The following is a 120,781-nucleotide window of genomic DNA, read 5'->3' as shown; positions in this document are numbered from 1 at the left end:
TGTGTAGCTTGAGTAGAGACCTTCCTCTGACCTTATTATATTCCTGCTGCTGAAGCTAAAGGTGAAAAATCAGGGTAATCCAATTAATTGCCCAGTAAGTGTAGCAGGGGTTATACTGTCATAGTTTTATTCACAGTTGGGAGTTGTTGGAAGTAAAAAAAGCAAGCAAAAATAAGACCTATGATGGGACAACTGAAAGGTGTTATCCTGCAGTTTACATCTGTTCAGTCATGATTTGGATGGCCTACCTGAGATACTATAAAAATATTAAGGGAAAAAGGCTGTAACTGTTTATATTTTTTAACTTACTGCTCTTAGAATTGCTGTAGTCTTGCTACAAAAATGAAAGCTGATTTCTTTATTTTTCAGATCAGCTAAAGTGTTAATGAGGGCTGGCAGCAGCGAAGAAGATCTAGATGACATTATTGATGAAATCTGTAATGACAGCAGCTTTACCAAAACACCTCCGGTGAGTAGAAGTTTGGAGAGATTTAGGACAAGTCAGGTTCAACTATGGAAGTAAAAGTACCATAAGCTAAAACTTTTAAAGCAAAACATGAATGAAAACAAGCTGTAGAATAAACTTGGAAAATAAAGCAGAAAGAAAAATGCAGTAATCCTGTAGTAAGCAACAGGAGAGGTGTAAAGAGATGTTCTTACCTAGGCAATAACAGGCAATTAAAGGAAATGCTAGTTTAAAATAGAGCATAGTGTCAATGCTGAGAATCACAGAATGGTTACAGTTGGAAGAGGGACCTCTGGAGAGCATCTGGTCCAGTCCCCTGCTCAAGCAGGACTGCCTAGAGCCAGTTGCCCAGGACTGTGTCCAAATGGTCCTCCCTAAGTAGACTGTTCCAGTGTTTGACCACCCTCACAAGTTGTAAAGATTTTTTTGTGTGTTTGAGTGGAAATTCTTGTACTTCAGTTTGCACCCATTGCCTCTCCTGTCAGTGATCCACACTGAGAAGAATCTGGCTACTTTATTTTTCCCTGACATACCTTCATAAGGTTTTCCTGATCAGTGTTTTCTCCAGGCTCCACAATTCCAACTCTCTTAGCTTATACTTGGATGTCAGATGGTCTAAATCCTTAATGACCTTCCTGGTCCTTTCCTGGGCCCACTCCATTATGTCCATGCCTCCTTTGTACTGGACATAGTGCTCCAGACATGTCTGTGAGGTTGTATCTGGAGCAATGTGACCCATTCTGGTCTCTCAAATACAAGAGAGAGATGGAGCCACTGGAGAACCTCCAGCAAAGGCCCATGGGGACAGCTAAGAGACTGAAATGCCTGTCATGAGGAGCAGCTGAGAGCTGGCACTGTTCAGTCTGGAGAAGGGAAGGCTCAAGGGGCATCTTATCAATGTGTGTAAACAGCTGTGAGGGTAGAAAAGAAGGGGCCAGACTCTCCTCCATAGAGTGACAGTGACAGGACAAGAGGCAATGGGCATACACTGAAACACACAAAATACCATCTGCACACAAGACAACACTTCTCTTGCTGTGAGAGTGGTCAGACACAGGGACAATCTTCACAAAGAGGTTATGGAGTCTCAGTCTGTGGAGGTTTTCAAAATGCAGCTGGACACAGTCCTTGGCGAGCTGCTGAAGCTGACCCTGTTTTGAGCAGGGGAAGGTCCCTTTCAGCTGAAATGATTCTTTGATTCTGTCTCATCAGTGCTGAGGAGAGAGGAGGGATCATCCTGGCAACATCCCTCCTAGTTTATCCCTAGATACTGTTGGCCCTCTGGGCTGCAAGGGCACACTGCTGGCTCTCAGTCAACTTGTTATCGACTGAATTTCCCACAGCCTGCTCTGCAAAGCTGCTTTCTGGCTGGTCAGCCCACATGGTGTTCTGTGCATAAGGATTATTCCTCCCCTGGGGCAGGAGTTTGCATTTCACCTTAGCTGAACTTGAAGAGATTCTTCTCACTCCATTTCTGGAAGTCATTTGAGTTCCCTCTTAATGGCAGCTCAGTCATCTGATGCACCAACCACTGCTCCCCGTTTTGTATCCTCTGCAAATGTCTTCTCATTTCACAGCAGGAGATGGAGATGAAACTCAATTCTTAAAACAATTACAATGATAGAAGGCATTAAAAATAGATCTTCATTTGGGTATCAGCAGCAGAAAATGGTGTTACTTACACTTCATAACCTCCCGCAGATTCCCTTATTTTCACAAGTGACATTGTTTTTGTTTTGTTTGTCTTTGATTTTTTACAGAGTGGCTAAATCTCCACCATCAAAAAATACTTCTTTACATGTGAGGAAGAGAGAATTATGCCAGTAAATTCATATAATTTTGTCATTTTATATCCCTAGAACTTCCCATTTAGGATCTAGAGTTCTCATATTCTAGAATTTAAATAAACTCTTCTGTGTGCACCTTTCAAAGACTCTATCTTTTTGAATAATCTCAGTTATTGATGGGTTTTAATAAAATAAAAGCTAAAAACATTAAGGGAGAGGGTTCCAAATAATAACTGGTTTTAAAAGCAAAATTATTAAAAGGAGGCCATGAAATATTAAGTCTTGATTGTAAAGTCTTATGTGATCATGTGGTGTGAAATTCCTTCAGCCAGAGCTGGAAATTCAGTGTGGGAAGAGAAGCCTTATTCTTTGCTTACCTGTGTAGTTCAGAGCCTCACAAACTTAAGAAAATTCCCAAGCCTTAGTCCCTTTCTTCCATGACTGAGATTTTCTCACTCCTGTTTATTAAGTAAAACAAAATATTGTGACTTTGCTGTAATGCTGCATTTTATTCTTTGGTTGTTTTTAAACAGAAATTGAAGTCTAATTCTGCAAGTCTCACACCTGAAAGAAATGGTGTTGGTGTACAGGCACATGGGAAAAGGTAGGTGAAAAATGTTCAGACTTGTTGGACATTGCTTGATTATAACTTCTTACCAATCTAATAATACTGCTGCTGTTTAATCTGTGTTGACATTTCTTAAGAAGGATACTGAGAGGAGAGACAGTCTTTTTACAGAAAAACAAAGATAAACAGGTAATTTCAAAGAATTGTTAATGTGTTTTTGTGTGGTCAAAATAAATTATAAATTTATTATTTAAGCTATTCAACAACATCTTTCTTTGCCTTATGGACATACACATTTATCAATTCTGCAATATGTACACCTTTGTATATTTGGTATAGAGAGTGATTTTCATAGAGTTTTTCTTTGAACACTTTGATAATGAAAATTTTGAAATTATGTAGTTTACAAAGATTTGGATGCTTTGCCTGTATTTAAATTTGGGTTTTTTATAAATACCATGCTGTTAAACTAGGAGAAATGTTGTACTGCTTTCTCCAACCTCTTGCTATAATTTAATATTTTTTAATGAATCCACACAGATGCTGTCCAGTGTACCTGGGTGGAAGCCTTTCACCATCTGGGATAGGAACAAATATTTCAAAAAGGTAGGAAACCTGAAAAAATATGTGCTACTTGCTCTAGCATTATTTTTATTCACAGCTGTATTTTCTGTAGTGGTACAAAATTCTGCATTTGAACTGGCAGGACAGCCTTACAGTCATCTAAAGAAGTGGCTGCCTGTAACTTGCAGTTGAAATCAGCTGGTCCCTTCCAGTCCTCTGTTGTTGACCACTTGACCTTTTGTTTGTTTGAGGTGTTGAAAGATGCTTGCAAATGAGACATGAAACCAAAAATCAGTAGTAAGTAGTTAAGGAAATTGCTGCTGTATTGTTATTTTTCCCTGCCTCTCTTCATCTTTCTATGTGATGCCAAGTGTGTGACTTAAATCAGTGGGCTGGTTGAAGTCCTCCCAGAACCTGAACTGAAAATGGTTAGAGTGTTGCAGCTGAATTTAGCAGAAGAGGTACTTTGGTGGTTTATCCACAATATCCTATAGAACATTACTGCATTTCCATGTGGCAATTTTTGCAGTAATTGTGTACTCAGCACATATTTGGGTGCTGCCCAGGTGCTCTACCAGTGAGGAAGACTAAAGAGAATATATCAAGTGAATATCAGTTTATGTGTTCAGTGTGGATAGGAATCTGTAAAAATAATACCTGAATATATAATTAAATCACATATTGTAATTCTGAACATGCCAGAGATGTAAAAGCATAAGATTAGCTGACATTGCTTCTAGTATTTCTGAGTGAGTGCTGTACTTTGGCCCATTTATGATGGATGTATATTGTGTCAGTCAGCTTCTCTGATGGATTGTTCTTCTTTGTCCAGAGCGTGCGATCAGCTGCGTTGTACTGCTTGTGACTTCCGTGTGTCACTTTTCAATGACTACATCTGGGATCAGTCCTGTGATTATCTTTTTTTCAGGTGTGTCTGGGGTGGGTATTACTGTTGTGACACTAATGCTTTGAGGCTCAGTAAGAACAGGAAAGATGAAAAGCTCTTAGCACTGCTGTGTCACCTAAAAGAAGCATGCATGGTGCTTCAGATCAGGTGGGACAGTCTGTGGGGAGGGGGAAGAAAATCTCCCAAAATTTGTTTTCATCCTTTTCTATCTCTTCTCCTATGTCTCTCCATCTGCTTTTAAAAAGAATTCAAGTTTCATGTATCAAAAGGCCAGCTTATTGCTGAAATAAGCAGCTAATCCATGGGATGAGTTGGACTCTGTCAACCACTGCAGGGTATCTACAATGTCAACAACATGAATGCAGACTTTTCAGCATGTGCTTTGTACCCCACCTTCAGTCATAGGGACTGTGATGGTTTCAAGTCAGATGTTCTTTATTCCACTATCAGGTGTGCTGTCATGTTCAGTGAAAATCAAATAGTTTTATTTCTTAACAGATTTCTTTCTTGAAGCAAGGTTTGGTTAAATGGAGAGGTGGCATTTTTGTTTTCTGCTTATATTGTGATGTTTTAAATTCTTTGAATAGTTTTTGGAGACTTAAAAGTAAGGAGTTCTTATTTCCAGTCTCTCTAAAGCTAATGCCAAGACCTAGTGAAAGGTAGTGTAGTAGGCATGTTCCTAATAGTCATCAAATTTGGATTCCTCTTATTTTAGTACAATCTCTGTGTGTGCCTGTTAACTGATGGAAGAGGTGGATGTGTTCAAAGTATATGCTTGGACAGTGATGTTACTGTCAGAGAAGAACATTAATGGAGATATCAGCTCATTTTCCATAATTTTTCCTGTATTACATCTTCAGTTATTCCTGTATTTTTTTCCAGTTTCAAAATTTGTTTTTCTTATTGAATACCATTATTTTTCCCATTATTTAAAGCAGCTTTTAAAATATCAAGCTACTAAATTCACCTAAGATTAGTTTGGCAGTGGAAAATGTTTAAACAAAAGTGGGATTCTTTTATTTACCCAAAGTCAAAATTGTTTGCTTCTCAGTTTTTGAAATTAATAAATGAAATGAAAGAAAAAAAAAAACATGAGTGGCATTAGCATCAGATACTTGTAACATTGATTAAAATCTGTAATCTTTAGCAAGATATTTAGCTGTTTATTTTGACAAACCTGAATTTTAGAAAGTAAACTTAAAGATAAAACATTTTCCTTCCAGCAATGGATATGTGATCTATTTTTCTGAAAAATCTTTCTTTTATACTTGTTTTGGGTTTTCTTTAATTTGGCTTGTTAATGTTTTTGAGCAATTCAGTGGCCAGTGGCCAGGAGGAGGTAATAAGAGCAGAGATAACTAAAATGCTACATTTTCACTTGTGTTTTTTTTTTTTTTTTTTAACAACTAGTTTTTGTCATAACATGCTGATTTTTCATTTGTTATGGTTAATGGCTACACAGGAATTGTTTCTGGTTTGATGTAAGTCTACCCTCTTATGGCCATTTCATTTCAGTCACTTTAACAATCACCTTGAGTAGCAGTTCCTGATGAAAAGTTTAACTCTTTAATTGTACCCATTATGCATAGCAATTTTTACAGCAAATTTGAGAAGATAAATACATTTTTGGGGAATTTTTTAAGACAATAATTAGTTCTGCGTGGTTTTCTTCCCAGTTCTTTCTCTGGAGACTTTCTCTGGAAGTCTCTAAACCCAACAGATAACATTATTTACAAAAACATCAGTCTGTAGTTGATCTGAGAACACAGAAACTACACACTGAGACTGCTCTCCAGAAAGGATTGTGTTCAAAACAGAATTCAAATATAACCCTAAATTCATCCATGACAGTGGTACTCAGAATTGTCCTTAAGATGTCTTCTGATTTGAAATGGCCTCATGAATATTTTTTCTTTAAAAAAACCTAAAACAACCCAGCATGATCCTAAGATGAATTCACTTCTTTGGCAGGAATAACATGCCTGAGCTCAGTAAACTAAGAGCAAAGATGATAAAGAAGAAAGGAGCACGTGCATATGCTTGTCAGTGCAGCTGGAGATCCATTGAAGAATTAACTGACCTCCAAACACAGCCACAGCTTCGGTGGGTTTGTGGCAAACATGGAGAATGAAGTCTCCTTGTGTGGGATACCTACTTGTGTGGAAATGCCTCTTAAAATGAATTTGTTTCCTTCCCAGTTTTCTGAGAACAGATGGAAAATTAAATACTTAGATTTGGAAATAGATTATAATACCCAGATTTCAACCTGTCTTGCAAGCAGTGTGGGGAGTTGAATTATTAGGAGAAATAACCAACTTGGAGGCTTTCTGGAAGCTAAATGAGGTTAAATTCACACTCAGTAGTGTTAAAGAAAAGAAGAGGAAATAACACACTTGGGCATGGGCAAAGCTCCTTGAGACTGTTCCTCACATCTACCAGAGAGCCTTATTTCCCATGGCTGCAGAATCCTGGACTCAAAATGGTGGTTTTCATCACAAGCATATGAATTTCTGCACAGACATGAATCCTGCTCTTCTGTTTTGTTCCTAGTTGTTAATGAACAAGTGGTTGTTTATCTCCTAAAAATTACTGTGAGATCAGCTTTCATCATAAAGGTTTCAGCACACCCCAGAGCTTTACTCCCTGTTACCCACCAGCCAAAACTGCAGGTGCTGAAAATTTTCTTCCAGTTCCTACTGCTTTCTTCAGAGCACTTTCTGCTGACTAAGGACTTCTACCACAATGAATTTCTTCAACTTCTCTTCAGCCCTCACTGCACAAGAGATTAACAAGTTATTGTGTAGTTATTAAATATGCAATTTTAAAGAGATTCTGAAGGGTATGTTACTCTTTTATCAGTATTTTCAAGGGAGAAAGGCTCAGGCTTTTAAGAGTGAGAAAATGTATATCCCCACTGATGTTCAAATTCAGATTCTTTTTTCAGTTTCACTTAGCTTTCACTTCAGCTTTTCTTTGAGAAAAATTGTATTCAGAAAGTATCTGTCCTGTTTCAACACACTCCTTTCCCTCAATAACATTGTTAGTTGGTGAGTTGCTTATCCCACTATAGTTTTATGGGAAGTCTGTCAGTGGTTTTGCTGTGCAGTATGTGTAGCTGTACAGACAAATTCAGAATTACTTTGGCCAATTCTAGATATACAGAGCCATTTCCCTTTCTCTGAAGTTTTGCTTGTGGTTCCAGTCTGTACATTTGTTCTGTTTCTGAGCTTTTCCAAGACAATTGCATGGTCTAACAGAGGTGATTCTTGTGTCTGTTGCCCTCTGAAAGAGCAGATCCCAACAGTGATCAGAGGCATCATGCACTCTGCACCCTGCCTACCTTGTCCTTCCATGAGTGCTTGTTTTGGAACCTGCAGTGTGCCTGGGAAGTCTGGCAGTGCTTCTTCAGTGCTCCAGACTGCACCTTCCAGTGCCATGCAGCCTTGCTGTAGAGTCAGAGGTGAGTTGGCTTTGGAGAGGTACTACTTGGCATGATGCATAGACATATTTAGGGTCATGTATCATATTCAGAGAATTTAGTATTTCAGGCTGAAGTTTCAACTGCTAGAGCCCAAAACTGCAGGTTCAGGACCAGAGACCAGTTGACTAATGCTCAGCCAGCTCCTAGAAGAGCTCTGCTTGCCCTTCTGTCCTTTGTGGTCTGGGCTGTACACAGTGAGTGTTCCTGGGTGTTCTTCAGGTGGGCCCAAGCAACTTTCATGCCTAGAGAGCATCAGTGCTAAGAATAAGAGAAGAACTCAGCAGTAGGTAACAAGGTCTGGGGAAGAAACCTGCTTTCCATTCTAAAGAGTGCTGAGTTGCCTTGGCTTTTCTGTTCAAGACTATTTGGAACTCATGACCAAGTAGTTCCACAAGGTGTCTTTTGGCTAGAATTAGAAACAAGCTGGGCTTGCAACCTGTAAGCAGGAAATGGGGAAAATCCTAATTCCCATCTCAGTTCATGAGACCAAGTCTTATGTGACTTGGAAAGGGAGCATGTCTCCTGCACCTTGAAAATTCCCCTGAAATAATCAGGTTTATTCAAGTGTAGTTAACTTGTTTCTGGCCTTGGGCAGAGTGGTGGGATATGACAGCTTTTTGTCCAAGGGAAGTTTTAAACAAGTACAGAAATAGTGCTTCTTGTACAGGTTTTTAGAATTTATTATATTTCTAGATTAGAGAATAATTGCTACGTCATTAGGTACAGTTACTTTGTTGGAAGGAGGAGCAGTATTAAGATTTGATTTCCTTTCCTTTGCTTTCTTCAGTTACATGTTACAAACCCCTCCAAAGTCCTTGGATGAAAGGAATGTAAATAAAGGTAAAATAGAGCGTGAATGTTCATTTGATGAAGGTATTGTCAGATTGTACAAGGTTTTCCAGATGTAGCCCAGACCCTAAGTGGTATTTCTGGGTTGGTTATCTGAGATAGCAGGGATTATGTAGAGAATTCTATTTAAGAATATGTAAAGAATTCTGTTTAAGAATGCAATTCAGCTGTTATCCAGTGGAGTACTGGAGAATAGTGTTGCTAAATATAAACGTGGTCATTGTTTCCCTCCATTTTTTTGGAATAATAATACTATTTCCATTTGTGAAATGGGCAAGGTGAAAATTCAAGACTTTTGTTTTGCCTACTGATATGCTTGGAAATTTTCTAGCCTGTCCTATTAGTCTGCAGCAGATCCCTCAAAAAAACAGAAGCAATGAAGGATGACAAAATGAGATTCCATCATATTTTAATATGCTGCTCTGACGTATCTTTCACTTGTTTTACCTGCAAACTATGGAGGCTGAATATAGTTCAGAAGAGTCATTATTAAGAATTGATCTGCCATTAAAGTTAACTTACAGAAGCATAATAACATTACATGTAGCAAGCTCTGCACTGTATTATATCAAATAAAGATTTTAATTTTTTTTTCCAAACATCTATTTTAGTTTTGTGCTGAAGATATTCTGCAAATGCTGCCACTTGCTGAAAGACTGCCACTTCTCTTGTTTCCTGGCATGTGAGTCTTTGGGTCATGTAACCAGCACATGTGGTAGTCACACAATACAAGAAGTGCTATGTTGGGAGCTGCATACCCAAATTTCTCTTCCTGCCAGGGAAGATCTGACATTCTCTCTGTGGTGTGACACCTGATGACTGCAGCAGGTGGAGTCAAGGAGCATCAGGTGCTGCTCATTGTTAAGGCCACATCTGATGGCTGAGGTTTGGCATGTGTGCTTTGAGAAAGTTTTTCAAATGTCAGCACTTAATAAAATGAAAAGTTGAAAGTAATCTCAATCATGTTTTGTATGAATTCTATTGTATTCTTCCTATGCAAGAGAAGCCTTATAAAGATGATATTTTCTGTCTGAAGGGTTATGACATGTCCTTAGTTCAAAAGCTCATAAGAAGCAGTAATATTATTGTATGTGTTTTCTCACATCAGTGAGGATGTAACACATAGAGAATTAAATAAATTTTAACATTCTTTACCAGCTAACATGAGGAGAGCACATGAAATTATAGAGACCTCATAAAGGTGGATGCATTTGCCAGAATTTTTGGATGTTTACAAGGATAAAAGGTGGAGGCAGGGGCTGTGCAGGGTGGCATATAGCTAAACAACTTGCAGAGTGGGGTGCTGGCAGCCTGGTGTATCAGTCAAGCATTTTCTGTGGTCCACTTGCCCTGAATCTTGCTGTAAAAACTGTTTACAGCGCCAGGGAGGAGTTGCTCTGCATATGGGATTTGCAACTAGTTTTTTTGCCATCAAGAAATGCCTTGTGACTTATATTAGAGTAACAAACATAAATACTTCCTGTACCTCATCCTGATTTCAGATTCCAGGCATTGGTGCTATTCAGGCAATAATTATTTCCCCAACTTAATTGGCAGTGTGGACACAGTGAGGATACTCAGAAACCAGCCACTGCCTCAGCAGTACTCCTGAGTTGTTTAGGACTTGCAGTATCACAGTGATGTTCATGTGTGTTTCACTCTGATAACTTATTTCTCTGTTGAATTAGATGTGCTTTAGAAGTACATGATCAGGGTGACTGTGATTGTACAATCTGGTCTGCAGAGGGCAGAGCAGCACCACTGAGAGGTACAGTTCAGGCTTCTGATTCACTTATAAAAATCCTCATACTCCTATTTTTTTCTGTAATAGTGGTTTGCATTCAACACACCAAGGCTTCTTGCATTTGTCTCTTATTAGTGTCATTATCAGTGGGGTAGCAAGATCTGTAGCAATTCAATTTATTTTTGTATGAATTCATCCAAATGGTCATCAAGTGGTCCTTGACCAATACTGAAGGAGATTAAAAATTTAACTGTCATGTAAAGCAGCATAAAAAACTCTCAGTATGTCCATACTTATGTATATTTGTGCTCTAATAACATCAGTAGAAAACTTGAATTGCCCTACAATTTGTTTCACCCTGCCCAAATTAATTTTCCCTGAAAATGTTTAATAATTTTGGCAAGTAGAGGTTGGATTAGGATTAGGATAGGTTAGGATCTTCTAATGTTCAATGGAAAATTTAGATAATACATCACCTAAGGTGGCAGCTCTTTAAAATAAAGTAGTAGAAGTCCAGAATTTAGTAATTGGGGGAAAAAAAGCTGTTCCTATCTATCTAGGAAAGCAATGTAGACCAGAGATGCTGCAGAGCAGTCTGAGACACAGCATGAGAATCATGAGACCTGCATCCTGCAGTCCATCATCCATGAGCCACTGCTGAGGTTAGTGAAGTCTCACTCTCTAAACTCTCTCCTGGTTCTTTGGGAATCCAAAAAGTTTCACTGAACAAAGCAGTTTTAAAGTGGATGGAAGTAAATATTATTTCCAATAACCAGAGAAGTGGTGCCTGTTTCTGCAGAAGTGACAAGAAGCACAAAGGTATCTAAACCATGAAACTAAAGTTTGCTTATTTTACTCATAAAACAGGGAGTATTTATAAATTTAGCCTAGTTACACCATAGGTGAGTGAGTTGTATAACACTTCATTATTTGCTTACTTGATTTCTTCTAATAGGGTAAATAATTTAATTAAAAGTTTAATAGAGTGGAAAGGAACAAGCAAGGCTGAGTAGTGTTTTGTGAGAAGTTTGATAAAATATTTTTTCAGATAAGAAATTAGCCTGGTTGTTGTTTGCTTCTAAACTAAAGATACATGTAAGTGAAAGAAATAAAAATACCATGCTGCAGGCTGAAGTTCAAAAGTCCACCATTTGCCAAAAGCAAGGACAGAACTCCACGTGGGAGGTGTCCTTTCTAGGAATCTTTTATGACTGCAATTTCACAGGCTCGCCCAGAAGATGGGAGTGAATCCATCCCCCCATTCCCTTTTCAGGGTTTCCTGTAGTACTTTGAAACCTGTTTCCTGTTGATAGGTATTAGAGATAATAGCTAACATAGATATTTTATTTAGATATAAGAGCTAAGATATTCAGGGCTTTTAAAACCCTCTTAGACAGTGGTTTATAACTGTTACTCAAATATTAGCAGAAGATATTGGAAGTCTTTAAAGAGTTTAGTAAAACTGAAACCCTTGCAGCTTCACAACTTTTTTGCTGAAGAACTGGGAGGCAAAGAGGAGAAAAGGCATTTTCACCATGGCCAAACCAGTGCATAATATTCTGTCTCCTTAGTACCTTAAATTTCTCTGCTTACAAAATGTGATTGCCTGCAGAGGGGAAAAAATGTTCACTCTTGAACGGTGAGAGGTGATATTTATAAAGTATCCACATAATTTTTCAATCTCTATTTAAAGGCAAACCACATGGCCTTACTCTAAGACATTGCAGTGATGTGATAGTGAGCATACATCTTCCAGCTAGGAGCTTTGGGGTAGTCAGCAGTCTGAGTGTGCTCGGAATTCCGTGTGCTGACTGCCCTGATGTAAACAGCAGTCACAGGAAGGGGGAAGCCAGAGACAGGAAGGTTGAATTTAGCATCAAACTCCTTATCTAGGCAGAGCGGGCTGCTCAGGATGCTGATAAGGAAAAGTGTATAAATTGCTGCAGCAGGCTGTGAGAGCTGCCTGGCCTTTCCTGGGAAGACTATTCTCATCAGTGTAATCAGAGTACAATCTTACACGTGCAGATGGGTTTAGGAAGGGATTATATCTGGGGACCACTTATCCAAAATAATGCTTTGTGTATTGCAGTCTCATTCAGTCTGGGTTACTGGCACTTGCAGGAAGAGATTAATCTGCATGCTGAAGTAGGAGGATGTGTGTCTTTAAAAACAAAAACTTTGCCATAGTAAGAGTTATTATTAGTCTTACTAGCCATAAAGGAATATAAGCCTTTCCTGAATCCAAATACTCACTGCAATACCTGGTTTAATTTTTAGATTACCAATTTTAAATCAGTGCTGGCACAGCTCTGCTTCCACCTCTTCAGAGATAAAAGCTGTTGCTGCATTGTCTTATGTGCTTTGGATCAGTGACATGTCTTGCTTACAAGTGGCAGATACATGGCTTCAAAACATTTATTTGAAGTGTAATCAGTTGCTCATTAACAATGTCATTTTCCTTTTGATTTAAGTGTGTGTATATTTTGGGAAATCCATCTGCTCTGAGTCTACAGCACAGCAAAGCACCATTCCATCAATATGTGCTGCTCAGTGGCTGAAGTGACACAAAGTGCTAGGCTCCTCCACATTGATTTTTCTATGAATGATGACTCTCATTTCTCATGTCTTCCCCACAGAACACTGAGAAATTATTTTGGCTAAAATTGTCACCTGGAGGCAGTTTAAAGCAGTCTTTTAGTTGCATCTTCACACATATTTCTGAAGCATCTTTCCTTTTCCTTTCCTCTTTCCCCATTCCCCTTTCCCTTTCCCCATTCCCCATCCTCCATGCTAGATTTATATTTAGTTCCATTCCAGTGAGGAAGGCTACAAACAAACTATGAAAAAGGAGAGTGGTATAAAAGAGTCTACCCATGTCCTGAACAGCAATAGAGCAATCTGGTTCATTGCAAAGACAACATTTTGGATTTGAATGGCTAAAATAATTCAAGTCAAGAGGATGTTGGGTTCCATCTGTTCTGCTCACTGAACGTGGGTATCACATCTTCTGAGCACAGGACATGGTGACACAGCTGTCAGCAGTCTTAGCACCAGAGTATCCAGCCAGGTGCTCCACACCAGGGTTGCTATGGTAAGCTAAAATCTTTAATCATTCTAGTTTTGCAAGAGACTTTTTCCTCTGTGGCATATTGCAAATCCTTTCTAAAACCTGGAGAACATTACTTCTTTATAAAGTGTATGTTTGTAAACTGGATAATTTCCAGATGTCAAATCATTTGGCAGACCTTGCAATAACAATTCTCTACTCCGTGTTCTCAGCCAGTGCTGAGCATGTGGTTACCTTGGGTATTTTCAGGATCCAGCATAAAGCAAATGACACCTTTAAACAGGGGAAAAACAAACAGCCTAATGGGCACCTCGTGGCAGAGAGCACCTCATCATGTTTGTCCCAACACATTCTCACGTCATTGTTCAATAGGGTAACAGGCCATAAAAGAATGAAGCAGCTACTTTCCTTTTCTGTCAGATGTTGCAAGTTACTCATATTTCCTGTCCTGCTATTTAAAGGACTAAAGGCTGAAAATGAGAGTTCATTAACTTGTGTGGAATTAAATATTTTCCTTTTTCTACAGCCATGCTCAAATGGATGATAGTAACATGGGGCTGGGAGGCATTGCCTTCTGCTTGAGACAGGAGTACCCTGCAGGAGGCTCAGGATTAACCCAGGAGCAGGTTGCCCGCAGAAACGCCCCTCCCACCTGCAGGGAGACTGGGAACACATCAAAGAAAGGGACAGCACGTGTTCCATGCCAGCTGCCCAGTGAGTCCCAGCAGGAAGGGGAGGAACACCCTTCTCTCCCTGCAGGCTGATGGGTTGGGCTGTGGCTGAGCCGAGAGCAGAAAAACGTGGGAGAACACGGGAGAACACGGGGGAGTTGCAATAAGCTAACAGTACAGCGGGCTTTAGGCACTTGCTGGTATTTTTGACAGTCTTACTTTAAATGAGCACATTCATGCTTCATACATTTTAAAATAAAACATTGCTTCCCACACTTTTTTTCGGCTCCTGATGGCTGTTGTTTTCTTTATGGACTTGAAACTATGCTTATTCATCCTCTAGAAAAATCCTTATCTCTGTCTGAATGGCCTGGGAAAGGCTCAGGGCATGCTTGCAATGCAAACTTTGAGGAAGTAAATTGAGTTTCTCAATAAATCTAGCCAATTCAGCTGCTGCATTTGACAGCAATCCTTCTAAATTTTGGTGGAGACTGAGTTCTTCTCTGGGGCATGCTGTCTAGAGATGTAGATCCTTGGCCCTAGGAGGTCACAGGCCACATCTAATAGTCCAAGAAGGGTAACTAAGAAAAGCAATTCTTTTTTCAGCAGCCTTAAATTTTCTGTGCTGGAAACTCTGCTGCTGAGGAAAAAGTGTGGGTTTGCAGATTGAAAGGTCTGAGAGCACAGCCACAAGTGAGGTAGCCACATCTGTTGTGTTTCTAAACAGAAACATCATGCAAAGATGTTTTCAGGAAAATGTTTCCACTGTTAGGCATATTCTGATTCAGCACTTGTGTGTAAACTATAGACCATTAACATATTTGTGTACAAGCATCATCAAGTAAATTGCTGCCATGCAGGTAGGTGTGAGTGAGCACTGAGGAGCCTGCTCACTGGAAAGGCACACCTGAGGGCTCCCCTTGGTCTCCTAATTATACTCTAGAGGAAGTTTTAAGATATGGCACCAACCCACCCCGCCAACCAAGAGGCTCCATTTTGCTTCCATGCATCTTAAATGCAAAGGAATGAGCTCCCAGCAGGACCTCCTCAGTGGTTGCTGCCAAAAAAGAGTAGAAGTGAGTTTGAAAAGGGGAGGAGATGGAGAATGCTTCCTGTGAGATGAAGGCCCTTCCACACCTCCTCCTCTCCTAAATCACACACTGCTAGTAGGGATCTGGGGCTCTACCATGAAAGAAGAAGGCGTCTGTGAAGCCACAAGTGCACTGTGCTTGAGGGAGGCTTGTCAGGAGTCAGAAAGCAGAGGAAGATGAGATGGAGGAGGCAAACTGCGCTTTTTTTAGAAGTTTGGGGAGCCCAGACAATGAGTACTGACATACATCACCTACTTTTTAAAATCTCTCTATAAACTGCTAGTCATTTCTTTTTAAATTCACATTTTAGCAAGGAAAGCAAAAAAAGTAAGGGAATAAGCTATAGCCACAGTCTTATGACACAGAGTTTTATGCCTTACAGCCTTGAGAAATTATCTTCCTTTGATTCATAAAATAAATCAACATGATGCAAACAGCATCAGGAACTTAATAGTTTTAAGAGGAGTGGATGCTAAAATAAGGTATGCCAGCCCTGAAATGCCTCCAGACTGTGGTTGTGTAATGGGGATAAGTACAGTACTTCTTTGGAGCATTAACCTGAATTAAAGGATGAAACGACTGGGTGGCTGGGCAGGGATCAAGCACACCCCTGGTCACTGCTGAGGCCTTGACAGAAGGATTAGAGAAATTGCAAGATGGCATTTAAATACAGAAACTCCCACTGAGGAGAGCAGCAGTTTTCTTAAAAGGACCAGGCTGGCTCCCGGGGCAGCCGTGGCTGTGGAGGAAGGCATTCAAGAAGGGGTTCAGGGGTATGTATGTGCCAACCCTGCTCACCCCACAGCTTGCAGTGGCTCTTCACAGAGCTGAGCATTGCTTTCCAGGGGAGGCAGATGGGAAAAGTATTAAAGACTGATGCAAAACCAGTTTATTGTGTCTATTATGCGTCAGGAGTTGCGTACCTAAATCCCTGCGCATCACAGTAGGGGAATGCTCCCCACGCAATGCTGCTTGTTGACAGCGATCCTTTCAACTCACTCCTCCAAGTACAGCACACAGCAGTTGCTGCTGTGCCATGGAAAAGCCCCTGGTGTGTCCCCAAGTCACGTAGAGCCTGGTGTGCAGCTGGGGTCAGGCCGTGTCATGCAGGGCGATGCCCGGCACAGCCGGTTCATCCCGCTGGAGCTTTCATTCATTCATCCCTTCCTGTGACAGCACAGGCAAGGCCATGCACCAGGAGGCTCCACTTCAAATACAGCCCTTCAGCTGGATTATTCCAGGTTTCCTTGGGGATCTTGAGTCTGGATTTAGGCAACAGCACATGCACAAATGCCATTTGTTTGAACTAAATCCACTGGTTTTGTTTCGGTTTGAGAGGTACCTCAAAGGAATCTCTCTGTGTGCTTCACAACCTGAGAATGGATTTTAAGATGCTGCTGCCATAGGGCCTGTAGTGCACTGTGCCCTGGCAGAGCTGCCTTGTATATGGCACACAAGACAAGCTTAACCATCTCTGTGATAGCACACTAGATAGGTTTTCTGCAGGGGAAGCCCACTGGGCTAGTATTAGCCTTCAGTGAAGGGAAGACTGGTCCCCGTGTGTTATATTCTCAAAACAGGAATGATGCTCAAAGGTCTCCCCCACTAGATGAAGATTTTGAGGTTTCCAAATGTTGGCACACTCTTTTTCCCTTACTGCACTGCCAGCTTTCCCCTGCTGCTGGCATTAATGCAGCTCCATGGTTTTGTTGCAGTGATTTTCACACTTATAACACTTTGATGGGATGAGCAGGCTTGGTACATACATATTCCCTCAGCCATCACTGGTGCTCACTTCTGGGGGCTTCTTCTCTCAAAACTAGCTCCCAGAATTGCAACAGAGTAAGATCTGAGTCAAATTGCACACCAGAAAAGTCTTCCTTTGCCACTGATTAAAGGCAACATGAAGATGCTTGGCTGACTTGTTCCCCTAAACTGATCATATGTCTGAGTACTAAAACATACTATAACTAGGCTAGGCAAGCTAGCTCCAGGACAACTTCCCACTAAGACTGCTTTAACATCTGCTGGGGAACAAGTTGACAGTGCTTGCTTGGTTTAGACTGTCGTGATTACATCAAACCACATCTCAAAACTGAGATGATTTTGCATCATTCCTTTCAGCACTGTCTGGAGTTAGCCAGAAAGAACAGTCAGCCAGACTTTGACACTCTCCTAAGAAAAGTATTTAAGAGTCATTCCTCTGGAGCTTATCTAAATGTAGGATTGCATTAATTCAACAGGAACAATTAAACTAATTGAAGCTTTTGCAAAACACTGTACATTTGCATTTTAACCAAGTCTTTCATATCTGTCTCCACCATTGCTTGTCCCAGTGATTTTTGGTGTGTGCTTCCTCTGTGGTTCATACACATCACAAAAAACAGCTGAGGAAGGCAGTTTGGTGACAGGTTTGAATTCCTCTTGAATAAGCACTGGAAAGTGACTGGGCAGATGACAAATTTTAAAAGATAAAAAACCTACCAGCTTCTTCAGTGAGCTAAATAAGCATATAGCTGAAGCCTGGGGCTGAAACCCACCTACCCTGTGTCTTGGCAGTGACCTGCCTGACTGTCCTGCAGCATGGGGCAGAGGTGCCATGGCAGGGCATACTCAGGGGTGTAGCTGCACAGTGGGATCCCATCCCACCACTTATTTTCTCCATGCTATGGGCTTCAAAAGTAAAGAAAATCACAGCCTGTCACCACCTCACCTCTGCCAAACCCAGTGCTCAGGTCTGCTGCGATTTCCAGAGAATCACTGTCCAGCTGCAAACTGGGTGACCAGCCCCAGCACACACAAGGCACCCAAGGCACTGCCCCTCCCTCTGTCCCCTGTCAACAGATGTGCTCCTACCCACAGGGATGTCCCTACATGGCTGAGGTTTGGCTTTACAAAGAGCCCTCAGCCTTGCTGGCAGGTGGGAGTTGAACCAAGCTGGCTCCTCAGGGAAAATTTTGCCTGTGCAATTTCTAGTTCAGCAGTTCCCACAGCTAAAATACAAAGCATTGAGGCTGAAGGGTTTAAAATGTGCATCCACACTAAATTAAACTGATTATTTTATAAAATTATTATTATTGTATAAAAATGTATGCTTCAGATCCCCTCTGAAGCAAATGTTAGGGTAGTGACACATGGTGGGAAGGAGAAAGGCTCACAGAGGTTTCACCCCTTTTCATCCTTTAAACCACATTTTTAAATTATAGTAATCACAGTATCTGATCATATTCCAGGCTGGGAGAACCATTCCCCACAGTTGTCCTCCTTAAAGTGTTCAACCTTTTAATGTAAATATATTTCTTTTAGATAACTTTTGCCCACTGAAATGTTCATTCATTTCCTGTACACTCACCACTTTTTCAATTTGGCTTTTTTTTAAAGAACTGGTTTTGCAGAAGTAAGAAAGTAGCATCAAGTGCAATTCCATTGTCTTTACCTGATTTTAAATTAGTGATCGAACAACATGTTAAGCAATCATCACTGCAAATACCTCAGTTAGAACTGAATCAATCGATGTGCTTTGGAAATATACAGGAAATATATATATATATATATAGGAAATTTACACAGAAAAATCTATCAAGAAAGAGAACCTTTGGAATGCTTGTGTACATGTATGTCCTTTTATCAAACCAGTATTTAGCTATCTCATAAAGGATAGAACCTGGAGCAAGGAGCTCAGGTATTCCTGCAGTTTTTTTACCTTAATTTAAAGTATCATGCACTGGAAGAGGATCACCTCTGTAATAGCAGTTATCAGTGTGCAGATGTTTCCTCAGAGCACTGAGAGTGCCTGAAGCTCACAAACCTTTTTCTTGTTGTCAGAGTAGACTGGCATTGAGGCAGATGAGAGACTGCTTATTCAACACAGAAATAACCTGTCAGAAGGTGTGCTGACACTGCCACTCCCCTTCCAACCAGAGGCACTTGGTGGGGTGAATGAAGAGATGCTGTGATGAGGAAAGGTGATGGGGAAAGGTGACAGTGAGGACCACAGGGCATGGCTAGCAGTGAGCACTCAGTGGGAGGTTTAATGTAACTGGGAGAGGCACGTGGAACACTGAAGGGCTTGGGGTGAGCAGGGGCTGCCTGCCCCACAGCACCTCCTCAGCACACTGAGGTCTCTCAGCCCTCCTCCCATCCCAGGCAGGGCTCTCCATTTGTAGGGACAGGCTTTGAGCCTCTTATTCCCCTTCCTGACATTTTTCAACTGCCACACATTGACAGTAAGATCTGGAGGATTATCCAGCCCCCAGTCAGGAGGGAAGAGACAAAGTTCATGCTGTTTCCTCCTGCATTAGTTGTATATTTCTCTCTCAGTGGTTATCAGAAACTGAGAAGGGGCATAGGCAGCTAACTGCATGGCTGCTGTTCTCCAGCTCCCTGAAAGAACTTAGGTACAGCAAAGGAAATTAAGCAAAATAAGGAACCTGTTTCCACTGTCCTCCTTGGCACTCCCTTTCCTCATTCCAGCAGCTGGAAACACACTGCAAGCAAAGAGCATTACCCCAGCATAGGCAGGGTTATGCTGTACCAGAGCACAAGCCCAGAGGTGCCTCCCTTCCATATCCCAGACACCAAGAGGATTCAGCTAGCTCCAGTTGCTTGTGGAGCTGAAGAAAGGGAGAAAGGCTCTTTCTGTCCCACCAAACAGGGTAATAAAGATACTTTTAAACACCACAGTTTTGTGTAAGTTTCCTTTCCTTGTGAAAAAAGTAAGGAGGATGCATTTTTCCTGCCTATGATGAATGCCAGCTGTTCTTTTCTCCTCTCTGTGAGCCCAGAAGTGATGCTGTTCCTCTTGGCACCTGTATGTACCTCTCCTGCTCTTGGTCCTTGGCTCAAAGGCTGTTTCCAAGCAGTGAATCTTCCATGAACCCTGAAGCCACATGGCCTGCACAGGGAGGCCCTTAGTAAATTTTACAGTAAGCAAAGAAGGACTCAGAGCTGAAAGGTTCTTTAGGGCACAGCAGGATGTGTGGCCCATGGAATGTTCTGTCCACCACTGCTTGTTTAGATGTGGACACTGCAGTAATTTTGGAAACAGAAGCTTTACAAAGATGCTAGATGAATTATGGACAGCTTTGAGCTGTTTCTGATTCCCACTAGGAATGCTCAGCTTGCAGAAGAAGAGCTCAGGTACTGAAGAAATGAGAAAAGCCAAAAATGAGAAGCTGTGGATAATAGACTCATAGAATATGCTGAGTTAGAAGGGACCCACAAGGATCATCAAGTTCAATTCCTGGCCATGCACAGGACACTCCAAGAGTCACACCATGTGCCTGAGACCATTGTCCAAACACTTCTGGAACTCTGCCAGGCTGGTGCTGTGATCACTTCTCTGGGGAGCTGTTCCAGTGCTCAGTGACCCTCTGGGTTAAAAACTTTTCTTTTACCTTTTTCTTTTCATTTATTCAAAAACTAAGCTCTGTTCTGAGACATCAGCCTGCTAAAAAAAACACCCTGAAGTCCCACAGAGTGTTCACAAGCAGGCAGGTGGCTGTAAAATGACACTGTGGAGCCTGAAGTGCCCCTCTCTGGTAGATGCTGCCTGCCTTGCCAGACCAAAATCCACAGTGGATGAGGTGTCATGGAACTGGGGAAAACCACCTACTGGGCTGGATCAGGCTCCACTTTGTGGCTGGGGCTGCTCATCAATGCCTCATTCAGAGTGGCAAGTTTAGCAGGAGACACCTGAGCAAACATCCCCACATTCCCAGCCTATTTTCATATCCCAGGGTTCCAGATGTCATTCCTGTGCCTCTGTGGGTGCCTCCAGCTTGGCAGCTTCCCCCTGTGCAGCCTACAGAAGGAGGACCCACATTTTTACCCAAATCAACATGCTTTAAAGTGGTTTTGAAGCAGGTTTAGCCCCATGGGTACTGACTGTGACAGGCCTTGGCATTTTGGCTGCTCTACACAGAGACACAAGCATTGCTTTTATTCATTGGGGAAATAGCTGTAGCAAAAAAAAAAAAAATTAAAAAAAATAAAATTAGTATTTATTTGGTTTTCCTCTCTCAGGAAGAGTTTCAAAATGCACCATTTCTGTGGCTTCAGCCTCAAAGCCATCTGAGGTCTCTTTTGGCCTCAACTTCTGCAGTGTTTTCCTTGAGCCACAGGCACGTGGCAGGGTGGGGTTGGGTGCAAGAGGAATGCCAGGGGCTGTGTTTGGATTCCCATTTGCTGGGTAAGTAAAGACCTGGTGAACAGGGGACATTCCTCTGAGCTTGCAGGACCTGCCCTTCATCCCCACCAGTGCCCACTCACCTCTGAGCCACTGCTCCAACACATTTATAAGGCTCATGCCCTTGCTGGAGTGGGGCATTGCCAGTGTAAACATTAAAAGCACTTTGGCTTGCTCAGAAGTTCTGCAGAGCATCTGTAGAGCAGTGCTGCCACGGGTGAGCTGCCCTTTGAGAGCTGCAGAACTGATTGTTGTTGTTCTAATGTGACTTGGAAGGACTAACACTGAGGAGGAAAGTCTGAATGGTTGGAAACAAAGATAAAATTAGATGAGCCTTCCACATTTGTTCAAAGTAAATTCAGCCCAGAGAGGCCTGAGCATCCATACTGCCCAAGATGGGGGACCTTATTAAAGGGGATCATTAAAGGGGATTTCTCACCTCAGAGTGCTTAGCCTCTGGCACCATGCAACTGCCCAGGCAGCTCCAGCTCTGGCTGGTGATATTTAAAATCTGCACTTCCTTCATGCTGAGACCACAGGACATGCCCTGACATCCAGGGGCATCCCCTGCATGAAGATATGGAGCCTTGACAATTACAGCTAATCACTGTTTACTCCCTGCATTCCTTCCCACCTGCCCACTTGCAGCAAGTTAAAATAAATGAATAATATTTAAATGAACAGTGCATTTGTGATTCCTAGTAATTTCCCTTGAAGTAGCTGTGATGAGCACATAAACTGGTACTAATTCATCATGCTGCTTGTAATCTGGCCAGGATTCAGAAGGGAGAACCTGTTTTCACAGCAGCTAATAAAAGGTGGTTTATTGCTGCCCTACCAGGTGTCCTGCAGCTCCAGTCACCTTTCCAGCACAGCAGCCATGAGCATCTGCTTCTCTTGGCACAGGCTTCTGGTTACAGACATGACAATTTACAAATAGGCCAGGCTGGTTATGACTCAGACCTAATCACCACAAACAGTCCTTTTGTTTCATCAAAGGAAAACCAGATGGAGCAAGCATCTTCTGAATGCTGTGCAGCTCAGGTGCATTGTACAGCACCTGAAGCTCAGGGATGTGTTCATAGGCCTTGCCCTAAAACACAGTGCAGGCTCAGGAAACCAAATTACACCGTGATTATGCATCATGCTTAGAGCTGTTCCTGCCCACACAGGGAGCCCCTGCTTCTGGGGCCAGACCTGCAGCAGGGACTGGCCCTGCAGCACCAAGGACTCAGACCCTGGAGTCGATTTCAAAAGGGGAAGCTGAGGAAAAGGGCTGCAAGAAGTTGGCAGGATCCCCAGGTCAGAGAACACTGACAGCTGAGCTCTGTGCTTATTCCCTCTCAGCAAGGCAGGAATGAAGTTAAAACCTGGTTTATGAAGGCTGTGTGGGCTCTGCTGACTCACACCAGGATGTCAGAGGAGGGGGCTTGCCTTGTTAGCCAGAGAAATGGGAGAGGAAGCCACGGCTGAGATTTCCATCCCACTTTTGCCAGCACACCCAAATCCTGTAAGGCAACACACTCGTCCAGTGACCAAGTGGAAACTGCTTACAGGAACAGGGAGGGAATTTGTTTGTTAATAAGCCCCTCTAATTTGAAAGTGTTTATCCCAGTGAGGGCAAGGACAGAAGGCACTTGCCCTTAGGGGATGTGGAAGAGCTTGCCAAGTACCTCCATATGGCTAAAGATGCTAAGCTTCTGCTAAACCCATCAGTTAATAATAGCTAATAGCTACAAGAAAAGAAAGAGATCTGGGTTTTGGGGTCCCGGTCATGGCCATAAGAAGACCTGGCCCCTTGTAGCCCCCAAGCCAGCAATATCATGGGGTTGCTAGTAGCATCCCATGCCTGTGTCACTGCATGGCAGCACTGTCCCTACCCCACCAGCTGCTGGAGCATCCTTGTCCCACCCCTCCTCTCTCAGCAGCCAGTGCACTTCATCCCTTGATATCGAGTTACCAGGCAGGGGGAAACAAGCCCAGCCAGGAGCAGGAGCCATTGCAAGGTCCTTGGGCTGGGGCTGCTTTCCTTCCCCACTGGGACAGTCTCATCATGGTCAAGTGCTTCTGGATGTCCTAAGAGAGAAGCAAGTCCTGGTCCATCTGCTTTTGCTCACTGCTGATGATGAACCTGTGTAGTGCAATTTGTGGGTGTCCAGCCGTGGATGCAGAACTTAAAAAGCCTCACAACTGCATGGCCACTTGCTTGGCCAAAGGACTCATTGGCACTTTGTCCCCCAGATGATAATGGCATGGAGGCAATCTTGGCCTCTCTAAAGGGTGGCAGTGCTTTCTCCCCTCTCCTGCACCGTTCATGGCCAGGGCCTGGGCTGTGCCCATCAGTGAATCCATGTCCACTCCAGACCCATCCCAAACCACCCCCTCTCTGTCATCACCTCACCAGCAAAGGGCTTGGTGCAAGCAGCAGCTCCTGGCCCAAGGCTGGCCAGACAGTGGCATGTACCCCACAAAAAGAAATGTCCAGAAGGACAAGAGTCATCCCAGACCAGCCTGACCACATCCCAAATCCTGCTTCTTCATTTTCTAATCCATTTTACTTCCTTGTTTTCTGATCTATCTTTCTCTCTTCTTTCCTGTTTCACTTCCAGGCTTTTTTCTCCCTGCTTTTTCTTTGCAGCCCCTTCCCTAGCTGTCTTCCCCTCCCTTCCTGCAGCATTTCAGGGTAAACCATCACCCCCAGACATGGCTGCCAGTACTCAGAACGCAGATGACAGCCCTGTGAGCTCTCCTGTGACTCTTGCCTTGCAGGCTCAGGTGCCTCACAGGCTCATCCTCTTCCCTGTTTCCATCCAAGCAGACAGCAGTTGACACTTTCTGGACCTTGGCAGGAGCCCAGGCAGTGCCTCCAGCAGCAATCACACCAGCAGCCACCTGGAAGGGAGACACTGGGTTTGCCCAGGCTAACCCCAGCTCCTCACTGACAGAGCTTTGGCACTTAAAGATCCTCCTAAAATAATGATAAGAGGGGGCTACCTTGCTTAAAGGGTTCGTACTTTTAGGCCATTTTACTATTTGCTATGAAGGCCAAGGCTGAGTTGATCCAGGGAGAACCAAGGGGTAGAGAGTGGAGATGCACTTAAGGCAGCAGCATCAGGCTTGGAAAGCACATCAAAGCCCCTGAGCCACCACACCATGGCTTAACCAGGAAACAAACCAAAGCAGCCAAACAGAAGATAAAAAGCAGGAGCAGTGTAGCACTTTGCACAGAGTTGCCAACTCTCAAGCATGTAAAGGTCAGAATGCAGTGATTAAAAAGCAAGAATTTACATATAATGCACTTGGCTTCTCCTTCAAATTGGGAGCCTTTAGGGTTGTGTTTCAGTTTTCCTCCCAAACCACTAAGTGCATAATGAAACCTGACATTTTGATGTACTTCTTATTATTCTGGAAGGTGGAGCTTTATGTAAAACATCAAATACATCAAGAGCCAGCAGCACCTTTTTCATGCCCTCTGCAGCCAGCTACCATTCTAATAGCCAGCAAAAGGGTTCCTCTTCTGTGGCTGCCAGAGCAAATTGACCATCCTGACTTCTCTGCTGAAGAGGAACACTGTGTAGTCTTACCAACCCCCAAAAAATGACAGCAAAACATGAGAGGGGCAGAATCTGGTTGAGAAGAAAATTAATAACTATCATGTCATTCACTCCCCACTGCTTTTTGGGAGGCACTGCTGAAGCAGCACACTGCTCTCACCCTGGGTAAATACAGCCCTGTCTGCCCACCTGCAGACAGGCATCCAGCCCTGCTCTGTGTCACGTAAACAGCACGGTATTGGTACCCAAAAATGAATTCACACTGCTCTTGGGGGTCTCCCCATGCATAGCTTCCAGCCAAATTCTTCCCTTCTCCAAGAGCTCTGCTCATTCTTGGTTTCTTATCCAGTTTGTGTTACAAGACTTAGAGCTATGACTTTAGCCAGGTCTTCTGAGGAAAGCAATCCTTCTCTCCTGTTTAACATGCTTAAACAGGTTTTGAATCTTCCCTCCATATTTTAACACAATAAGGAAAAAAAATTAGAAGACTTGAGGCCTGCAGAAGTCTTATGATGGTAGAAATAGTAAACAGAAATCTTGCCCTCACCCTCATGGCAGAATAGGCTGACAAAGGGAGCCAGCTTGCAGCAGGAATCCCCACAACAGAACTCCATCTCTTCCTGGCTCCCACAGCTGCCTGTCCACAGGGCTTCTGTAAAACTCCTACTCTGGGCAGTTACAGCATTTCAGAAACACACACAACATTTCTCTGTCCTGTGTGGCAGCAGCTTCACACAGCAAACAGGCTCTGGCAGCACACTGCTGCTCCCAGCACCCACAGGCTGGAGGGTTCCATGCAGAAAGGCCCTGCAGGAGACAGTGACTGCACCATGATCTGCCCTTTGCACCATGGAAAGGCTGGTGTGGATGAGCTCATGGCAAGCAGCAGGCTTCTCTGTGTGGCATGGACTCCTCGTGACGTTCTCCATGTCTGGGTGCCTCCTGGGCTTGAACCATGAGCCTCCTCTCTGATTTGCTTCCACGATAAGACTTTCAATAACTAACTGCACGTACAATAAAGTAAATATTCAACCAACTCAGAGCTAGATTGCAGGTCAAATATCTTTAAATCTTTCTTTTCTCCCTGTTAAAAGCAAAAACCCACACATGCAGCCTGCAGGGGAGAAGATTGCTCTCTTAGCACTTCCCTCAGCTCATGAGATAAATAAGCAGCTATCAGTTTTGCACTTTACAAAATATGGGCGAGGCAGCTGTGCCACTGCATACCATGGTAATGTGCTGGGAAAGAGCCAGATGCCTGCTGAGGTCTGGCTCCTCTTCTGCACTTCTCTTTAGTTCTGCCCTCCAGCCCAGCTCACTGGCATGGCAGCATGGGCTGCCTGAGCTGTCTCTGGCCAGCAGGGGAGGTGGATGCCATCTCCTGTCCTTCCCCACTAAGTGGAAGGGCCACATTCATTCAGACTCAAACTAAAGAAAATCTCTAGAGAGACCGTGGCTGTAAAATAGAGAGAGGAAAAAAGGAATATGGGATACCTCCTCTTTCCTGGTTATGGATCCTGCAAAGATTGTGGATTCTGCAGAAATGAGTGCCAGCCCCAGGGTGGGATGTCACTGTGAGGACCAACCAGAAGCCAATGTCTAACTGTTTCTGCATGCCACCATGGGTTTGCTGGGAACCCCTTCTGCAGGGAAAGGCAGTGGCTCTTGGAAAGGGGAGGCCAACTCTTCTTCCCCCCACTGCTGGCATCATTTCACCAAAGGAAGGACACAGTCCATCATCTAAAACATCTGCATGCAAAATAGCAGAAAAAGGTTTGTGTCCAACCCTCAGCCTGACATTCAACAAGTCGTAACTTCATTGATATCCCCATCCTGAGCAAAACAACACCCAGCACACTCTGCAAAGTGCTTTGGGACTGCTGGACAGTTACCTGACTTTTCTCCAGGTATGAAAGCTTCTACTTATAAGAGTGAGAAACCCAGACCTGTGAATGGCACAGGTTTGGGCTGAGCACCACTGCTCTGTTTGGAGCAGTCCTTTGTTGCAAGCAGCAAATCCAAAACACCAATTACATCTTACTGCTTCTTGTCTGTGAAGAGTTGAAACTTGAAAGACAAAAGCCAAAAAGTAACCATATGCTGCTTAAGCACAGGCTTGGCTGCCCACCAAGTATTAGTGACCACAGTGGTCACTACTCTGGTGGAGAAACACAGCCCAGAGCTGGGTCTCACTGACAGCTTGGCATCTCCCCTGGGAACACCAGGACACCAAACAACTTCCCCATGGGACAGATAACAACTCATAGTCATTCACCCTAAGCATTTATCAGGTGGGAGCTCATATTCATGAGTTCCACAGCATCATTAAAGTCGTAAAGACCTCTAAGATTCCCAGTGAATTGTGCCTCTGTGTTCACATTGGTTTGCTGTTGGACCCACAAGGATAACATGTCCCTAAAAGGGCTTTGATTTTTACTTGTACTAAGAATTGTGTTGAAAAAACAATTAGCAACACCTAAAAACTGAATCTTTCCTCTTTGTCCTCAGTTATAGACAAATAGCAGAAACTGGCTACCTTTCCCTTCCCCTCCATACCTTTCCTGCTTTCCATCACAGCATGCCAGGGAGAGGGAAGAGAGGACAGATTTCTTTCATAGGTGCTCCACTGTGAACCCCCCCATGTTTGGATCAGATTCAAATGCTCCCTTATCTGTGACTGGAAGACTTTCCCACCCTCACAGTCCCAAGGAGTTTCATGCCTTCTCCTCAGTGGAGCACTTCAGCACAGCCCCTGCCTCCACACAGGAAAGGACAGGAGATGGCTGTGGCCATCTCCAGAGAGCTCCCCCTTCACAGGGGCTCACCAGAGCAGCTCTGGCAGCACTCATTACCCCACCTTGCTCTTAAATCAAGCTGCACTGGAAAGCTCCCAAGCACAGCTCAAGTTACTGACAGCGCCGAGCAAAGGCACAGGGAACGCGGAGTGTGCAAAGGGAAAGGGAGATGAACAGATCTTGGCCAGATGAATGAATCTGAGCCAAGCAGGGGACTCAGAGATTTGGGGCAAGCTTTCTGAAGGCCCTGAGTAGATTCCTTGGAGGCTGCATTGCACACTGCTCTGTGAGCTGGGCTCCACTGATCCCAGCCACACCACTGGCAATGGCCATGCCCTGCCTGGCACGGCTGGATCCTGCAGGTGCCATCTGGAGCTGCTAAAACAGCCCTGGCAGCCACCAGCTGCAAGGCAGGCACAGCATGGGAAACCCTCTCTTTCCCACCATGGCCTCTGCAATTCCCAGCACAAGCAATTGCACAAATTTTAAGAGGAAAATCCCATCTGCAGCATTACTTTATTATTTAACCTTGGTTCAGCTCCCCTCCTGCCCTTACAGGAAAAAGTTGCCTGTAGTTCTGCTTTGACTTTCCCATGTGTAAAGACAGCCCTGGTTGCTTGCTCACTAACAAGTAACTAACTCCCTCCTCCTCACATCCCAAACACAGCTCTTAACATCCAGATAGTACCATTGTATGGGTCAGGCACTTTGTACACTGAAGGACCGGGGCAAAGAGGAGTCTGGTGCAACCTTCCTGGAGCCACAGCAGTGTTGGGGGTGCTCCCAGTGCACAAGCATGCTGTGGGTGAGATGGATTCCCACCTAGACTCCCAGCACTGTCCTGCCTCCCCTTGAGAGAGCTGAGAGTGCTGCTTCAGTGGGAAATGTGAGGCCAGGCTTGATTACCAAACCTCTGATCGAAGAGGAGAAAAAACTGCACACAGCAGAGAAAGTGAGTCAAGAGGAAAGCAGCCCAGCAGTCTCCAAACCCTGCCCTGAGCTTCTCTCGAATTGCCCTGAACCAGTTGTTTCTCTGTGACTCATATTCCTCTTCTCCTTTATCTGCCCTTTTTTCTTCCAAACTTGTTAGAGAAGGCAGGTTTAGGCATTCCTAGGAAGTGAAGCAATAAAGGAGCCCTTATCTCAGCAGGGATGCAGGGCAGTTTCTGTAACAGCCGGGTGGGGCATTGCCTCCAGAGGCACAGGAGCACCAGGACACGCTTCTTCTCCGGGCAGGCACGAGTGCTCAATGCCAAGGCCAATGCCCATCCCACTCTGCTCGGTGATGCTCTGAGCACCACATCCCCTCCCCTTCTGCGTGGCTGGAAGTGCAGCGGCCACACTTCTGCCTGCACTAAGCTGCTTTGGGCATTGAGGATAAACCCACTGAAATGAGGGAAGTCCTGCTCCCACTACCACAGGCTTTGGTGGAACCAACACCCTCAGATGTGCTATTTTAGTCTCAGGCAGGCCCACAGGTGTGGTAGCAGCCGTGTGTCATCTGGGATGTAACCATCCCAGACACAGCCAAGATTTCCGGCATGGGAACTCCTGGCTGGAGCAAATCAAATCCTCACACTATGTTGGGAAGGACAAATCAAAACACTGTCAGCTCTTCTGCTAGAAAACAGAGAAGTATTTAAGAGGTTGGGTAATAGTTCTCTCACCTAGAAAGGAACACAGTGTGAGTGAGAATGCATGGCAGAGCAAAGGGATGGCAACAGGGTAAACATCGTGGTGTGAAAAATCTGGGTACAAATAAAGAAAATACCAGCAACTTTTAAAATCCCTTCTTCTTTCAAAACATAAAAGTATAACTCTTTTGGAGGGGGAGGAGGGGGAAGAAGGAACACAACTACACAGGTAAGACCAACAAACCTGAAATAAAAAATCAAGTTAGCAGAAATTTATAGATGTGCCCAGCACTTTATGATCCAATTTATACAAGGCAAAATATGCCCTTGCAACAAAGCAGCAAACAGTATCTTCAGCTGCACGAGGGAAAAATTGCCAGGAAACAGAGAGAGGTGATTTCTCCCCTCTATATGGCACTAGTGAGGCCATACCAGAATCCAGTCCAGCTGTGGGCTCTCTAGCAACAAAGAGACATGGACATACCAGAGAGAATCCAATGAAGGGACACAAGGATCATTAAGAGACTGGAGCATCTCTCCTATGAAGAAAGGCTGAGTGAGCTGGAAAAGTTCAGTCTGGAGAAGAGCAGGCTCAAGGAGAACCTTGTCAATGTGTATAAACACCTGAAGGGAGGGTACAATGAGGAGGGATCCAGGCTCTTCCCAGTGGTGCCCAGTGACAGGACCAGGGGCAATGGGCACACCCTGGAACACAGGAGGTTCTTTCCAAATGTCAGGAAACATTTTCACCATGCAGGCAACTGAGCACTGGAATACATTGCCCAGAAAGATGGTGTAGTCTCCATCCTTGCTGATATGAAAAAGCCACCTGGACACATTCCGGGGTAACCAGCTTCAGACAACCTCCAGAGGTGCTACCAGCCTCAGCTGTCCCATGACTTCCCAGAGGAAGCAGCAGACACACACCATTTTCCTTCTCCTCCCAGTTTACACAGGTACAAGATCAAGAGAACAGGTCACAGATTTTTGTTCAGCCAAGGAGTCACTTGGCACTACCCAGCCTCACATCACTGGTCTGACACCACAGAGGAGCAGAAGGAACCTTGCATGGCACTGTTGGCCCCTTGCTCCTGCCAGCAATTGTGTTGTTTTCATTCTGTAGATCAACAAGGTTCCTTTTAACCCCACTTAGGTTGAACAGCAGCAGCAGAAACACGGCAGGGGCAGAAGTGGCCCCAGGCATTAGTCACCTGTACACCGGCACTGACGCTTGCACAACCGGGACAACTGAACTGCCTGCATGCCTGACACTCCTCTGACAACCAAAACAGCCTCCTAACACGGGTACCAGCAAAGAACACCAGATCCAAGACAGAAACTGCAGATAAAGCTTCTCAGCCAGCAGCTCCAGTGCCAGGTATTCACTGCTGAGCCCCACCTACCTGACAGAGCCAAGCGACAGCACAAGACATGCTGACGCTTGTGCTACAACTGCAGTCTCTGCACTCGCTCTGCTACCAGCTGCAAACTCCACCAAACCCATCTGCATGCTGGGGTGATCCTCCCCACACCCCTAACCAGCTCTGAGTCACCCAGCCACTCAGGTGAGGACTGCAGGGGCACAGCTGGCAGCAAGAGTTCACAGCATTTTTGGAGAGCTGCTGTGGAGCACCCAACAGTGCTGGGCACCCTCTTCCAGGACAGGCACAGGGCACTTCAGATGAGGCACGTTCCTTCCCCATGTGCGGTTTTGAGACAGCATGGCAGGAAGTTACTTGTCTCCAAAACTACATCAGAAGATCCTCAGGCATTTGCAGCCACTAAGAATCACACACCAAACTTGCCAGAATTAATCTCTACATGCTGACCAGCAACAGCAATAACTTCTTCCTTCCCAAATTGTTCCTGTTCCTTGGAAAAGGGTGAGAGAGGGTCCATGTTAGCACTGTACTCATGTGCTGCTCAAGACCTGCTCTCATCACCTGTAAACCTGAACCCACCAGTATGCAGCACATCAAGACTTTGTTTTAGGCATGAGCAGAACTGCACTGTGTTCATTTGATTTGCATCAAATATTTCCTGCAGGTCAGATACATTAGTTTATTCACAGAAAGATGAGATTTTCTTGAACTTACCACATTTAACTTCCATAAAGGGAAGTAACAATCCCTTTTATCACGTGAACTAGGAAGTACCTCAACAGAAGGTAAGTTTCCTCTGCTTCCAGTTGTGTCACGTGAGACAAACTATATGCATCACTAAAAGCCAAAGAGAATAATATTCAAAATAGTCTTTTTCATGTGCTCCTCCTCTCATATGCTCTTGTTTCAACACTGTAAATAACATTACACAATGTGTTTGTTTAAAAGCCAGATTGATCTTTCCAACTTTTACCCCAGCTGTTCAAAAAGTCAGGTTATTATAAGTAACTTTCAGGTCAGATGTACATGAGTAATACTTTCACAGACCTATTACAGACTTCTTTTTACTTTTAATAGTAAATTTAGCTTCCAGGCTGCAGATCCTCCAAAGCCTGCTCCCACTGAAGCTGGCTGCCTTTCTTTCTGCATCTGGCAGTAAGCACCACAGCATTTTGCATGCTCTCAGTAGCCTGAGAGGCCAGGTCTTTCCTTACAGGCAGTGTTTGTTTTCTCAGTGTAGCACTCAGCTCTGTTGTCTTCCTCATTCCCAGCACAGTGTACACATCCCACAGCCTGCTGTAACACTACAGCAGTGCTCACATTGTCCTGGTCACGCCAGAGAGGCAGGCTCAGCCCTCAGTTATTTATCTTCTAGGGTAATACCCAGATAAAGCAAGTATGCAGCAAGCCACGTGGGGAAGGAAGGAAATTATCTATATATTTACACAGATGGAAGCAGATAGCCCAACTCATTTTGGAGTTGTCATTCTGGAGAGCACAAGCCTGGAGTGGGGCAAATAGGTACCAGAAGGAACTGACTGCTATTTCAACAAAGCACATCCCCTTCCTTTGCTGCTGGACACATTTCCCAGAGACTGCTGATGTTATGCAAACCTCACACAAGCCCAGAGGTTAGAAGTGCACCAGCAGCACCAGGCTCTATAAATAAAATAGCCAGCAAGCCCTAACTCTTATTAAAATCCAGCCTATGATTAAATTTGCATAAAGGCAACAGCTTTTGAAAACAAAAATCTAAATAGTAAGTCTAGCAGCCAGATGCTAAAATGAATCAGTAAGACATCTACACCTGTAATAGAGCTGACCACATCTACTTTTCATCAGCAAAAAAGACTACCTAAGAAAGGTCAAGAGATGCTCTTGAAGGTCTGACTGCTGAAAGATTTAAGCCCTTGAACTCATTAGCATTATGTCTCAGAATATCTGAATAAAGTCAGCTCTTGCTTTCTGCCTGAACACTTATTTAGTCTGGGGGTATCATCTTGTCTAAAAGGATTTGTAAAGGAGGTTTCTTTTAGAGAAGTTCTTACTATTTAATCCAGTTACCTTCTGTGTAAGTGAGAATGACCCTGAACAGGGCAGGGGGAGGCTGGGAGTGCAATCAGGCCTCTGGGCATCACCTTGCTGCTGTTGCTGTTACATGTCAGCCTTCTATGCTTACAGAAATTAGCCTGAGAGGGAGTTTTTTTAGAAATACTTGGTACAAGTAACTGCGAGTTTCATAAATGCAAAACTTCTCATCTCAAGGGACAGATTTGACCAGTTAGATGCACTAAGTGACTCAGCCTTCTGCTCCTTAGCATATTATTTCACTGTCAACTCAACTGATTCACTCTGTTAGTTTTTATCCTAAATGTAGCCAAGTACAGTTGAAGCATTTTGATGTTGACTCTGGGCACATGTAGTATTTCACAGACAATTAAAAATTTACACAGCAATTAATCTCTATTCCAAAGACTGAGGTTCAAATTTCTTCCTCATGAATGAGTTTCAGAGAGTGTTCAGGTCCCTGCAGCAGAGCAGAGCTGTCCCCCAGGCACAGCAGACCATGGTCACTGTGCTGTGCTCCCGAGCAGCTCCCAGCTCCATCAGCAAGGGAACAGAGCAGAGATTCTTCCCAGGGAGCCAGGACAGACCCGATGAGTCACAGGAGCCAGCTCTGGCAAGAGACCGGCTGCAGGCACAAACAAGTAGCTCAGATTTCATCAAATGAAATGCAGCACACAGCCAAAAGACTTTCTAATATTTACTACAATAATTTGCTATTGGAGGGGAAAGGGGGGAGGCACATCAATACTCTAACTCTTTTCTGATTGTAGCTACTAACAGAACCAGGCATGCTTCTCTCCGTTCAGGGCTTACAGGAAAATACAAAAACCACAATACAATCCATAATCTGCTTCCACACAAACATTAACCAGCAACTACGACAAGCACCGTTTCATTTGCATTAAGAGATTAGCATATCCCCCGGGGGGGAAAGCCTCACATAAATACCAGGTTTCTGACTGTGATTTTCATAATCTGCCTGTTAGAGACAGGATCTTAAAAGCCCCACTGCAAATTCAGCACTCATTAATCCACTCCCCCATTTTGTTAAACTTTGTTTCAACTGAGTAGCAGTGCTTGACCCTCAGATTACAGCTACAGCAAATTCAGCTGCATCAAATCTGAAAGGAGAACAGCTGAATTTATCTTAATGGTAGTTAAAACACGTACTTATTTTTCCCATAAAGAATCTTCAAGAAAGCAGAAACTGACTGCAGAGCCTTGTGGGAGACAAGCACACTGTTGCTTTTATTTCATTGAATTTGAAAAGAAAAAAAGAGGTTAAAACTATCACGAACAAAAAGTACAAAAAATACAAAGACTGCCTATACATAATGACTATTTTATGATCTGGAGAGTGCAGAAGTTTTGGGAAGAGTACCAAGTTCCTCTCCTGTTTGATACCCCAAGAAGTCTTGTCTCCAGGGGTGGTCTGACAGGACCAAGAACAGAGACCTGTAGCATTGGAGCTGGGCCACTCCAAATGCAGCCTCCAGCCTCTTCCAGTGACTGAAACTGTCAGTTCCAGCAACCAACCCCAATCCAACAAAACCCAAACTTTGCTTGGTCATAGTTATTTTAAACCACTCCTTTAGTGGCTTTTAATCCATAGCCACATCTATTTCAAAATTAGTCTTAAAACTCCTTTTGCAGGTTTATGCTCCCAGTCTATTAGTATCTCCTGAAAGTGAAAAAACCTACTGCTAAACTATCTGTCAATATAAAAAACAGCTGCCCTGTTTCCTCACACCTTTGAAGGCCCACAGTTAAAGAAAATTAAACACAGGCTTGAAGCTATACCATGTATTTGTAAATAAAGTAACTTGATAGAACAAGATTACAAAGTACAAAATGAGCCCTTTCAGGAAGTTTTAACTACAAGAGAAGTCAATGTTCAGTCCATTTTATAAAGTTCTAAACAAATACCGCTGAGGAATAGGAATATTTCCATAAAATACATTTTTAATGCTTTTTAAAAAAGCTTGGACCATATACAACAATTTCAGATGAAAAATTCCACACACACACTGGTTTGGTTACAGCTTCAGGGGTCAGTGCAGCACAGTGCAAGTTTCATTCACAGATAAAAAGATATATGAAGTAGGTACATTCCCAAAATACAGGATGTGATCTAACTGTCAGAAACTCTCTCCCCACCACCAAAAGGTGCTGAAAAGCAAAACCTATGGAAACCAAGGGGAAAGTACACAAGGAAACAGACTCTTTAATAAGACAAGTTAGTATTTGACAGAAATCAGACCTTCTTTTAAGAAAGAAGAAACAACTGGATAAGGAAGAAAACAATTGTTAGTCACTGAAAGGTATGTACAAAGGAGGTTTGCACTTTGATTCTACAGAAAAACTGAAACTAGCAAGTCTCCACTCCTGAAATAGAAATACCAAGAGGTACATAAAGTAAGCACTATTAACTCAAAGTGCCTTCTCAAAACAGCCCATTATCCCTGCTGCAGGGTCACCACTCCCTCATCTTTCAAGGAAAAAGTATATGCAACTATTTATTCCCACTAATTTTTCAATACATACAATCTGGCAATTTTACAGAATCTTCCTGGTCCCAAGTCTGCATCAGAGTATTTTTCCCTTTGTGTATTTATTTCCAAGTAGAACAAATACTCCTCAGTGCTTCTAAAGAAAGCCTTATTTTTAGAAATTTTCTAAGCTAAAAATACTGATGCAGCTTTCACCTGAAGCAATGTTTTGCAAAGTATGAATGCAGAGTGCCTCTATATAGATGCTAAGTGCATCTTCAGCTACCAGAACTCTCATGGAGGGATACAGCTCTGAAGTACTCTGCCAATTTTTATAAAAAAATATGACTGACACTTTCAGCATACAGAATGGGAGACTAGTGCAACATGCAGCATTGATTGTTTATTCAATAAATATTTAATCCAATTATTGCCAACCAAGGCAAACAGTGCAGAAATTGTCATATAGAGATACAAAGTTTAACTTTTTTTTTTGTATAAAGTCAGTTGCTATTCATACAGCTATTTCAAAGAGGTTTTTCTGCTTCAAAATTGAGGTTATCATTATAAAAATACAGAAACATATATTTGGGGGTTTAACATGTCTTTGCAAGTGTAATTTTTGCATTTATATGGGAACATGACACTTCTGTATTCAAGAAATTAAAATGAACACTATGATAGAGACATTTTCTGCACTGACAATTTCATGACAGTCCTTAAATACATCTTTCTTGGTCCTAGGTATACATTTAAAATGAAGTAACTTGCATCTCACATTTATCCTGAGGTCAGCTGTGTAAAAAGGAAAGTTTTGTAAGGATACTTGCAGGTTTCTTCTTCAAAATATGAGGTTATTTTTAAACAAGCCAATAAAATTCCGGGGGGGAAGAAAAAACCCAATACTCTCACTAGTGTTTTAAGAAAAAAATTCGTGACACTTTTGGGAATTACTTCCAAAAATATGCAGGCTAGCATACCCAAATGCTGTATAACCCAACGAAAATTTGCCAAATTTGAAACTTAGAAACTGCTCTAAAAGGAAAGTATATAAATCCCCATGAAGAATCTCCCTAAGCTTCCCATCCCAAGATCCCAACCCACAACACAGCTTCTCTGCAAGGAGAAAGCTGCACAGGTGAGGATGTGCCATTTGGGTCTCCAACAACCACCATGGGGTGCAGTTATGACCTTGTCAAAGCTCCACTTTGAACACAGCAGGTTTTTTTAATAGCACCAACAATCTCTCAGATACCAGCATTTAGGCAAATACAGACATAAAATAGGTTTGTTTCTTCCTGAATCAGCACAATTGGTACAAGGCACTGCTTGGCATAGGAAGTCATAAGTAACAGCAGAACAAGAGCTTCCAAGTTTTGTGACATTTAGGTTTGTACATTGGATGACCTTGTAATTAATTATATACCATGGCTAGAAAAATAAGATAGTCTACAGGATTAACAAAAACACCACCATCCCATGTGTGCTCACAGTTTTCTTCCCTAGATCTGAAAAAAACCCCACATAACATACCAATGTGAAACATTAGAAAGCATGGGTTGTTAAATTAAGAAAATACATTCCATCCTCCAATCTTCCACAAAAGTCTAACCTAGACACAACTCAAGTAAATGAAGTTGGAAAATATTCTGATAACGTGCACCAGTCTATCCCTGCAGAGGAGAAAAAGAACTCAGCTATTGTCTAGAGAATTCATAGATTGAGGCACATTGCAGTTGAAGATACTCAGGCATATTTCATGGCTAGAACAGGATTTCTCTGAGGAACCTCACTACAGACTTCCCCAAAAGCAGCTCCATATGGTTTGAAACACAACTCTCAACACACGGAATAAACGTTTGTTCCTTAATCGCTACTGTCTTCATCATCATCATCATCAGACACATCATTTAAAGATGGCTTGGGTGACTGGCTGTAGGAGTCTGACCTAGCGGACTGACAAGCAGTCATCTCCCCCGTGGAAAGGAGGTGGTAGCAGAAGTCGCAGATCCTCACTGGCTTGGAGGACTGGCTGGGCAGCAGGAACCTCTTTTCGGAGCAGGGCCCGCAGACGACGAAGCCGCACTTGCGGCAGTGGTGGCGGCGGTTGACGGGCGTGAACTTGGCTTTCTGACAGCGCATGCACACCGCGGCTTCCGAGTCCGGGACCCACACAGCTGCGTGCTCATTGCTGGGGGTCTTCCCGCTTTTGGACAGCAGATCGGAGACACACTTATTGATGTGGTTCATCCACTCCGACTTCTCTGTGGCGGTGGCAGCATAAACCGCAAAAGACTTTGTGGGTGTCTTGATAAGCCACCCGTTCCGTAAGTCTCCCTCATCCTGGATGGAATCAATGGTGACGTTTTCCAGTGGGATTATGTGCTGTTTATTGTATTTCTTCTTCTGGATGACAATGTTACCATAAACAAGAATGTCATTGAACAGGAAGAACTGCCTTGCTTTGGGCTTCTTCCTACACAGTTTTGTTAGGACTCCCTCTCCAATCAGGACACGGCCAGGAATAGTCAGGGGCTGACCAGCTGCTCCAAAGCAGTTTTCCACTATACTTATTCTTCTAGTATTTGCCTCACTGTTTGCCAAGCGATCCACCATCTTTCACGAGTATCCTAAAATTAGAAAAAACGTTTGTTATTAGAACAGGACTGATTCAACAGCAAGCAGCCTTCCCCAAGGAAGGTACCAACCCCGCATTTCTTAAAATATCTAACAGGACCTGCTGGCTGACTTGGGCTAGATTTAAATAAGTATTAACACCTCAGAATTTTTAGCAACCGATTAGTCTTTTTTCCAAAAGCAAAAATGTTCTGTGCAGCTGATAGCTATCTTTATCACCCAGAGAGCATCTACAGCACTGCATTTGAGAGCCTCAGGCACCAACTAGTTCCTCTCCAGTAAGGCTACTGCATCCTGGTTTAATGTTCATATTTCCCTGTATATCCCCCTGACGTACTCCAGATAGCAACAGGAAGTATCATCCATCATTTCAAATTCTAATGCTACAAAAACACCAACTTAACTGAGCAGCCTGGAGACCCACATTAGTTTTAACACAACAAACAAATTATATAATTGCTGTTCACATAGGAAACCACACTCCCTGAGCTAGCTCACTACTGCTCTTTTTTTCCAGTATGTAAACCTCAAATCATAGGCCAAAACCATGAATCTACCTGCTAGAAACATTTTGTACAGGCCACAGCTTGCACCCTCCATTACATCTGCTTCTATGGCAAACTCTTGAGCCAGGAACAGGCAGTGAGTCACAGCTGGTGGCTCACCACCCGTTTGCTGCTGCCTTCATTTTGCAGGAGTCCCACAGTCCCTCCCCCTCACCTACACTAACCACATCTGCATCCATCACATTCAGGTGACCTACACTAACAGAGCTGCACAGAGGACAAGCCACACAGCTCACAACTGCTCCTGAGAAAAACTAAATGACTTGCACCAGCTCAAAGTTTATAAAAGACTACTTTCTATTTCAGGAAGTGCTAATGAACTGTATGCTCCAATTACAGATTAAAGCCCCACTTTGTTGTTCCCCAAATAGCAAAAAAGGGTTTTTTCTTGCATGAGATAGCTAAGGCATCCAACAGGGAACTAAAATTAAGAAGTCACTACAGTGATTCATACCTTGGCAAACCACTCTTAAGCCTCTTTTGCCCTAGAGTTTCCCAGGGAGAAGTCTGGCAAAGGCAAATCCTGCCAGTCTGATCCAGATCTGCTCCCTTCAAACCCCTTGTGAGTACAGCCATGAACCTGAACTGTTGTGCTTGATGGAGCAGACAGTCATCTGGCAGAGGCAAGTGCTATGGACAAACTTTTTCTCAGCATGCAGAAGACATTCGTTGCCCCAGGCTTCACTCAGGGCTGATGCTCACAACACCCTTTGCTAAAGCCATGGCTTCGAATGGTGAAAAAAGCAGAGCAGCAAATACTCCAGTGCCTTCTATCTGTGCTTTGTGACAGGCTGGGAAATCCTCTGCATTACTTACTTTTTCTTTAATCTGCACTGCCTGCCATCAATACAGTATCAGCCCATAGCCAGAGGAAACTGAGCTGAAACAAGGCTCAGACTTGATGTTGCTCAGACTCCATCACTCTGCTACAACCTGATCAAAGAAATCTTCCTCCTATGAATCAAAGCACAGATACTTCCTTACAACATAGGGATGAAACCTCTCATCAAGCCTCATCTAAATAAGTATGTTACCTGTGATTACACACATCCACATGCCCAATGTTAAGTATTATTATTGTAAATTACTACTTTGAAAGTATAATTATTTTCACACTAAAATAGTTTGATAAGTAAGCTTGCACAGATATAACTACCTTTTTAAAACTCTGCACACATTACATTGTATCAAAGTCTGATACTCAAGACAGAAGAGCCTCCAAAAGTTATTTCTCAGCACTGCTTTTGAATTTTCTTTACAAGCCCCACAGCATAAGTTACAATATATGAGTATTGTATTAACCAGTTTTATGGTTAGGAGAATTACAAAGCCACCAAAACAATTTTGATCTGTAGAAGGTGAAGATAAAATATAAACTGCCAAGTAAAAAGTAGTAAGAAGGGAATGGAAAAGAAACTAGGATCTTTTTTATGTGTACTTGCTGTTGTCCTAGGTTCCAAAATCAAACTCAGCTGCCTGACTGCTAAAGGATCTAGAATAACAGTTAATTGCCATTAATTGCCAAATAACTATTCCCATTTAACAACATATGAGAAATAAACAAGCATCAAAACTGAACCAACAGCCCTTCAAGCTTAAAAAGCAAGGCCTCAGTCACAGGGTCAGTCTAAAGTTATTCTGCAATCCCATGCTCTCCATGAAGTGGAAAAGGACATCAGTCATCAGAATGCAAAGGGGACAGCTCAGAAAATACACTTTTCTGCAGGTACAAATCAACATGCACTATTTATGAATCTACACTTTTGCACAAATTCTCTACAAATTACAGTGAGTTAAATGCTTTTGGCAGTCCACATGAGGAACACTACTCCACCTCACCCCCACAGACACAACCATATTGATGGGTTTCAGTCAAGTCACAGCCACCTGTAGGAAGAAATCACTGCTCCACAGCTCCAGCTCAGCCACTGCACTCCCTGCCAATAAACTGCAAACTCAGCTCAAGGCCACTGCAAAAACTTTCAAAATACAAGTCACTGGGAGATGAAAACAAGGGAAGAAAAAGCTGAAGGTTTTAATTAACTGTTCCTTAGGACAATTTAAGAGGAAACAACTCTAGTAGGGATCATTTAATAATCATCATGGCTTGAAACCAAGACAGACAACTCTAGAACTTGTGCTGAAGACTATTTTGAGCTGTTTGTGAAAATAATTGCTAACTGGACCTTAAGCAGTTAGTTAAGGACTATAAAGTTAAGGACTATAAAGTCCTTAGATAAATCACATCTCTTCTAGACAAACTTTTTTCTGTAATAACATTTCCACCTGTCAGCCTCAAGGCTGTAAATACCAGAGACTGCTGCCACCAATTCCACCTTTCCAAGGCATTAATTCTATTTTCCCACACTAACAGACTGGACTTTTTAGAATAAGAACTCAGATATTTTTCTCATGAGTTTTTAAAGAACTGAAAATTAAAAATCCATCTGAAATCCTATGCACATTATTGCTCTTACACCTTCACTAACCTTTTCTGAGAAAGGAAGTAATCTCAAAAATAGACAGGAAACTAGCCAAAATACATCCTGATTACAAATAATCCTAAAACATGACAAAAATAGACCAGCAATACAAGAGAAGACATCCCTAACTGACAGGAGCCAAAGTTATGAGAAGTGCACCTCTTCCTCTCATAAGCACACTGACCAAGAAGATTCAAATGAAAATATTGTCTGGACACACAAATGAACTTTTAACCCCAAGAGGTCACAGTCCAAAAGCAAAGTTGTCAATCACCAGTCTTTAAAAATTACAATCTTGCATTAAAGCATATTCAGATCTATTGTAAGAGATTGCAGATCATCATACCCTGGAACTGGGTGGCAATATCTTCCTCTCTTCCAGCTAAACTTTATTCTGAAGTTTCTACAGATGGCCACCATGAGAAGTAGATACTGGATTACTGCCCTGAAGATGCAAGATCCCAAGACCTGATCAAACAAAGCAATTCCTGACTGATGGCAAATTGCTGAAAGCATGCCCCAATCCTTCCCCAAGCAAGTGAGGAATAAACCAGAACTACAGGCTTTGAAATAAAGGTTAGAAAGCTCCACTTAAGGGGAGAGTGTTTTAATACAGAGTCTCAGTTTATGTATGCTGTGAAATCAAAAACCTCAGACTATTATTGACTTGTGTTGTATGTGACAAATTTCACACCTCTGGCATACAAACTCCTACAAGTCCTGAGACTCTTATGCAAAGGAGACTCCATTTGTGATGGACTGATGGTCCTCAAAGACCTCAGATTCATCTGCCCTGTCCAGATGCAGCAGGATTCCAGTCAAAACATCACACCCCCCACCCAACAAACCAAAACAACACAAATACATCACTTTGTAAGAAATGTAGCTACAAAGAGCTACTTTATAAGCAGAGTTTAGCAGCCTTTCCAAAAACATAAATCTCAACTCTCAAAATGCTGCAATACTTTCAGTTTCTGCCTCTCACACACACTCTTAGTACCTTTCATGATGAAAAGTCTGGGCCAAAGGCTTTCATTTCTATGCCATAATATGCTATTTAAAGGTGACAAAATATTTTATCACACAGAAAGCCCCAACTCTTCTACAATAAAAAGAACCATCTTTCACACTAGGTTATTTCCACTTTTATTCACAAGAAGTTCCTAGAGAAATAACAATTCTCTTATCAAATTATCAAGATCTTCTTGGTCCCCTATTTCAGTCCAGTTTTACACTTGTAGCCTGTTGGTGAAAACAACCATCTTCAATGTGATCAAACATAGAAACCACTGAAACTTTTGAAGAACTAACAAGTTATCCACATACCTAAAACACAATCCATGTTGAGGAAGTCGGGCACTTACTACAGTTATTAACATTCCAAACTACTGCAGCAGGAAAATAATTCTATTAGGGTTGCTATGCACTGACAAGTCACTTTCCACATAATTTTTTTTTTCTGCCACTGTATCCGGGAGACCAAACCAATGATCTCCCAGGACTCAACACTTCTACAGGTCTTATTTAAAATAGAATGTTTACTTCATATGCTAGCTCTGCTTGTGATAATGGCCAGACTACACTGCACAGAATTGCTGCAGCTGAGGAGTCAACTAAAAAGAATGCAACCCTGACTGACATAGTTACACCCAATTCAATACTGACAGAAAACTTTTCTACTACTACATTAGCACTGTAGCAGTTAGCATTAGCACCATAAGCAGAACCTCAAATAACAAAGGTGCTGGAGGGGAGAAATGAGACTTAAAAAGCTGTAATGGCACAGTGATGCAGATTATGCAGTCACACTATGCAGACAGCTCAGCACAAAAACATTTCCTCACCCTAGCTCAGTGCATACTACCATCACAAGCAGCACTTCCTTCAGGCTGCAGGACAGGCACAAAGGGTGTGCAGGAGAGGGGGACAACACAAATTCCCAAGTTTCTTCAGCAAAATAGCAGAAGTGGCAGTGGTCCACTACTTCTGGCTTGGGCAAGGACAAATCAAGACCAGTGTACAGCCCCTGCTAACAAATGTTAATGAATAAGCATGTAACTTTTATATTATCTATCTTCAACGCTCCTTCAAGGGACAAAATATTACTGACCTTGTTATAATTGTCAGTTCATCTATCATCATCTTTGCAATTAGCTATTAGGCTGTTAACAACTGCATTTAACACATTGCATTAATACAAACTAGGCAGTCTGCATTTCTCAGAGCCAATGTATCAGGACACAAGCAGTTTATCCATTCCTATGGATATTCATAGTTAAGGTGACAGCTTTAAAGAAAAAAAAGCATATTTAAGCTGCTGCAAAAAGCACAAGAGCTCAGAACTAATCACAAAGAGGCCCATCCAGTCCTAAACCTGCAGCAGGATAACCACACCACCAGAATGGACAAAGTGAGATACTGGTGCACTGAAGTAAATGGAGGGAATAGAAAAGAGCCAGAAATGGAAGAGTAAAAAAAAGGAATAAAGACAGAAAAGGCAGAAACAGCAGATCTAAATCAAAGCACTTTTTACTTTACCACCCAAATAAACTTCTAAATAATTATCCAGTTGTCATAGAGAGCCCTTGTTCTAACATCTGCACATATAATGCCAGCAACTACACTTTACCCCATGCATTCAAATTAATCAATTTTCCTTCTTACCTAAAGGTATCATACATAAAAGTGGATAAAAGTTTCTAGTTAGAGTCACTTAATAGCAGGCAAAAGTTATAGGTTTTATCATGCTTGACTTCACAACTTGAAGGTTCTAAATAAAACAGAAATTTCAAACAAATTAATTTTGCTCCATTATACTTAAATTACAGAAATTAAACATATATGAAAGGTACAGAAGATTTTTTTAAAAATTGCAAGATGGAAACAAGTAAATTGTAAGCCAAAGACAGACAATTATCTGCAGACCAGATATCTATTGTGCATTAAATGAGTGGTTTGTAAGATGATTCATTATTTGGATCCACAGAGGAAAATATCACACTCTCACTAAAAGGAGCTCATCAGGCAGAATCAGTAATTTAGTTACGTGCGAGTTTTTTAGTAACAGGTTTAAAATAATTGTTATATATTATATTATCACATCAGATTTATACAGCTTTCTTCTTGCACTTTATCTGTGCAAAGTAGACAGCTTAATTTGAATTACAGTTGCATAAACACCAACAATAAAGTTACCCAACACCCTAATACATCCCTTACTTAATGCTCGGTCTGAAACAGCAATATCACTACATTTCATGGACAAACTTCCAGCTATAAGGGCATCTCAGTACTGTAATACAGTATGGTACCCTCTATCAGTATTACATACATTGTTCCTAAGAGCAACATTTTACATTTTGCACTACTGCCAAGTAAAACACAGGTATAAGTTCCTGAAGTGCAACCTGTTTAAGGAATTAATGCACTGAGAATAGCTTTAGTGTGGAAAATTGCTGAACTAAAAACATGCACTGCAGATCTGATCCAAGTGAGAAGACAAATCAGCAAGTTTTAAACTTTACTTCAGCCTCTCTAGTTACACCTCCTACCCTGCATCCTTCAGTACATCCAGAGAAGGATGATACTGAAGCTTATCCTGGGTGGCAAAATTACATTTTCTATGGACTTAGATCTCATCAGCTGTAATGAGAATCCAAGCATTTGTGTACAAGCCACCTTGGTGGTTCTTGACAGGTAGTCCCAATAACAGTAGCTGGATTAAACATAATACTGAAAGAGGCATTTAATTAAAATTTATAGTTCAGCACATAAAATAAAATACTGCAGAAAATTAAGTGTTAAGTATCAAACTTATTTTTAATCTATCAGTATTTTGTTAAATTGTCTGCAGTTACTTAAAAACATAGGCAATAATTAACTGATAGCTTTTTTAGTGTTAATTATATATTTGCATTATTCATCAGTTGCTGTTTATTAAATAGTAAAAACACCAATTTGAGCATAAAGTTAAGTGAAATAAAAAAAAACTCACTGACAATAATATTACATTGATAGGAGATACAGGTAGGACAAATGTTTTCTAAAGGTCTTTAGCACTGCTAAAAGCTGACATGACAGCAACAACTAAATGCCTGTCCTGTGCTGGAGCTAGCTGGATGCTATTTAAAACATGAGACAACAACTGTCACTTAAAGGGAAATACAGCCTTCTAACAAGCAGTTCTCTTAATGATTCTCTTCAAAAAAGTATTCCCCAAACTTAACAAATTGTCTTGCTATCACTATCATAACCAGCTGGTAAGGATACAGAGGATAACCCTGATAATACATCAGATGTATAAAGTACAACAAAAGGCTTTACCCCAATACTGAAAAGAAAGAAGAGCTGAGATGTTAAAGAGACTTTATCCAGGTAGAGATAATAGCAGGAAATGAGGCAATGAGATCTCTCTGAACTTCAGCATAGTCTTTATCCAGATAATCCCTTCTGACTAACCTGGTTAATGTCTGCAGTGTTCAGAAAGGTACAGATAGTGGCACAGAAACTTTGGCTTGATTTACAGACAAAAAAAAAGCCCAAACAACTTTTCCTTAGGCCAATGTAAGCTGTTGAACTTCAAACCATTTCCTACACCCTTAATAAGCATTTAATAAGATCAGAAAAGCTGCAAGATAAAATAATAGAAAAGATGATGGCAACATCAAGGCTGCTTCAGATTCCAGATGCAAAGATGTTTGCAACATTTTCATCTGAACACTATAAACCAACAGTGTAAGCAGCAATCAGTAGCACACTGGCAGGAAAGAGGGTGTTGCTGTAGACCTCTCCCAAGTCTTATTTTACAGAAAATCCTAAAAATCATGAGAATCATCTAAGTGCATTTTTTTCTTTTTTCTTTCCCCTCCCCATGAAGACACATCTTCCTGCATTGTGCAAGCCTGTGGAGCAATGGCTACAGTGAGGGGAAAAACAGATTAGCTAATTCACCCCTTTACTGGTACATCCAGTATGACCCAGCACTCTTAACCCTTCATTTGTCTCAACCTTTGGCCAATGCTGTGACATCAACCACAGAAACCATGCTGGAAATATGTTAACAACAATCACATTACTTCATGCTGTGCAGCCTTTGAATACTCTGCCTTGACAAAATTTTAGAAACCCTCAAATTATTTCTGAATCCAGCATATAGTCATGTCCAACTACATCATGAAAGTCATGAAAGCAAATTTGTCTGGTTGGATGTCATCATAAACCTTCAATTACTATAATGAACTATATGATAGTTCATACAAACTATAATGAACTGTTCTGTTTTTAACTCTTGCAAGTGACTGTCAGAAGTCAAATCCCACTAAAATTCTTCTTGAAAGTACAGCATAGAAATTATTGTTTTAACTGGCTGACATCTTATAGCTTAGTAATTCTTTCTATAAATTACAGTAAATTTTGTATAACCTAATTTCTATCTTACAAGCAAGGATTGCTCTTTTACTTTAGTTGACCAGCTGTGTAATAATTGCTCATACAATGTAAATAATTCTAAATGCACAACAACAACAAAAAACCTCACTTTATTATCAAACCTGCATGGCAAGTGCATTACTTTTCAAGTTTGCATTATCCATATGAGTTAGGAATTCCTGAGTAAGATTGCCTAGAAAGGCCAATTCTATCTTCAGGATGGAGATAATTTCTAGGTAGATCTTTCAATTTGTATGACCTTATATTCCCTACCCCACTCAGAAATTCATTTGAGTACAGAAACCTATTTCTAACAAAAGACTATTTATTTTGCCAAACAGCATATATATTAGCACAGCAAGAGCAGAGCAATGCTGTTTTGCTATGCAGGCTACTCTGCTAAACAATTACCTCACTCCCTGAGTGGCTGTATGGAGGCAAAACCATCTAAGTTCTGCACATTAGCTGCTCACAAGGTTTGGTATTTAACACCATAAACCTCAGCCGGAAATAAAACACCAACTTAACCTGCTTGTAAACAGAAAGGCCACCTCCCACATCCAGAAGAGTTACAATGCTAAGTAATGATAGAGGAGACAAAGAAAATAAAGGCATGCAGAAGAGGGCTGTCCCACCAGACATGTCTGGCCTGTTTTAAACCTGCCCTGCATGAAGGATGAGAGGAACCACCTTGGCCATAAGGCCACGTGCAGGAATGGTAGCACCCTTGCTCCAAGCAAGAAACATGTGGCACCCATCAAAGAGACAGAAATCCAGAATTGCTCAGTTCAAAGCTGCCCCCACTATCTTCTCCTGCTTGGATAAAACATGGAAGATGGAAATGCAAGCAGTACTAAAGGGTTTGTACCACAGGGAAATACATTATCAGGAGGCCTCAATGCACTCCTACACCAATTGGAAGGGGTTGCATTTCCCTTCTGCCCCCTGCTGCACTGGAAATCACCCCTGAATGCCTCTTAGGGGAGAAGATACCTCACTGCAGGAATGCAGGAGGAACATTCTTGTAAGAGGTCCAATTTTTTAACAAAGTCAGCTGCTTATTACCACTGTCAGAATTCTATTTACAATAAACCATAGTAGCTGGTACTGCTTTTGTCTTCTGGCATGACAGAGCTGCTGCTGCTGGGAAGAAACACAATTCTCCATCCCCCACCTGGCAGTCAGGGGTTGGAGCAAAAAGAGCAACTATCTACACTGTCTTCTGTGTCCTTATTCATCTCTCATTAAGCTGAGCATTTCCCAAGCACCTACACAGGCTTTGGACAGCACTTCAGGAGCTGAGGTGCTGCCACATTTAGATCTGCCAATTCTTAACACTTTTCAAGATGTGAAAGAGGAGGCTGCCAGCATGAGTGTGTGGAATGGCTAGAATTGAAGGAATTATTAAGAAGCAACCAAACAAAAAAAACATAGAAAAAAAAAAAAAAAACCCACAGCACACAGCCAAAATCCCTGAAAGCTTGGATTCTGCAGAGATGAACAAACAGGCAGGCCTGATCCACCATGAATAGTGCTCAACTTGGACAAACTCATCTCTCAAAGCACAGAAAGCAAAGGCACAGCAAATACTTGCAGCTGTCAGCATATTATACAGGGGTAAGTAAAAAGGCTGATATTTTATATATCCAAAAATAATGTATTCATAAGCTACAGAACACAAGTGTGCCCCTTAAAATTAATTAACAAACAACTGACAAAAAAAAAAAAAAAAAGCCCTTTATTCAAATCAAATTTTTGTTGTCATGGGAAATCACCTTAGTATTTTGACTTGCCATTTGCATGTATTTATGAACAATATCAGTGGTTTAGCTTAACTTCTGGTGCTAGCAAACTGCATCTTAACTAAAGCACTGGGACATACACCAGAGCATAGTTTCAAAATCAATTTCCACAGATTTTAAGTACAAAAAAGCTCAAGTTCCTTCTGAAGCTTTCCACAATTCTGAGTAGATAAAAGACATCAGAAGAAACACAGACAACAGACCAACACCTTCAAAATGTGCCTGAAGCAGCTCCAGGAGACTCAAACCCTATCTGCTCGGTCACTGCCTAAAAGATCACTTGACCAGGCAGCAATATCAAACACTGGGATGCATTTTTCTGTTTACAATTTAATGTTTCCCTACTTCAACTGTTTAGCTGTTGGGAGAGTCTCTCCCAGCAAAGCCTTCTCTCCAGTTTGGCAGCAGGGACTCACCCCTCCCTCCCAGGCCTGGCCAGGCGCCTGCTGCTCCCCTCCCATCCCATACACTGCTTTTCCAGGACTGGTGACAGCCCTGCACCGGGCCACTCATCGGGACAGCTGGGATAGCAAATTACTTGACAGATACACATACTTAACACTAAATGGATATTGCATGTGAGACAGGAAAAATAGAACAACAAAACAAAATCAGTCAAAAGGACACGACCAATTTCTGAGCAAGCTAGATCCTGCTTCAGCTTTGTCAACCCAGCATGACAAAGAGAACCCACTGCATCAACATTTTAAATTTAGAAAAGACCTATTTAAATTCTTTTGAGGAGGGGACACAGCATCATTAATATAGAAAAACACAGATCCAGATGCAGCTGTTCTACAAGAGCTATTGCCAAATCCATCTTGCATGCAATTTTCCAAAACCAGATTGGCTGTGTGGTTTGTTGTTATTATGGATTATTACAGCACACATGGAGGCAACTTGTAAATGGCTACCCAGACCATCTCTCAGTCAATGAGAAAAAGAGGATTTGGTTTCCAGTGACTGAAATAAATTCTATTTTTCAGCATGCTTCTTGCAGCAACTTTAACTGACAAGTACAGAACATTTACAGAAAGATCTCTATGCATCTCTAAGACACAAGTATACATTAAAAACAGCACCTCCTGGATCTCATGGCACCTGCTCATTTTAGCACTTGAGAGCAACCAGAACGGCTACATGCTCCAAAGAGCTTCATCAAGTTCATGGAATTTATTTTTCTTTTTTTCTTTCCACAAATGCAAACCTGTGACATACCAGCCTGTTCACTGGTTTGTGAACTTTTATTATACACAGTTACTTAAACAAGACAGTGTTTTTTAAAATAAATACATAAATAAATAAGCCTTCTAAGTTTTCTTCAGTTCACTTCTATTACCATTATGAGAGAAGTTACTGACTTCACTTACAGTCTAACAAGGACTACAGGACAGGTAATAATTCACAGCATAAACAAACTAGTGAGAGTTACCAAGCATTCAGAGCCTGATGAGAGTCATTAATTTTCTACAAAGTACTACAACACAAAAGGACTTTCACTTTTAGCAAACCGTGTTCAAAAAGAAAGCAAAGTGTTCCCATGGAGTCTCACAATTTACAAGCACAGCAACATAATATCATTACTATTTCATTTTTATTTTATCAGTTCTTTTCACCTGCTGTGGTCTTTGAATCCTGGAAAAGAAGCTGTATACCAAAGAGGTTTCTTTTACCAGCTCAGTAATTTTAAGCATCCCCACAAAACTAAACAAGACACAAACCAAATAACACTCAACCTTCTTCTCTGAGCAGCTGCAATAACCTCAACTTTCTCCTACTCCTGACCCACCTAAGCTAAGAAATTTCTACTTCAAGAGGTAACCCTCATAATATATTATCCTGTACAAATACTTTCAGGTGGCCAGGCAGTGATCATCACTACCTAACAGGATCAGACAAAATGGAGCACATTTTCAGTATTATAGGAGGAAAAGCAGAATTCTTTCAAATCCTTTACCCCTTCATTAAAAAAAAAAAAAAAAAACCTCCAAGTAACTTCTGCCACTAGTTCACCAGCAAGAATGGACTAAGGACAAGTACGACTGGTTGCAGGGAATCCTCCTTCTACTATTTAAAACCACTTAAAGAAGTTGCCCAAATTGGTACCAAAAATGGCTCACGCCCCAATAACCATGTGAAGGGCTGGCACTGGGAGATCCCAGAGGCACAGGAAGCCAAAACACAGCTTAGGGCTTAGAATCAAAGTACAGGTGATTTTCAGGAAGCTTGACAATACTGAAGTGCTGCAATCATGGACCTGTCACTGCTGATCCCCAGTAATATTTAAAATATATTTATCCAGCACTATTTAAAAGCACACAAGCCAACATGCCAAAGGTTGAATTCTCTTTCTGAACAAGGGACATAAGATCTTTTCTACATCAAATGCTACCTGGTTACACATGGATGAATGGTGAAAAGTGGCATCTGACAGCTATTAATAAAAGCCAGAAGAAAAGCTATAACAATGATACCACAAATAAAACTTATCAATGTAACCAGCCTTTCAAACTTAACCTGTGTGTTAAAAGGGCAGTTCACTTACCTCGATGGTGTTAACCCAGATCAGAGAGAGGGGTGGAGGGGGAACTAATCACTGTCACACACAGTTTATAGAACACTGAATATCACTCTCAGAAGTTTCACATTGCCAAGTATTGACAGCTAAGGCAGGAGAAATTTAAAGCAGAAGGAGAAGTGTAAAAACAAGGAGTTATTTCCTGAAAAAAAACCCTTAATCACAGCAGTTTACTGTAGGTGATTGCCTTTGTAGGAAATGCATTCACTGGCCCTTTTCCCTTTCACTGCTTGTCAGATGTGCTTGATTTATTTTAGTTACAGGGAAAGCAACTGGAGTACAGAGTAGCGAGAGGACAATTGGAAAACAGCACAAAGGCTTGCACTGAAGTTACTCTGCACAAGGAAGATGGTGACAACCTGCACGGCTGCATGTACGACAGACTGCTAATTTGGTTAGCAAATTATGGGTACACTTTAGAAATGCAGATGTTAAAGAACATGCTGTAACTTTTACTATTTCAGAAGGCATACTAAGTACTTAAAAGCAAAACAGTTACCTCTAGATGATATGCTGGAGGCACAAGAAGCATTTTAAGAAAGCTAAAGTGTTGATACAAAGATCATATTTATCACTATTTAGCAGCTCCCTGTGCCTGTTTGAATCAGTAAAATTTCTGAAGAGATTGCCTCTCAACACAGCAACTAACTGCTTGCATGTCCTCTTATTATATTCACCCACATTCTTACAACCCCCATTACATTGGAGTCAGAGGGCAGGATGATGCAGCAAGAACATTCCTTAATTTAAAACCTTAACTTTCAACTGTTTTTTTTTCTTCTTTTACAGTCTGATAAATACCAAAATCCTGCTACATTACACATACAGTATGTTCAACACTGTTTTACCATAAAATAATGCAAAGAGAAAAAATAGAAAGTCACTCCCACTTCATTTTTAAAATCCTTAAATTCTTTAGAATCACTAATAAGCTAAAAAACCACAACAAAACCAACCAACAAAAAAAATCGAAACATGATTATGTCCAAAGAAGCAGTACTCTTACCTATTTATGTAACTAAAGTTAACAGGTGTGCACTTTTGACTGTGTAGCATTAAAGTGGCAGGATGAAAAACACATAGTACTCTTCTGTTCAATAACTAATATCTTAATAAAAGGAGAATCACTCTCAATCAAGCCACTTCTCATATGTACAGCATTTATTTCAACCAGACTACTCTTGCAGCCTTGAATTTGCAGGACTTGCTAACGTCATCATATTTTACTGTTCATGACAACAATAAAATTATCTTTAGTAAACAAATTGTACCATGCCTATCTATAGAGTAGTTTTTCACCTCCCTCAACTATAAAAACCAGTCCTCCAATGAATCATGGAGACAAAAAGTTATCCTACAACAGCAAACTTGGCACTTGCTGCATTAGGGAGGAAGTTTTAAATACACTGCATGTATTCTCTTTTGGAACAATCTCCAGATGATGACATTTTCATTCAAATACTGAGTGAATTAATGAAAGCAGGAAAATTATATATATATATATATAAGCATGATGTATAACCTAAAAAAAAAAACAAAACAAAAATTAAATGGAAAAGTAAGCTTGAATATTAACAGACCTTGAAAGAAGTCACAACCATACCTTTACAATTTGAAGCTGTAAAGAATAAGGTTTCATTTCCTAATACAAAATCAAGATTATAAATTCCTTACCTATCATCATCTAACAATTATATCAGTTGTTAACACTGGGATTTCCTTTTTTGACATCATCCATTAATAAGTGCACTTTAAGAACAAAAACAGGCATGCTATTTGTTTGCTAGGACACCACTTCCACATTTTATCTAACTACACTTGCAGAAAATCAGATCTGCAAGTACTAAAAAATTCAACTTTGCCTTATCTATGTGGCATGCCTTGACCTTAAGGTTTCACTTAAACACCTCTGTCCCTCTTTGGTGAAGACAAGCCACTATAAATGCTGTAAGTGTATGAAACCAGTGTTTGTACTCTGCCATAATTGCTCTCATGGGGCTTTTGGCTCTGTCATATCATGCCTCACCTGAAACTGCAGTTCCATATCTTTACTGCTCTGAAACTGTCCTGCATCCATTAACCACAACAGTGAAACTTAAAAGCCAATACATCTTTTGAATACAGCAAACATTTTGCCAATGATCATTTTTGCAAACTAAAGGGCTTTAGGATACTAAGGATAGATCCTTCTGTCACTCTGGGCACATGTCTAATTACTACAGTTAAAGCTCAGCCCTAGATTTAAGGGAAACAGAGCAAAGGTCTAGCTGAAAAGTTATTTCACCCCTGCGTCTCATGAAAATTTGCTTTTAGGTGAGAAGATGCTACTCTCTTTCTACAGAATACAACAGAGGAAACCGAACCAGCTTCTCCAGCTAAAAATTACTACACACCAGTTTTCATTTAGCATTTGAGAGACTTCCTCTGTGTGAGCTTCTATGCAGAGCAAAACTCAGGCACAACAAACAGCACATAGCCTATCTGCATTCAGAAGCAAGAATTTGGGACTCAGGCACACAAAACTTCACTTTCACTGTTGTTTTCACCAAAATCGGTGGCACTAAAATTCTTGGCAAAGTATTATTTAGAAACTGAGCTGATACAAAAGACATTTAGCAACACTGGGATTCCTATTACCCATTGGAATTAGTCAACAGTATTTAGATTAGAGGCTGAAAGCAAGAGCACTGCCTTCTGAGCTAAAGAACCGATTCCATTCTGCATGCTGATGACTGCACACAAAGCAATTAATCTGCACGATCTCAGCACCGATTACACTGCTGTCTTTAAATACTTCCCTTCTTTCAGACAGGCATCCCTAAAATAATTCAATATACAAGTATCAGAACTTAAGATCTGAATATTTAAGTTCTCCTTATTTCAGGAGAGAAAGAGGAATTTGCAGTCTCGGTTCTGAAACGTATTCCTGTGCTGTGGGTCTGGTTTTAGAGTCACTCTGCCAACTGTATTAACCTCATCTGACCTTATGCTGTTAGGCACATCGAAGCTTCAGATACAGCATCAACCCTTTCAGCAACACTTAGCACAGCCTGAATTAGAACTTAATGATGCTTCTGAAACCATTCACATCCATTCAGCCAAAAGACAATCCGTGATGTCTGGTTAAGGATATAAAAGGTCCTTTCGGTTATCAACAAGCATTGTACTGATGCTTCACGTCAAAACCCGAGTTAAAGCTCTTTCCCTTAGTAGGGACAAAGCCGATGCCAGGACGTGCTGCTCAGCAGACTCACCCACCGCTTTCTTGCCACGATGAGCAGTTTTGCCATTTATAAACATCGGTGCCGATGAACAGAAGTATTTCGAATGAGGCGAGAGGAAAAACACGCGGCTGTCTTTTCTCGAGCTACTTTCGGAAAACAGCTTATGAGCCATACGTATCTCTGGCACATCAGTTACATTCCCCTCAAACTAGGCGAATTTCATTAAAAAAAAAAAATATATATATATATATATAAAGACACCTTATGCTCGCAGCCACACGACTCGCGGTTCCGCTGGCTTTCACCACAGGGTCAACACTTTTCAGGCGACTCGCTCCGAGAACGACACGGAGTTTCACAGAAGGGTCGGGGGAGCGCGGCCCCGCCGCCCGCCGGGCAGGAAGCGCCCTCCGCCCGCCCGCCCGTCCCGTCCCGCGGAGTCACGAGTCCAGGAGTTTCGGCACTTACGTAACGCCGCGGGGCCGCCGCTGTTGTTGTTGTCTCTCCCCTTTCCCGAAGAACTCGTTTCCGAGACCCCCCAATTCCCTCAGCGCCGTGGGACAAGCCAGCGGCCGCCGCCGCCGCTTCCTTCCCAGCTCCTGTCCGCCCCGCCGCCTCCCTCCCTGCCGGCGGGACGCGGCGCTGCCCCAGCCCCGCGGCGGGACAGCGGAGCCCAGCGCCGCCTCCCGCCGGGGAGCTCCTTCCCCCGCAGGCAGCCCCCGGCTCCCAACATGGCCGCGGGAGAGCGGCCGGAGTCCCGGCGGAGAAGGGCTCCGCGAAGAAAGTTTCCCTCTCGCTCTCCGGCCGGCCCTGACCCGAACCGAGCGGATCCCCGGCCGCCCGGAACGCGGCCGAACAGCGCTGCTCACCCGATACGCCCCGCTCCGGCCGCCGCCTGCCTCGCTCGCCGCACGGCCGCGGTCATACACCCCGCGCCGGGGGACGGGCTCCGGGACACCGCCCGGCGGGGCGGGGCCGCCGCCATCTTGGGCGGGAAGGAGCGGCGCCTCAGCCGCCCTCAGCGGGGACGGGCCGAGGGCGATCCCGGCCCATGAGTGGCACCTCGTGGAAGAGGGATGCTCCGGGCACGGGACCTGCCTCGTGGGGTGTTTAAAGAGACTGAGTGTTCCATTCTTTATGGACGATCGCGAGTTTGTGCTCGCGCCTGTAGCTCTTACGAGTATGCTCGCCCTGACGTAATTCAGGATGGGCACGTTTTTAACCACCTCTCTACGCAGCACATGGAAAGGAATAGGTAACATATTTCAGTCTGGAGAGTTGCTGGTCAGCCTGGAGAAACTATGTCAGGTCTGCTAGAAGGGCTCCAACCAGAACCACTCTCAACACAAGGAGCCCCTTCCACCTTCTGCGTCAGAATTTTTTTATGTACATATCGAACCACCCAGAACTCGATCCAGTATTTTCCAAATCTGATCCTCTAGGGTTTCCAGCCGTAGGTGGATGCAGTCAGAGGGGAAGGGTGGCTGGGAAGGTTTTGAAGAGCTGTGGAGCAAGGGGGGTAAGAGGGTACGGCACCATTAACTTCTGTGGTGTTGCTCTGATGCCAAAGTCTGCGCTGGAAAATGGCTTAATGGGCGACTTTTTTTTTTCTTTCTTTTTATTTTTTTTTTTTTTTTTCCCCTTTTTGTACCCCAAGAAAATTTCGCTTGTATGTAATATAGCAGTTTCATTTTTCAAATTTCACATTATTGAGCAATAATGTGGTTTGCTATTCTGGGGTTTAAAAATAGGGGCTTTCCAGTAGTAATCATGAACCTGCTGAGCTTTCTGACTTTCAACAGTTTTTTATCCCAGCTCAGACACAGATAGGCAAGAACCAAATCACTGAGCTGGGTTTCTCCTGCTGTGGAAGAGAGACACAGGAAAGGCAGCAGGACATGGAGGTCTGAGCATGACAACCTGGTCTTCCACTTCTCCCTAAAATCCATCCAGTGTGTCAGCCTGAGCCACCATGTAATTATCCTTAAAGCACTGATTTATATAAGGTGTGGGACAAGCTGTTTAACATGAGTTTTTTGGAAACAGGTGGTTTGGGCTGTTTAAGCCACAAATCTGAGAGCGTGTGCAGCAGGGTGTATTTGGCAGGTGCTTCGTGTGTAAAGAATTCAGGCACAGCCAATATTTAAATTGGCCACAGGTGTCTTCATTCTGTGAGTGCCAGTTGCAGAGAGATCTTCACATCAGAGCATCTTTTATGTATGGGCTGGGCTGGTTCTTATAAACCAAAAAGAGCCCTTCTGTAGATTTAACTTGTCCTCTAAATATTTTTTCTTGGCATCAGAAGCAGCTTCATGGTTAACCAAATTTTCTTTCATGCTTACTAATAATTTTATAACACCCAGCTGAGTTAAGATGCAGTAGAAAGTTGGACACAGGCAAAAATCCTTTTTCTACCATATGTAGTAATGAAAAATCAGCACGAGACCTTAATTCTGGTTAAGAGAAGAATAAGTAATTGTTGTCTGAGGAAGGCTGGGAACTAAAAATGACTTAATGTTATCATGCAAAGGAACTTTAGTGCTATGAAAGCCTGCCATAATTTTTTCTGTTATTTTTCTATATCTTCAGAATTATTTTTTTTCTACTGAATGGGATTTTTTTACTCTGTTCAGCAAGAGGAGAAATTAACCTGAAAATGGTCTGTTTGCAAATCCTCAAACACTTGTTCCTAAGTCTATTAAAAAAGTAAACATTTGACCTAATTTTCAAGTACTGTTGAACAACTTGACTAAATGCCAGAGATTCTTACTTTGTGTTCACTATATCAAAATGTCATACTGATCATGTGTGCCAGTTTCAATGGGTTTTTTGTATTTTTCTCTCTTTTCTCTTACATGTCAGCTTTGTATCTTAGCAGAAGCAATCTTGCAAAAAACTGGCTGTACAGAGATGATAGAAGGCAAAGGAATGGAGATCATGGGGTGTTCTACTGGAAAAAGTAGACACTAATTTATTTTACTATTTCACATAGAGTGATTATTTATTTTTAATTTAGTTTAAAAAAACTTCTTCCTCCAAAGCATAGTGTAGTCTAAAGTAATATTTATTTTTGCTTTCTAATTATAATCTTACTGTCAGTTATGCAAGACCTGTGCTTTAAGAGTGGAGGAAATATCTTCTTCAGAAAATATGAAGTAACAGTGATATGCTGCAACACAATATCTGTATTGTATCTTATACTGTGCTTCCTGAATTGCCTTATGATTTTTTACACACAGCTGTTTCAGGGCTTGCATTTTCACTTCAGGTCTTCACAGGGATCACATGAAAATTGAAGCAAATCTGTCTGGTGTCGAGCCAATGCAAATAGTTGTTTCAGTAAGGATTTTTACTTCATCATGTCACTGAGACATTTGCACTATTTATGAAAGCTTCCAGTAATGGGCTCTCCACAACTCCCTTGGCTTGCAGGTTTCTCTCAAGCAATTTGAAAATTGCTGTAAACCTTTCCTTTGTGTTAACATCAAATTTCTAATGGAACTTTATTGAGGCTGTGGCTTTCTTTTACATATAAAAGTTCTCCAAAATTTTCAGCACTGTTTAATGGGGGGTGGGAAGGAAGTAGCAGTAGTAAAAACTAGTTTTATAAAAAACAGCATGTATGTAGGTTCAGATATTGAATTAATCTCTAGGAGAGATTATCCTTTAAAGATGTTTTGCCTTTAAAAGCTGGAGTGGGAGATTTTTTCCTTTAGAGTTCCACATACAATGAATTACCTGTTGGTAGTCAACTGTAGTTTGCTTCATGGAAGTCCACTTGTCTCTCCCAGAAACTCTGTTTTTTTTTTCAAATGCTCAAGCATCAGTTTTACAATTGTCAGAACCTGCAACCAGAATCCTGCAATGTTTTGTTATGCTTGGACTAAAATAGGAATCTGTCCACTTGCACAGCTGACTTCTGTGTTACAAAATGAAATTATTAGAGATTTAATTATTAACATATATTCTTGGTCACCAAAATTCAATCATCGTATATGGAAATGGGACTTTGCTTTCAGTAACTTTAAAAAGTATTACAAATTATGAAAATTGTTTGAAAATAAAATCTTTGTCTTTTGCTTCTTTATTAAATGAAATACATTTTGAAGTAGCAGCATCTTGGCTTTTCTAGCTGATGGAAATGCAGAAATGCAGAATACCTTCCCAGCTTTAGATAACTTCTTCTGCATCACCTACAAAGGGAGACCCAGAAACTTAAAGCTATTTAAGGGGCAATTAAATGCTTTACTCTCAAATCTTACCTTTTGTGAAAATGAGAGTGAATATGCATAACTGGTGATTTCTAAGCTATCCTGATCTCAGCTTCTGCACTGGAAGCTTATTTGGCTCCACTGTGTTGTAACCACCCCTACTGGTTTGTCAGAGTTTTGGATGTGTTCTTCTGGGATGTTACTATCTTTTCTCAATGTTTTGTACATATACATTATCCTCTTTACTCATTTAATTTTCTGCCTTGTTGAATTGTGTAGGAACCCTTTTGACTTTTCTCACACTTTAGCTTTTACTGTTGTCTTATCCATGAAGTGTTTTGCTGAGCAGAGTAGAGCTGTGTGTTTTACACATGGGGGTCGTAACAGACACTTTTCCATTATGGTTTTTTTCTTATGTGGTTTTTTTTTTAATTGCAGAGGTTTTCTATTCTATGGCACCCCAGGGACTGGAAAGACACTGGTAGCTTGTGCACTTGCTAATGAATGCAGCCAGGGTGATGGGGGAGTAATATTTTTTATGAGAAATGGTGACAAATGCCTGAGTGAATGGGTAGGAGAATATGAATGACAGTCTTGTTTAATATTTGAGCAGGTAAGATTGAAATGTGCCACATGTTCTATCTGAGTTGTAACTAATTTTCTGCGGTTGAGAAGAAATTATTTTGTATGTTTTGTCAGATCCTTCCACTGAAATGGCACTGTCAGTGTTTCCTTTTCCAGTGGGGTTTTGGGGGGCTGGAAATCTTGGGATGTATTGGGAAATATTAATAATGCTAACAAGAAAAAATTTTAAAGCACCACCATCCCCCTCAAAAAAACCTCCCAAACTAGCCAGTTCCAGCACTCTTGTAACCATGTTTTTCATGTATTTTCTCTTTCAAATAGTGCTGTTTTCTTGATGCCAGTGTTCCTGTGTTTTCTTTGTAGGCAGATGCAACCTTCAGTTATTTTCCTGGATGAGTTTGATGCTCTTGCTCCCATATGTGCCAGTGAACAAGACCAGGTTAATAGGTAGGACATGTCTTGCTTCTTGTATAGAAGGTGCTTGATATTTGTGAAGACTGCAACCTATTTAACTTGATGTGACATCTTCATTTAACCTGAAAAATAGTAATTCAGTGCTAGTGAATTTCAGATGATTTTAAATGAGAAATGAAAACAATTCAATAAGCTTGAAATCAGCCCAAGGTCTGTGTTATCTACATCTAATGTCTTAAAAGGAGTCTTCTGCAAATCAGCATCTCATCTCTCATTAAAAGCTTGTCCTTTTTGAGGGATCAGTGGAGACAGTAATGTGGAACTGAAGAAAATTTACTAAACCAGTGAATGAAAATTGTATTTTTCTGTTAGCTCTGTTGTAGGAACACTTCTGGCACTAATGGATGGCTTCACTGGCAGAAAGGTTGTGGTAATCAGTGCCATCAGCAGACTGGAACCTGTGGATCCTGATTTACAAAGACCTGGACATTTTGTGCAAGAATTCCACTTCAGCTTGCCAAACAAAGAGGTCAGAACTTCAACTCAGCCTTAGTGCTTATGAGGCAAAGTCCACCTGTATAACAAGCCCCTGTAATAAGGCAGCATTGCAGAGCAGTGCAAGTCTCCATCAGCAATGTCCAGCTTGGACCCAGAGAGCTGTCTGGAGACTGCATTTACTGTGGAGACCAGGCCTGCTACTGGATATGTCTGAAGATGATCTCAACAGCCAGTTAATTCTCTGATCATTTTTGGTTTCACTCTGACCAGTGATGGAAATGGGATGCTACCAGACACCAGAATGTTTAAAAAAGAATGAGTTCCTGAATTAATCATAAAGTATGGGTATAGCATCTTGAAGGCAAAAAGAAACGGTGTGCACACAAGAATTTCTGTTTTGGTAACAAAAGGTTTGATCAAGGCTGGTGCTGGAGCAAATTAAGTGTCTTGGGATCTAATATTCTTACTTGTACTTATTAACAGAGACTTGGACTAAGATATAAAGCACATTCACAGGTGCAAGGCTTGGGAACATTCTAGCACATTGTTTTGCTAAGCAAAAAATGGGTATGTAGCAAGCAAAAAGTTTTGGCATGGAGATGGTGTGTGGGGGACAGTGTGCAAAATTGGAACCCTGGTTTTGTGTTTTTTCTCTGGCTATCACTGATACTTTTTAGCACTTTTTGAAAAAAACAAAATATATATATATAAAAGGCTTCTTAGATTGAAGGCTAGTAAAAATGCACTAAACAACACATTTAACACAAGCATTTGTCCCCAGTTTTTATTTGCTTCCAGGAACAGAAGATGAGGTGCCATGAAACAGATCTAATACATGATTCCCTACTGTGGAAGAATTCTAAAAATCTGTCATAATTAATCAGGAAATACTTCAAAGAAAGTCTTGCAAAGATCAGAGATGAGTGACATTTGACATTTTCTGAATGAGTGACAGTAATTTGAGTTATACATACTCTTCTTGGTAGTAACTGTAGCAATTTGAAATGGAGTGCTAGGACTGTTTTCCAGCTAGAACTGGCAGAAAAGCAAATTTATGGAACTGAGACTGTCACCATGAAATTTTGCTAAATTGCAGAGAATTTGATGAAAAATCTAAGTTTTTAGATAAGGTTTTTACAAATTTTTCCTCATGAGATCTGATGAGATCTCACACTTAAGAAAACTCACTTTTCATGGAAGGTGTACATGCCTTTTATTTCACTGCAACTCGTAGCAAGTGTTTAATTCAACAAGTTGAGAATTATTAACTTTCCTATTTGAAGATTCAGAGTGTATTAATAACAGACCTTTAAAAGGCTTAAAAGTATAGGAGATAAGGAAAGTAATTGTGTTGGGGTGAGGGCCTTCGCAGGAGGCAATTGTGGTTTTTTAAGATAAAACTTAGGGCAAACTTAAGTGCAACCATTTCGTTTTCAGGCAAAAAAAAGGGATTTTCACAAGTCACACATGAGGCTGGACCCTGAAGCCATTGGACAACTTTCTTGAATAGCTGGCTGTGCTATAAATAACTGTCTTGGTGAAATACATGGTTAACAAAAACTTTCAAGGAAGAAAAAAACGCAAAAACCAAACATTCCCACATTTAAATGACACCCATGGAGGAGCACCACCATTGCAGTGGTTGCAATGCCTTGGTTTTGGGTCCATTATTTCTTGCATGCTCAAACTCTGCAGAAATCAGAAGCAATTAAATTGTCCCACACTCCTCAGTGCCTCTTGCTGTACACCCCATTCCTGCAGTGGTGCCACACAGGACTTCCTGCCAAGCCCCATCTTTGTGTCTCCCAGGAGCTCGCCTGCAAATTTTATTCAACTTCTGGATTTCTCATTCCCACAGTATGTTCCATAAAGATCTGCACTCAACCCAGATTTCCCACACCAGCACTCTGTGTCTCCTGGGACTCAGCATCTGCTCCAGGGGACAAACCTGGAGTAACAAGGGTGGTCTGAGCCAGGGGTGTCCCTGCAGCCTCCTTGTGGCCCCAGTCCCATCCTGTCATGTTCAGGCAGCACATGAGAGGACACAGCAAAGACTGAAACCAGCACTAGGAGCTGGGAATTAGATCAAGGTGCTCCAGCCCCAGCTGTCCCTGGAGAGGGACAATTCCTGTCCTCCCTGTCCACAAGAAGAGACAGTGCATGGCATTAAAAAGTCACTATGGAATAGTCCTGGAGTGACTGGGAGGGACTGAAGGCAACCATGGAAACACAAGGTGACAAAAAGCTTCTCTAAGGATATTGATTCCAACCCAGGGGCCCCAGCATCAGGGTGACCTCAATCCCAGGGACACCAATAGCCCATACCTGGAATCCCATGCTACATTCCAACCTACTGCCATCCCCCCATGTACACACCCTTTTGGGGACCATACCCTGGCAAGCTCATCCCAGCACCCTGTGCCTGCTGAGCCAGCATTCCTGAGACCCCCCACTCAACCAGCACTGTTCCAGCGTGTCCCTGCCTTAATCAGTAGATGCTGGACTGATGCCAGAGGGTTGTGTGTTCCCTGGGTGTCCCCATGCACTGGTTATGTGTCCCTTGGTGTCAAGTCCAGTCAGAACACACCCATGGGTGTGTTCTTGATGGGTTTGTATATCCTATGGATCTGCATGTCCAAAATTAGCACACATCTCCAGGGATGGAAGCACGTATGAATAAGAAATTAAGTAAATTTTTTATCCTCTGTCATTCTGTAAAGTGACAAGATTTCACCTGTTGATCATCTTTCTCTTTGCTCTTCTTTTGTTTTTTCCCCATGTTTGTGGTTATGGCTCTTTTCCAGTTCTCTTCCATTTCCAGTGTGTTGCTTCCTGTGCTGCTGCTGCTCCTTTTCTTTCTCTTTTTCTTGTTGCCTTGATTCTCCAGAGCTGGCACTGCTACTCTGCCTTCCAGCTTGACTCTCCAAAGACCTGAGGCTACACTTATCCACACACACAAAATAAATTACATTAATTCAAACAGTCACCCTCTCCCCAGGTTTTTTCCTCCCAAATTTGGTCTGGGTTCTTTTTTTCCCTCTGCATATGCTTACACCAAAACTTCTTTCAGCTGCTGACATAAGGCCTGACAACACGTGAGAGGTTCTGCTTGAAGGCAGGACAGCTGCTGCTTTGTGAGTCTAGAACACACCAGAAGGGTCAGTCTGCTTTCCCTCCCTTCTAGTCCCTGATCTACCAGACCTATTGATGGATTTCAACTGGTGTATACTGGCATCTACTGGTACATGATACCCATTTTTAATATTTATTGTCCAAATCTGCGTGCTCACTCGCAGCACTTTGTGTTACTGAGGATGACTCTGGCTGATCAGAATATTGACAATAGAAATGTTACAGAACCTCAAGAAGAAGACTTTAACTTCAGCATTTGTGTGTCTTTTATATTCCCAATCTGCAGATTTACTCACTGAAAAGGTCCCTTTGTCTTTTCAGCAGAGAGATGTTCCTTGGATTGGAGGAACACTGTTCCAATACTTGTCAATAATTAGAATCATTGTTGATGAATTACTTTTTCGCCAAACTAAGGAAGTTTGGGGGGTTACGATTCACTATAAACCCTTATCTATAGTTAATGGGTGAATATAATCTGGAATTGAGAGTATGGAGCTATTGATGTTCAATAGTGCCAGAAATTTCTGGTACACAGCAACTCTCTAGTTTGGGGATTTCACTAGTGTAACCTTTGAAGATGTTGAGCTGGCTGGGTCTGATGTTTCAACCAATCTTTTTTCCACTATCTAGAACAGTGAAGAGTCACCAATCTCCAGGTTAATAAATAAGCCACATTTCAAAGCACTCCAAATTAAACTAAATACTGACATTTTTGAAGGCTAAATCTCTATAGCCACACCACCAGAAGGAGGAGGTAACAATTTTCCTTATGCAGATTGTCACTAGATGAATGAAGAAAATAGGTCAGACTAGAAAAAATAATTTTTTGACAGCTAGAAATGAATTTTCCTTGCTGTTACTGTTGTTGGCCTAAACCTACAGGTTCAATTGCTGGACAATATTGTGTGCTTACAACACCTCAGAAGGTTGTTGGTTGAGGATCCTTGGAAAATCACAGAGATAGCTGACAGTGGCATCCCTGCCTCACCTCTGCAGCTCAAACACCTCATATACTGCCATTTAAATGGAGGCTTTTTAGATTTCTAACCCTCCCCTGCCTGTCTTCAGAACACCTTTGCCTAAAGAAATGGTCCAAGTCCAATGGGCTCATATTTTCTATCACACTACCTCAGGCACTAACCTCTCCTAGCCAGTAATTTCACCCAGAGAGAAGTCAGGAATTCAGGCCCATAGCACTGACATCCCATGGCATAAAATGGTTCATCAAGAGGGGACTACTGTGAAAGGGTGGGAGATGGGATGTATTTATTACTTGCTAAAACTGCAGGCATTTAAAAAATGAAGTTATCATTAATTTTACTTGCATTAAGTTTACAGTCCTGGCAAAGTGTCATTGTCATAGAGGTTACAGGCAGGGCTGGCTCCTATGCCTCAAAGGCTCTAGGAACCCACCACCTCCCTCAATCATGTTAGGACCATTTATCCAGCCATCTACATATTTGGGGGGTGGGGGGGGGAAACCCATCAGGACTCAGAACCAGGAAAAAAAAGTCCTTTTTCTGTGTTGGTAACTACAAGTCTGACACAGCAGACTCAGCAGAAACCAGCAACTGAAGGGGCCTGGACAGAAAATGTAAAGTAACTTTTCAGCTAATATATCTGATACAGCTAAAGATTGGAAATAAAGACCATCACTCCAAGCAAAAAAATTCACTGTAGAACTGTTGTACCATTATTATATAAGCCAACAGAAACATGCAGTCTTTTTTCCTCAGTTAATCAGTTACCAGCCAATGAAACTGAGTACACAAATAAGTCCTATGGTTATATAAAATACATTAATAATGTTTAAATTATCATATATTCAATCTGTAAATAACTGATAAGTAAATTCATTTAAGTTAAATTAATTCTCTCTGATTTGGGAGAAAGTGAGAAAAATATGTATTTTGAGAGGAAAGCTCTTCAAATGGTGTTTAATACTTCATTCAGCTCAATGAACATTGGATGTTTTTAATTATCAATTCCTCCAGACAACTGCAGTCATATAAAGGTGTCAGGGAGACAAGAACTGACCTGTTTTTCTGGCCACATGTGTGCACTGTCATACTGAACACCACAACTCTTGCAGCATGCAAGGTTCTCAAGATATCACAGCACATGCATTCTCAAAGCATCATCATTTATACAGCCTAGTTTCACGTAAGGGCACCAGTTCTAGTCATCAAACAACCAGCTTTTAGTAAAAAATAATAATAAAAAAGCAAAGAGCATCCCAAAGAATATTTCCATGAAGGAAATAACGTGAAACAAAAATGGGATTTTTACTACTCTTGTGATTTTTGCCTAGTAGGTAGACCCTACAATGTAAAACAATACAAAGCATACAGAATTAGCTAAACTAAACATGAAAAACAAATAGACAAGTTTCTGTGTTTTAAGTAATAAAAGCAGTTACTGTAAAAGAAAGGACAAAGTTAGCAGTTCAGGTGAGGAAAGGAAGCATAAATATCTCAAACCTTTCTTTACATGCAGCCATTTGCAAACTTTGGAAAGACCACAGCATGCTAAAAGCAAGGGTTTGTGACTTAAAGGTGTATTAGTTTTGGTTTTTTGTATTATTTTTTTCTGATGTTTTGGTCTGCCCTGAATTGCACTGGCTTTCTAACAGGATACTTTGTTTTGTTTGCTATTAATGCAAGAAATTATATCAATTCAGTTTATGATCAGAGGCCAAAAATGCTTTCAGGAACAAGTCAAGCTAGTCTGCCTGCAAAGACAAACCACCAAAACCCCCTAAAATTCCTGTTTAGCAAGTCCAAAAGGATACACTGTTCTCAGGTCTGAGGCCAATTGTTTCCAATTACTTTATTTCTAGGATATACGTGTAAAACTGAGATTCTGAACTTCAAATGAACAGAACTGTCACTGTGTTTCTGTTATGTCTTAGCCAAGTGCAGGAAAATAGTCCATCAAATATTATGTGTAACCAAACAACGTGGGTTTTTTCATTACTTTGTCCCATCCTTCACCATGATTTTACAGTCTGCTGATAGCAGAGAGCCAAGTGTGCCAAGACCTTGTCAGATCTTGCCAGACATCAACACCATTTCTATTTGGATGCCAAATTTCCTGAAAGGCATTTAGAACTTAGTCAGAAGAATATCATTATTGAATAGGAGGAGATGAGTGTCTGACATGGGGCAGTTGGTGAGTTTCTTGGAAAGAAGCCCTTGGAAAACATGAGCAAAATCAGCATTGGGCAAAAAGGAAGAGAGAGGATGGATGTGGGTTTTTTTTCTCTAGAGTGAACCAGTACAAATATTTTATGTTACTGTGCCAGAAATGCAGATCTAAGCTGAAAGACTACAGGCCCAGGTTAACACCGGCCCTCAATGAGTCTTTGGAGGAGAGAAATGCCAGAGGCTAAGGAAAAGAAAGTAAATAAATGAGGGAGGAAAAGAGGCAGAAGAGATGTCTGTGCTTTGATATGGGTGGCATGAGAAGGAACAGAAGAATTGCTTTCAAAGATTTTCTTATTATTTTACACAGTTTAATGAGGTTTCTATCCCAGGAAAATCACAAGGGCGTGAGTCCAGAAAGGTCTTGTGCAACTATCTCAAAGCCCTGGTAACAGTCACATTCACAATTTAATGACATAATTTAATTTTTCTCCTCTTTTCCTTAGACATACCTTACCTTGCCTATACCAAAGTCAGGTACCAACTCCCATGATGGAATCATCCATGGAAACAATTCTAGAAGACTATTTTCTGCAGCAACAGGCAGCACTGTTGCACATTATGAATGCAAGTGGATGGCAACTGCCTGTGAGAAATAAAAGCTGACTGCAGTACATGCTCAAATGCATGTAAAAACAGTTTAATCATCAACCACTCCACTTCCTGCACACTCCATTGCAAGTTGCTCTGCACCTCAGGTGTCAAATACGACCTGGGGCCTTCAGGAATACTGGGAAGTTGACAGAGAGTGATGATTCTCAATAGATTCCTAAAATACCTGTGTGAGGTATCGCACGATCAAGATACATTAAACTATTTCACAGTACCTGTAATAAACATTCAGTCTTCTTTCTCATCTTAGACAGTGTCCAGTGAAACACTATATGTTGCAGAGGAAAACTCCTTGGAAAAGAAGGAAGAACATAGTTCCCTTCTTCCAGCTTAGTAAACTGAGTACCCTGAGGGCTGCTGGTCTTAACTGTTAAAAGACTGTGTGGCATTAAGTACCTCTGCTTTTTCCTCATCACATGTTAGAGATGGGCTTTTGGAGGCTGGTCACTGAAGTAATTTTGAAATTAAGGGTTTTAGTGTTTGTTGTTTGTTTTTTTTCATTAAACACAAAGTTTTTATGAAAGGCTTTGGTGCAATAATTTTTTCAAAGCCCATTGAGCTCAAGTTGTCCAAAAGATAAGAGTGTGGGAGGGGACCTTTAGCTGTAAAAGCAGGTTTGTTGTTTTTTCTTTTTTTTTTTTTTTCCTGAGAGCTACTTCTTGGTGCAGAAGTGGTTCATTACCTGCTGTTAGCTGAGTCAGGAAAATTAAAGTAAACTTGCCTCAGCAAGTCATAACTTCCTTCTTAGCTCAATATAAGTGGTTCAGGTAACTGTGTTCCGCCTTCCTTTCCCAGGAAAGTTCCGTTTGCATCCTCCCAGTATATTCCTGCGGAAGAACATCAAAATGTCAAAGACAACTGAAAAATGGGTCAAAAAATGAGAGTGATCCTTGTGGCTGTCTCCTTCCTAAGTAAGAGTATCACATTTCCTAAACACTCACACCTAAGCAAGGAGAGTGAAATGTCAGATTGTCAAAGAGCTCAAACTTCTGAAGATACAGTTTCAAATAGCAAGTGAAAGTCAAACTTGGATCTTTAGCTCCTTTTTTCTTCCCAAAGACAGTTACAGTAATTATTAGGTTTTAGCTTTCTTGAATCCATTGTTACTTCTGTTGTGTCTATCCCAAATCAGCAGAGTTTCTTGCACAATGCTGCTGCCCCTCTAGTTATGCCGACCATGCTTGTGTTTTTCAGCACCTGCTGTTTCTTTGATTCTGTAGTTTGGCTTTCAAGTGGTACATAACTAAAAAATACTCTCTTGAGTTTCATTCCTTCTATTAGTAGTGTCCCAGTAATAAACAATGTAGGGTAAAAAAAGCTGAACTTCAAGCAGTGTGGACCCAGACTTACATGTGAAATAGAATAATTATGTCCTAAAGTTTGCAAAGCAAGATGTTTTTCCTAATCTAAATTACTTGGAGTTCTACTGTACAGTGCTGTAATTGCAACAGTGCTGTAATTGCAACATGATGTTTTCTCTTTTTTTTTTGTATCCAAGTTTCTTATTTTTATAGAGCTGTGATTTTAGCCAGAAAGTAAAAGTCAAGCATTTCCTAGTGAAAAAATTGTAACAGTCTTCTCTGTTACTGCAGAAATACCTATTTCAGGTATGGGATATTTCAGCTACTGTATTCCAAATACAGAGAAATCCGGGTTAAATTTGCGTCGCTGCAGATCTGTGGGTACATCTTATGGTTCATGCAAGATATTCTCAGGTAGATGGAGAATCACAAGTATGTGATGGGAAAGCAAGAAAATTTACACATGGGAAGCATTTTTTGATTACCCTGAGCTCAGAGTAAGTCTGATTTCAATTTTGTTAACACTAAAGTGGGACATTTTCTTGATACTTGTACAATTGCAAATTCAGTTGGTTGTTAACCAATGCTAATTCAGACAATTATGGGAGGGATATTTACCTTGTGAAATAATTCAACCGGTACTGGACTATGACTTGTTTCCACAGCTGGTATAGACTGCTCCTCTTGCTTTTAGTGAACTAAATTTTAGGAGACTGGTTTCTCTTCAAAATTTTTAATGTAAAAATGGCTATTTACATTTCCAAATAGGCCACTGATGATCTCCTAGTAATGTTAGTTATTGTCTTAGCAGTATTTATGATGGATTGGGGTGGGGTTGTATTGGTTTGTTGTTTGCATGTTTTTATTTAATAGGAACCAGAAAAGGACCAATTTTAAGCAGTGATGACTTTAAACCTGAAGTTTAGTGACCTGAAGTTCATCCTGGACAAAATACTAATACTTACTTTTCTCAAATTCTTTCAAAATCCAGTGTTAGAATTGTGCATACATAGAGTTGCATTGTTATAAGGTTATCCTGGTCCATTGTAGGAGAGAAGCTGCCATCCTAGGCTACAGTTGAGGAAAAGGTCAGGAATGGGCCTAGCTACAGCTTTGCATGGATTGGAAAAGGTTGGAGAAGGATGTGCCCTTCAGAGGATATTGCTATGAGGAAAATTTGGGAAATTGCTCGGTTGAAAAGCTGGACGAGGGTGCTGTTTACCTGCCATGATGAGAAAGGAAGTATTACAGCATTAGAGAATCCTTCAGGTTGGAAAAGACCTGAGACTGAGTCAGACCTTTGCTGATCTCCATTTTGTAAACTAAGCCATAGCACTAAGTGCCACATCCAGTTGTTTCTTGAACACTTCCAGGGATGGTGATGCCACCACCTCCCTGGGCAGCCCATTCCAATGCTTAACAACCCTTTCCACAAAGAAATTCCTCCCCATGTCCAGCCTAATCTCCCCTGGCACAGCCTGAGGCTGTGTCCTCTTACCTTGTGCTAGCTGCCTGGGAGAAGACTTCACAGGAGAGTGATTCCTTCTGAGAGCACAGACAGGTCTGCCTCAACTGGCCTGACTCAGCACATTTGGAACAAAACATGACTAAGTGCAGAAAGAGGCGTTTGTAATGCTTGCTCCAGATCACAAAATAAACAGAGTGAATGTGCAGCTGCCCTGGTAGCAGGAACAGAGCCTAAGCCTTTGCTCTTCATTTGGCAGGAAGAGCTGCAGTGCCTGCATAGGAATGAAACACTTTCTTTTCACCAGACCTCTTTGCCACATTCAGAAACACCAGTGATATGATTCTGCAGCTGATGTGAAAAGTGGACAGAGCCTGTAAATATTTTACATTAAGAAAACAGCCAGTATGCTCCCAATTTAGTACATACTGATTCTTCTTGGTATCATCTTGATTATTCCACCTCTAGTAATACAGAAACCAGGATCCTGAACTGAACAAATTCAAAGACAAATGTCTTACTCAGGAATAAAAAACTGCAGATTTACCAAGATCACAAACCAACTTCAAACATGTAAAGCAAAATCACCAAACTAAGAACTTAGTGTCGGGTTCCTAAGATTTCTGCCATGCTGACAGTTTGTGATAAAAAAAGCCATAAATCTTGTTTGCAGAAATTCATTATGTAGCATTTAACACAAACGTACAGGATACTGTTATACAGCCAGGTCTCTGGGGTGATTAGCCCAGATTTAAGAAAAAAAATCTCAAGGAAAAGCAGCTATTTACTAGAACAAGGATGAGAGCAGAACAAACTACCAATTTGTGCAATTGAATCAAGATAAATGTTAGGAACAACATCAAATAACAAATAACAAATCAAACAGAAATAATTATCTTGATCCTAAGAGATGCCAAGTATAAAGCTATTAGTAATTTCCCACAAAAAAAAACCAGACCAGTATCTTTAGAGAGAGAGAGAGTGAGAGAGAGAGAGAGAGGAAGAGAGGGAGAGAGAGAGAACTAAAATTACCTGAAACATTCAGGAATATGTTTTCACAGTACCAAAGGAAAGGAATTCAGGGAAGCCACGCAGGAGTGTGTCCTGAGAGACATGCTGAATAATCAAAGGAGCAATCAAACCCACACTGCAGTGACAGCTGTGGGCAACAACACAGACAAGGCCAGGAAGAAGATACAGTCAAACCAAGAGCAGAATGAAAATGCCAGAGATAAAAATGTATTTTGTTCTATCCGTGCTAATCCATACATATTAATGTATGGGCTCTCTTCCTTGGTTGCAAAGCTATCCTCCCACTACCTATAGTCACTTCAATGCTCAATCTCAACATGCAGCTAAATAATTTCTGCCAAAGCTTTTCCTGTCAGCTTTCTTGCATTCAAACACACATGCTCATTCTTCCAACTTTGAAGCATCATCACTATTTGCAGGAAGCCTTCTCCTTGCACTAAATAGAACTACTTAGCTGATTTACAGGGCATTTACTGTAACTGTTTTTGGGGACAAACAAAGCAGTCTTTTCTTTTTCCTTTTCTCAGCAAAGAATCAGAACTGTCAGATGTATCCATTAGCAAAGTGTTAGTCCAAGTATTCTGTCATACTGCTGTTATTACAGGAAAGACAAGAAAAGCAATTTCAGACGAGGACATATGACTTGGCAGACAAGTGAAAAAGAGATATCAGCCTAATATTCCAAGAAGAAACTTCGCTACTGCCAGCTAGCTGACAGCTACAGTTCATGTGCATCTGCTGTTTCCCTGGAACTGCATTTTGCAGAAGTGTGAAGTCAGACACTTCACAATTCTAGCAAGTTAAGACACTGAAGAAAAAAACTCGGCACTCTGAATCCATATTAAAATAACCAAACTTTAATACTTTTTTTTCCAAGATCTAATATACAAATACAATGGTAATAATGTACTCTTCTTTTGTAAGCTTGGATGAAATATATTGAAGTCCACTTTTCGCATGTTATATAAATAATCATCTAAAGCAACCTAGAAAAGAAGAAAAAAGCTTAATACACACAGTGCACCAAGTAATTAGGCATTAAATTTAAAATGCAATAGAAGAAACTGAACGAGAAACTGAAAAAAAGGCTTGACAGTTTGCCTGTGCTATTAAATGGTAGTGTAATCATCCCATTCCAAGTATATAAAAGAGTCAAGTTTTGTGAAGTGTTATCTTTTAGTAAACCAAACACCAAATTATTAAATTATTAGGATTTGGGGCTCTTGCATCAAAACAGTAGTTTATGAATAAACAGGCATCTTGGGTGGAATGATGTAGTTAAAAGAGAAGGACTAGAAGTGTCGATCAAAACTGTAAGATTCCACAGTCAGTCACACATTATGGTTTCTATGAATTTTAGGTACTACATCCTCCCAAAATAGACATGTGAAGTAGCAGTTAACCATGCTTAATTTGATACTCTTCACAAATTATCAGCACAGTAATAAACCCATCACTTAAAGAGTGCATATATCACACCCACCGTACAGAAAAAAGCAGGATACGCCTTCACAGGAACTTTCTTACTGAAAGATCTAGCCTAAAAGTAAATGGGGTAAGGTGGGAGAGAAAAACAAAACACAAAAAAAGGACTTATCAGAGAATTTAACATTTCCAATGAAACATCAAGTACTATATATCATGCTTAGAGGCAATAAACTGTATTACCAGCGTTAGCCCTTTTGACATCCTGAAACTGTAACATTCAATGCCATGAAAGCTGTGTACAAAAGTAGTTGCACAACTGTTTGTAATACTGGGAGAGGTTTGCTAAAATACTTACATGATTTTACAGACCTCAAGGCTACATACTATAAACCAAGGAAAATTAGCATGCCCTGGTCCAACTAAGTCCCAAGTTGCATCTGGTTTGGTAAACAGTTTAACCGTTTTTCCCCCCCCACAAAAAGACAGAAATTATGGAAGACCAGAAATGCATTTTCTGAGTGCACCTTTTTTTGTTCAATGTTGCCACCTATCCCAGGAGTCCAGTTGTAAATGCTTTGGTTACATTTCTGAGACACCAAAATTATCTCAGTTCTTCAGTATCTATATACAAAAATCTAAAAGCACAGCTGCATCAAATCTGCAATTTAAACTCATATTCAACTCAGTATATTTAACAAAGCTGAACAAGTCTTTCTGTAATGCCTATCTATAAAAACAAAATCCCTCCCTGTTTTGCCTTTTCTTACTGGCTAAAACAACCTACCTCTCTATAAATACTGATAAGGATGTGTGAGTTTGTTTAATTTTTCATGGACCTTTCCAGACAACTGAGAAAATGAGCCTGAAACTTTAGGAGGAAAAAATGATCAATCTTTTCAGAAGACAAATTATTTTAAAATTTTGTGATATAATAATACCTGTGTGTGTGTTTATATCTATTTCTTAAATAGAAAAATGCTCTTCCCTGATCTAATGCTCTGCCCTTCTATTATTAATTGCAAAATGAAAAATAAAGTAGTCTTGCTTGACCTTCTCAACCCAGAATGGGTCACATATAATTCAGAAAACATTTTATCTCCCTTGGTAAAGTGAGTCTCATAGTGATGTAACTGAGACAAAGGCAAACAGCCAAAAAGGAGACCCTTTTTCACAAGAGGAATCAGGAAAGGGGTGCTGAAGAGAAAAAGGGAGAATGTGTAAATGTATTTGTAGGCTTTCAAAGGGAACACTTTGAGGGACTGACAGAACATTATGTTATATGCTTTTATGATGATAAAACACACAATTCCTAAGGAAAACTGCAATCTTCATTATCATATTTTGCCACCTGCTGGTCAGCAGTTGCAGTGTCAGGAAGAGCTGATCATATTCCAGAAGCTTTTTTTTTTCAAGATTAAGGGCCACAGGACTACAATATGCATCATGTAAAATGGCTGAGACTCCATCCAGCATTTCAGATTTATCTGTCTGTCTCCTAGCTATGAAATGGGGGTAGTAATTGTTACCCTCATCCTCTAAAATACCTGGCCTGTGCAACAAATGCTGAGATAGCTGAAATCTCTCTGCACGTCTGAACTTTACCCTACCCTGTAATCCCAAATAAAACAAAGGGTAAGAAGCTGTGAAGACCCTCAGGCAAAACAAAATGGTTACTTTATACAGTAGAACAGATGCATTTCAAGGCATCAGCCCATTAGATTTACTTAAAGTCCTGAAATACTCAGCAAATGCTACCAGCAAAAGTCCATTTCATCCATTAGGCAGAAAGTATCCTTGTCCTTGCATTAACAAAGACCATCTGATTATGGAGGCCAATACTGTTACTGCTGCCAGTGATGGCCAGCCCAGGTGGTTTGAACACTCTAGAGTTCCTGCACTGTCAACTACTCACTGATGATGGAAGACTAGAAGCAAGTACTCAGAGAGGGTTTTCTAAAAAATTGTAATTAAGATGATATAACCCATCTATTAAAAAATATACAAAGGGGAGAGAAAATGGGAGGAGTGCCAGGATCAACATTCAGTTGAGTAAAATGCTGATGCTGTCATAATCTGGTTTCTTTGTATTTATACTTTTCTCTTTAGTCTCCAATTACATGATCACATTGCATATCTTCCACCCGACTCTCCCAGTGCATAGCATGGGCAGGGCTCTAGGAATGAAGTGGGAAGAAAGGAGGCCTGTTCTCTTAAGTTGGCAGGCTCATGTTGGGAGCCAGGGGACCAATGCACTGTGAATTACCAAATTATCTAAAGGCTCTGAAGAATCAAATTCTCTTCCTGCTTCTGTCCCAAAATTTCCATACAATACCAGCAACCAAATTTTAAATATGCTGACCATAAATACACATTACTCACTTTCCACACCTCCCATCCCTCATATGAGGCATTTCAGGCCATGCACTTGGCATTTTTCTAAGCTAGAATTGCAACTAAAGGCAATGGGTTTTATACACTGGACATTATGGGTTGAAGGGTGGAGAATAAAAAAAAAAAAAGAAAAAGAATCAAAATATTTCAGCTTGAACAAAGGTAATTGACAGTTCTGATATTGTACTTTGTCTCTGTTCCCTGCTCCTAAATGGAACAAACAGTTTTCTTGGGCATGCGACCACAAAAACTGAGACATCAGGTTAAACAACATGAACAGGAATGCCTTAAATGCAAATTTAAATTAGTGTATGAAAAACAAAGCTGAAGGGTACACAGAATCACAGAATGGTTTGGGTTGGAAGGGATCATCTGGTTCCAACCCTCCTGCCACAGAGAGGGACAATTCCCTGGTTGCTCAGAGCCCCACCCAACCTGCCATTGAACACTTCCAGGATAGGACATCCACAGCTTCTCTGGGCAGCCTGTGCCAGTGCCCCACACCCTCACAGTAAAGAATTTCTTCTAACATCTAATCTAAACCTGCTCTCTTCCAGTTTAAAGCCATTTTCCCTTGTCCTTAATGCCCTTGTAAAAAGCCCCTCTCTGGTTTTCTTGTAGAACCCCTTTAGGTACTGGAGGCTAACATATACACATTATTAACATAAAATAAAAACATTCAGCTCAGTAGGCACTGGCTGAACAAACTAGAGATTCTACATTTGACCTGCTGAAAAAAGATGAAGGGCTCTCCTATTTCAGTTGCATAAGATAGTGTGATCACACATAATACTGTATTTGAGGATTATACTAATGGTGCAAATGCAGAGATAAATCTGGCATTTCTTTACTCTGAATTAGTATCCTTCCAGACTACCTTGTTTTACACTGGGTGTAATATTCAAAGTGTACATGCACTTGCAGAGTAAGAAACTCTTTTCAGCTCTTTGTTTTCCAGCTAGAGGCAAAGTATTGCCAATAAAACATTCTTCTGCTTTTGTGCTGTGCACTAGCAAGCATCTCAGAATGTAGCTAGAATAAAAGCATGAAAGAAAAATAGAATAAGACTCTGCAGTTCTTCAGGGCCCATCATCCACTGTTCCAAGCAGACTCTCCTAATTGACTTGGCTGCATGCCAGAAAAGAAATAAACAGAAAGCACCTTTCCGAACATAGTTTTGGGCATGGCTGGTCATGTTAGGGAATGAATCCCCCCTCCCACACACACACCAACCAGCAGTTAAAGGCAACATGCTCTGTTTTCCTGGCAGCCACTCCACTGTGCTGTGAAATACCATATGCAGATGTGCTTTCTATGGTGCTCATCCCATGCTGGTACATAAAGTTTCTTTCCTCTACTTTTTCAAGTAATAATTCTTTCAGACAGCATTTATATATAAGAAATTGGACCTGGATGTGAGTAAATTGGTGTCCTATATACAAAGATAATATTTATACAGAAGCAGTGTGTGGGATTTTTTTAATGCAAACTCTCAAAATAATAAAAGGCAAAATATTTGAAATTAAGCATGCAGCTTTAAGTCTTCTAACAACAAATGCTTTGTGAAGACTAGCATCAGTTAAGTTGATTTAGATAAATAAAAAGAAAGGAATCTCACATGTTCTAGATGAATATGGGCCTGGCTGGCGATGTCATATATTACATCTCTCACATTTTTCTCTTGCTTGCCTCTTATGAAATCCTCTTGTGAAACTCCATGCTAGACATAGGAAGGAAAACCAAAATCAAAAAAGAGAAAAAAAACCCTCTATAAATGTCAAGTTTCCATTTCTGCTTCTCAAAAACCTGCCCCAGCAATGAAGCCAAGGATTAAAGACTGAAACAGCATAAATGTCATATCACTGCTCTCTCATTTTTTAATTCCCTTTCTTTTGGTCAGTCACTTGGAAAAAAAATAAAGAGGACGAAGACAACCGTTGGTACAGACTCTCTGCACAAATTTGTTTCCTAAAATTCTGTGGTCAGTAAGACAACAGTCAGATTTTAAAGCTTGGGGGATTTAGATCAGTTTAGATACCTAATTTTTGAACTAAAATCCAAGAATCAATATTAAGCAGAAGAATGCTAGTAACAGCTACCACAGAAGCCATGTTGGCTTTTGAATCTTGGGATTGGTGTGCATATCCCAAGCTTGCAAAAAAACCAACCAACTAACCCCCAACCCACAAAACATCAAACAAAGCCATATTCAAAAATCAACCAACCAATAAAACCCAGAACCACCAGAAAATAATCCTTCCAAACCCCAAAAAGCCAACTCCAAACTCATTCTTTGACTGTAATGACCAATGTTAAGACAGAATATGACATACTCAGAACTGCACCAATTGCCCACTCCTCTCAACAACACTGAGGCATGTGAGAGCTGTATGAAGGTGGGCAGAAAGGCTTCACAGGAGGTAGACTCAGGAGAACTCCACAGTTCTTGCCAGCAGCTGAAATGCTTACATGACTGTCTGCACAGAAGGGACACAAGCTGTTCTGACAGCTTCACTGCAGAACACCTTCCATGGCAAGGAATGACTGAATTTTCAGGCTGTGTTTGAAAAGCTGAAAACTTGGAAGGCCTCCCATAACATGCAGTCCCAGAAGGGCTGAAAGGAGAGTGCAATTCCTTTCTGCAGTCTTACAACCCTGACCTACATTAATACCCACTTTTTTTTTGCAGCTACCTACATTAAACTTAAAATCCAAACTTTTAATTGTATTGAAATAATTTAAAAATGTTAATACGGTTCTTTTTCAACTTAAACAAAATTTATGCAATTATGGTGATGCCTAAGGTGGTTGTGTTAGTATTTTCTGAATATAAAGACAGGAAATAGAAGACTAACAAGTGAGATGCCTACAGATTAACCCATGGAACATTAATGAAAAATACTGAGATTTAATCCCATTTTAAAATGCAAGATCTTTTAAATTTCAATGCCAATTTGATGTACAGTTTAAACTAGAGGACTATACCATCTCCTACAGAAATATACACAATATAGGCCTATAACTGTCAAATATGGAACAGAAAAAACCCCCACAAACCACCAGCACATTATGAAAAGGTAATAAAGACAAGCACAAGATTGTTCAAAAGAAAAATTTTTCACAGTGTTTCCTTTATAGTGATAGGAAGAGAAAAAAAAAAGAAAAGAACCACACCCAACCCCAAAATACAGAACTCCAGGCCCCATTTCATACATACACTTTTATACACTATTGGAAAAATTCCTGAAACCTAAAATATTACTACATTTAATAACAAGGAACAAATAAAACCCAAAGAGAAATCTTGAGTTTCTTGAAGATCACTCCTCTCACGTCCCAAAAGATATAAAACTATGACAATGGCATATTGCAGGCTACAGCAAAATGAGTCAAATTGAATAAAAAATACAGCATTTCTTTCTGGCATAATAAATTATGATCTCATATCTAGCTTTGAGAAACACAGTTAGAAAAACTACACAGTTCAATTCCAGATTATTTGCTTATCTTACCAACATACAAATGTCCATGGGGAGAAAGACCTTTTGTCTTGTACAATGATACGGAGTTGCCCTTAAACAGGTAACTATGCCTTGTGCTTTCCCAATGTGACTGGCTGCATGGTCAGCATGGATGTCCCTCACACCTAAAATTGCAGAAACAATATGTTTAGAAACACAGTCAGGCCTTTTGAGGGCCATGGTCTTCTCTGATGCATATCACAGCCATACTTTAGGAAAGCTACGTGCATTGATCCATGACAGAACTGCCCATGTGCATAAACTGCCTTGAGATCTCATCTGAGAGGTGCAAAACAGCAGGAAAATTCATTGATTTCCACATCCAGGAGCAAGATGCCTCTTGTTGGCTGTATCTGCAAATGGTATACTTAGCAGAGCAGCACCTATGCAGATATAACACACTCTTATACAAACTCATTTTCATTGGCATGTCCTCTCCCAGGATAACAGTACTCCAAGAACTGCTTGTCCTGCCAGAAAGTCACTCAAGTGTGAGATTCCTGACAAGCAATAATGCTTACAGGTGGTTTCATGATTAGCTGCAGCTGATTAATCAGTGTAGTGAAGTCAAAGAGAATGTTCCTATGCTTCACCCCCCAAATCCATATTTCTGCCCCATTCCTTGTGCTGTCAGAAGCAATGAGGCAAACTGAACCAGATCACCAAAACAATGGAAAACTAATGTTAGTTACTGCACAGTCACACAACTGTGAGAACTGAAAGAGGGAGATGAGTGTGGCAGAGCAGCACCATTGCTCTTCACAGCAAGACAATACAAGCTTGGCTTTGACTATTAAGCTGAGCTGGGATAAAATGAATATTTAAATTAAAATTTATAAAAACTCTAACAGAAGCAGTATTCTACAAAGAAAGAATTGAGGATACAGCAATTACAGATTGATAAGCCTAACTGACTCCTATCTGGAAATAACACTGGGGGTACCAAATTCACTGCAGAAGCTTGCCATGGTCTTCAGTCAGTCTCAGAATCCTCTGTGAAAGAGTGACTATACCCAGACTACAGGGACTGATTTTGGCAATGGCAGCAGAAAGCAAAGTGTGGCTTGGAGGAATCAATGGATATTATTTACTAACTACTTGGCTAATTGGTTAGAGAGCACAAGTATCAGTATTTTTAAAGGATGGTAGTTGAGAGGAAGTACCAGGACTCCAGGTGACAAAATTACCAGTCCAAATGTGCTTGACAAAAAAAATCGGCAAGAATAAAACAGCACTAGTGCTGAGAGAGAGATATACATTAACTGGAGACTGGTCAGGAATAGAGTCTAAAAAGCAAAGGAAATTTAGTAAACATGACTGAATGAAACTAGGTCCACCTAATTTAGAAAACACTGCTGATCAGCAACACCAAGAAAGGGGCTGTATTTGATTTGTTGCTCTGTTTATGGGGAAATCACAGAAGTTAACTGTTTAATATGCAATGAAGGAAACTTTTGCTTTTGTTACATTTGTTTACATTTGTTACATTTGTATATTTAAGAGAAGTTAAATATGACAATAGTACACTTAGAATATCCAGAGTCTCCATACAGATTTTAAAAAACAGTTTTATCTGATTTGTACAAGGACTGAGTCATCCAAGCATGACTGAATTTATTCAGGATTTCTCAGAATGGAAGACACTGGCATTTCTCATATTCCTACATTTCTTCAATAAGAGGTTCAGAAAGATGCTTGCAACATTTCACTGATTTCCTCCTGAGGAAGCAAAATTCAGATGTTAAGAAATAAGTTCCTTGATTTTTCAAAGAAGAACATACTCACATCTCTGTTTTTACTTCTCTTTTTTCTATATTTTTTAACTGTTTGGATACCAGTATTTGCCTTTCATCAGATTAGTCTGATAAGAGGAAAATATTGCCACTACAATACTAAACACTAAATAATAATAATCTTTTTTTTTTACATCCGAGCTCATATTGGGAATACTTACATAATGCAACAGACACTTAAATGAAAATTACCCTTTTCTTCTCTACAAATGAACAATCATTTCCCAGTCTGTGGTTCTTACATTAGACATGACACAGATAGTAGCTCTTGATCACAGGGATCATCTTTGTTGCATTTTTTTCTAGCTCTTAAGTTATTGATAATTAACCTACTTCTAGGAAAAGGAGAGGATTCAGACCCAAATTTATAACATCACCAAAGGAAGTTTATAAGTTGGGAAGTGGCTGCTTCAAGATAACCAGTGTCCATCACTGCAGTATAGAATGCTGCAGGATACCTACAGCACTTCTGACAAGTAGGACAATCCAATTACACTGAAGAGCTGAATTTACCACATCCTATAAGAGGAGCAAGAACTGAGACAATAAAGCAACAAAGAACAGTAGGAAACTGCACTTCAATGAGATCTGCACTGAGCAGCTTTTCTGCACGGAAAGCACAGGGTTCTACGACAGCTACAGTACAATTCCACATTTATGGTTCAGCATTCAAAAGATATCTGAAGTTCTACCCAGGACAACTTTTCCTGAAATTAAACTCCAGTTAAAAAGAGAGGGCTTTTTGAAATATCAGTAAATACTGTACTTGCACTAATGAGTCATCAGCAAAACCTAGAAAGGGGAAAACACCTACCCAGTGTTTCCAGGGTGAGGTACAGGAGAGCACTCTGAGTGTTCTCAGCGTACGTCTCGAGCTCCTGGATATTCCGGTACGCCCTATCATCCAAATTCTTCTCCTGGAATATAAACACAGAGCTTCAGCAGAACACAAACATAACTGCTGCTCATACAGGCTTATCACTACAGTCATGTCAACCCAATGCACCACCAAAACCAAAAAAAGGACAAAACTGACAGACAGAGTGAGACAGTATAAACTCAGATAGAGGCAGTCATTAAAGCTTACAGCAAGCCTAACAAACAACTGCTAAACTGCAGTTATAGGAGCTTATACATTTTCTTATAGGAGCAAATACAACTTTCTGTAATAATATGGAATCAGAATTCTCCATTAAAAAAAACCAGAATCAGCCAAAACAAAACATCACATGGTATTCTTACATTATAGGGTTGTCAATTTTATTATTTAATTTGCACCTGAAGCAGACAGAAAATTAGATAAATAGGAATGTATTTCTTGAACACCCAAAATGAATTTATGAAATGCACACAAATGTTAAAGTCATGCAAAAAAACACAGATTCATAAAATCATAGAGTGGTTTGCATTGGAAGGGATTTCAAAGACCATCTAGCTCCAAGTTCCCTTCCATGGACATGGAAACCTTCTACCAGACCAGGCTACTCAGAGGCCCACCCAACCTCTGGACCTCACAGAGCACCCACAACCCCTCTGGGCAACCTGTTCCAGTGCCTCACCATCCCCACAGTAAACAACTTCTTTCTCAGATTTAATCTAAACCTGCCCTTCTCTACCTCAAGGCCATTCCCCCTTGTCCTATCACTCCATGCCCTTATTATAAGTCTCTCTCCAGCTCTTGTAAGCTCCTCCTAGGTACTACAAGGTGCTCCCCAGAGCCTTCTCATCTCCACAATCAACAGCCCCAAATCTCTCAGCCTGTCTTCACAGGAGAGGTCCTCCAGCCCTCTGAACAACTTAGTGGTGCTAATAAATAATATATCCAAAATAATAAAATACAACCAAAACTATAACATCCTCCAGCATTCTTCCTGGGCTAGGGGTTTCTGTGGCTGAAACACATCACTCTTAAGACTAAAAAACAGTCTTAACACTAAGAAAATATGAAGTCTTTCATAGCAATGACCCTCTGCAAGTAGCTGATCATCAATTTGCTCAATTTATAGCTTCATGAGACACTACTTTAGCAGCAAAATCAGCTTAGGAGATTCCTGCTTTTCATTCTTGTCCTTGTGTCAGAGTTTGTACCATCACTGTACCAGCGATATTCTCAATCTTGTTTTTTCCCAGGAAAAAGGTGACTATTTTAAACTTCATGTGATTTGAATGCTCCAGTTTACACCACTGCTTAGAGAAAACTCCACAGCCATGATAAGGAGTAGCATGAAAGCATGGCAGAAGGGTTCAGATAGGTCATTTAATTTTTGAGATTTTATATCCACGTGAACTCACAAACTATATCAATTTAAGACAAAAAAAAACAGGATTCTATTAGCCTTTTTGGCAGAAAGAACAGAAACTGTGAAGAGTAGCATCAAGAAAGAATTTTTAAAAATGTAGCAGTATCATTTTTAAAGAGAAATACGGCTATCTGGAAAATTACATAAGCTTTTGTTTTATAAATAAACATATAAAAATAAGGAAAAATAAATATAACTAAAGCCAGAATCAGACTCTGAAGAGTAAATACTTACTCTTTCATCTATGATCTTCATGAACCACATTTTAGTCAAGTTATGCCTCTTGACAGCCTGAAAATTATCAAATAAAACCTCCATGTTAATGTACACAAAGTGATGGTAGTACTGCATTCTGAAGGCTGAAATACATTTCAGGTAATGAATACAAGAATTGTATTTAAAGTAGCATGTCAGTGGAAAATGAGAATATTCTTCAAATACAAAAATTTTCAACTGGCATTTACTGCAAGTTGCTGCACACAGAAAATGAAATACCAGACATCAAGCCATCTAACTAAAAGCATTTCTTTAAAAATTGTTTTGAAATTAATTTATTCTTGGAGTCACATATTCCCACAAAATATTTGCAGATAACTATGTTCACTTTCCAAAAAGAACAGAGTTTCCTCCAGAGTCCAGCAATAAAAATATTTCCCCTGCAAATTCTCAAGAAAATGACAGTACAACATACTGTAAAGACAGAATGCTAACAAAGCAATGCAATTAATACTAGGTGTTTGTTTAAAAAAAAAAATCTCATATTTATGCATTTTTCTTTTGGTTCTTGTCTTATATTTGACTTCCTTCCCATGCCACTTCATTCTATCAGCTTATCTTCAATCCTCTTAATTCCACACTTTGAATTTTTCAGACCACCTTGCCAGAAAGGCTACAATCACACATAAAGACATCTATAAACAAAATTTACAGAGCAGATTTCTCAAAATTTAGTCCTTATCGTTCCCTTTCAACTTCTTCCTTACATCCATCATATTAGTAAGTATTTTTCAAGGTTTGACAAGACCAGATCTTGTTAATTCCATAATTCTGCTTGAGACAATACTTGGTTTATGAAAAGGCAAATTTTAAGTTATAACTACAAATGTCAGTTTTGAGTCTTTTTCACCCCAAATATCATTTCGTAAATTAAATCCTTGAAATACTAACAAGTCAAGACTTAAAGGACCAAACCCAGCTCTGCTAAATTACCCAGTTTATATATTACATCCATGTTGAGTTACCTTCATTCAAACACATGGATCCTAACTTCTTTAAAGTTTGAAAAATTAGCTTCTTCCACACAATGAACAGAGAATTAGGCCTCACTTTTCATACATTCAAAACAGACAGAAAAGTAAGATTATGCATCATACAGTTGTTGTGTAAGTTTATATTAAAGTCACCAAGAGCTGAGCTATTAATAGTACTAGAAATACTATTAAAGGCTATTTATTTATTTACTAGATAAAAATTTGGAACCCAAATGCAAGTATTCTGGGATATACAAAACTTCAGGAACACATTTAAATATCATAAATTAAACTTATTCTGGAAAATCACATATCTCATGTTAACTCAACAGCAACAAAGAATATCCATAAAATATACTGTGCAAAGACACATTAATTCTATTAACAGCTCTGCAATACTTGTGAGTTCAGGTGTCTTTCCAAATCCTTTTTTCTAAGAATTTCAGTGACATGCTTGGACATTTGTGAAGTCATGGGCTTCAAATAGGTCCTTGGGTTATTTGCTGAAATATGAAAATAAAATCCCATCTTGACTGCAAAAGTCATAAAGTCACATTGAATTGTTAGTTCACTCCAGTGCTCTGCAGTGCTCAGAGCTATCAGAGCTCCTAAAAATATTTTTCTGAATTATTTTTCATAATCTTATTTTGCAAGCAGTTCTTGGATTGTATTATATTGGTCTTCCTTTACAGGAATCATACATGAAGTGAAATCTCACCGAGACCATTCTTCTTCCACTTCAAAAACCAATTTCCTGTTTTGTAAGAAAGGAGTTTGACTGGCAGTCTTTAGCTACTGGAGAGAGTTACAACTGGTATCACAGAATCTGAATTGCTTATATCTGAATCCTGTACTGGTTTTGGCTGGGAGAGAGTTAATTTTCTTCACAGCACTTTTATGGGGCTGTGTTCTGGATTTGTGCTGGAAACAGTGTTGTTGGTCAGAACAGATGCACCACAACACACAAAACCCACTGACATTACTTCCCAAAGTAATATTAAAGCAAATTTTAGGACAAGAAAGGTGTATTTTACCTTCCACAATTCTGTAGCAACAGGCTGATGTGGTGGGTTATCACCATATATGCCCTCCACAGCATCCCTCCAGAACTGCATCCGCATCAAACCTGTAGTCTTCTGAGTTATGGAGTCTTTGATCTGGAAAGGATACATCTGGAGTGAAATTCAGTGTCTCTAAGACTCTTGGTCTATCTATGCTGAAAAGACAGACACAGGACATAGTCAAACTCAGCAGGGAAAGGGCTCAGTTCTGACTTGAATTTTATTCCTTATAAAGCTTAGGAACACCACATAGAGTAAATGTGAAATCTTCACCACAACTTAATCTCTGTGGGTTTTAAAATTAAGTGCTGGGCAACCCTAACCTTAGCTTTCTTCCCTGAAGGAAAAAAAACAATGGTGACAGCAGCAAGGGAGGGCACACCACAGGATGCCAGAAGCACAGCCTACAGAAGCTGGCCAGGGGTTCTGCCTGGTCAGCTCATTTCCTGGATCACTCCTTTCTGGCAAGCACTGCCAACTTTCCTGGTTGCACTGGCAGTTTCTGGCCACTTAGCAAAGGGGAGAGACTCCAGCCACTCCTCTCCCACAACTCTCTAAAAACAAACTTCCCTCCTGCAGCCTTTTCATCACCTCACTTCTGCCAACAAAGACTTGGTCCTGATTATAGCATCCCATTTTTTGACCGACCTTCTGCAGTTGGGATTTAACTGCACTTTACCCATTAACTGCACATGAAGTCAGGATTTAGATGCAATCATTTAATGGTATCAAGAATCACTGCTTGTTATAATTCAATTTTAAAATGCATAAAGAAAAAAGGTCATAAAAATTATACACATAAACAAAATAATACGGCAGGCTGGGTATCTTCCATGTGCTATTCAAAACTGGAGGTTTATACTGCACTATTTATTCATTGCCCTCGACAGTACAAAAGTTAATCTTGGCAAAACACCACTTACTACAGAAAGAGAACACTTACTTTCTTACAAGCATAATTTAGAATATCAAAATTGTTATTTTAAATTTCCAGAGTTCACAAATGTATTTTAATACCTGCCTGAGCCAGTTCCACATTGAAGGCTCTCAAGGCAAAAGCAGAGGTTCGAGATTCTGCAGGCAACAGCAGAGAACACAGAAACCCTTCATAGTCACGTTTCCTATAAAAGAATCAAAATGCACATTTGTCACTTACAGCTCTGAGTCAATTAGGTGTGCTATTCCTTAGCACTGAACTCCTGAAAGAGTAGCAGAAAATTACAGCTCAAAACTCTGACTTTGCAAAAGTAGCAGCTTTTAGGCTTGTTTTAAAATAAGACCAACTCCAAGAGAGAGGGCAGGCTGTCTGAACTCTCGGTGCACCTCTGAAATCCACATCCCAAAATATCTGGCTGAAGCCATGAAGCAAGGCTGTGGCAGAACTGCAAAGAGAATCCAGATTGTCCCACTTGCAGATTTCTGTTCCAAACATGAAACCACATTTCTTCACAAGACTGTGCTTTGGAGCCTGGCAGTAGAGTGCTTGTTTAACCATTAAGTTTTTGTTTACTGGTAACTATATTCAAAGCATAAAAGCTCCAGGAGTTGGCAGTTTTGCTGCAGGTAACTTGCTGCCAACCCGGAGTGGTGTGCCTTTGTTTGGCCACGTGGGTGTGCCATGAAATTAAAAACACAGTGCACAGAATCATAGACTACTAAATTGTTCCAGCTAACAAAAACACCTGACCACCCCTGAAAAGCTAAACTGCTTGTTTTGAACAACATTTTTGTGTACTTTCTGATAAGCCTGAAACCTGATTCTTCCTTAGAACAAGATGAACTCCCATATTTGGCCTGGAGAATGGAGAAGCAGGTTGTCAAGGAAAACACATGTACTCATTTTCATTAAGTTTGCTGTTCTTGTATGTACTCAAATTTCTTTTGAATATGATCTTATAATAGAAAGCCAAACTAAACCCAAGGGTTATTAGGGTTGCTACTTTTAGCATCAAACAAAAAGTGAAGTTTAACAGAGATGCTTCACCCTACAACACGGCAGCTGAAAATTGGGAAATGCTTAGTTTCCACAACTGTTGTCAAACTCTTTTAGAGCTTGATGCAAATCCAGAAATATCAACCAAAAAAATTACATTTTTGAGTTGTAGTAGGCTTTAAAGGGCCCCTTCATATTACAGAACAGATGCATTAAACCTCCTACAGTTAAGACACTTTCTGAAAAGTATTATCAGCTCAAAACCTTTTATTTTTTCAAGATTAATTGTAGAAATACCCAGTGTTGCTCACTCTAGACAGAGCTGCCTGGTTTACTGCCACATTTTCCCAGTTCCAATCTGTGTTGTTCACACAACACACAACCACCTCCACTTTCAGAAAGGAAACAAATATGTTACACAAAGTACACACTAACACAATACAGATCCCTGTGGTAATGGTATATGGTGAGGGTTTCGTTTTTTTCAATTATTCCACACTTAAAAATTTAGTGTAGCAAATCCATTAAGCCTCAGTAAAATAAAATTGATATTGCTATAAATCACATTCCACCCCAACTTTTTTCATGTATCAGTGTAAGGAATGAAGAAGGGAGGGAATGACCTTAAGTTAGGTATTGAGTGTTTTCATAGTTTTCAAATAAATATAAGCTTACATATGAGCCCACAGACAGAAGAAAAATTAGTAATGGTCATAACTGGACTTTCTCTATAATGAATTTATAATAAAGCTATCAATCCACAAGCTTGTCTTTGACAGCAGGCATCATAGACAGTCAGAGACGTAAAACATACCCATAACATAAACATATTTTTAGTCAAACAACTTGAAGTGAATTTAGTTGTTTAACAGAAAAAGGAAGATCCAAGAGAAAGGGCATCTTCCATATTGCAAAAACAAACATACATTATTAAAGCATAACTCAGTTGTACTTCCTAATGTGTTGGAGACTCAAATCCAGAACTAGGGAGTTGCTGACACTTGCATAGCCCCAAGTATTTTATTTCTGTTTGAATAATAATTCCTTCCACTTATTTTTTATAATTATTATTTCTATGCAATATTTGAGCTACTGGGAACAGCAGCTTCAATTAAATTCTGCCAAAAGCATAACTACCTTTTATTTTATTATTTTGAATGCTTGAGTATTTTTCTAATTAGTCCTTTTATCATTTAACAAAAATGCATATTAAATAGTTTTAATTCAACCATCTCGTTGGAACCTAACTCCTCTGTCCACAGTTGCTTGTTACTGGAAATATTTCACTTGCAGATGTTAACTTTACCTGTATAATGCCTGTACACTCAGCCCCTGGTCTCCTGAGTATGAGAGAAACTAAACCTGGGTAGAATAACTAGAAAAAGAAAGCTGTATTCTGATAACCATGAAAAATGCAATGTGACTGTGCACTCCTGCATCTGTACAAGTCAGTTTCTTGGTGCTGCACTGAACATTTAAGATTGTCCCATTACTTTCCCTTAGTTTTCCTACCTCAGACATTACTGCAGACCACAGACACCTTTCCACTTTTACAAGCACCAGTTTGGAGAAGATAATCCTGTTCCACTCTTTCTATACGCACATGGAACCTTTCTTCCAGCTTTTGTCAATCATCTGGAACAACAGTATTGTTCAAATACTATTGTATACACAGGAAATTATCTAGGTCTTTACTAAGAGACTTGTTCAACATCTTACTTTACAAAAATTTAATTTGTGGAAGCAGTTAAGGAGCCCTACACGTTGTTTATGGACCAGAATCCAAGAAGGAAAAGTGGCCTGACCTCAAAGTGTCTGACTGCGCTCCTGCTCCTCTTGGACCATTTTGGGTTTGACAAAAAAAAAAAAAGGATGTTTTGGAAACATAGCCCTCCTCTTGCGTTTAGGATAGAGAAGGTTCTGAGCTGCTCCAGCTGTCACATTCCTCTGCTTCGGTCCGTTTTTCCAAAGAGCACTCAGCATGGTATTTCTCAGCAGCCAAGACCTGAAAACACCCCGTGTTTCTAAATACCCACTTCGGTGATTTCGCTCTCCAGAACACCGATACAAGGGAAGGTTCGGTACTTCTTGCAGCCATGAAGGGGCGGGAGGAGGGGAGGGAATTGCCGTGGAAGGTGATGGATTGTCCCTCTCCGGCCACATTCCACGCTCACCTGGAAACATTCCTGTGGAACCTGCTCTAGGTGACCCTGCCTGGCCGGGGGTGGGACTGGCTATGTCCAGAGGTCCCTTCAACACAAACTAATCACGGATTCTGGATGCAGTGAATCATCCGCGCGGCCTAAACACGCGCCGGGTTTCCATGCTCCCGACACGGCGCGGTCCCACACGAGCCGCTTTCGGGGCCATGAGAGCCCGAGGGCGGCCTGAGCAATCCCAATCATCCTTTCCGGGAACTCCTCAGCGTTCCCGTCGGGTGGGAAGCGCTGCCGAGCTCACCCAGGCCGGACTCAGCGAACCCCGCGCCCGCAGCCCCCGCGGCGGGCACTCACCGCACCAGCTCGGCGCAGTACTGCACCGCTGCTCCGGCCGCCGGGCCGCTCCAGCCCGCCGCCGCCGCCCTCCCGCCGAGCGCCGGCGGCCGCGCCAGGCGCTGGCCGACACCTCCGCGCCGCAGCGCTGCCCGCGCCATGCTGCCCGCCATGCTGCCCGCCATGGCCGCCCTCCGCCGCCCCGCCCCGCGCCCGGGCCGCCGGCAGGGGGCGCGCGGCGCTTTGTGCCTGCGGATGGCGCCCGGCACGGAGCGAACCCTCGGCACGGAGCGAACCCTCGGCACGGAGCGAACCCTCGGCGCGGAGCGAACCCCTAGGCACGGAGCGAACCCTCGGCACGGAGCGAACCCTCGGCGCGGAGCGAACCCTCGGCGCGGAGCGAACCCTCGGCCCGCAGGGCCCTCAGCCTGCAGCGCCTCCCGAGGCCAATCCCTCCGTTCCTCCGGCACTGCGGAAAAGGACCTCGGGGCGCTGGTCGGCAGCTGGCTGAACGTGAGCCAGCGATGAGCCCAGGTGGCCAAGAAGGCCAGTGACATCCTGGTCTTTATCAGCAATAGTGTAGCCGGCAGGACCGGGGCAGTGAGAGTATTCGGCAATGGTAAAGCCATACCTCAGGTACTTTATCCAGTTCTGGGCCCCTCGCTACAAGAAAGATACTGAGGTGCTGGTGGTGTCCAGACAAGGGCGATGGAGCTGATGAAAGGTCTGATGAGGAGCAGGGATCTGGAGGTGTTTAGCTTGGAGAAAATGAAGCTCTGGGGACCCTAATGCTCCATACAAGTGCCTCAGAGGAGGCTGTAGCCAGGCGGAGGTTGGCCTCCCATGTAACAGGTGATACAATAAGAGAAAATTGGTATAAGCTGCGACAGAGGAAGTTTAGGCTGGACACTAGGAAGAATTTCCTCACAGAAAGGGTGATTAGACATTGGAATGGGATGCCCAGAGAAGTGGTGGAAACGCTGTCCATGGAGATACTTAAGGAAAGACTGGACATGGCACTCAGTGCCTTGATCTAGTTGATACGGTGCTGGGTCAGATTGGGCTCAATGATCTCAGAGCTCTTTTCCAAAGTAATTGATTCTGTGATTAAGTTTTTAAACCTGGTGCCCAGGAAAACTCAAGGAAGCTGTATTGTAAAAGCCTCCCTGTTTTGGGCAGTGTGGCATAGGACTGGCTGTGGTACTGGGAAAAGCCTCAGACTGGTGTACTGTGAGGGAGAAAGGCAGAGCAGTTCTGCCTAGACAGCAAAACTAGCCCCAGGGTTCCATCCTTGGTAAATTGTGTTTAAGATTTGCAGCAGAAGCCCTATTTCCTCCTTTTAGCTGGCAGAGGCGTTTCTCAGTGTACAAGCTGGCTGAACTTTATCTAGAGACAGAATGGCTCTGTTAGCCTCGTGGTCATGGACAGAACAGCTTCCTCAAAATTTGGCCTATAGAGGATAAGATAACAGATTCATACAAAACTGTGCTTAAAAGCAGTTTCATCTTAAAACTACACCAGCCCAACCTATTAGTAACTAGCCCAACTTAGCTCTTGTGAGAAGAGGCACAACAGCAGTCTGGCTCTTCTTTCTATCCCCAGCTGTGCCATCCTCTTCCTCAGTGCCAACTTTGATCTTCATCTTATAGTACAGGGAGTTAAACCAGCAGAGACCCATCCACTGCTCACTTTTCTGTTTCATGAGTTCCTTTTCTGCCAGTTTGGTGCCTTGAATTAGTGCATTGCATAGGCAGCTGAGCAAGGGGCTGTGGGCTGGTGAGAGGGTGGGCTCTCCTTGTTTGTGGGCAGTAGTATATTCATGAGCTTAGCTGCAAAATGAAGCCATGCAGCAAATACAGGGAGAGTTTTGAGTGGGCAATGATATGCAAGGGATAAGGCATCCACTTGGAAATGAGAGCAAGCCTGTATTTTGTGTTACAGAGGAGGAGAAGGATGTTAGGGATCATGCTTAAACATTACTTGTTTTATTGATTAGTGGCCCTTGTGGGTTTACTCTGAGCCTTTCTTCTTCCCTTTTTCTCATGGCTAAACTTCTCTCTGTCTTGAAAGTCTAAACCTTGTTTTAAACCCTTGCTATGCCTTGAGCAGGATTTATTGTTTGTCAGGGCACCCAAAGAAGGTCATTTAGCTTTGGGCGGAGGCTGAAACTGCTGTTGTTTAAGTTTTCAGAGAGAACCCCTAGATAAACGAATCCAGCTCTTTCAGCTGCTGCCAATTCCTGGCAGAAGGGTTACATAAACATACTCTAAACCTCAAGAGTATTATAAATAAATCTTGTAAAACACTAACTTTTTTTCATTTCTGAACAAAAAGGGTGCTAAACTGATTTAAACTCATAGTAAGAAAAGAATAAACTGGTTGTTTATATAAAATATTAATCCTGACCTTGTTCTCAGTGTACTGACATTTGTTTCTTATTGTCCTGTACCTTTACTGTTCTTATTAAAGCACTTCTTTTTTCTTTAAACAAATATTCCAAGTGTCATGTGTAATTATTGAAAAGCTTCTTCAAGACTATAGATTCTAGAAAGTTAGCTGCCAGCTCAGTGGGAGTAATAGCTTAATGTTTTAGCAAGTTTTTAACACTGTATATGGAAATTGAAGCTTTGTAAGAGTCAGCCACAAACTTATTTTTCATTATCTCACTGTGTTAAAAAGCATGTTCCATCACCTTTTTCAATAATGCTCTCAGAAGCTGAAAGGTGACCACCTCTCTGATGTGTAATTCTTACTGAATGTTTTATTCCACTAACTCCTCAGACAAAACTCTGAATTCCTTGTGCAGCAGTGCTAGTGACAGCAATAGCTAGTTTAGCCAGAGATAGTTCAGTTATTGCTCTAACCTGGCTTTTCTGGAAAAAAAAACCAAATTCTGTGTCAAGGAAATACTGATCAGTTATAACCCACCCTTGTTATAAGAACATCCAGATACAATTTGTCGACAGAAATGAGAAAAAGCCCCTCAGCCATCGCATTGGCAAAACAGAAGCTGAAGTTTAGGAAGTCTACATACACTCATGTAGACACAAAAGTCTTCATGCAGAGAAGAATGGAGCAGGGAAGAGAGAGATCTCCCACAGAATATCCAGTGACTGGGAGCTGGGGTGTTAACTGGGATATGGGGGACAGTCACTAGATCCCTCATCTCTAGCGACAAGAGCAGAAGTGCAAACAGGGATCTGACAGGTGTGTTCTCTGCACTCCCATGGCTAAGGATGTATTCTCCCACTCTCTCATTTTCCTTTTCTGAATAATCCTGGATTAATTCCAATATCAGAGTTAAGGGAAAATCTATGTGTACTAACAATAGTGTTTCCTGTCGAGTTCCATGCCACAGTGAACAGGCGTATGCAGTTATTTTTACCTGAACCACCAGAAGTATTCAACCAAAAATCTTTGTTTAAGGAGAACACTAAGAAAATTAGTGTAATGGCAGTCATTTCAGTCGTGGCCAAAGAATAACACATTAATGTGTGTGCTAATAAATACTGGGCCACTTTAAATCACATTTTCCCCATTTTTCATGCTTTAGACATATCAATCTTTAATTATGAAGTAGATGAAAACTTGTCCCAAAGGGCATTGCAGTGAAGGGATTTCATCTTCATTTGCTGCTGCATTTTTTTTATATGTCTCTCTGTAGATAAATTGCTGATAAGCCTTTGTTTATTTCTTGTTATTATTGTGCTCTTTCACTTCCCAGTTTCAAGTACAAATGAGATTGTACAAGGTGGTGTGCTAAAAGCAGTGGGATTCAAAGGTCTTGGTGGTTTCCAGAGAGTGAGAACCACTGCAAACTTCCTTGGCTTTGTGCTGCAGAACTGGGCTGTAGCAACTGTCCTGCAGAGGGGAAGGAAAGAGCAATTTTTCCTTATCCACTGGCACCTTTGCCAGCCATGGGCATACACCCCTGCACTCAATAGGAATGGCTGTTCATCTGATATCCCAAGCCTCCTAGGGTTTTACCTGGGATTTAGGTATACTCCCAAACAGATGGATCTATCTACATACTTTACATACACCATCAAGTAAAGGCCAGATATTACCAAATTCTAATTACTTCTGATTCAGACTGCATGCAGACTTGTGAGTGAAACAGTGTCATGCAACTTTTTGATACTTATCTTTTATTAGGTTACTCTAATCTCTTTTCAGACAACCAATTAAAATTGGACTTCTACAGAGAGTAGTTCAGAGTAAGGAACAGCTTCAGCTGATCAACTTAGTCCCTCTCCTTACTGCTTCTGATCAGAAACCACTCCACAGCTATGCCACATTCTTTGAATACACAAACACGTGGATGCAGAACTGGGGTCAAAGTGTTTAGTGCATCATAACTGCCCAGCTTCAACTTTGGGATCAAAATAAGACCTTCAGACTTCGGAAGCCTTTGCTATTAATCTAAGAAATTCCTTCAAAAATCCTGTTCTCTATGGGACAATGTACTCTGCTCAGAATTTTGTCCCTGGTTTTTCAGCATCCATTGTAAAACTTCCATACTGCTATGAGAAGAGATTACTTACTTGGCTACCCTTGCACAGGAGTGTAAACCCACACAAATACAGTTTGGTTCCATGTGGTTGTCTGGTGTGACACAGTTACAAATGCACAGTATCAAATGTGTGCACAGTATAAAATGCAAATACGGTGAATATTTGAATGGAATTCACAAAGTGTGTGTTTTAAAGATAAAGTAAAGCCAAGTCCTTCTACTGCTTCTTTGGATGCAAATGTATTTGTAATGAAATCCTGGTTTTGTCTGTATCCCTTATCTTGCACCTGTTATCATCCTTCTTGTAAAAAGCTTAGGGGTAAGCTTGCCAAATGATACGCCCCATCTGTGCTACCTGGATAAACAGTGTTAGCAAGAAATATGCAAACTGAAAAGCCACAAGTTCTTGACAGACAGGTACCAGCACTTTCTCTCTGCCTAGTAAGGTCAGGGTCTTTGTTTTCTTTCAACAAGTTGCCAACCTTTTATTTGAAATTCTTGTGAAGTTGTTGGTAGAGAGATGAAAAAGAGAGGAAGCTGAGGGTGTGCAAACTTGTTTGGAGCATGCAGATGAAGACAACTGCAAATACATAAATTATTTCAGTGGAATTCACCAAGTGACTGTTTCTTCACCAGAATCTAAATTGATCTAAATGTCATGTCTGCTGTGTTGAAGGTAGGTGAATTTGTTGTGTACACTGCTTTTGTTTACATCTCTTTGTTTGAACTCCTGCAAAAGCACTCAGGAGGGAAGGTGGGTAATGAGAAACTGCATCACTATGACTTGTCCCTGACAGGCCTGGAAAGAAGTGATAGCAGATACAGATGGTGAGAGAGGCCTCGGGCATGTGAGCAAAGAGGCAACAACAGTAGAGAGAACAACTTGTTCCAGAACTTTATCATGTTCTACTGGTGTTTCCCCACTTCCCTATGTTTTCTTTTTTAGGAACATACAGGAGGGACCATTATTGAGTTATTAAAGCACAGAGTTGGCAGCTGGGCTTCTGAAGTCGTGTCATTGAGTCCCTGTGACAACACATACTGTCTGCAATGGTCACCTCTGAGAGAGGCTTGCACTTCATGGTCCTGGGCCAGGTCATCTTAACTGACTTGCATCTTTAGTGTTCACATCTAAAGGCCTTTTTGGTGCACAGGGCACATCACTACTGCATATTAATGGGGATACAGGGTGGTATGAGAACTATCCCGTTTGGGAAAGATTCCCAGGCCTGTGTCCAGTTTTTCTAACTGAGGCAGAAAAGATGAGATCAGCAGCGCTTGCTGTGGCTGGACACAGACAGCTTCCTCTTCTACTGTTCTTCCTCTGCCTTGTGCTCCCTGTGCTGGCATGTTGGGGCTTGTTACATTTATGTGTTAGAATGAGGTAAAGGGTAGAACTTGGCATCAGGGGTGACCTGCAAGAGAAGTTAGCTAATGCCATTTCACCAAAAGAAGAGACAGAATTAGGACCCACATTCCTTTGGCTGTTTGTCATATGGGGGTCTGTGTCTGCAAGAGCTAGGAAGGATCCCTCACCTGATCTGCCTGAGCCTTGTCAGTCAGCAAGGATAATTCATAAATGGTTACCCTGGCAGGGTTCAAGATGATGGCATGTTTTGGCATTTGGATAAATTCCACCAGACACAAGCCAGGAACTTCTGATGTCTTCTGCTGTTTATAAAACTGGTGGCCTGAGGGGATCCCTTTTTATTATGGTCAGTTCAGCCTAACCCCTGACCAGTCCAAGAACTTTAACCAGGCTCCAAACTCTTGCAGGGTTGGGTGTGCTGCCAGGCAGCTGGGCAAAACATTACAGGTTTGCTGGCAGTGCTACAGCAACCCATGCACCCTTGCTGCCTCCAAGGCCCTTGTAGCAGCTTGTAAAAGGGCTCAGAGAAAACTTTCTGTGCAGAACAGACACTCCTAGGATGTTGCAGACCAGGCAGTGTGCCAGTTGCCAGGCATGAGACAATGCTTTGGGAAGCTCACCTGTAACCAATGACTGGCAGCAACATGTTCAAAACTTATAGAGTTCCAAGGACACAGACAGATTCATTGCATCTTGAATTTTGCTCCCTGTGTCCCAGTGGCAGTCTCCTTCCCTCCTTGTGATATGAAGCTAACCTCTCCTCCTTTCTCCTTCCTACATCCTAGATCCTCATGGCAGGTGTGAGCAGGCCCAGAGAGAAGAGGCTGTAGAGTCAGCTGCTTAGCAGGAGACCACCCCAAATCCTGCAAGCTTCTTTTTGAAACAAGTTTCTTTTTGAAACCCATTGTGCAAGGCTGCATGGTTGCCAACCCAACTAAAATACTGTTAAAGGATCTGAAAATTTTATACTGTGTAGGCCATAAGGAACAATTGTAGGGACAATGTAGAATACAATGTAGAGACACCTGCCCAGGCTCCTGAGCCTATGCACTGTTTGTTCTGCTTGTATTCATTTTAAAATGGTTGCTGAGGGAATATGAGGTTTCATGGGATTGGTTCCTGAGGTAAGGGATGCTGATGTGCCAAAGGTCCTGTGGTAGCCAGCTTTACTGGATAATGCCACGTGCAGAAACAGGATCTTGCTGTCTTAAGCATTTTTTATGACAAAAACTTGGGCACTTCCAGCTCCTCAGATCAACAACCTGGGTCTGACTGCCCAGTCAAACTGCTTTCTGCCTAGTCTTTATTTCAGGTAACTATGTCCCCTCCTGAAACTCAGCCTGGTTCCTCAGAGGTCACACAGAGTGCTTTCACCCTGTCACATTGTTCTGCTCCATCTCACAGTGGGATCCTACTCTTTCAACCATCCATATGAGCATTCTTACAGGTGGTGTTCTTACTCCCCAAAGAGAATCACTCCCAGTTCTGCTTGGACAAAGTAATTTGTCAGATCCAGGGGGCCTAGGAGAGGGGACACACTTGGGCAGAAGCCAGGAGGATCTTCTGCAGAGGGCTTCAGGGCACAAACATACATGGGAATTTTGATACTGAAATTTGCAGTGGTAAGTAGAAACAATCACTCTCAAAAGTGTTCCTTATCAGCCAACCATAATAACTAGCAGAGTACAGCATTTGCTGGAAAGAATGAGATGCCTAGCTACTGCCCTGCTTTTCACTTCCCCACATTTTTCTGGTGACATGGAATCTCAAAGCATTTCTAAAACACCTTTTAGATATCAACTCTTTACAAATCCGCAAACACTCCAGTTCTGAGCATTATAAATGGTCATGCTAATTAAATGCAGCTAAAATAATGAAAAGAGTTGCAGGGCAGACAAGATCAATGACAAAACACCCTGAGAGAGCACAGAAGGGGAAAAAGTACTGTAGAAAGGTGATTTATGGTGATTCTCTGGTTGCTGAAGCAGAACAATTATTGAGAATCTTAAGGAGAAAGGAGCTTTAGGTTGGAAGATTGACGACTGAAAACCACGGGGAAGTAATCCTTTCAGCACCAGCATGGCAAAGCTTCGGTTCTGGGAGGCAGGTCAAGGTAGGTCAGTGCTGGCTCTGGAAATGCTAAGCTGGGGAACCTCTCTGGTTGCTTTCTTACACCGTGTTACCTCCTCCCCACCCCCTCTTTGACAAAGGGAAGCCAGTGCATTTTTGATGGTGCCATTTCACATTCAGCTCCACAATCCAAGTCCTTACCAAAGGCTGCAGCACTAGGCAGCCTGATGCAAGGGTAAAATAAATTGCTCCAACATGATGATTCATACTTTAGCCTAGAGTGAGGAAGTTCTTAAATGTAGGCAGCATTCATTGAGATTTGGCATCTGTGAGTATAAGGGGTCTTTTTGTCATCTTTTACCCTATAAAAGCTATTATCACCTTTTAACATAAAGGCGTTTCAAGATCCATCTTATACAAATACGCATTTGTGAGTTACTTTGTTGCCTCTAGTAACTGCATGAAAAACAAAGCGAGAGTAAACTTTTATTCACAGTGACCTTATTGTACTTTCCTACAGAAAGTTGTTCCTGCCCATGGCAGGGGAGTGGAACTAGATAATGTTTAAGGTGTGTTCCAGCCCAAGCTGATCTATGATTCTGTGGCTGTATAATCTGAAAACATTGTCTGCAAAGATTATATCTTCATATTCTACACAATAAATAGTATTCAGCCTGACCAGTAAGTCCACTGCAACCCAAGATGAGAATTGGAAAGAATCAGCATGTTGATTTTTCAAACTTTCAGATTTCTTTTGGATTAACATAATTACATACTTGAACAATTGTACTGTTATGTTTGGACAGTTATTTTATGACCATCACAGGCTGTAATTAGACATAGTTGTCTCACTTTAAAGATATCATTTGCTTTGTTTCAGGAGGTTTTAGACAGCAATTATTACAATTGGATGGTGTTCCAATAGCCAGTCTCAAGGAAACTCCTATGATGAGTCACAAAACATGTCAAGTGTGGTGTCATAATATCATGGAACAGCAAATCAGTGTCTTTTGCTAATGTTTTAATGACAAGTCTCAAGTAGTCCAGGTTTTTACAAAGTGGTTCTTATTCACACATAATGATATGGGTTGCAAAAACACCCTTGGAGGATAAAGCTAATAAAATAAGCAGCTGGTTAATACAAACTCCTTAACTTAATTTTATTGTGTGGAAAACAGCAGTTTTCTTGGATGAGAAAGACTCTGCTGTTGCCTGCCAAGTTTCTACATGGCTCTGGAGCTTTCACATTGCTCCAGTCAAAGGTGTCAATCAGACAGTTGCTGCACTTTCACTGTTGCTGACCTGTGCACCTCTAAGTATTTCATAGATTGGCTTTGTTCAAAAAGTTATGTAGAGCTGTAAAGTATTAGTCATTAATCTGGCACCATTTAGATGTAAAGTATTAATCATTTATCTCATTAACCCTTTACATACTAGATTTGCATTCTCATTTCCTTTCCTTGATAGCAAAATAATGTTTGCAAACAAAATGCAAGCTCACTTTTTTCTGGTTCAGAGATTCATTTCAGAAGTCTCCTGTTGTGCTTCCTTCCCTCAGAGAGTAAAGGAACCTGCCCCGCTCACAGAGCTACTGCACTACCACTTGCTCACTGTGACTAATACAGTTACACCAGAAGGAAGTTTAAAATAATTTTGCTAGCATTTGGAGCATGAGGTTTGTCTTCAGCCAGACCTCAGACTGTGCTTTCCACAGCATTTGGATCACTGAAATACCCTTATATAAGCCTAACTGGCACAATTAGAAGAATGGCTCCTTGCAGATGTGTGTTGCTATAGCAACCTAGGGGGAGGGCAGCCAAAGTGCCCTCCATATTTAGAAAAATAATATTAATCATAATAGATAGATGCACATTATCCTTTTTGTAAGGCACTTCTCAGGAGGTAAATGCCTTAACATGTCATAACAAGGATCACTGTAATGGAGTTTAAATAATTTGATGCCAAGGTAAAATTCTCTCAGTAGTACCCAAAATTACATTGAGACAGAAACATAGTCAAATGTTGACCAAATCTTCCAGAATACAGGCAGAAGGCTTAGCTGTTCCATGCTTTGATTCCACTGCTGTAGAAGCACTGGAGGAGAAAATCCACCAAAGGCATCCATGGCAGCAAGAAGAGGCCTGTGTTGCTGACCTCATCTCAAGTCTTCCTGCTGAAGACCCCAGTAATTCAGTGGGAGCACTCTTGGCAGACTTGAAATCCACCTGCCACCTCCTTTGTGTGGGAGGGACTCCATGCTGCTGGCAGTGGATGTGGATATGTATAGAAGTGTCAATGGTGCTGGCAGCACAGATCTCCTGCTTCCCATGTGGAAAGAGTGGGAACAGCTGCTTTGCAGAGTGGATCCAAATGGTTTGTTCCTGACTCTGTCTTGCCAGTCCCAGTAAAACTGAACATCTCATCCAAGCATCACAATCTCTTTGAAGTGTCAAAGGGACCATGTGAATTATCCAAGACTCATGACTTAGGACTTGTTTTCATGAACTCTTTTGATTTTAAGCCAATGATAAGTCTGGTATGATTGTTTGCTCATAGTTATTAATTTAACACAGTTTTAAATTTTGTCTTTATGTCTTTGCACCTTGAACAGTCACATTGTGTTGCTATGGAGTACAAGAAAAACCTGAACTCAGCCCTGACTGGAACTGAATAATGGGATTTCCATTTCTAAGATGAAGAAGAAAGCAACTAGCATGAATAAACAAACAAGTCTGAAAAAAAACCAAACACTTATCTTGTGGATGAACATAGAAAATAGAGATGAAAAGGTATCTCAAGAAGTTATCTTTACCATCCCACTCTTTACAGGCGGATAAATTTTATCTCTGTCATTACTGACTAAGTTTTTATCTGATCTCTTTTAAAAAGATTTACAATCCCCAGGCAATCTTGCCTAATGCATCACTAGCCTTATTTTTAGAAAGTTTTCCTAATGTCTAACCAAAGCCCTATTTCTGCTGCAATGGAATGTCTTATTAATCTGCAATATCTTTATTTTTGAAGACTGCTCTCACATTTCTTTTAGGTTTTTCTTCACTAGAGCAAGCACCCCTGTTTGTCCAGTCTTCCCATGTAATCTGTGTTTTTCCAGAACTCTGATCATACACATTGCTCTCCTCTGTAGCTTGATGAATGTTTTATCTCTTCCAAGCATGGTGGCCCAAGCTAGGCTTGCTGAGTTCCCACTGATCTTTGCCATTACTAAGGAATGTGGAAGAATCACTTCATGTATTTTATTGCCTCTATTTATATTTGTACTTCTCAGTAGTTTGCTTTTTTTGAAAGAGTATGCAACATCCAGAATATTTCTTCAGGTTGCTCCCTACAAATTTGCTCCTTAGTCTGGTTGTTTTTTTTTTTTTTTTGCAGTGGATTAGTCTTGACCAGACATAAAATATTGGATTTCCTGTTCTTAAACAGCCTCTTATTTTTTCACTAACAATCCAACTATGGAGTTAACTGGTGTGAAATTTCTTAGTGAATGCTAAGCTTATATTTCTTTCATCTTTCTTTCAATTTTTTAAAAACTTTATCATGCTGGCTTATGCCTGGGATCTATAAACCTTCAGCTTTGCTCTAATTATAGCCCCAGAGCCCAGGTACATTATGTTCATGGGCAGCCTGGATGTGGCCCCTCCACTTACACTGTTCCAGGTACGGTGTTATGGTTATAGCTGTTTGACCTGTTGCACCATTGGAAGTTCAGCTTGTCCTGATAATAGTGCAGTTATGTTTACTGTCCTTGCAGCTCTGGCTATTACATCTCATTACATCATTTTAATAACTCAAACACTGACATTTGAGTGATATTATGTCCAAAATTCAAGCACAGAAAAAAGGGTTCTTTCAACTTCAGAGTCTTTTATTTATCTGTTCTCTTGAACTGCCTGTTTTCTCACAATACATTCCACACTCTGTCACAACCACTCGTGTTTTTCCAAAAACCCTGGAAGACACTGTAAGGCCCTGCTTCAGCCAGAAATTTTTTCATAAAAAACTATTTCTTATACTTCAGCACATTGACTACAGCAGGATGAAAGATGTACCTTTAAAATACATTGGGTAGCATGCCTTGAAACACTGGCACAGTGAGACAGATGGTTCATAGCATATCAACTGTTGGGGCTGAGACCTGGGAAATACCAGGTGCTAAGAGGGCATCATTCTCAAGTTGTCACATTCTGTCATGCTGTCACTCATGGCTAAGAATGAGCTGTTTTGGTCTATTAGTTTAAGAATTGAAGCATACTGACTTACTTTCTCTGTGTTTTAGACCTCATACCTGCTGAATTATCAGCTGGAAGAATATCCCAGGAGCATCTCTACTTCACCTTACCCAAAAACCTTTCCAGCAACTTACAGCCATTTGAAAAGTTCCTGGGCAGCCTAGAGTAAAAAGGGTTAAGTGCAAACACCTCTATTGCATCATCCCAGTGGAGTGCCTGGCTGCCTGACCACATCCTAGGTATGAGGAACTCAGGCAGAATTACGTAGTCTGCCCAAAGCCAGGCAACTGGTTAACAACTAAATCTGAAGCTACAGGTCTCTTGCTGTAATGGCTGGACAACATGACCTTGCTAGCAAGTTCTGCTAAAACCTTTGCTGTCATCTGGGGAGTTATGTTGTGGTGCAGGGAAGCTAAACCTTTCTGTGAACACTAACTTTTCCAAACTAGAAGGGCATGTGGAAAGGACAATCCGTCCCTTGCCTGAAGACTTCATTAGCACAAATCTTGAAGAGACTGAGACCTCACAAGTTCATTATTGTTCAGGACCAGATTGAAATGCTTTCTGAAAAAACAGATGTAATACCAATTCCTGAACTGCAGAGATTGAGTATGCAAGGATGGCACTCGCACCTGGCTCACATGAGATGCTTAACCCCACAGACAAGACCTCCCACACTATTCATTCATTCAGCCACATTCAGCTGGCACAGAATGCTGGTGTTCATGTCTGTGAGCTACATAAAAGTGCATGCATGCTGTAATGCACTGCAAAAATAAATTATGAAATGCACAAACACACACATATATATTTGTATGTATTCCATGTTAAAATGGGGTTGGAATATGCTAAGGATACTGTGAAGTATTGACTGTTTTGTTACAAAATGCAGTGCCTGAGACCTGGGTGCAGGAAAGGGCATGTCTTTTATCCACCATGATCATCTCAGCCTCCATTGCAATAGACATTATTTGTTCTTCTCTCAGAAGCATTTGGCCTTTTTTTTTTTTTTTAACAGGGACTGGTCTGAGTTACAGTGAGGAACATTGAGCTCAGTATTTGTAAGAAGCATCCATGGCTGAAAAGAATAACAGTGCAGAATTATGGTGTGTGGCTTTGTACCCTGAAAAGACTAAGAAATTTTTCAAAATAATGGTAATTTACAATTAGATGGAATCTTACAGTTGAAATCCAAGTACATCGAAGCATATGATATGATTCATATTATTTGGTGTGAAATTAATGTTGCTAATTCTTTTGTAACTTGCCACAACAGAACAAAGATAGTGGGTTCTAATTTAGGAAGCATATGAGTCAGTGGGAGAGCCAAAAGGAAACAAATGGATCACTGGTGAGACTAAAAATGCCTCAGAGATGTGAGCAGTGTGTCTGCTGACTCTGAGGTTGTGCAGAAAAAAATCGAGGAAGGGTTTAAGCATGGCTAGCCACACAAAAACATTTTGACAATTTAAGGAGGAAGTGATCTTGCACACTGTCTGTCCTTCCTATGTGATTTAAAACTAAGATATGTTATACAGACAGACACTGCTTATTCTCTCACTGAATATTATCTGACAATCTTTAAAATGCAAATCCAGCAGAGGAAAATAAATTATATGATCAAGGCAAGTTCCTCCTAGACAACCTGTATTAACTGATCAAGCAGACTTGCCTATACATTGACTATGGTGCTGATCATCTTAACATCACTGAAATGAAGAACAAAAAAATGAAAGGTTAATAACCATGATAATAACACATCAACATCTGAAGCCTGCAAGAATTTAATAAATGTAACAACTGCATGTTCAATGCCATAGTCAAAAATTCACGGGTCATTTCCCCTTTGGATGTTAAGAACACATTGCTTGGCTGTGTTAGGTGGGAGGTTTGCTTCTGGAAAGGCTCTCTAATCACATGGCAAAGAAGAGAACAGTAGAAGAGTATTCCTGGCTGTACCCAGAGGTACAATAGGGTCTTTTATTACTGAGTGCTGAAGGAGAGGACAGGTTCAGGCAAGAATAGTGAAATGCACTGGACTTCTTCTAGTACAAGAGACAAATATGAGAAAGGACAGACAATCCCAATGGAAAATATTTGATGAATGCCTCTGGGCTCAGGAGAAAAATCATTCCTATAATGACAAGAAGAGGCATCTGTCTCTGGCTCTTTTCTGGCTGGCACTGCAGTCAGCACAAGCTGCTGTGATGCCCAACATGCTTCAGTCCAAGCTAACAATTCAAATGCTACCACTGAAGGTGCTCTAGAAAAAAGCAGAGTTATTCAGACCACTGAAATCTGTATGAGTTCTGAGAAGATTATTATTTTGACAAGAAGAAAAGTGCAGCTAAAGCTTACCATTATTTTTTCAATCTGGCTATGATTTATAATGGCTTCCTGCCAATGGCAATTTGAAGGCAGAGTTATACCTGGTTTTTCTCTCAAACAATACAAAAAGCAGGATTTGTGTTTTGACAGTTTTGAAGGAAAATTAGTTTTTTTCTTAAATGCACTGTGCTGAAAAGGGCAACAGATTGGATGCTTTAAGATAATAGCTCTTCTGAAAATGGAATCCCTCAACTTTTTCAGTCTGTCTTAAAGGATCATATCCAGTAATTTCTGGCTCCTTGGATCTTTGTCAGCCAAATCATGAGGGTTCTAGTCATGTCAAAATTGGATTCTTGAATTTGCTGAATTCATGCTGCAGAAATACAGTAACAGGTCTCTAACACCTGTTTTGCATAAAAGTCTGGAAAGGCCTGCTCTTACTCAAATTGTAATTTGCTGTTTGGGAAAATAACATTAGAAACTTGTGACTTATAGCAGAAACAATCAATCCATCATCTTGAAACCAATGTGGCAGGAATCTTTGCACTAAATAAAGTCAGGGAAAAGAACAGAAAAGTAAGAGCCCGTTTTAGTTGAGACTGGTGTTTAAATCTAGAAGTCCACTTCAAAAATGGGATTGACATTTGTACAAGCACACAAATGTCAGACTGTGCTTTTTTAGGCTTGGATCTTTCTTGGACTGTTCACGCTTTAAACAGCAGGTTTGAAGTGTTTGTACCTAAATTTGGACAGAAAAGTTTGGGCTCTTTGGAACAGCAGTTAGTATCTTTTCCATAGGAAAAAGAAACAAAAAGTCCAAACCAGCTTTCATTGTGGTTAATCATAAACTTGAGATATTTTTAAAATTAGAAGCCCTGGCTGTTTCTGCAAAATGCATTCAATAGGACAGACAAGGATCTATCTGACAGCTGTGATTTTGCAGTGTCACATAGAATCTCTTCCCACACAGCACAGGACTTTCTACCACAGCCAGATGGAAGCTGTAGGGCAGAGGGTTTCAGACTTCTTCTTTACTATGGTTAAGTTCAGAGCATCGGTTTCTAACTTACCATGAAACTGAAACTTCCATTTTAGTAGCTGTGCTAGACTGACCTTAAAACAATGGCACACATCAGCAAAGGTGACTGGTGTGGAGCTTCCTGTACTGATACACCAGATTCTTTCTGTGTGGGAACCATGGGTGTGCTTATGCAAATCGCCCAGAGTGGTATCAAGCTGGCTTTTACACATTGTTTGGAAAGGATTCTTATTTATCTTTGTCTGGAGCATATATCTTGTCCAAAGTCTAGAGATTATTTTTTTAGTACGTGCAAGCTTTGTCTGGCGTGATTCTCCCTCCCGCTACTCAGTATTTCTAATAGAGACAGATCTGTATTCTCACCTACCCTTGAAACAGGCAGGACTGTGAGTAGGGCCTCTCCAAGAGGCACAGCACATGGCAGTGCTTTGTTGTAAGCTCAATGCTCTCATTGTAACTCGCAGGTCTTGTGGTAGGAAGGTCACTCTCTACTCCATGGCTAGACACGTATTGTGCCTGCTCAATACTGCTGTACTATTTCATCGCAGTGGGAACCCAGACAATAGGTCATGCCTTGCATTAATGTGTAGGATCTTGAAAAATCAATACAATTCAAATAACAGGGGACTGCTGCCCAGTTGTTTACTATTCCCAGGACACACAGAGTAGCAATGGCTGTGCCATTAAGCTGCCACTGAGCACACAGAAAGTACAATGTGTACAAAGAAAGTGCTCTCTGCTAACTCATACCAATAAATCCAGAATCATGCATGGGCGCATATTATTGGAACTTTAAATGGTTTCCTTGCTCCAGCTATCTCTTCAAAATATTTTCTGAAATACAAACACCAAAGTCCTCAAAGGAAGGCCAGTTTCTGAGTCAATTTTTGTGTCCAGAAGCCCCAGACCTAAGCAACTGTATCTCTTCTGCTGAGGGCCTGCTCTAAAAACCATTAGAATCAATGGAAAGACTAACTGATTTGAAAGGCTTTGGAAAAAAGCATCCAAGGCCACATCTGTTCTACTGCAATCACCAGAATATTTATCATTGACCTCAGTGAGTGCAGGATGAAATACCTGCACTCTTGTGCAGCAGGTATTTGAGTCCACACATATAATTAATTTCATTATAAACCATTCATATGCCTAAGTACTTGTCAGATTTGAAACAAAAGTGTGATGGTTGCCAGGCTGAGAAAGAGAGTAGCTTTCAGAACTGCCTTTCTCCTGCCAACAGCAATGATATTTGAGAGAAAGAATAAGCAAGTTCATTGTTTCCACCGTTTTGTTACAATAGAGAATTAAGAAATAAATGAAAGAAAATGGAAGAATTTGAGAGCAACAATATAGAAAGAAGAGAGCTTCTATTCCTTCAATTACTTCTCAGGGGACTTTAAAAAATATAAACAATGACTTTTTATCTTCATTAGGAGTCTGTGTCTCAATTACAACCCAAGCTCTCCTAGGGCTTGCCTACACTAGAAAAATACATTATGTTAATTGATTAACATGTAATAATCAGTATAAACAAAGACTAAGGCTTTGACATTTTTTGTTGTTGTTGACCCAAGGTAACCCAGCTGCCAAACATGACAGTTCTTGTCTACACTAAGTGGTTTGTATCACCTTAATTAACGTGTTCTAACACTATGTAATTTTGCAATACAGATTAGTCCTTTGGGGCATTCATTCTGTACATTTAATTTTCTGTCTCGCCTATCTTGAATTTGCAGATATATTTGCTGCTTCTCCCCTCCCCCTTCTATCCTGAAGCCACTAGCATTGAAAATTGAAGAAACTTTGTAGGCATTCTCATTTCTAGCTTCAGCTTATAAACTGAAAGTTCAATCAAATATACTATTTGTTTATGTCCCTTAACAGCACTGATGTTATAAAAATAAAGTTGATATTTTAATTCAGGAACTGCTAGTTCTGCATAGAAAAGTATCATCAAATGCCAGCTAATTGAAGCTTTTGCAAAAATATTGAAGATTGTGCAGTCTCTTGGTCAACTCACACAGCCTATTCCCAGCCACAGGAAGGCACTTTGCATCTTTTTTCCAAAATCTTCTTTCTCTGTCTTGTTTCACATAGAGAAGCTTTGTCCTTGCAAGAAAATGAAGGGGGGAAAAAAGAAAGAGAAAGCAAAAAAGTAGACAAGAAAGATATCATTAAACATGGAGGTTAAAAGACCAAGTTTATCTGGACTCTATCAACCAAGACACTTATGCTGCACACAGACTATTTTATTACAAAATGTTATTATTTTGTAATAAACCAAGTTGCACAGCACAACTGAAACTATGAAAAATCCTAAATTGGTAGGACATGTTGCATGTAAAATGCTGTTTGGCTACATATCACTGATTCATTTCAGCATCTTCTGAAGGACACATCTTTGCCCATCCAGCACTCACTGCAGTCTGAAGTGACTATTAAATTTCTGATATTCTCAGTTATATTAAGTGACTGAAGGTGTGCAGCACAGCCACACCAGCTCTCCTTGACTGTAACTTCGCTGTCTGGAAATTCCTTTCTGAGACATGAGCAGCTGAAAAAGTGCTGCATTTACATTCATTGCCTTTTTTTTTTTTCCCTAAAAAGATGGGGTAAGTGATCTAATGCATGAGTTTTCTACGGTTTACATCTGTGACTAGGTAACTTTACAGCCCAGCTAAGGTGCTCAGCCTAATAAATGTTGAGAAATGTGATTCTTCTCCAATACTCTGCTCCCATAAGACCCCGCTTGGAGTCCTGCATCTAATCCTCAGCACAGGAAGGACATGGACCTCAGTACAGGAGAGGTGTGAAGCACCTGGAGCAGGTCTAGCAGACAGCTACAAAGTTGGTCAAGGGTCTGGATCACCTCTCTTATTAAGAAAGGCTGAGAGAGTTCTGTTCAGCCTCAAGAGGAGGCACTTGAGAGGGGCCCTCACCCGTGTCTATCAGCCTCTGAAGGGAGGGAGTCAAGAGGATGGAGCCAGGCTCTGCTCAGTGGTCCCGGGCAATAGGACAAGAGGCAATGGCAGAAACTGATGCACAGGTAGTTCCACCTGAACACCAGGAAAAACTTCGTAATTCTTTGAGTGACTGAGCTGCCCAGTGATGCTGTGGAGTCTCCCTCACTGGAAATATTAAGAACCATCTGGACACAATCTTGTCCATGTGCTCTGGGATGGCCCTGCTTGAGCAGAGAACTTGGACCAGGTGACCCAGTGCGGTCCCTTCCAACACCACCTGTTCTGTGATTCTGTGACCTGTTGGGGCAAGTTCAGAGGAGTAACACCAAGATGATTGGAGGCATGGAGCACCTCTCCTGCGGAGAAAGACCGAGAGAGTTGGGATTGTTTAGCCAGGGGAAGTATCCAGGGAGACCATAGAGCTTTTCACAGTGAGGGTGGTGAGGCACTGGAACAGATTCCCCAGCGAAGCTGTGGCTGCTCCATCCCGGGAAGTGCCCAAGGTCGGGGCTGTGAGCAGCCTAGTCTGGCGGAGATGTCCCTGTCCATGCAGGGATTCGGGACCCCACCGCGGCACAGTTTTGGGACCCCACCACAGCCCCGCTCCCCGCCAGCCCAGCCCGCCGCGGGGGCGGGGCGAGGGGCGGGGCGGAGACATTTGGCCCCGCCCCCCGCGCTCCCCGCCCGCCCGTCACGTGCGTTAGCGACAGGCGGCGGCGGCGCCCATTGGCGGAGCGGCGGGGGGCGTGGCCGGCGGCCGGTCCGTCAGCTGCGCCGGGCCCTGACAACAAAGGGCTCCGCGGAGGCGGCCGGGCGCGGGTCTGGGCTGGCCGCGGTCTGGGTGAGTGCGCTCGGCGGGGAGCTGCGGGCACTGGGCGCGCTGTCGGTGTACCGGGCGCGGTGGTCTCCCGCGGTCGGCGCGGTGGAAAGCAGCAGCGGCGGAGCTCCCGTTTTCCTTTGCGCCCATCCCGGCTTCTCGCCGCCGGGAAGGCGCCGAGGCCGGGGGCTCCTGGCGTTTTCCCGGCTGTGGGCAGCCGGTGTTCTCGTCCGTCCGCCCCGGCAGCCCGGAGCGCAGCCGGGAAGGTGCGCAGCTGCTGCGGCCGTGCCGGTGGCTGGCCGCGGCCGTGTGGAGCCTCCTGGCGGCGGCCCGGGCTGGGGGCGCGGGGTGGCGGCTCGGCTCTAACGGGGATTGACTGGGAGGCGTCTCTTTTTGGTTCTGTTTTATTCTTGCTTAGCACGTACCTCATCCTTTTTGCTAGGTTAGAGACAAAAATACGTTTTTAGTTGCAGCGATACTGTATTGTTGACATTGGTTGGATGTGTTATCTGTAACAGCCTCTGAATCATTACTGTAGCTGAGTCAGTTGTTTCCAGGCTTGTGTTTTCCTGCAGCTGACAGTTCCTGTCTAAGAGCCTCTCTCGCTCTCTGTCCTGCTTTTCTCCCCGGACGATGGCCCTTGATAACAGCCGAACTTCTCTTTTGCTGTCTTGACTTGCACAATAGCACACAAACGTGGTGGCTTTTTTAAAGACGCTTGTCCGAAAGGATGTCAAAGCATCAACCGCTTTCTAAATGTGCCGTGGTTTTAAGCCCAGCTGGAGATGAAACCAGGACAAAATGATTCAGATGTTATTTTGGATCTTCCTTGGGGTGGGGGAAGGGAAAAATGGAACAAACTGCTTTTGATCTACAGAGAGTAATTTGTGGGTCAAAAGCTGAGGTTTGTTTCACTCACAGTCTTGGGAACAGTGATCTCTCTCTTATTTGTAGAGGTTAATTATTTTATGTTGCTGTGATGCCTTGGGAGCCTTTCTAGGGGAGTGTGAGCTCTCATCTTGCTCCACTCTGTGCACGGAACAAAAAGCCAGCCTCTGCCTGAAGGTACCTCCAGGCTTGTTCTAGGAAGGAGGCAACACACGTGTGTGGGAGTACAGGGAGAGCCATGCAATGGCTTACTAGTTAGCCTAAAGAAAAAAACAAACTCATTTTTTCATAGGCCTGGTGCCAGGAGACAGTTAGGGAAGGATGTGGAAGGTAACTGGAAAACTACAGACTTGAGGCTTTTACTTAGAGTTTATTTCCTTATTCGTAGTAAGCTCTGCCTATAACTGAAGCACTCAAACCTTCTCGAGAAGGTACTTAGGAACACTGTGGGCATTTGTCATTTCCTTAGGTAACCCATCCAGGGCTTAGCAACCTTAATGGTTAAAAGTGTTTCCTGCTAATAACCATTGCAAGTTGAACTTTGCTGCTGTTTAATGCCACTTCTGCTTGCTCTGGGAATAAAAGAAGGCAATAAATGTTTGCCTCTTTCTTCACAAAATTGACTACTATTGCAATTTTTTTTCTTCCCTCTATTAAGCTTTTCAATTTTTGAAATTGATTTTTCTTTCGACCTCTGACCATTTTTGTAGCTCTCTTTAGGAGAGACCTAATGTTTCATTTTCAAGTGTGGTCCTTAAAAATAGACCTGTATGACTATTGCAGCTGAGCCTGTTGTTTCTAATCTTGTGTTTTCCTGCAGTCAGTGTTTTCTCTTGAGGAAATAGAGTGCATAACTTCTTGAGTTTCACTGTACTTTTTCATATTGCTCCTGAAGACTACTTCAAATTCTGCTCCTATCCTTCTGTGCTGTCAGAATAAGGAGGAAGCTGCATAAATGTGTGCAGGAGTAGTGCTGCATGGAGCAAGTGCTTGTTCTTACCTTGAACAAGTGGGTGATGAGGTCTGGTTTCCTGGGATAAGATGACACAGGAGGCCCAAATGACTCTTCAGTGTGACCTGACAGTTGTAGGGTGAAGCAGGGTAAACTGGCCTATATAGAAGCAATATTCTTTATGGGTTGTATCTTTTAATACCTGTGTTTTTCTCTGTCAGGTGTCTTGCTCTCTTTCTGAATGCAGGCACTCATACTGTCTTACATGGATATATTCTTTTGTGTTTAATTATCAAATATATTTAATATGTAGTAATTCTGACCTGCTGTGATGATTCAAATATTGCTATGGGCAAAAATAACTTGTAGTTAAGTTGGGGAATGTTTTCCCCATAGTTTTTACTTTTTCACCTGCTTTAATGGGTTCTATTTATTGGCTTATACATAAATATCAAAGGCTGTAAGTGTGCTGATTTGAGATGTTTAAACATTCAGCTTCTTGGTACTAATAGAATTTTTCATGTTAGCTGCCCAATGCAGAGGGCCAGGCTTATAGTGAACAATTACGTGTAGATTTAAGGGAGTGAATTGAGAAGTAAGCACTGGGTTTAGTTAAAACATATCCCATACTTTTCCATGTTCCTTAGATTTAGGATACATTATTAGCTGGGTGGTTGCTGTGAGAATGACCTCACTGGTAACTCTGTGGTGTACTTTGAACCTGAAGACAGGATGTGCCTTGCTACTGTGTTAACTTGTAGTCAGCAGCCCTGAGATGTGTGTGATGGAACAGAGAAGAAACACTGCTTTGGGCTTCCCTGGGAGCTCTCAAAGGGGCTCCTCTGTATCAACACAGGAGATGAGCTGTCTGGAGTAAAAAATGTACCCTTGCCCTTGGTGTCTCTCTGACATGGAGGAAGACAAGGAGGGAGCTGGGGGAGTGTAGACACAAGAGTCCTGTACAAGAATCTTCTCCTTCCTTAGCAGAAAATGGGACTGACAGCTGAACAGACCTTTTCCTGGGGAGGAGGTCTGAAACCAAGGCAAGCAGCACCCAGGAGAGCCTTAGGACTGGGTTTTCTGTATGTATCTAGCTGGGAGGGGAGGGCAAATGTCAGTGAAGCTGTCTCTCCTGTTCAGGGAAAAATGTTCACCTTAGACTGCATTAACAAGGGGCTTTTAATTTGTTTCCCTAGGGATGCTACCTGTGGTTTTGTCATTAAGATCCTTGTCATCATTTTTTACAGGTTTCACGTAAACTGTTTACAAGTCATGCTTTTGCATGTCCTGTACCTAAGCTGATAAAGCATCTATGCACTTTAATCTCAAGTCTGTGCCACTCTGCTAGTAGTGTGAGCTGTGCCTTGAACCTTGGATATAAAGACTTACCAGCCAAAGTCTTGTTCCTGCCTTAGTAATGTTCCAGAGGTTAAATAACATGCTCATGGGAGAGATTGATAGCTTGTCCAGCCAAAAGCCAGAGTTCAGTGAGAAAGAAGATGACGAATGGATTCTGGTTGACTTTATAGGTAAGATGTCTGTCAGACATAAGTTCTGCCTTTGTCTTGCTCTGGTTCTTGCTTGTCTTACTTCCATGTGAATAAACCAGTAGCTTGGAGAAACTTTTATCTTTGCAAAACCAGTGTGGGATTAGTGTGTAGGGTGTCATCTAAACAAATGTTGCATGTTGTGTAAATTGATGAGAAAAATGATGTCAGGTTTATAAGCCTGACACAGGCTTCAGCAGAACCACTTGTACAAATAAAATATATTTGACTTGTTTTGCAATTATATAGCTTTACTGATAACGGTTCACATGACTAACATGGCTTGTCTGGAAGCTCCTTTTTCCCCTTCTCTGCCTTTTAAAAAGTAAAGACTTGTGTATGTGCTAACAGGGCTTTTTTTTTTTCTTTTTTTTTCTTTTTAAATTATTTTTTCATATGCCATTTCTGTCTCTGTGATGTTTTTGACCTGCTGCAATCATCAACCTCCATGGGTTCCTCTGCACTGATGAATGGTCCCCTACAGCAGACACTTGCACTAATTGCTCCGTGGAGGAAGCAGACATCGTTGAAGCATCGGCCACCGACAGCTCGCCTGTCTTCTCCTGCTTATCCTCTCCCCTGGAACACTTGCCAGAGGCCAGCGAGTCTTGCTTCATCCAGTTTGAGTCATGTCCTATGGAGGAGAGCTGGTTTATTACCCCTCCCCCATGTTTTACTGCAGGTGGATTAACCACTATCAAAGTGGAGACCAGTCCCATGGAGAACCTTTTAATAGAGCATCCCAGCATGTCTGTGTATGCTGTCCACAACACCTGCCACAGCCTTAATGAGACTGGATGTGGGGATGAGGAGTTTCACAACCCAGGTAGTCCCAGGTATGTCTGAATTCTCTTCTCAAGGAGCTCTGGTGCTGAAAATATCTGGTTTCTTCTTGATCAGCTTAGACACTTAATACTGAATTTTCCAGCTTCTTTCAGGGTAGGTGAACAAAGCATGAATACCACATAAGTTGTGTAGAGTAGTCAAGTGCCTTCCTGCTCAGAAAAATGTTATACAAGATGGCCATGTTGGCAAACAGTTTGGTATGTGTGTATTTATGGAGCCTTATTCCTCCCTTGCAGAGTATGTTCCAGTCCTGTGTAGACTGGTGGCAGTTAACTGTATAGCCAGTAACATAGATATGAGAGCACTTTGCCCCCTTCACAGCTTTGTGTGTTTTTCATAACTGCTAGTCAGTACCCTTTCAGTGAGTTTCACCTTGTGAGGTGAAACATAGAACTTTCATGATCCTGGCAGGGAATTGGCTTGGGTTTAGGTGGGAGGCTTCTTAGGTTTTATTTCATTCCTCAACCTAGTGATAGATAAGGACAGGATTAAGTTTACCCACAAGTGGCTTGTGAAGCAAAAGCAAACTGAAAGATTCTACAAAACTTAGTCCCCACAGTGTGAAAATATGTGCTGCAAACTTCTACTTTTAGCAAAGTAAGGAGTGCTTTTTGGTTTTGGGTCCTAAAAATCTGTCTGTGTGGGTTTATTGTAGAGGCATATTTGCCATGCACTGCCATTCTTTGGTGTTGCTGTATGCAGTTACACCAGTACAGTATACATGGCTGTATGCAAATAGAGTATTTCTGTGCCATCATGACCCCACACTTGTCCATGTGTTCATTGGTATTGAAATAATTGGGTGTTGGGTGAAACCTGGTTAATAACAAACACTGACTTTTCATACCATCTCATTCTTAAGTTTAGAAACAATAATACTAAAGAAAAATATCACAGTATTCTAAGCTTTGATATACAGGAAGAAATGAGTATAGGGGTTGAGTTGCTGTAGGTATTGACTTGTCTGATGAGTCCCTTGTCATATTTAGGTTTTTTCAAAACTTCAAAGAAACAGGTGACTTTGAGATGCAATGCTGCTCTATAATGTTGGAGTATAGTGCTGGTACTATTGATCTTGGTGTGGGATTTTTATAATTATTTGGGGAGGACAGATTATGATGTTAAGCATCAGGGTCTAGGTTAAGTTAAATTGGGGGAAGCTATGAGCAGACAGCACCTTTAAAATGAAAGTCTGAAGGAATGTGTAAGAGTACTGTAGGCTGCAAGGCATGACCTAGAAAAAGATAGTAAAGACACTTGATCTAGAATACCAATTTGCAGTGAACAGTAACACTCAAAAGTTTGATACTGACTTTTCAGGAACTGGGGATACTGGTGTAAATTTCTCCAGAGAAGAATCCTGTCTTGTGCTGCAGTTAAGCTGCTTTAATGTGTGGGGAAGCTAGAGGTGTGCTCTTCAGCTGGTGTGTCATTTTCTTCACCCTGAACTGTGTGCTGTTGCTTTTTCAGAGGATCTAGACTCTTGTACAGGGTATTTTATGTGACAGCTGAGATGAGATTTAAATCTAAAGCTGAGGTAGAATGCAGATTGTGGGAGCACTGGTTACACTGATATTGCAGTAAGTTTCAAAAGCTGTTATGAAGTCTCTAGTGGTTTAATGGTTGGCCATTTAATGTTGTAGGGCCAAGAAAAGCTGCTTAAGGCACACTGGCACAGTAAGTACTATTGTTTTGGAACAGTGCTTTTTGTTTGATCAGTCTGCTAGCAACACTGCTTCCTCTAGAGCCTTGTCTGCCAAAGCAATACTGGTTTTAGGACTAACCTTTGTGCCAAATGATTACTTGATCAAGCCTAACTACATCTGCTTTAACAAGCCAAAATGCTAAGTGCAGAAAAATTACTGAAATAATTGGGTTGTGGGTCTGAAGCCTTTAATGTTTCTTCTGAGGTGTGGTTCTGTAGCACAATGAGCAGGACACTTCTGCTTTCTAGCAAAATAGACACTGGAAGCACAGCAGAGAATGTATGTAGTGATGGTTGGCTTAAGACACAGCCCCTCTGAAATTCCATTTTGACAATATAATAGAGACTCATCAACCTGTACTCTCAGTGCATGGAGCTTGTTAGTGCTAGCATACCAAATGCACATAAGGTAACAAAATGCTGCATTTTGGAAGAGCATGTGGCTGTTTGGCTAATTCAAGCCATCTCTGCTATCCCAGTGTCACTTTATGAATACAAATAGAAGAGTGTTGGTTTGTAAAGCATTGCTGGAAGGGTATTTGAGAGCAGAGGAGGAAAAGCTTGAGTATCTTCAGCCAGCAAGTTTAAACCAGTACTTCTCCTTTTGTGGAGGAAATCTTTTTTAATTTTAAATTCCTTTCAAAGCAAAAGGATATTGTATAAACTTCCCTATTTGTCAGATTAGTCATATTTTTCCATAACAAAACCACAAGTTTGTTATTAACAGTTGCTGCCCTATGTTAGCTAAGGGTATACTTAGGAAATACAGGTTGCAATAACTGTGGTGTGGCTTCCTGGCTACTTAATAGCTTTCCCCAGAAAGGTTTCACTTGCAGTTCCACCTCCAGCACTGTTGGATGTACTAAGGGATCACTCCACATAGAAAAGAGTAGTCACATATTTGCAGGTACCATCATGTAAATTAAACTGGTGTAGTCTGCAAAGAATGTATTTACAAGGCACTGTGAATTGATTTGTGCTTGTTACTTACTTTTTTTGCTTCATATTTCAAGTGCTAGGTTTAGGACAATACCCAGTGAATAAACAGGGGAAGGCCAGCATGTCACATATGACTGTTCTGCAGTCTCTAGTCTTCAGTCAGTCATATCAAGCCACTCAAGGATCTAAAAGTAGGATAAGGATATTTAAAATAAGAAAAACAAGTAGAAGGGGGGAAGTATTTCTCTCCAGTGTGGAGTGGGAGGAGGCAGAAGAGCTTTCTTCATGTCAGGCACCTGCAGCTTCCCAAAATAAGGCTACAAAGGGTGTGCCATGGCAGACCTGACTTATGCCTACAGAGATGTCATACAATAATTGCAAGTTAAGCTCTTCCAGAAGAGACTTTATCATAAAGTCATGCTAGTGTTGAAAGACAGACTTCCCAAGAGACCTCTTGCTCATGCCTGGGCAAGCTCCTGATCTTGCAAACTTCTTTCCTGGGCACCACTGATCAGTTGACAGTTGAGTGGGGAGAGAGAAGGCAAGAAACTCTGCTGCCACAGGTCTCACACCAGCTCTAGCACTCAGATTAGGGGTTTTTGTTGCTTTTAAAATGGCTAGACTATTTTTAACTTCACTTTGGAAGTTTCAGGAAATGCCAGTGATTGTTCTGTCAAGTGGGGAAGTCCTTTTTCAATATGTCAGTCACTGCTTGCATAGGCTGCTGGTTTGTTTTCCACTAGTGCATGATGAAGCAAGGGTTTGCCAAAACTGCTGACTCACTGCTCATGAAATGCAGGGGGCCGGTTGAGGAACAATCCTTCTAAGTTATTTCTCATGTGTGTCACAACTGGTCTACCTTTCCATTCCTCTGCATGGACATTGTTTGGATTTACTTGTGTGGCTGATAATTGAAATGCACTTTTGTCAGTGTGCTTCTGTTTTCAGGCTGAACCATCTATGTTCATCATCTATGTTCAAGATGATTTTAACTAAACTTTGCCTAGTGGATTACTCTCAAGTCTCCTAAAGCTGGAGCAGTGTGACACACATTGCCTTATATTTCTGATTTGTGTTGCATCTTGGGCTTAGGGAGGTGGTGTGGGGGAGAAAGAGCACAGTAGAGTAAGACAGCAAAAGCCCTAAGGCTGTTGTGGGGCCCTCACACAGAAAGTAATTTGGCAGCACTACACATTACTTACCAGTGTGGTAAGTGGCTTGACCTCACCTCAGCCCAAATCTTTGTCCAGTAGAATAAAGGTACCCATTTGAAATGCTGGATGTCGATGTCCATGTTCTAGCCTTTATTTTGCTTGTTTTTCCAAAGTGCCTCAGTGGTGACTGATACCTGCTTGTTACATTTCTAGACTGGAGGCCCGAAATGAAACAGGACAGCGTGTTCACTGCTATGTCACGGCTCTTGCTACTAGTTCAACTTTTCTGGAAAAAAACAAGAGCTTTCGTCCTACCCACTGGATAAAAGAACATAATGAAAGACACTATCTCAACAGAAACAGTCTCCGTCGCCAGAACCTCAGCCGGGATTGCCACTCTCGGCAAATCAAGCACAACGGACTGTTTGTTCACCAGCCTTGCCAGCGTCAGTTCAATTACTGATGGTCCTCGTGCTTTTAATCTATGGTCTAATTGTTCCTTAGGTTGCTCTTGTTTTCATGTGTAGGTAAGTGTGGTCAATCTGAAGCTGATCGTCAATCCCTCGAACACAATCGTAACTAGTGTTGCATTATTTTCAAAAGACACATAAATCTCCAAACATCTTGCATCAAGTTCTAAATGTTGATGTTAAATATCAGTGTCTTGGAAGCCTATCAGTATGATAGTTTGTGTGCTATTTTATAAACTATGATGTATAGATGGGTTCTTAGTTGGTATTTTAAAGACACTTAACTGAGATGGAAATCAGTTACATTTTACATTAATCAAAATGGATTTAGAAAATTTGAGGTTAGACATGTGCTTTAATGACCAGTACTTGACAGCTTGTGTATCTGTCTGTATTCAGCATATATGATTATTTTCTAACAAGGAAATACTATAGCTGCCAGTGGATATTACATAGCTGCGTTGAGCTGTTTCAAGAAGGACATCTCATCTAAATTCCTAGAACTTACTTGTGTTAGTGGGGTCTGTGTAGCTGAGCTGGGTACTCAATATGGATATTGAAAGAGATAAATGTCCCACCAACGTTGTTACAGTACAATATGGCACTGGTGTTACCAATGTAGTACCTTACAGTGGAGTGGGAAGAAAAGAACCTTTGTTGTGCATCTGCACATTAGACAGAGACCTGAACTGGGTTTTACTAGGTAAAGTTTGAGTTTCTCTAACTATTTCTGTCTTTGAAGCATGTATTTCCCCCACCCTATCTCATTTAATCTTTAGTCTAGTTAAAGAAAAAAGATGGTGGATTGACTGCTCTTTTTATCCTATCAGTAGCTGACTGCTCTTCAAAGAAGTCACGCTGATGGACAGCTATTTGAGCTACAAATTGCTTTTAGATTGTCTCATATTTACAGATTGAAAGTAGCTCAGAAGTAGCTAGAAGGAAGCTTTTATTTGAAGTTCTCCTAATTTTCTCTCTCTATGAAAATGAAATCCAAGTTAATGGGGACTGGAAATGAAGGGCAGTGTGAGGCAGGAAGAAGTGGATGCTGAGCTAAACACAGCAATAACAGTGTATAAAAATTGGTTGATCAGCCATGGTTGTTCTCCTCGCCCACTGGAGGCAGGAGGACTGGGTAGCAATTCTATGGACCAACAGGAAAGAAAAGCCATTCAAAACTATCAAGTAGTTCTCTTAAGAACACTATGCAAGGTGTTCTGGAAGTTGGCAGGCACTGCCAAGTACAACTACAGGTAAAGTTCACCTGTTAACAAAAGCTGTGTTACACAGCAGCCAGTGGTATGCTGAACCCTGATAAATCAATCTGGGAAGCAGATTAAATGGATATGGAAGTAAGGAAGCAGAAATCTGCACTGAAACAAGAGGGGGAAGTAAAAGTAAGTTTATCTTCCTTTTTGCCAGTGCTTAATGTGACTTGCTGTTTTCCCTTGTATTTAGTGCCTAGGGCAATACAGTGTTAACATTACACTCAGCAGTGTCTTCCAGTAGTCCTTACACAGAAGATGGTATAAGGAGTCATGTGAGGAGCCTTTGAAATTAGGCAAGATCAATAATGTGAATTGTTCCAGACCTATGAAGTATATAAACTCATGCTTCAATTTCACTGAGGCAAAACCCCAACAATTCAGATTGACCTTGATGTAGTGGTACTGTTGCATGTTCTGCAGCTGGAATTGTTGTGGAACCTACTTTGCATACAGGGAACAGCATTTATAACTTGTTTCACTGCAGATATGCTGCTTCACTGCAATTAATATCACAAAGGGATGTTGAAAATAATTTAATGTACAAAAGCAAGAGGTGCTTTCCTGGATGCATTAGTTGTTTTTTTGGTTGTTTTTGTTTGTTTTTTTTTTAGGGGGGTCGTTGACAAATTGAATTCACATGGTCACTGAAGGAAAACAAAATTGGTCACATCATGAGTTTCCAAAAGAGATATTTTGTTACTGCTGTTTTAGCAGTATGTGCCCATGTCCATGCAACAATTCTCATGTGGTCCAAATACTTTGGTTTATCTGCAAATAGCTGTAGTTTCACCAGTCTCTTACTTGTTCACAAGTACTCTTACTTGCCTCAGATTATCTACCTTTATCACTCCAACTTTTTGTCTAGCTTAAACTTCCTTATCCTTGCTGCCAACTTTCTAGCTCAGGAAAATTCTTTGCTTTCCTGTATTAATTTCTTTATATAAAAGTAACTACTTTCCTTCAGCTTTAATTTTCTTAAAGTGCAATGAAGGAAGATGGAGTCTCCACCTCCCTGTGTTGGAAGGAGTAAGTAATCCCTTAACTCCTAAAGGGGAGATGGAGCTGAGAGCATAAGGCTCCCAGGCATTAAAATGAGAGCCTTGGTCTGTTCTTCTCAGTAGGCAAGTAAATGCAACTTTAGACTGCTCCTAGAATTGGGAGATACTGATCTTTTTATACTGCATTACTAGATGACTTTCTGGTGATGAAAACCTATATCTTTCAGGATATAAACTATTTTGTTGCACAAAGCTGTGCTTCTCAATTTGTAATATTGGAAACCATATTATTGTGTGAGATAGTACTGCATCAATGGCTTTTTGTTAATTTGTTTTACATATTTATGTTGGTCCAGCCCTGTTTTGTGCCTGGAGCTATTGGGCAATTAGATTTGTTTTGGTTTTCTGTTTTAATAGTAAGCTGTGTGGCTTTTTATATGGTTTTTTGAATTGTATTAAAGTGTGTGTTTTTTCTTGTAAAAGTGGAGGCCTTGCACTGTCTCATACTGATTGATATTCATGAATCTTGCAGAAATTGTATTTTCATATGTATTGGTCAATGGACAGATTTGCATTTTAAACTGTGCCTTCTACACAGCAAACTTGAAGATTCAAAAGGGACATTTCAGTTGGGATTAATACTGTACATCAGTCTATGCATATATGGCAGCTTTTCTCCAGAGCCACTTCTCTATTTGTAGCAGTCCTTTTGATATGGAAGAATCTGTGGCTCTTATTTTTAATAGCTTAACACAAGCTGAAAACAGACAAAATACAGCACTTTGCCAAAAAAAAGTAGCATTGCTTAACCAGTGTGTATTCACTAAAGTGATCTTCTGTATTTTGTTTTCATAGTGCATTCTGCACACTGTGGGGAAACATGATCTTAACTCTCAATAAAAAAATGGCCTATTAAAAATTGTCAGTGTGTTCTTTAATGTTACAGGTTAGTGAAAGTCCAGATGCCTGAGCATTTTGTTCAGGTGGCAGGTACAAGTACTGGGGGTCTCAGTGCTTGCTGTAATACAGCAGTTGCCCTGGGACTTGGTTTGCATTGCTGATCAGGTGATAATGAACATCTGAGCAGTGTTGCACATCTCTGCTGACTGCTGCCTTTCCTGATCAACATGCAGGAACTCTGTGAGTGAACAGGACAGAGATAAAAAACACATGAAGTGTGCATGGGGTGGGGGGAATTTTTTCTGTATCTTGGTTGAACCTCTCTTGTTTCAACTCATGCCCCACTGTCTATCATCTTCCTGCCATGAACTACCATAACTGCATTGACAGCTGCTGGTACAGGTATTCTGTGAGGGGGCAGAGATGTGCAGATGCCTGAGGATGGGGTTAGGAAAGGCAAAGCAAAGCCACCTACAGCTGAACTTGACAAGGGATGTGAAGGACAACAGGCCTTCCACAGGTACACCAGCTGCAAAAGGAGGATCAGAGGAAGTGTGGGGCTGCTTCTAAGTGGGACTACAATCTATGTGACAAGGGCATGGAGAAGGCTGATGTACTCATATCTTTGCCTTGGTGTCTACTGGGAAGACCACCCTTTGGGACTGCAGGTTCTTTATGCCTGTGGGAAGTGCAAAAGCAATGAAGATCAGCCCTTGGATGAGAAGTCTCAAGATAAGAAATGCACCATATACAGTTTTAGGGGATGCACCCATGGCTGGTGAAGGAGCTGGGTGATGGCTTTGTGAAGCTGTTCTTAATTGTCTGAAAGGATTTGGCAATGGGCTGGAGAAAAGCAAGTGTCCTTCCTATCCTCGAGGCAGACAAGAAGATACAGGGGAGCAAGACCATTCCCCTTGATGTCTGTAAAGGTAATGGAGCAAACAGTCCTGGAAACCATTTCCAAATTGAACAAGAAAGTGATTAGTAGTAGTCAGAATGGACTTATGAAAGGAAAAGCATGCCTAACAAGCAGATAGCCTTTTACAGTACTGAGCCTTAGATAACTGGCTTAGTGGATGAGGGAAGAGTGGTGGATGTTGTTAATCTGCCCTTATCAAGGCTTTTGACA

General features: G+C 41.4%; 4 protein-coding genes and 2 long non-coding RNA genes across 17 annotated transcripts in view; 4 read left to right on the top strand and 2 right to left on the bottom strand.

Annotated features, from left to right (window-relative positions):
* CFAP418 (cilia and flagella associated protein 418) overlaps positions 1-9,576 on the top strand; it is an 11,083-nt gene extending 1,507 nt beyond the window's left edge. The window contains exons 2-6 of the mRNA XM_079300935.1: positions 370-469; positions 2,787-2,857; positions 3,362-3,427; positions 4,218-4,313; positions 6,264-9,576. Of these exons, the coding sequence (XP_079157061.1) occupies positions 370-469; positions 2,787-2,857; positions 3,362-3,427; positions 4,218-4,313; positions 6,264-6,423 (493 nt within the window). The 3' untranslated portion in view covers positions 6,424-9,576. The remainder of the gene's footprint in view (positions 1-369; positions 470-2,786; positions 2,858-3,361; positions 3,428-4,217; positions 4,314-6,263) is intronic.
* Positions 9,577-34,602: 25,026 nt separating this feature from the next.
* Positions 34,603-55,030, bottom strand: PLEKHF2 (pleckstrin homology and FYVE domain containing 2). Of its 4 annotated transcripts, none has more exons than XM_079301367.1 (2): positions 54,890-55,030; positions 34,603-37,933 (listed from the first exon to the last, which is right to left on the bottom strand). In XM_079301367.1, the coding sequence occupies exon 2, from the start codon at positions 37,917-37,919 to the stop codon at positions 37,170-37,172; it is 750 nt and encodes a 249-aa protein (XP_079157493.1). In that variant the 5' UTR covers positions 37,920-37,933; positions 54,890-55,030; the 3' UTR covers positions 34,603-37,169. The 4 variants fall into 4 exon arrangements, with proteins under 4 accessions (XP_079157493.1, XP_079157494.1, XP_079157495.1 ...); XM_079301368.1 differs by lacking the exon at positions 54,890-55,030 and adding an exon at positions 54,489-54,652; XM_079301369.1 differs by lacking the exon at positions 54,890-55,030 and adding an exon at positions 54,282-54,430.
* A 6,144-nt stretch (positions 55,031-61,174) lies between these two features.
* Positions 61,175-64,328, top strand: LOC306800305. Its single transcript, XR_013773804.1, has 2 exons — positions 61,175-61,835; positions 62,309-64,328. It is a non-coding gene; the product is annotated as an uncharacterized lncRNA (long non-coding RNA).
* A 6,974-nt stretch (positions 64,329-71,302) lies between these two features.
* On the bottom strand, positions 71,303-88,845 carry NDUFAF6 (NADH:ubiquinone oxidoreductase complex assembly factor 6). Of its 8 annotated transcripts, none has more exons than XM_079300927.1 (9): positions 88,664-88,845; positions 85,239-85,338; positions 84,191-84,313; positions 82,141-82,197; positions 80,421-80,523; positions 77,805-77,938; positions 75,911-76,012; positions 71,957-72,013; positions 71,303-71,459 (listed from the first exon to the last, which is right to left on the bottom strand). In XM_079300927.1, the coding sequence occupies exons 1-9, from the start codon at positions 88,825-88,827 to the stop codon at positions 71,331-71,333; spliced, it is 969 nt and encodes a 322-aa protein (XP_079157053.1). In that variant the 5' UTR covers positions 88,828-88,845; the 3' UTR covers positions 71,303-71,330. The 8 variants fall into 8 exon arrangements, with proteins under 8 accessions (XP_079157053.1, XP_079157055.1, XP_079157056.1 ...); XM_079300929.1 differs by having other exon boundaries at positions 85,235-85,338; positions 88,664-88,803; XM_079300930.1 differs by lacking the exon at positions 88,664-88,845 and adding an exon at positions 87,663-87,785 and having other exon boundaries at positions 85,235-85,338.
* A 237-nt stretch (positions 88,846-89,082) lies between these two features.
* Positions 89,083-99,882, top strand: LOC306799543. The gene is made up of 3 exons (XR_013773622.1): positions 89,083-89,261; positions 99,206-99,383; positions 99,767-99,882. It is a non-coding gene; the product is annotated as an uncharacterized lncRNA (long non-coding RNA).
* An 8,006-nt stretch (positions 99,883-107,888) lies between these two features.
* On the top strand, positions 107,889-119,671 carry TP53INP1 (tumor protein p53 inducible nuclear protein 1). Of its 2 annotated transcripts, XM_079300102.1 has the most exons (4): positions 107,889-108,009; positions 111,073-111,354; positions 111,857-112,208; positions 116,230-119,671. In XM_079300102.1, exons 2-4 carry the CDS (start codon positions 111,243-111,245, stop codon positions 116,477-116,479), a joined length of 714 nt encoding a protein of 237 aa, XP_079156228.1. In that variant the 5' UTR covers positions 107,889-108,009; positions 111,073-111,242; the 3' UTR covers positions 116,480-119,671. The 2 variants fall into 2 exon arrangements, with proteins under 2 accessions (XP_079156228.1, XP_079156229.1); XM_079300103.1 differs by lacking the exon at positions 107,889-108,009 and having other exon boundaries at positions 111,091-111,354; positions 111,860-112,208.
* The last annotated feature ends 1,110 nt before the right edge of the window (positions 119,672-120,781 follow it).

Source organism: Erithacus rubecula, assembly GCF_903797595.1.
Source record: "Erithacus rubecula genome assembly, chromosome: 3".
Classification (NCBI taxonomy): Eukaryota; Metazoa; Chordata; class Aves; order Passeriformes; family Muscicapidae; genus Erithacus; species Erithacus rubecula.
Note: the sequence above shows the minus strand (reverse complement) of the source record. Positions and strands in the feature narration are given on the sequence as shown.

Bases quoted from the DNA above. Each gene is read 5' to 3' on its own strand.
- NDUFAF6 (XM_079300927.1), bottom strand. From the start codon at position 88,827: ATGGCGGGCAGCATGGCGGGCAGCATGGCGCGGGCAGCGCTGCGGCGC. The intron at 84,314-85,238 runs GCAGGTATTAAA...TATCCTTTCCAG, and splicing joins TCAATGTGGAACTGGCTCAG to ATCAAAGACTCCATAACTCA. The intron at 71,460-71,956 runs GTGGGTGTGATA...CTTCTTTTCTAG, and splicing joins ATCCTGCTTTTTTCTGTACG to GTTGCTTTAGATGATTATTT.
- TP53INP1 (XM_079300102.1), top strand. From the start codon at position 111,243: ATGTTCCAGAGGTTAAATAACATGCTCATGGGAGAGATTGATAGCTTG. The intron at 111,355-111,856 runs GTAAGATGTCTG...GGTCCCCTACAG, and splicing joins GATTCTGGTTGACTTTATAG to CAGACACTTGCACTAATTGC. The intron at 112,209-116,229 runs GTATGTCTGAAT...TTACATTTCTAG, and splicing joins CACAACCCAGGTAGTCCCAG to ACTGGAGGCCCGAAATGAAA.
- PLEKHF2 (XM_079301367.1), bottom strand. From the start codon at position 37,919: ATGGTGGATCGCTTGGCAAACAGTGAGGCAAATACTAGAAGAATAAGT.